This window comes from Hydra vulgaris, chromosome 03 (genome assembly GCF_038396675.1).
Source record: "Hydra vulgaris chromosome 03, alternate assembly HydraT2T_AEP".
NCBI lineage: Eukaryota > Metazoa > Cnidaria > Hydrozoa > Anthoathecata > Hydridae > Hydra > Hydra vulgaris.
The window spans coordinates 40410140-40532035 of NC_088922.1; the positions used below are offsets into that span (position 1 = coordinate 40410140).

A 121896-nucleotide genomic window follows, 5' to 3' on the forward strand; every position below is an offset into this window, starting at 1 on the left:
AAACAATTCCTTTCACAATAAACAGACTCAGAGGACAATTAAATGATTAGCAATTAGTCATAGTCAGATCAGGTTATCCTGCTACTGGTAACATGTAACCCAGTACAATCTGCTTCATGTCCTGCTGCCTTGTAGGATACGCCTTTTTAGGCAAAGGCTAGGAGATGACAACTCCAATTTAAAACACCCCCTGCCTTGGAACTCTTGGTTGAGTAAAGGCTAGAGATGGTGTCTCGATAAAAATACTCATTTTGGGCAGATGTTAAATGCACCCAGCTACTGTCTTGTAGAAGGCCTCCTAGGCAAAGACATAAGGGGTAAACAGATTCTATCTGTTGACCAGCCTCGCACCCCTTCTTCATCTATTAGGCAGATGTATTTTAATACATTGTTTCCAGTTTAGGATGTTGAATGCTGGATCTTCTTGACTCAATGCATGGGTTTTGCTTGTGTCTCTGTTTTTATGACTAGGCAACTCATTCTATTATCTCCTAATGAGGGTACAGCTCTAAAACTCAGTTTTATGGTTCTGAAGCCGGCTGGTAGTCAGGTTTCCCGAACTCTGTGGTAGCTCTCAGAGAGGCTGATTCCATCAACAGCTGAAAAATATCAAATTATTAATAGTGCCATGTTGCGCATGGATGGTGTCCCTGTTTGTACTTTTGGTGTGCATTGCAGAGGCCGCATTTGGAGCCCTTTGTTACGACTTAGGGTATATTAGTAGTAATGAGACAATTGCTTGGGCTATTAAACAGTGTTCTGAGTACTATCTATGCTTTGAGTCAAGTTCTTTAATCCAATTTAAAAATGAATAAAGTACCAAAAACTATAAAACACAAAAAACCATCATCATCATCACCAAGTTCTCTAAACCTATCATTCACTAATATTCGTGGTCTTCGAAGTAACTTTTCTTCTGTTGAGTCTTATCTCTTGCAAAGTTCACCAGACCTTCTTGCTCTTTGTGAGACTAATTTGAGTTCAGCTGTCTCATCTTGTGATCTTAGTGTTGATGGTTATCTTCCTCTAATTCATAAAGACTCCAATAGTCACATGCTTGGCCTGGGCATTTACATTCGTAAGAATTCACCCATTTGTTGTGAAACTAGATTTGAATCCACAGACTATTCTTTTATGTGCTTTCGTTTAGCACCACTTAACTCTATTGCCTTTCTCTTTGTTCTATATCGCTCTCCTTCATCTCAAGACTGCACACTTTTTGACGTTATTTCTGATCATATTGACCAAGCCCTCTCTCTTTATCCGTCAGCTAATATTGTTGTCGTTGGTGACTTTAATGCTCATCACACTGAATGGCTTGGCTCTAGTGTCAGTGATTCGGCAGGCATTAAAGCCCACAACTTTTGCCTTTCTCAATCCCTAACTCAAATAGTCAACTTTCCAACCAGCTTTCCAGACAACCTGAATCATTTACCTTCTCTACTCGACTTATGTCTTGTTTCTGATCCTAGTCAGTGCTCAGTTTCTCCACATTCACCCTTAGGTTCTTCTGATCACAGTTTGATCTCTCTAAAACTAATATCTCATTCTTCTTTATCACCTGAATCCCCCTATTATCGAACCTCTTACAACTACAGTAAAGCTGACTGGGATTCTTTCCGTGATTTTCTTCGTGATGGCCCTTGGGTAGAAATCTTTCATCTTCCTGTCGACAAATGTGCTTCTTACATAACTTCGTGGATTCAGGCTGGCATGGAATCTTTTATTCCCTCTCGACAATTCCAGGTCAAGCCTCACTCTCCTCCATAGTTTTTTTCACACTGTGCTGCTGCGATTGCCAATCGAAACTGTTACTTCCATATTTATCAGCAAAACAATTCTCCAGCAAACAGGCGTCTGTTTATTACTGCTAGAAACAATTGTAAAAAGGTTTTGTCTAGCGCCAAAACCCGCTATTCTCAGGTCATGGAATCTCGTATCTCATCCCAAAAATTAGGCTCTCGTGACTTTTGGAGAACCTTTAATAATATCAATAATAAGGGCGAATCTATAATTTCACCTCTCTTGTATGGTACAGACTTTGTCACCTCACCTAAAGACAAAGCCGAATTGTTTGCTAAAAACTTTTCATCAATATCATCTCTTGATTCCACTAGTTGCGTTCTACCTGATATTGCCAACAAACAGGTTGATCCATTGCTTGACATTCATGTCACTCCAGCATCTGTATCTAAAGTGATTTCCTGCCTGGACTCTTCTACAGCTTGTGGCCCGGACAACATACCTGTTATTGTCTTGCAGAAGTGTTCTCCGGAGCTGTCATCTATACTCTTAAAACTATTCAACAAGTGCTTATCAGAGTCTTGCTTTCCGGCCTGCTGGAAAGCGGCATCTGTTATTCCTATCTTCAAAAATTCTGGAGAGCAATCTGATTCGTCTAACTACTGTCCCATAAGTCTTCTTCCTATCATAAGCAAGGTTTTTGAGTCTTTAATTAACAAACACTTAATTTCTCATCTTGAATCGAATAATTTACTTTCTGACTATCAATATGGATTTCGATCTTCTCGTTCTACAGCTGATTTGCTAACAGTAATAACTGACAGGTTTTATCGTGCATTAGATAAAGGTGGAGAGGTTAAGGCCATGGCTCTTGACATTTCAAAAGCTTTTGATAAAGTTTGGCATGCTGGTCTTCTCCATAAGCTTTCTACTTATGGTGTATCCGGCAACATCTTTAAGATCATTGAATCCTTCCTTTCCAATTGTAGCATAAAAGTTGTCCTCGATGGACAACACTCTTCTTCTTATTCTGTAACTTCAGGGGTTCCTCAAGGTTCTATCCTTGGCCCTATACTCTTTTTAATTTACATTAATGATCTTCCAGATATTCTGACATCTAAGGTGGCATTGTTTGCTGATGATACTACCATTTATTCTTGTCGTGATAAGAAACCATTACCCTCTGATTGCTTGGAGAGGGCATTTGAGCTTGAACAAGATCTCACATCTGCTACAGCATGGGGCTCACAGTGGCTGGTGAACTTTAATTCAGATAAAACTCAATTTTTTTCAGCCAATCGTTATCGCAATAATTTAGATCTTCCTATATTTATGAACGGTGATGTACTCGATGAGTCACCTACTCATCATCTTCTAGGATTAACTCTTACTTCCAATCTTTCTTGAAAACCATATATCAAATCAGCAAAATTAGCATCTGCTAAGGTTGCATCTCTTTATCGAGCTCGACACTTTCTTACTTCGGATTCTATTCTCTATCTCTATAAATCTCAAATCCGGCCTTGTATGGAATATTGTTGCCATATCTGGGGCAGTTCTTCTAATGATGCTCTTTCTCTTTTAGACAAGGTGCAAAAACGCATTGTAAACATAGTTGGACCTGCTCTTGCAGCCAACCTCCAACCATTATCACATCGTCGTAATGTTGCTTCTCTTTCTCTTTTCTATAAATACTATAATGGGCACTGCTCTAAAGAGCTAGCGTCTCTTGTGCCATCTACTATAATTCATTCTCGTGTTGCTCGTCATTCAATAAAGTGTCATCCTTTTTCTGTGACTGTTCCTAAGTGCTCTAAAAACGCTTATTCGTCTAAAAATTTTTCCTCGAACATCAGCTCTTTGGAATTCGCTTATTTCATCTTGCTTTCCTGATTCATATAATTTGCAATCTTTTAAGTCGTCCGTCAATCGTTATCTTGCTCTACAATCTTCATCTTTTCTCTTTCAGTAACTTCCAACTTTAATTAGTGGCTGCTTGCAGCCTTGTTGGAAGCGAAGATGTATAAAAAAAACAAAAACTGAACTGTCGTCAAATGAAGAAAATAGAATTGCAATGAAAGACCTCCTAATACATATACAATTTATAAACTCTATATACATACTTTTAGGTCTAACCTAGGGGAGGGGGTATATGATAAGCTTCATCTTGCCTCACATTAAGAAATCATTTTGCTCTCATTTGTCTGCTCATGTCTATTGTATGGGTTCTGAGCATTTCTGTTGTTTGCTTTTATTGGGTGACTTTCTAGTTTAGCTTTTTTTCTTTCTTTAAAGAACATCTATATAATGTGGTATATATGGAAAATGGTATATTTAATTACATATGGCACAACACAAACACAGCAAAAGAGTTTATTTTTAATTTGTTGATACTTTTTGCAGCATTAAAAAATTTTTTTTTTTTAAAATATGGTAATTTCTAGATGTAACTTAGTACAGGATCACTTTTAACTTTTTAAGTAGGTCACTTCTATCCATTCTTTTTATACATATAAATAAGATTTTTTTTTTAATTTGAATTTAATGTTTAAATTTTAATTTAATGTAAAACTCTACACAGGTTAAATAGTGCAAAATATTAAAAACTGTTTGACTAACAACTAAAATGACTATTTATTAATTTAATTTAATATAATACGAAAAACTAGATTTTATAACCAATTATTTATCTTTCCTTCTATGCATTTACACTTTTCTTAAAGAGACAAGTGTTGATTATAATGACCACTATTACGATTTCTAAAATATCACATCAATGTATTTGAATCCATTCAAATACATTTGGTATACCAAAATGATGCTTTTAAGCATTTCTGTTTTTGTCATTTTTTAAATACTACAAACTTTGAAAGATAAAAAACCATGACATCATGCTTTCATCTTTCTTTGCAGCTTGTAAGGTTTAAAAATATGTGAAAAATAAGAAATAGTAGTGCAAATCGTTTTAAAACTTTTTTCTAATTTTTCGCAAAAAATAACTGTATACTTAGTGCATTACTGTGATTTTTTTTTGCCACTATATAGTTATCACAAAAATTACACTTTGTCTTACCAATTACATGATATAAATTATGATTAAAGCCAGGAAACTAAGCATCAAACTATCATCCCTTTCACTATTTATTGCAAATTAGCGAACACACAAAAAACTTAATTTATCTACAAAAAACACCAAATTATTTCTACAATTAAATAAAATGACAATTGCCATCATATTTACAATTATTGCATAAATTATTATATAAATAATTATTACATCACTATAATTTTAATACATAAAACCTTATTGTTTATAATACACAAATGTTCAATTTATATATTAAAAATTATAATAAAATATTCTTGCATAAAATAATGACAAAAAACTGTTATTTTTTTGATGCACTGAGTCTGGGGTTTTTCAAAAACAGTGGTTTTGAAAAAACAGCTGTTACTGTTTTTCAATTTCAAAAAAAACAGCTGTTAACAGCTGTTTGTACTGTTTTTTAAAATTTTATAAGAAATTAAAATAATGACACAAGTTAAGGAGCAAAAAACGTCAATGTCCTTATATTTGTCAATGTCGTTTACAAAAATAAATTTAGAAGCTTTACTTGAAGAAGACTAAATAAATAAAGCTATTAAAAAACGCAATTTTTGAATTTTATTAAAGGATGAAAAACTTTAACTATTTATTCAGCTATTCGAATACAAACTACAATTTTTTCTTCATTTTTTATAATAAAATTTTAAAAAGACAAGAGCTTTAAGTGACTCATCGGACAAACGCAATATAATTTTTGTGCAAAAATTTGTGCAAACTGAAAAAACACGCTCTACGTCAGTTGATGTTGGTTTAATACTTAAAAGTGCATTGAATAATTTTTGAAGGTTTTCTGTACGTTGTCCAGTGCTCTTATAAAGAGTGAATTCCGATTTTAACCATTCTGATCCAGTTGTTGTTGTTGTATGTTCTTTACGAAGAAGCAAGTTTAATTCGTCGTTTAGTGATAGACTAACATTTTCAGATTCGGATTGTATCGACTCATCTATTTCAGTTTCTTCATCAAATCCAAACAATTGAGAAGCAAGACGACCGACAAATATCAATGTTGCTTTTGTTGGAGTGTTTGAAGGATCTTTTAAACTCTTTAAAAGATTCATAACATCCTTGTTCAATCTTTCATCAGTACGGATTTTCAAGTTATTGTACAATTCTTCACTGATTTTGCTGTTGATCATTGACAATTTTTTAAACATAAACTCCAAAATTATTTCAGCACTTGCTAATGTTGCATCTTCCTGACTTAAACGTTGAACTGCAAGTTTTATCGGTTTCATAGCATCATAAAGATTACGAAGAGCAATAAAATCAATTGAATCCAAAATGTGTGTCGCATTGAACTCAAATAAAGTCTCTCGAATTGCCATTTCAGTCTTAATAATCGAGTCCAACATGGTTGGAATTGAATTCCAGCGAGTTTTTACATCAAGATGTAGTTCAATTTCACGTCCTGTTAAAGCTTTCACTTTACTCAAAAAAATGTTGTTGCGAACTGTTGAATTTTTTATGAATTTGACAAGCTTTCGAGAATTTTTAAGCAAATCGTGATAACTAATTTCAGATTGTTCAATGTCGTCATCATTTAGCAAATCAAGGCAATCATCAAAGCAATCACTTTCATCAGATTCATCGCTATCAAAATAGTGTTCCTCAATTTCATTCTCTTTCTTATATAAAGTATCGCAGACACCCAAATGTAGAGCATAGTTTAGGCAAAACTGGCCAATTATATCCACAAGTCTAATGAATTTTTTATTCACTGCTGCTCCATCCTGAGTTGAGCCAACAATATCTTTGTTCATGTCAATTCCAAATTCAGTTAAATGTTGTTTCATAGCAACAACCATGTCTTCAGCAGAACAAGATCCAACAATGCGAACAAGACCAGTTTTAATAGTGACTTTATCATCGCTGCTGTGTATATTAATTCCAAAGAATCGTCTTCCTCATATTGTTGTATATTCATCTACGCACATACTGAATTTTGCTCCATTAGCAAGTTTTTCCTTAATTATTTCAACAACTTTTGCTTTCTTCTCATTAAAATCTTCAATAATTAAATTCATGACATCACGTTCATTAGCTGGAAGTTTGTAACCATCTCATGATATAGATTGACGAATATAATTGTTTCTAGTTATTGCTCTAATTGAAATACCATCAGTTGCCATATCTGTAACTATTTCTTTGAGGGATTTTCGATTGAAAAATTCAAAAATTGATTTTGTTCTTTTCTCTGCTGTTGGTTCTTCGTTGGATGTGCCAGCTGCTGACCTTTCAAAATCAATTCCATGTGTCTTAAGATGTGCTTTCAATGTAGTTGTAGAATTTCCAGAACAGACAATGATTTTGTTGCATCGCGAGCATTGTCCTTCGAGAGATTTTGTTTTTGAATTTTTTCGTTTTGTAGCAAAATCCCATACTGATGACATTGCTGAAATATATAAGCATTGTTATTGTATTCTTAAATCAAAATAAAAGGATTTAATACGTACTGTTAAATGTGTTACTTTTAAAAACACCCAAGATTTTACTTTCTTCTCTTTGAAAAACACAAGGAAAAACACTAACTTATCACCAATACGTAATATTTTTTAAACATGAAAAAGTCCTTAAAAACAGTTCTGAAAAAGCAGCTGTTTACTGTTTTTCATTTTTGACCAAAAAACAGCTGTTTTACTGTTACTGTTAAACAGTAATTAAAAACCCTAACTGAGTCAGTTTATTAAAGTTTTGACTATTTTTTATGTTACATATGATATTTATGTTATGAGATGTTATGATATGTTATTTATATACAAGTTATGATATGATATTTATGTAAAGAAGTGTGGATGTCTAAATACATGGTTGTGTATAACATGATTATACATAGTGGCAATTTTCAAAAGTGTTATTTATAAATGAGATAAAAAAAAAACATGTAACCTATGAGGAGGTAGAAAAGCATTGCAGTTAATACTAATTTAAAAAAATTAATTAAATAATACACTTATATTTCAAAATATAAAAGTTAAAATATAAGTGTATATACTTTTAACATTAGTACTATCACCTATATGGCTGATAGATTGCAGTCCTCAAAACAACAATAACACCTGTGCCCATTTTATTAAATAATTTTGATAAAAAATTTAAAAACTCAAAATTAAATAAAATATTTGTGAATAAGACAATCTTATCTGAACAATATTGAAAAGTTTAATGAAAAAGAAAAAAAAAAAAACCTGAATTAGCTGTCGCTACCCAATTCTGTCGAGTATAAATATTCTTATGGCACTGAACCAACTGAAACACCCAAACACACACAAACCATAAGTAAAAACATATATATATATAAATATATATATCATTCACGATCAAAAGGAACATTTTTATAGTTTGCGGAAAATTTCAAATATTTGTTTAAATTTTTTTTTTACATTCAAAAATTTGAGTAATAATACTATGCACATGGGTAGTCTGTGTTTTAAACCACTAATTTATTTTTAGTCATAGTTTGTTGTTACTTTAGCAAAAAATTAAATTATTATTTTAACAAAGTATTTTGCGTGAAAAAACACTGACCGCCATCACTGCACATTTTAATGTAACTTATAGCTGCATCATTAAAAACTTTTAAACAATATTATGAAACTGGTGATTTAAAAAGCAAAACCTAAACTGGACTACCAAAGATTTCAAAGACCAGATAACTGCACCCATCTTTATCCTAGATCATCCAGGTCACGTAATGAAAATTTGGAAAATTATTTAGGTAAAATATCTGGAAAAAATCCAGAATATTTAATACCCTTATATTCCTTTTCATATTGCTTTTAGCTGAGTTGTTTCAAGATTTTTTTTTTTCTAACTTTTCTTATTTTTTTTATGAATAATGAGTGAAAAAGTTTAAAAACCAATATATTGCAAAAATATATACCTAAAATTGTATGTATGGAAAAGGTTTTGAATATCCGGAAAAACTAAAAGTTAAGAAAAATTTCCTGCATTCTCGAAATGTCCGGAAAAAGATAATACCCCTTCTTTATACAAAAGCGTATCTAAAATATTATCTATAAGTACACCCACTAGTTTGCACCAAGTGTTGTGACAATTAGAAAAGGTTTTTGCAAACAATTTCATTTAAAGAGCCATGTTCCAGCAAAAAAACCTTGTCTTTCTCAAAAAAAAATGCCATCAATACAACACCCAATACTTGTTTTTAACTGTAAAATATTGATCTAAAATCATTTTAAGTGCCAATCAAAATAATGGCATATGGAGTATGCATTCTATCACTACAATAAATAGCCACATTTACCTTAGAGACTTCAAGAAAAACTTAAAACATTCATGAACATCATAAATGCCCACAAATTTCAACATGATGGAGCATCCTGAAACTAGGTCAAATTTGTGGGCAGTTGTTTACATGAAAATGGGATTGAGGCCATTGGCTCCTGGCTTAGTAATTCATCCAACCTTGACCCTATTAAAAATAGCAATAATCATCATAAAATTGAAGTCCAGAAATTGAGACCCTTATTTTTTTGATGATTTAGGAGAGAAAATTAGGCCAAAAACATAAGCTTAATAGATTCAACTTATACTTTCTGAATATTTAAGAATGCTTACTCTATTCCTAACCATTTACCTAATTGTTTGAGGACACTATACCAAGTATTAAATTGATAAGCGAACATCTACTAATATTTTATAGTTATTCTTTTTATTAATTATCATGATTGCAAACATATTTTAATAAAATAAATGAATAATTTAGCAAAAATCATGTTTTTTTTATACAATGTTCCTAACTTTTGATCATGGCTATATATATATATATATATATATATATATATATATATATATATATATATATATATATATATATATATATATATATATATATATATATATACACATACACACATATATATAACTTTATGTACTAAGCTAAGCAATGTGACGCCATAATGAAATAGGGAGCTTTGAGGGAATCAGCACATACATCTAGGGAGAAAATATAGGGAAGTACTGCTACACGAATTAAGAGCTTGGATTGAGACAGTAACCAACTTTTTATTTTATTTTTTTTTCCGTATTTTTCCGAAAAACAACATGGATTAAAGTCAGCAAACAATTTATCAAATGTATATATGCTATATAATATATATACGCTATAGTAGATGTACATATTTGGTGTTTATTAAAAAAAAATTTTTTATGAAATATAAATATATATATATACATTTGTACATATATACATACTTAAATAAATAAATATATATATATATATATATATATATATATATATATATATATATATATATATATATATATATATATATATATATATATTACGAATTAGGAAAAATGAGGTCAGCAATAAATTGCCAACCTCAAACTGTTAGAGGTCAGCATCAGGTCGGCAGAAAAAATTGAGACAAAAGGTTACCATAAAATATAGAAATGAGGTCAGCATTTTTTCGCCACCTTAAAAACAATGAGATCGGCATTGCTGAATCCTGACCCTAATTATAAGAGCTTTATATAATATATATATATATATATATATATATATATATATATATATATATATATATATATATATATATATATATACACACACATATATATATTATATATATACATGTATCCACATATATAAATATACATATATATACAAACAAATATCTTTGAGTACTTAGCTTTGCATAAAATGTCATTAATAATATCATAATGAAATAGGGAGCTTGGGGGCTTTACTACATACACTGACTGAGGGTTTTGGCAGATATTAAATGCATAAGATATAAAAAACTTCGTTACAGCAAACTTAAGGCAAAAAGTTTCTTTTTTTGCTGTAATAAAAGTTCTTCATATCCCTATAATATCTACTTTTTGCTTGTAATAAAAGCAAAAAATGTCTTTTTATTATTCTATTTTTGTTTGTGTTTAAGTCTGCACTTCTACTTTATTGATTGTAATTCTTCAATAAAAATAATATAATAAAAATCTCTTACCTCCTCCATAATGTCCATTTTAAACCCTGATTTACTGCAAAAGATTCAGTCAAAAAAAAATTAAAAGCACTACCCTAAATATTTAAAAAATACACCGTAAATATAAAACAAATAAATATTTAGAAAAAAGCAAAACAATACTTTTTTGTAGTGAAGTCATAAAATAATTACCAGCCTTGATAATGTGCAACCAAAAGTAAAAGCTAATTCTTTTCCTTTAAAGCAAAATGCTGATATTTTGCTCTGAGCAACAAAGGAAAAATTTTTTACAAAGATCATTACTTTATTGAAAGTTCTGTTGTTTTACTTACCTCTTTTTATTAATGAGTCAAATTTTCAAAATAAATTTCAACTATAAAGGGTCAGCCATTTTTATCATAACATTTAAGCTAATTTCTAATAATAATTGTTTTGGTTGTAGCTATTGAAATCGTTTGCAGAATGCTGCCATTCTTGCAGCCATTCATGCAATGCCATTCGTGCATGCCATTCATGATGCCATTCGTGCATGCCATTCATGATGCCATTCATGCTGCAGATAATATGATTGCTACCATTCATTTCATCATCATTAAGAATTAACTTAAATACTCTTTCTTAAAATCTTATTCTTAAAATATTCATAAAATTATTTCTTTCTTTTGTAACTTGCAAGTAATTTGCAAAAACAACCTTTTTCACAAGTAACCATTAAATAATGTTGCCAATAAGTAGCTGTCATCAGTGTTCTATTATTTTAAATTTTATATATTGAAATTTATTACACAATTAATTTATGTTGCAAATTTTTCATTCACTTATTATATTAAACCATTTGTGGTGTAGTGGTAGAGCGCCTGCTTCATAAGCGAGAGATAAATTAGTCTGTACAAGTATCAGCCACAGTATTGTGTCTGCTGTTAGGTCTAGATCTTTTAAATCGAAATTGCAATTGGGTCTCCTCAGTATTTCTTCATTGATGGTTTGGTTCAAAACGCCTTATACAAATCTTTTCGTCTTCTGGTTTATGCGCACCCTACAATGACACTGTGATGCAGGAGGCATCATCGGTTCTTCATCATCCACCTATTATCTTACCACCACAAACTTGTACGTTTATTCAATATGGTGCAGACAACGCTGATATAAATTAAAGGCTTCAGACGGTAATAACACGCTTCACATAATGGGTATCATTCAAATTGTTACCCCGAAGAGTTCAGTTACACAGGAAGATCAAATACCACGAATAAAGGAAATTCCTTCAACAAAAGACTTCGCAGCAAAAGCTCATGTGCCAATACAAATCTATTAAAAATGATGGTGTTGTCAGTTATTGTAAAATAAATGTGCAATATTTACCTTATGAAAGTAAAGAATCAGTATCTTTACTTCAAAAAATAGATGTCTGTTGGTTCTATGGTAAACGCAAGAATTTATCATTACCCGGTTGGAAAAGTTTTGTCGAACGTTTAACAAGTAATATGATGAATTTTTCTAAATCCAAAATTTTATTTTTACCATTTATTCCAGCAAGTAACTAAAGTACTATATACACTACTTTACTTTGTGCTTTACAAAATGCAAAAAATTATTGCTACAAAGTATGTATTATTACTTTCGATCAACCTCTGTATGCAAAAGCTAGAGAAATCGTATCTGCAGCACCTGATGGATCTGAACTATCGAAGATCGTAATAAGACTTAGAGGGTTTCATTTAATTATGTCAATTATCGGATCAATAGTGGCATACAAGAGGTGCTTTCGTTAATTGATGCATCTAAGTCATTAGAAAAAATGCTCAATGGTTATTCTTATGCGAGGCTGTTAGAGCCCTTACATTACTTCAGCTCAATTTAGCAATAATAATATTAAAAGATCTTGTTATTTATGACGAGATAGCTGCAAGTATTAATATTACCATTGAAAATATCATAACATAATTTCGTATAATGACAGTGAAAGTGGTGACAATAATAAAATATGCGCAGGATTACTTTATCGGTTTGATGAAAAACTAAAAGAATTTGAAAAACGAGGACCTACAGCAAAACTATGGATACAATCATTTAACATGGTCTCGATAGAAAAGAAGTTTATAAGAACTGAACGCATAAGAGATTGGCAAGCTTATTTGAACAGCATTAAAGAAATACTTCCTTATTTCCACGCATTAGGACATTTTCTTTATGCTACGTCTGCACGTTTGTATTTTAGGATTTGCTACAAATAGAGAAACTAATGAACTATGTTTATCAAAAATTTATCAAAGGATTTTTCACCATAAGACGTTGCGATAAACTTAGTTGTGGTACTTCAACGGATATGGTGATCGAGCAATCAATGATGAAATCAATGAAAACAAATGGAGGTATTGCTCAAGGAAGAAGCATAAAAGACAGTGTTATAAGTAAATGGGTTGATGGCATGTATGCAATGAATACTATTTGTGTAGATTTGGAAGATTTGGTTGATATTAGAATGGAACAACAGATCAGTATGTAGATGCAAGTCATTCACGAATAAAGAAAGATTTTAGAAATATCAAAAAACTTTATGAGTGGTTTGCATTGCACGATCCTTTCCAAATAGTTAAAGAAATTATATCTATTGCCAGTGGAGTCGCCGCTGATAATAAAGTTAACTGTCATAAAACTTGTGAAGTTGAAATTGCTTCTGTGTCTAAGATGGCCTAGGAAACATTTAATATCAAATTAAAACGCGCTGATAAAATACTTCCTCTTTTAACCATGAGTAGTGTCATAAAGGTTCATGATGAGAAAGTACCAGTAGATCCAGTATTGTTATTTCAACGTATGAGTACTACTAAGACATTTGAGGAAGAAACTGAAAAATTTTTGAATATGAATTAGTCCCCTATCCATTATCACTGTTTGATGAAACTGGAATACATAAAACACAAAAATCAGCTCTTTACAAATGCTTTGAATCAGTGAATATTAAAATTGACAACGCAAATGCCAGTTACATCATCGATGGAGGATATTTATTACACCGCGTTGTGTGGGATCAAGAGGAAATGTTCAACGTTATTTTTGATAAATACATTCAGTATGAACATAGATATTTTGGTCATGAAGTCCCTGTAGTAGTATTTGACGGTTATACTGATTATAAAAAAGATGTTAAAGCTGCAGAACAATGTCGTCAAACAACAAAAACATCTTTATCTTATGATGTCATTTTTGATCAATTTATGACGGTTCCAACAAGCCAATAGCAATTCCTTGCCAATATTCACAGCAAGTCTTGCTTCATTTTAATGTTATGCGAAAAGTTAACAGCTGCAAATATTATAGTGAAGCAAGCTGATAATGATGCTTATGTACTCATAATCGAAACAGCTATAGAACAATCCAGTATATCGAATACAATTATTGTTGTCAGTGAAGATATTGACTTATTAGTACTACTGACTGTAAGAACTCCAACTGATAAGATTATTTATTTTTAGAAACTTGGGAAAGCTCAACAACCAACAGAAATATATTCATCAAAAAGTTTATCTGCTAATCCAAAATGTCAAAATCATATCTTATTTTTACATGCAATTACTGGTTGCGATACTACATCGGTATTTTTCAGAAGGGGTAAAACAACGGTATTTAAATTATTTGAAAAACATGATTTAACTAATTATGTCGTAGTATTTCAAAGGATCGGCTCAAATTCACAAGACATCATCACAAACGGGATTCGTTTTCTTTTTGCTCTATATGGAGCTCCAAAAAAAATTGACTGTATAGACAAGTATAGATATTTAAGTTTTGTAAAAAATACCTGGAACAATAAAAGAATGCAATTATCATGTCTTCCTCCAACATCTGCTTCTGTTTATTCGATAGTATACTCGATATAATTCAACACTTATATCTAGTATACTATTAAGTTCAATTATGGCTAGGCAATCAACTGGACCCAACAGACTTGGGTTAGAATTTAGTAGGTGATACATTGGAGTCAATTCAAACTTCAATTCCACCTGCTTCAGAAAAACTTCTCAACACCATCTTTTGCAATTGCAAAAGGTAGTACAAAATGTGTTGTAGTACAAAATGTAGTTGCAAAAAAGTCGGTTTATTGTGTTCAGCAGTATGTACTAATTGTCGAGGCCAGTTTTGCTCCAATATTGAATCAATTTCAACAAATGAAGAATTTGATGATGTTAATGATGAAACAACTGATGCATCTTTTTCACATTTCCAGCTAGAAAAAGAAGAAGAAGTAGAAAAGGGAGAAGATAAAAGAGAAGTAAAAGAGGAAGAAGATGAAGAAGAAGAAAAAGAAAATGAAGAAAAAAGCGAAAAAGATATAGCATACTATTATGTATAATAATATATAGTAATAATACTAATATATAGTATATAAAACATTATTTAAAGATTATGTTGAATAAGACTTCTTCAATTTGAAGACTTGCAATATATCAGAAATAGTGATTCTTGGAAAAAAAAATTATAAAGACAATTTTTATAGATAATTTAATGATCTAAAACTTTTGCTCGATCTTTTTATTTTTGATAAAATTTACCGTTTACCGGAAAAATATGAAAAACCATTTTTTTCTACCTTTGACCTTGAATAACTTTTTTTGTAGATGCAGGATGGGTGGGGACTTTTAATATTTTATTAGTAATAGTCTATTTTGACAGCACTATTAGTCGACTTTGCGCAAGGTTCAAAAGTATTAATGGATATAATGTATTTTCTGCGCAAAGCTTGAGTTTAACAAACAAGCAAGTTTTAAAAAAAACGTGTATAGAATTACAACAATACAACAGCATGTTAATAAAACCTTTATAGATCTTTTGTTCAAAAAATTGAAAGAAACGAATCTAAATATATGGTCTTAACAAATTTGTTGATCAAAGGTTTATTTCACAAATTTTGTTTTTCAACTTTGAGTCAATCTTGCCAGCAATTAATTCAGCGTATATAATTGTATTTTTTTATATTAAAATAATTGTACCTTATTTACTAAAAATGTTTATAAAGAAAAAAGAAATTATATTTTCAAAGTCTATTTTATAGCATAAGGTATCTTTTATTTTATTGATAGGATGAGGAAACCAACATAACTAGATAGAGATATAGGAAGAAAAAACAAAAGCGGCAGCACAAAAAGAGAATTAACTACAAAAAGAAAAGCTGAAAATAAAAAACCTAAAGGTATTTTGAATAAATACTTTCAAATAGGCAATGCTGACGAAGAACCAGGTGGAAAAAATGAAAAAGATCTAGAAAAAATATAATGGAAAACATCCAGGAGAAAATGGTAATAAAGATCTAGAAGAAAATTATGAAAAAGAAAATGAAGATGAAAGTAAAATTAATAACAAAGAAGAAAAAACTGCAAAAGATAATAAATAAAGTCTTGAACTGAATATTACAGTGGAAACTACTCAACCCAATACGAATACGAAAAATATTACAATGAAGAACCAAATATAGCAGATAATCTTGCAACTTAGCCCGAGATAACTAGTCAAAAAAAAAGAAACTTTTTGGTTAAGAAAGGACCACTTAAAACTCTTTAAATGAGAAATTATTTTCTCGATTAAATTTTTTTAAATATTCAAGATCAATTAATATCTAAGATCAACAATAACTCAACATATATTATTCAGTTTAGTGATCATGTCAATTATAAGTCAAGAAGCAAGACAATTGGATTTGCAAGCTACATTACAAGTTTTTGTTGAAAAAAAACTTAGAAGCATGTAGAACACCATTATTGTCTGTGTAAATTTATATTTATTAAAATTCATTTAAATTCATTCTTTAACTTATATACCTATAATTCTTATATTTCATGACCCAAGTATTAAAACTTGTTTTTTTATTTAATAGAGTATTGAATATTATTAATAATTGCCATTATTGAGTATATATATTGTAAACACAACTTTATCCTCGTAGATTAGTATTCTTTACCTCCACCCCTTTTTTATAGGTTTTTGTTTAAGGGCCCCGCAAACTAAACATTCGTCGGGGCCCGCGCCAGTTCGATCCGGTGTCATGAAAAAAATTAACCCCCATAATAAGTTAACTCCCGTTGCGTAAAAAATTACCCGGGGAGTTAATCTATTTCGAAATAGATTAACTCCTCTTGAAATGAATTAACCCCATTCGGAGAAACAAATTAACTCCCCATAATATTTTAACTCCCTTGGAACAACTTATACGAATTACAAAAAAAGTGTTTTAATTTGATGTTTTCCAAATGTGTTGTTTTTAAATCTGTTAATTAGTTATTGATATGGATATAAACTATATTTCTACTATTATTATATCATATATTAATAGTGGCAATATATATATATATATATATATATATATATATATATATATATATATATATATATATATATATATATATATATATATATATATATGGGGGAAGTGGGGCATGGAGTATGAAAATAAAAACATCATGCGTTTTTTTAACAGTGTATTTCGATAAACAAATCAATAAGCTTTAAATTGCTGCAATTAAAAAAAAAAAAAATGGTGAGCATAGCTGTTTTGCCCTTTTGCCATCGTTTGCGAGTTTGCTGAGTTTTCTCATTCGAAATACTTACAATTTCTGCAGGTGAAGCAATTGTGAAAGAAGCCATAGATGTCGAAGACAAAGTTTCTGATTCAGAGCAAGATGTCAGGGATAATTCTTGCAGTGAAATAGTTTGTGTTTGAGACTTAATCGTTAGATCTGGTGTTGCTGAATCCATCTCAGGAAATGATCTGTTGGTTGTTTCTGAAGGCTCAAACATCCAATCATCAAAAACTTCAGGATTAAGTGGACTTATTCCAGTCTTTCTAAAACAATTTACAGCTGTCAACATGTTTGCAGATTTCATATAAGCTATTCCAAATAGTTCTGGAATCTGATATTTGGTCTCAACTCTAGGCTAATGTGTACGCAGCCAATTACAAACTTTATTCGAATAGTTGCTACTAAATGGTGCCATGAAGGAGACATCTAGTGGCTGCAGACGGTGTGAACAATGTGGGGGAAAGCAAATAACAGTAACATAATTTTCACGTGCTTTCATTATGAACTCCATGTTTTTTGTATGTGTTGCATGACAATCTAATAATAGCAGTACAGGCCTTTTTTTGGATGGCATTACAGAAAATGGTTAAACCACTTCAAAAATATATCTGCTTGCATCCAACCACTAGGGTGACATGATGCAATAGTACCCAGAGGAGCTTTTTTGATAATATTAACATTCTTGGGAGCTCTAACACGGGGAAAAATAATCAAGGGGGGCACGTATTTACCAGAGGCACTCATACACATCTCGATTGTTATGATTTTCCCTTGTTCAGCTGATGTTAGAGTTCCAACTTGTTTTTTACCCCTCTTAGCAATTACTTTTGACACTTTTTTTGGTACTGAAGAAATTCCTGTCTCGTCAACATTATTTATATATATATATATATATATATATATATATATAATATATATATATATATATATATATATATATATATATATATATATATATATATATTATTTGGAGTTATGTTATTTTCATCTATGCTTTTAGTAAATAGTTCAAAAAACTTATTCACAGCAGGTCGGTTAAATCCCATTGCTCTAGCTCCACAAGTTCCCTCTGGCATACGCAAAGAAATAACAGGATTGCGTTTTAAAAAGCTTTCTGCCCACTGGTAGCCTGCCATTCCTGTTTTTTTGTTAAAGCTATGTAGCATCTTGTTCCTTTCAGCTAGCTGAAATGCCAATTCTCTCAAAATTTTCATTGAAACTGGAAACAAGCGACTCTCGAGAAAAATTAGGTGTTTAGCTAACTCTTGCTCTTGTTAAAGGTTAAAAACTAACTTAAAATTCCCAAGTTTTTTTACTGCACAACTACTTAGTTCTAAACTCCCTTGCTGAAGTCTTTTTATTCTGTCTCGCAGTGTCGTTGTTGGGATACAAAACATTAACAATGCCTTCTTATGCCCTATTTTCTTCTTCATTACTGATTCAATAGCTGCTTTCATTGAATTTTCTTCCCAGGATTGTCGATTAGTTAGACGTTTGTATTTTCTAACCATATTAGGTAACTGTATGCACAAAATAATAACTTTTTCTCTATCAAAGAAAAAATATAATAATAGGTACGTAGAATTCCGTGTTTTACGGAACCGATTTTTGTGCCAAAATTCTGTTCCACGTTTTTTAAAGTCCGTTCAAAGTAAGTGTGGTAACAACGTGTTTTCTAGTCTTTTTTTTTTAGAATTTAATATCACTTTAGATATGTTTTAAAAATTGAAATAATTATACTTTCTGTTAGTGTTTGCTGTTTTTGAAGTTACTTACATTTATATAAAGTTAATGGGGTATCAAAATTTTTGATGTCGATCGTTCGTTAAATTCCTATCGAAGGAAGGTAGTGCGTACTTTTAAAACTATTTGCGTTTGTTTTTATATCTATTTTCTATATTCTTGCCAAATTTTATTGCATTATTTGGATGCACACATTCATTACTACAATGCACAAAAAAGGTACATAATTTCGGCAATTTTACGCCTCATATGGTAGAGGGGGTCTATCGGAAACTTCATATTAATAATATTATTAACTTAATATTATTGTCCATCCTTTAATCAGTTTACTTTCAAATTTAATTTAAATTTTAAGTTAAATTTAAAAATTTTCGATTAAAAGGCTTAATTTATACTTCAGGTTCTAAAGTGTAATTTTAATCTAATTACAATATATTTGTAGTGTACTTTAATAATGTTTACAAATAATTAGTAAAGTCATATTTTGTCAAAATATAACTTTACAATAAATACTTAATTACTCATTAGATAAAGTTTTAATGTACATTAGATTACATAGATAAAATTTGTTTAATGCAACAATGAAATAATATTTAGAATTAATATTATAATGCCTAAAGAAATGACAAAAAGAAAAAACAAGATAGGCAAAAAAAGTATTATTAAAAGTATATTGTGTTTCTTGGTTCTTTGTTTATTTAATTTTAGCATTTAGCTATTGTGTTTTATTTGTGTGTGTGTGTGTATATATATATATATATATATATATATATATATATATATATATATATATATATATATATATATATATATATATATATATATATATATATATATATATATATATGTATATATATATATACAAATAAAACACAATAGCTATATCTTTATGTATATATATATATATATATATATATATATATATATATATATATATATATATATATATATATATATATATATATATATATATATATATATATATATATATATATGTATATATATATATACAAATAAAACACAAAAAAAATTACAGTTGGTTGCTGATATTGTATCAGGTGAGTTAATGTTTTCGTAATTCAAATTAATCGCTGTATGTGAGCATATTAATTGTACGATAGCAAAGTATGCAATGCAAGACATAAATTGGTTAAATATTGCTAATCTGGGTCATATCAATTTCATATTTTGAGCATTCCGAATTTTCAACAAGCGGAGCATCCAAAATAAATGTACCTCGAGTAGTGGAACCTGCAAAATAAATATATATCAATTAGCAGAACTTGCTAAATAAATGTGCGGCGGGTGGTGGAACTTGCAAAATAAATGTACAGCAAGTAGTGGAACTTGCAAAATAAATGTACAGCGAGTAGTGGAACTTGCAAAATAAATGTACAGCGAGTAGTGGAACTTGCAAAATAAATGTACAGCGAGTAGTGGAACTTGCAAAATAAATGTACAGCGAGTAGTGGAACTTGCAAAATAAATGTACAGCGAGTAGTGGAACTTGCAAAATAAATGTACAGCGAGTAGTGGAACTTGCAAAATAAATGTACAGCGAGTAGTGGAACTTGCAAAATAAATGTACAGCGAGTAGTGGAACTTGCAAAATAAATGTACAGCGAGTAGTGGAACTTGCAAAATAAATGTACAGCGAGTAGTGGAACTTGCAAAATAAATGTACAGCGAGTAGTGGAACTTGCAAAATAAATGTACAGCGAGTAGTGGAACTTGCAAAATAAATGTACAGCGAGTAGTGGAACTTGCAAAATAAATGTACAGCGAGTAGTGGAACTTGCAAAATAAATGTACAGCGAGTAGTGGAACTTGCAAAATAAATGTACAGCGAGTAGTGGAACTTGCAAAATAAATGTACAGCGAGTAGTGGAACTCGCAATTTTTTTGATAGACGGCTCTGGCTTACGTTCACGTCGTGTCTATTGTTATCAATAATTTATATTTAGTTTCATTATTGGAATTTAATATATTAATCATTAACTAAAAGCCAAGACTCAAATTAATTCAAATATTATTTTAAAACAAAAAAATATGAAAACACCAACTTGTAAGGTGGTAATGTGTATTGTGTTTTGTATTTCAATATATTATTTAAAGTCATTGCTTTTTTTCTTTTTCTTTTTTTTTAACAAAATTTTAAATAAAGTATTTTATGTTTTTTTAGGTTGGAGGGGGTGTGGACACACCCCCTTCCCCCGAATCAATGAGTGTACAGCTTTGTTTGTTGTAATGTTGTAGATTATAAATTTTATTGTGATGATTTTAAAAAAGCCTTTTTAATAAGAATCAAAATATTTATAATGAATCGTTTTTAATAATAGGGTGTGTTAAATCATTACCCCACATATACCCTAACTCAAAAAATTAACTTCTCCTATTTGGTGGCAGTCTACATGGAAATTATAGCAATTTATTGCATATAAAAATTAAAAAAATTCATTGAAAAATTGATCTTTTATGAATAAAAATTTCATTTTTTGCTGGTAAAAGTGGCGTTTGGTTGCCCCCTCTAGCCCCTTGGATACGCCCGGTGACTATGGACCTATATAAATTTGTAGGTTACTATTACATCTATCTTTTGATACCAAGTTATAAACATTTGGATAAGAATTGACAAAGTTATTAAACTTTTAGTGCTTAAAAACATTTTTTTGACCACACCCCAGTGAAAAATAAAACCGCGTCCCACATGGGTTCCGCGTGGGTTCCGTGTGGGATTGATGGGATTTACGTGGGACGTATTTTCCCATATGGTATCCGTATGGAAATTTGTCACCTTAAACCCATGTGGGTAATCCCACGTGGGTTACATGTGGGAACCATATGGTATTTACACACATGGGAAATCCCACGTGGGTTTCCTGTGGGATTTGCATGGGAATTAATTTGAAAGCTGGAAACTAAAAAAAAACTTTGAAATAAAAACTAAAAAAAAATTTTTTAAATCAACATTGCATTGCGTTACGTTTACATTGTGTGAAAATATTTTATATTAGTATAGAGAATGACTAGCAAGTATGTAAGTACCACGAATAATGTTTATCTTTCTTTATAGAAATAAGATTAAGATTTGTGCAAATAGACGTATTATTAGGATAATATAATAGTTATTTGAACATAGATCTTGAGTAAATTATTTGCAAACAATTAACTGATGCAAGTTGAAATGTTGTCAAAAACCAATCTTGCATGCATGGGACATTGCAGTGTCCCACAAAGAAATGGAGGTTTGAAAGTCAAAGAAATTCCCAATTTTCTTTATTAAAAAAAGAAAAAAATAGAATGGAGATGGGTTTCTGTAACTTTTTTGATGCTCCAAAACTTTTAACTTTAGATATAATAAGGTCCTTAAGACTTAAGGGACTTACGAACTACATTGAGGAACAAAAACAGCATATTTACAGAAACTTTTCAATTTTTAATCTGGAGTACCACAGTGTAATTGGGAATAAAGTCTCTGGGTCTAGTATTCAAAGTAATATGATTTAAAGTAATATATAAATTAAATAAAATGCTTTAAAATGCATGCAGTTATACATATAACTCCTGATAGTTAACTGTATGTATAACTAGCTATACATAAAATTTATTATATGAACTTATTTTTTAAGGTTATGCTTGAACAAATTAGTACTAATTAATTCAAATTTAAGATTTAGTTCAAGTTCTTATTTGTTATTGTTTTTTCACTATTTTATATTTATTTGTGCAAATTTGTTAACTAGTACTAATTCTTACTACAGTAAGAATATTTATCATTGTTGAACATGATTTTATTAGTAACTTAATTTTACTTTTAACATATTTTGACAACACCCTTTACATTTTAAATGATGACAGCTTTACTTTTCTATTGATGTTAAACTTATTACGTTTCAATAACTCAGATTGGATTTTAACTGAATTATTGTAAGCTTTGTAAAGGTTAGTTGTATATCAAATGGTGTTGTAAATAAAATAAAAATAATATATATATATATATATATATATATATATATATATATATATATATATATATATATGTATTATTTTTACTTTATTTACAACACCATTTGATATACAACAAACCTTGTACAAAGCTTACAATAATTCAGTTAAGATTCAATCTGAGTTATTGAAACGTAATAAATTTAACATCAATAGAAAAATAAAACTGTCATCATTTAAAATATAAAGGGTGTTGTCAAAATATGTTGAAAATAAAATTAAGTTACTAATAAAATCACGTTCAACAATGATAAACATTCTTACTGTAGTAAAAAATAGTACTAACTGATAAATTTGAACAAATAAATATAAAATTACCAAAAATAATGAATAAATAAGAACTTGAACTTGAACACTAACTAAATCTTGAATTTGAATTAATTGGTGCTAATTTGTTCAAGCATAACCTTAAAAAATAAGCTTATATAACAAATTTTATGTATAACTAGTTATACATATAGTTAACTATCAGGAGTTATTTGTATAACTGCATGCATTTTAAAGCATTTTATTTAATTTATATATTACTTTAGATCATATTACTTTGAATACTAGACCCAGAGAACCTTATTGTATATAAAGTTAAAAGTTTTGGAGCCTAAAAAAAGTTACAGAAACCTCCATATCTCCCCCCTATTTTAATATTTTTTTTAATAAAGAAAATTTGACTTTTAAACCAGCATTTCTTTTTCATATAATAAATTTTATGTATAGCTAGTTATACATATAGTTAACTATCAGGAGTTATATGTATAAGTGCATGCATTTTAAAGCATTTTATTTAATTTATATATTACTTTAGATCACATTACTTTGAATACTGGACCCAGAGACTTTATTCCCAATTACACTGTGGTACTCCAGATTAAAAATTGAAAAGTTTCTGTAAATATCCTGTTTTTGTTCCTCAATGTACTTCGTGAGTCCCTTAAGTTTTATGAACCTTATTGTATATAAAGTTAAAAGTTTTGGAGCCTAAAAAAAGTTACAGAAACCTCCCTATCTCCCCCCTATTTTAATATTTTTTTTTAATAAAGAAAATTTGACTTTTAAACCAGCATTTCTTTGTAGGACACTGCAGTGTCCCATGCATGCATGCTTGGTTTTTGACAACATTTGAACTTGCATCAGTCAATTGTTTGCAGATAGTATACTCAAGAACTATATTCAAATATCATATGAACATGTTAGAGAATGTTCATATGATATTTGAACATCACAAATTTAATAATATTGTTGTGATATGTTATTTAAATAATACCATAATAGATTATGATATGAAAATAAGATAGGATATGAAGGCAATGATCAAAGAATAAATTTTCTTATAGATATTTAGATGTTTGTTTATTAGTTTCAAAATATTATATTATGTGTGACAGCGACCTTCTATAATAACAGGCCTTGACATCGCACAACAAAGTTGTTAAACTGAAGGCCTATTCCTAATACTGTGTTTACATTTTCATCTTTTAAAATTAGACGAAAGTTTGTGTTTGCGCTTTTTTAATAAATCTTTAAAATTTAATTGGTTTATAAATTAGATAGCGCAACTTAAAGACAATAACATTGTAAGGTTCAAGGCATTACATTGTAAGATAATAATATTGTCAAACTAACGATAAGTTTTTTTAATAATTAAAATGCCTTTAAAATGCTGCGTATCTTTTTGCAAGTCTTCAACTACAACAAAAATATCAATACTCAACTACAACAAAAATATTAATTTATAATTTCCCGAAGAATCTAGAGGAGAGAAAAAGATGTAGTGAAGCTATCCCAAGAACTGGTTTTATTGTTACAGACTATACAGCAGTATGTCAACTTCATTGGCCAAATGAAGCACCTTTTGAAAGCAAATATGGGAAGCAACAACCTTTAAACCCACCATCTGTTTTTAAAAATAATCCGCCTAGTTGTTTAGCCACACCAGCAAGTAAAGTTAAAAAAACTGTAACTTCAAGCGGTTTTCGAAGCATTTTACCAGATGAGTTAAAAGATTTTCTAAAAGAGGATGAACTTATATTTGACAATATTCAATCTTTGTTAAGTGATAATAACGATGTTATTGTTTTCCAGCTTAATAAAAGAAGTTTACACATACAATCAAAAATGTACGAACTTGGTGTTCCATTATTTATTTTAGTAATTTTCAATGATTATTCATTTGTAGCTAACCATAATGGCACAACTTGTAATATTTCATCTTTAGCTGTAAACAAATTAAAGTTAATAAAAACAAAATCAGCTTTATTTGAAGCAGTTAGATTTTTAAAAAATAAAGAAAGTTCGCTTCAGTTAAATATTCTATTCGAACACCTTAATGCTGTGAGAAAAGTTAATGTTGGTGAAGTTTTATATACTTCAGATATTATATGTAGAGCATATAAGTATTTTGCTATGCGACGAAGTTTATATGATTGTTTGTGTATTGACTACAAGTTGCCAAGTATAAGGACTTTAACACGATTGACTTCAAAAATAAACTCAATGGAGGACCTAAGTTTCATAAATAGTATTTTTATGAATTTAAATCCATTGAAAACAACTTCCATACTACTAATTGATGAGGTCTATGTCAAAGCTTTATTACTTTACCAAAGAGGTGCTTTGTTTGGTCAAGCAGTAAACTACCCTGAAAAGTTAGCTAAAATTTTATCATTTATGATTAAATGTCTTTTTGGAGGTCCAAAATTTATATGTAGAGCTCAACCTGTTGCAAATCTTTCCCCTGAATTTTAGTTTGCTCAATGTCAACAAATTGTTGATACGATAAATAATATTGAAAATAGTAAGACACTGGTAATATACATGATCTTGAAAGCTCAGTTAACAAATCTACATTAGTGGCTATAGTTTACATAGCTAGCTATGTGCAAAAAATCGAAATAAAAATTTATGATGATACCAATTATTATTATAAATATGGAAGTTATCTGCATAGCCTAAACAGAGGCAGACTTGAAATTCCTTCTGATAAATGGTCAATATTTTGCTTTTTTTTTCAAGGTGCTACTGACCCTTTATGCAGAACATTTTGTGTTACTTAGTTTCAGTTCATTGCTGCTAAATATAAATTTAAAATCACAAAAAAACAATGCAGAGTATATTCTAATATTCTGCTAAAGATTTACTCACTAATTACCACTCCCAAAATACTAAAGCTATCATAATTTGTGTGAAAATTAGTTTTGTAATTAATTATGCTATTTACTTGTTATGTTTTTTATTATCTCATTAGCCTATATGTCTCTCAATATGTTTGGATTTGTAAATATTTATCCTGTTGAGATATATTGATAAAACTTTTTTTTGCTTGAGTCAACTTTTGTTGGTGTTTTTTATTGTTGGGGATTTTATCGTTACCATTTTTAGGAAAAAAAAATTAAAAATACAGTTATCTTTCTAATATATATACTTTGTTATGGTTCTGCTTGTTATTGATACTATTTAATATTACATAAATATTCTTAATGAAATTTGAAGTACGAAAAATAAGATTATCTTTTAACCATTTTTTGGTTTTCTTTTTATATTTCCGTCTTTACTAGAGATTATTATTAGAAAGCATAGACTGCCATTACACCCTACCTAATATAAAAATATATCAATATAAGTAAAAGTGAAAGTTTAATCGGCCTTCAGTTTTTACGGCATTTTGCGCGATGTCAAGGCCTGTTATTATAGAAGGCCGTGTGTGTGACGAAAAAGTAAAGATACTTTTGCATCCAGTGGCTATTGCACCCAACGTCTACATCATTGAAAAAGTAGGTTTTTACATTTTTGTTTTTGTTTTTTTGTTTAACTACTTATCCTAATTGATCACTTTTTTTCAGGATTCTCCTCATGGGTTCAAGCTCCTTACGCATAATATGTGTTTAATTACCCATAATACGTTAGTCATTGTAAGTAATAAATTAGGAAATAATTATTTGTGAAATATTGTAGTCATTAATGACTTCAACCTGGCTAATAATTAAAATTGCTCGACTAATAAGGTTCCTTATTAAAATTGCTCTCTCTCTCTCTCTCTCTCTCTCTCTCTCTCTCTCTCTCTCTCTCTCTCTCTCTCTCTCTCTCTCTCTGTCTATCTCTGTCTTTATCTCTCTCTCTCTCTCTCTCTCTCTCTCTCTCTCTCTATATATATATATATATATATTTTTATTTATATATATTTGTATTATATTTTTTTTTAGAAAATGTTTGAAGAAAGTTAGAAGATACTAAAAACCTTGGTATTATGCAAGCCGAAGCGATTTAGTTAATTCAATCGACAAAAAAACGGCGTGTAAATCGCAAAAGAAAAAAAAATAATATTTTTAATATTCATTTTTTATGTATTGATTAATAGCATTTATTTTAAAATAAATTCATTTTGCAACACGTTTTTTAATTTTATAAAATTTCGTCATAATAGTTTGAGGTAAATCCCACATAGGTTATAGGTGGAAAACATCACATGTAAAAGATCAAAAATGCTACACATTTTGAATACCAAATGGGATAAAGTAGCAAATACCAGATTAAGTTAAGCCTCTCTGAAAGCTTTAATGATTAATTTTAAATTACTATTTAAGTAAATTTTAAATTAAAAGAATTTTAAAAATTATCATAGAAGCATTCGGACTTTCATTTGTCTAGTATTGACTACTTTTATACCATTTGAATTAAAATATGTGGCATTTAAGATCTATAACATGTAGTATTTTCCACCTATATCCCATGTAGGATTTACCACATAAAACCCATGTGGGATTTACCATATGAAACCCACATGGGACAAAATAATAATCCCCATATGGGTTACATATGGTAAAAACCCACGCGTATCCCATATGGGATTTACCATATGGAATCCATGTGGGATTTGCCATATGAAACCCACATGGGACAAAATAATAATCCCCACATGGGTTACATGTGGAAAAAATCCACGCGTATCCCATGTGCGCTTTTTCACTGGGACTTTCTTCAACAAATCCATATATCGAAAAATCGGTACTAAAACGACATAACTTTTTATGGAATTGTTCGATTTTGATAATTTTTTCACTTTTAAAATATTGAATCGAAGCTCTTTCTAATGATATATAACAACCAAGAATTTATCTAATTTAAAATTTTCATGGCACGTACCTAATAATAACAATATATAAATATACAAATGTATCTATATCTATATATATAAATATATATATTTATATATATATGTATATATGTATATATATATATATATATATATATATATATATATATATATATATATATATATATATATATATATATATATATATATATGTATATATATATATATATATATATATGTATATGTATATGTATATATATATATATATATATGTATATGTATATATATATATATATATATATATATATATATATACATACAATATGTATATATTTTATATACATATATATATATATATATATATATATATATATATATATATACATACAATATGTATATATTTTATATACATATATATATATATATATATATATATATATATATATATATATATATATATATATATATATACATACAATATGTATATATTTTATATACATATATATATATATATATATATATATATATATATATATAGAGAGAGAGAGAGAGAGAGAGAGAGAGAGAGAGAGAGAGAGAGACAGAGAGAGAGAGAGAGAGAGAGAGAGAGAGAGAGAGAGAGAGTATATTATAGATATAAACTCTATAACCTTAGACACTATTATTAGCAAAAAAGAATGGTTCTGAAGTATTAGTATCAAAACAATAGTAATAGTAGATCAAAACAATAGTAATAGTATTGCACGAACTAAATATTTATATATTATATATTTAAATATATATAATACTAAATATATTTTAAAAGAATTTTAGAATAGAATACTTACACAATTCTGTAGATATAATTATAAGTTAAATTATTTAAAACGCGTATTAAAGGGAGTTAATTTATTTCAGTGGGGGTTAGAAATACTTAAGCCCCCGGTTAATCCATTTCGCTATACTTTAAAATTATTTAACTCCCGGAGTTAATTTATTTCGAAATAGATTAACCGGGGAGTTAAAATGTTTTAACCGGGAGTTAACTTTTTGGGGAGTTAATCTATTTCGCGTCACCGGCACTATATCAAACAATCTTTATTAGTCATGTCATAGACGACGATATTGACCATAATTAGATATAAAATTTAGTTGTAATGTAATTTTTTTTAATTTTTATTCAAATAAGCATAAGTTTAATTTTTTGTTTTAGAGTCAAACTTCAAAATATATTTTTATCTTTTATCTTTAACTTTATGTTTAATAATATTTTGTAAGTAAGTAATATTTTGACGTTTTTGTTTACCAGTAATAGCATTTTTTAGATTGCGAAAAAAATTTGAAATTTTTTTATAAAGAGGGGCTGATCATATGGGGAAAAAACATTCAGTCTTACCGAGATACTCGTTAGGCGGGATGAATTTCAGCTCGTGTTCATATGGAAAAAAACACCTCGCTAAAGCGGGACATTTTTAGGGTCACGTGATGTTGTGTACAAATCAATCACAATAATTTTTAAATTAAAATTTAAATATATTTCGATCTACAAAAAATTATTTGACTACTATCAACTTTTAATATGCATATATTAACTATATGCATATTAAAAGTTTAATAATCCTGCGTGTTTTACGAAATAAATATCACATATAATTTATATTTATCTAACAAAAAAAAAACTTTCGCTTTAAAAAACTTCAAGACTTATGTTGAAGTTATATTAGCATACATGGTCAAACGACTTAGATTTAAAAATTAAACAAACATTCTTTAAATTTTGTAACAAGTTGTCCAGTCTACCCAGGAAGGTTTTCAGCTTGTAATCTTGTGAAGAATTTTCACCCCGCCTAACCGTAGATCGTAGGCAAGATGTACAGCATGGCGCAGTGGTAAGAGTTCTGGCTCAGAACCCAGACCTCCGATGTTCGACGCCAGTTCTAGCCCAAAAAGCAAAATTGGTACGAAAGGAGGCGTGAACTTCTTGTTAAATACTCTCCTGTGGTGCTCTGTGATAAGACCGTAAGAACTTCTAAGAGCACCTAAATAACTACAAAAAAAAAGCTTAGGCGGGGTGAATAATTTTACAGAAGAGCGCAATGTTAAAGCTATATGAGTTTTAAAAGAGAGGCGAAATCTCGGTAATTTTTTTTATCTCGTTTTCAAAACTTTATATTGCATTTGTTATTTCTAAAGCCTAAAAATAATAAGTTATATTTTAAACCTAAGTATCTATATTTTTATACAAACAAAGTCTGTGTAATGAAAGCTCAAATATTTATTCAATTAATTTATTCAAAAGTAATAAACCGTTCGTTTTCAAATATGTAAACTTGAAAGGTTTTAAAGGTTTCAAATTTCAACAAACTATTAAAGTTTGTTGAAATTTGACAGGCAAATAAAACTAATGTGTAAACGTTATGTCTAAAATGAGTAAAGAAAATCAAAGAACCATTTATAAAGAAACAGTGAATATATCCACTAACCATGCCAAAGTAAATGACACTTTAGAATCTGGTTTTTCAAAATACCCATATTCAGAAAAGTTAAAAATAGATGAACACCTAAGATATAGTCACGATAAAAAGATAATAACGGATTTGTTAAATAAAAACTTTCTCAGCAAAACTATCATCGAAACACTTAATAAAGTAATTGATTTTCCAACGCCTTATATCTTTGCTAAGTTTGCTTCCAAAGCATACGAAAATTATGATCCACAACAAAAAAACAAATATGAAAAAGATTTACCTCTAGGTTGGAAATTATTAGCCACTGCTACAAATAGTGCAATAAAAAATGGTTACTTTGGAGTGGCATATTGTAACCTTGAGAAACGACAGGTCGTTCTTGCGCATAGAGGAACTATTTTTAAAAATTTGGGGGCAATTTGGACCGATGTAAGTGCAATAGCTTGTAACAAGTACGCTCCCCAAATGAGTTCCGCTTGTACATTTGCTCATCGAATTGTTTGCGAATTGAATGAGCTTAACAAAGATCAAGCAAAATTTCAACTTTTTTTCACAGGTCATTCATTAGGTGGGTGGTTAGCACAAGTTACTACTTTTACATCTAAGTATCTAGATATAACAGGAAATAATTTCCTGAAAGCTGAACGAGAAGGCTATCATGTTCATACAGAGGTTTTTGATAGTCCAGGTTGTAAAGATATGTTATCTCAAATGGTTGATGATTTTGGTTTACGACATGATGATAACTGGTCCTCTCTTTCTTTTGATAACCTAGATATTACTAGTTATTTATCTGCGCCAAATCGTATCAATACTCATAATTCGCATATTGGAACAATATATAGAGTTTTTGTTGATTTATCAGATATTACAGAAAGTAATGAGTATTTTAAGTATAATCTAAAAACACATGAAATGAAAAAAATTTTAAATACATTTGATCAATCTAAAGGTCAAGTTCGTAAAGATAATAATGGTATGAAAATAAAAAAAGTGGTAGATTGGCCGATTAGCAGTTTCCTGAACAACAAGAAAGAATATAGAGACTTTTTTCAGTGGGCAACTCGTGTTAACAATTATGAACCTGAAGTAGAATTAATTGAGTTCCACACTAAGTTAAATGAAAAGCATGATCATTTTCCTATTCGTTACCAAGTGAAAAACGTAAATTGGGATATCTGTAGTAGTAATATTTTTACGCAAGAAGAGTTTTTATTTTTGGAAAACTATCAAACTTTGCGTAAGTTACCAGAAAAATTTCAACCAAAAGATTTGTTTAGTGAAATTAATGATCTAACGACAGAGCAGAATATTAAAGATGTACTAGGAGATTTTAAAATTAAAAATAAGAAAATCATTTGTGACAATGAGAAATTACAGAAACTTATTCATTATGTTAAAAATCTGCTGCACTATCTTCCTACAATAAGAGACAAAGTTGAAAAAGGTTTTACTGAGAACGGAATAAAAAAGGCAATTATTGATTCGATATCATTAAACAATTTAGTATATGAACACTTCAAATGTTTTGCGGAAACAGATGTGGTAAAACCATTAAATATGGATACTCAGGCATCACTTTTATTTGTTAATGAAGACACTTGTTTATGGCTAGCTAAAATATATAAAACTTTATACGAAAAGTACTCTAAAGAAAAAGTTGTTATATTAAATTTAAAGGAACTTTTACACTTAAAAAAAATATCACCTTTTACGCAAGAAATGAAGGATTTTGTTGATGACCTTACTTGTAATAAATCGTTGATATTATTTGAATGTAAATTAAATTTTAATATTAATGAAAACGAAGAAATAAAAAACTTCATTAAACATTTATTTCAAAAATTAAACAATGAAAATATTAAAGTTATTTTTGTAACTCGCATTAGTAAAGACGACAAACGTAATGACGACAAACTGGAAGATCTAATGAAATCAACAGCTCGTGAATTAAACATAAGCTTAAAAATAAAAATGGAAAAACCACTAACTTGGTTAAACTTTTCTGTTAAATATCAAGAAGAACTTTTAAATAGACCATTTGTTATTTTCCAAGAACAAAAAGAAGGAACAAGTCTAATGAGCCTTAAAAGAGATAAAGACTGGGGAGAGTTTATTCATTCGAATAAGGATCCGAATTTTCTAATGCAGCTGATTAATAACGATAACATTAAGATAGATAGTATATTTCCACGTGGTTTTGACGAGAGCCATTACATAAATCGTGTGTTTATTTATCAAGTCGAGATTGAGACAGAAATATTTGCAAAAAAAAACAATGAAGATGACTTATGGGCTATTAGTAACACTGACAAAGAAACCTTCAGCAGGTTAATATCCGACGGCAGTGAAATCCGCTTTTATCATGAAAGGGATCCTGAGAAAGAAAAGCCAAATAAATTTATCATTATAGATGATCCAGTAGCAGAAAAATTTGAACAGTTGTGTCAACAGTATCCAAAATTTAATATCTATGGGCTCAAGTATAAACCAGACAAGAAAACGCTAAAATGGAAAAAATCACAAGGTTCTGTATCTGAGTTGTTTAAATTCGTAAGTAAAAGTCATACCAAAGAATACGACGAAATTAAAATGCTACAGAAAACCAACAACCATAAAGTTGTTATTATTTCAGATACAGCAGGAATGGGTAAATCTACTGTACTAACTAAATTGTACCATCTAATAAGGAGTAAATCACCTAATTTATGGTTATTTAGAATAGATTTAAATGATTACACTAAAAAACTATTTGAGATAAAAGATAAAAATGCTTTGAACGTTGCTAAAAACGATAAAATCAAAGAAGTATTTAAATTTATGTCAAACAATTTATATGAAGCTAACTCCTTAAAACAAAATTTGTTTATGTACTATTGTCAGAATGATACTAACATTAGCAAAATGGTAATAATGTTTGATGGTTTCGATGAAATTAGTCCGGATTATAAAAAGGTAGTACTTGATATGGTACAAGTACTAAGTCAGAGTGCTGTAAAACAAATCTGGGTTACCACTCGACCCAATATGCTAAACTTTGTTGCAGATGGTTTAAATCAGTTTGCATTTACGTTGAAACCTTTCTCAACAAATGATCAGCAAAACTTTTTAATAAATTTTTGGAATAAAAATATTTTGGAATCAAATAATAACAGTGAGGATCAGGATAGATTGAAAGAATTTGTCAAATTACTAACTGAAAGTTTTGCGAAATCAATACATGATAATGCTTATGAATTTACTGGAATTCCTCTTCAAACTAAAATGCTAGCTGAAGTATTTGAAAAACCTTGTATTAAATTTTTAAAATCAAAAGATGACAAGCCTAATTTACCTAATAGTTTCAAAATTTTTGAATTATATGAAAACTTTTTTAAGAAAAAACATGAAGTTTTCCTGGATGAAAAAATCAAGATAGATTCAAGTAAACCAGGAATACCAAATAAACTATTATATGAGGAGTTTATTAAATCATACCAAATTATTGCATTACACACAATATTCAATACTAAGATAAACGAAAAACATTTATTGTCTAATAAGTCTCAGAAAAAAATCAAATCTTTTATTGATGACATCAAAAAGGGTAAGCAAAACCATGGTATCATTGATCAAATAAATGAAGACAAGCCGCATTTTATACATCGTACTTATGCTGAGTATTTAGTTGCCAGGTATTTGGTAAATAGTTTAAATAAACGGAAAAAGCTACAATCAATCTCAGAGCTTTTTTTAAATATTTTATCTGCAGAAGATTATCAGGTTATAAGAGTCTTCATAAATGATCAGTTAGAAAAGAACGTTTTTCCCGATATATGTCAATTGAATAATCAAGATTATTATAAAAAAAGTGCACGCATCTTTCAAGTTGCACTATTTGAAAAAAACATAAATATTATTAGGTTAATAACACAAATCTTAGGAAGAGACATTAAAAATGATGGTTTTTATTGCGAATTTAGAAGCCAAATCGTGGATCGGATTTTGTTATTGGATAAGGATGGGTCTATTCAATATGAATTTGAAAGATATGATATGGCAATTGATTTCTTTTTGCAGACTTATAAATTGAAACAACTGATTTACAACTCACCTCGTCAAGAAATCGCTAATTCTTTAAATAATATTGGTACAACTTATGCTAGAATAGGACTGTACGACCAGGCGATCGAATACCTTACGGAGAGCGAAAAAATGCAAACTAATTTATGCAAGTTTATTGTTCAAACTAAACTACATTCTAAAAAGATACATAATTTAGCTGTTTATTTAAATAACTTAGGAAGCGCTCATTGGAATAAAAGCAAATACGCTCAGTCAATTGTATATTATAGACAAGCTTTGTTTGTAATATTAAAAATTACACCACTCTCTACAAAGTTAGAGGGTATAAAAAATAGTTTATTTAAGCTATTTGCTAAAAGATGTTCTTTAAATTTTGATGAGATTAAAGATAATATATTGTTTTCTCCTCCACAAGAAGTAGATTTAATAAAACATCTGAACAATATTGCTTTATCGAGCGATGTTAGTAATGAAGAAAAAAAAACAGAAAAAATTAAAAAGTATGAACTATTACTACTTTTTTATCCTGATTTGAAAAATAAATCACAAGTAATTACTGAGTTAGCTGAGCTTACAAAAGAGGATCCAAAAAGCATTGAATTATGGTTAGCAAAAGCGGATGGAGATTCCAATAAAGTAGAGATATTATCTGCAGCTGGAGCTATATTTAATTATCCTTCGTTAATCAATACTACTCGAAAACCACAAGCTATAGCTAAAGAGGACTTTAACAATAGAGGAAATGAAACAGATGCAAATGATCAAGTGTCAAATAAATGTTTTACTTTATTTGAACAGATAGGTCGTCCTAATATTAGTATCGAAAATGCTAAAGCCAAAACATCACTACATTGCCTAATAGAAAAACAGGCTATTAGCTTAACCGAAAAGATCAAACATTTTAAATGGTTTTGTAAATTTTTTGATTTAAAAATTAAAGATCAAGATGGAAAACTACTAAACACGACATCACAACAACTAAACTACGCATCAGAAACGCAGGGCATTAGTCCAGTTACAAAAAAAAAACGATACGACAAAACGACTAAAGATCAGCAAAGTGAAGCAATTGGTTGTCTTGAAAATCCCAGCCGTAAGGATTATATTGATACAGATTCCTTTTTTTTGTGTGACAATGATCACTTTCCCTTTTATTTCTTGGGAATTACAGACAAGTTTTAGTACTCTACATATGATTATTAAGGTTTTGAGTTAACTTTGGATGGTGGTGGTTATGTATCAAATTATATTTTAACTAAATTTTTACCCTTTAACGACGGTTTTAATAGTCATATGATTATATATTTATATATTATAATGACGAAAATATTTTTAATTAAGGACCTATATCTTACTTTGTTTTTCAAAATTACTTAAAAGAGTAATGTTTACTTTAGTCACGTAACTTTTTCCGTGTGACAAGTTCATAACATATATATTGGCGAATTTTTTGGCAACTTTTTCGGGAATTATTATAATGCTATCTAATTTCAAACCCAATTGCCAGTTATATTTCACAGGCTATAATTAAAAGAAAAGTTTATCTGTGGTGGTTATTCTTCAAAGTTTCTTAAAAAAGAAGCTAGATGATTTTTCAAGTTGTTTTTTTTGTAGTTTATTTTATTTACACTTTTTGACAAGTACATATACTGTTTTAAATTGCTTTTTTTGGGTTCTAGCACATCAAAAAAAATTATTTAGCTTATTAATTTACAATATTTGGTACTTTTAACTTGATACTTGTTTATGTCTGGACTTAACAATTTATAAAAAACACTTTTCATTATTTTTTTGAAGTTTTTCTTGACGCCATTATGGCACTCCATTCAACCTACATAGTTATTTAGTATAAACCATAGTCAATACTCACTAAAAATAAAAAATAGAAATTTTTACCTTAGGGTAGGATATGTGATATACCCTTTGTAAGGTATAATTTTCTATCTTTTAGGGAAGAAAATTATATTAAAAACAATTATTTTTCATACAATTTTCTAACTTAACGGTATAATTTTCTACCTTATAAGGTAGAAAATTATACCTTACTAAGGGTATATCATATATCCTACCTTAACTAAAAATTTCTGCCTTTATTTTTTAGTGTGTAGAACATTAATAACTAGTATTAGTTATATTCTATTGACTATGGTATTAACTGACCTGTATTCAATTGGGTGTTTCATATTTTATCAATTTTTGAAAATGAACTTGCAAACCGATTTATAAATTGATCAGTTACATAAAAATAAGTTTGAGCAAATAAAATATATATATATATATATATATATATATATATATATATATATATATATATACATTTATTAAAGTATGTCAACCTGGTACTCAAAATAAGCGAAATTATATAAAAACGTCAAAAATAATAATCAATTTACATAAAAATATTTTTTTTAACGGGTGATGCGAAAGTTATCGGACAAATCTTAATTTCATTATTTGAGCATAATAATTAGTTTTTGTGGTTTATCTTTGATTTTATCATAAAAACTGATTATTATTTGAGCATAATAATCAGTTTTTGTGGTAAAATGAGGTTAAATACAGCTGAACGAGAACCTTTTCGAAAGCAACTAAAAATGTTTTTTGCAAATAAACCTAATACAAAAAAAAAAAAAATCGTAAATCATTTTGAAAAGGAAGGATTTGCTCGAAGTACAATATATGATAACCTAAAAAGACTTGAAACTGTTCAATCGTTTTCTGATAGAAAGCACCCTGGTCGTCCGACATCCTGGACTAGAGAAAAGAAAGCCGAATTAACGAGACTTGTTAACAATCGAAAAGGGGTCAGTCAGAGAAAAATAGGTATTAAATTTGGTGTAAATCAATCGACAATTGGTCGTCAGTTAAAAAAAATGAATATTAAATATAGAAAACGTGAAAAGACTCCAAAATACACTATAGAACAACAAATAAAGGCAAAGAAAAGAAGCAGGAAACTAGTTAACCAAAGCTATAACACAAAATCGCTTCTAGTCATCGATGACAAAAATTATTTTGTTTTGCAGGAGACAACATGCCTGGAAATTCTGGATACTACACAAACAACAAAAAGACATGCCCAGAAAGTGTTCGTTTTATAGAAAAAGAGAAATTTCCAAAAAAATTATTAATGTGGATAGCCATATCTGACCGTCGTATGTCCGAGCCATTGTTTCGCACTTCCGAGGCTGTAGCGATCAATTTATCAACCTATATTATTAAATGTTTAGAAAAACGACTTCTTCCATTTATTTACAAGTATCATGGAGACTAAAACTATTTATTTTGGCCAGATTTAGCAAGTTCTCATTATTCTAAAGATTCTCTAAATTGGATGGACCAATATGTCTATTACGTTGATAAAGAATCCAATCTCCCAAATGTGCCTCAAGCACGACTAATTGAAAATTTTTGGGGACATTTGGCACAGAAGGTTTACGAGGGAGATTGGCAAGCTTCAACAGAGCAAATTTTGATTGATCGCATTAAACTAAAATTACAAGAAATTGATTTAAACTTTTTACAGTCGCATATGAAAGGCGTCAGAGCAAAATTGAGATCAATTGCAGATGGTGGTGTTTTTTCATATAAAAAATAATATATTTTTATTAAAAGATAAATGCTTTATTAAAAAAAAATATAATAGTAGTTTGTTTTTTTATTTATAAATAAGTTATTGACGTTTTTATTTTGTCCGATAACTTCCGCATCACCCAATAAAATAATTGCTTAAAAACTATTGTTTTTAAGATAAAAATTAAAAAAGTCAATACTTTTAAGTTTTTTTAAAATAATTTTATTAAACATGTTTTTGGTGTAAATGTTGGGTGTTTTAAACGACAGGCGTTTAAAACACCCAACATTTTTGGCCAAAATCGAACTGGCGGTGACCCTAAAAATTATGTATATATATATTTTTTTAAACAGGTACGTGCTATGAAAATTTTAAAATGATTAAATTCTAGGTTGTTATATAGCATTAGATAGAGCCTTAAATCAATATTTCAAAAGTGAAAAAATTATCAAAATCGAACAATTCCACAAAAAGTTATGACGTTTTTAGTACCGGTTTTTTGATATATGGATTTGTTGAAGAAAGTGTGGTCAAAAAAATGTTTTTATGAACTAAAAGTTTAATAACTATGTCAAATTTTATCTAAATGCTTATAAATTGGTATTAAAAGATAGATGTAATAGTAGCCTACAAATTTGTATAGGTCATTAAGACCGAGCATGTCCAGGGAGCTAGAGGGGGCAACCAACAGCCATCTTTACTGTCTAAAAAAAAAATTTTTATTTATAAAAGATAAAATTTTCACTGAATTTAATAATTTTCATATCCAATAAGTTGCTATAATTTCCTTACAAGCTTCCGCCAAATAGGAGAGGTTCATTTTTTGATTTGGGTGTTGTGGGGTATTGATTACACACCCTATTATTTAAAATAATTCATTATTATAAATATTTCGATTTTTATTAAAAAATCAATCATCAAAAATAAAATAATTTACAACTTAACAGCAAACATTAGTTGCGCACTCATCCATTCGGGACACGGGGTGTGTCCACAACCCCCTCCAACCTAAAAAAAACATAGAGCAATTTATTTAAATGAGATTAAAAAAAGAATGCAATAACTTTAAAGGATATGTTGAATTACAAAACACATTATCACCTTACAAGATACAACAGAGTTTCACACGTAGAGCCGGGTGTGTTCAAATAATATTTGAAATAATTTGAGTCTTGGCTTTTAGTTAATGATTAATATATTAAATTATTAAATGAAAAATTAAAAATGAAACTAAATACAAATGATTGTTAACAATAGACACGATGTGAACGTAAGCCAGAGCCGTCTGTCAAAAAAATTGCAAGTTCCACTACTCGCAGTACGTTATTTTGCAAGTTCCACTACTCGCTGTACATTTATTTTGCGAGTTCCTCTACTCGCTGTACATTTATTTTGCAAGTTCCACTACTTGCTGTACATTTACTTTGCGAGTTCCAGTACTCGCTGTACATTTATTTTGGATGTTTCTCTTGTTGAAAATTCCACATGCTCCAAATATGAAATTGATATGACACAGATTAGCAATATATAACATATTTATGCCTTACTTTGCTAGCGTACAATTAATATGTTCACAAAATTTAATTTGCGATTAATTTGAGTTACGAAAATATTAACTCACCTGATACAATATCAGCAACCAACTGAAATTTTTTCATGCAATAATCAACAGCTTCAGAATCAGTTTCATATTTAGACCGGTATGATATAATGTAAATGAATCATTTTTCTTTTTTCTGGAAAGATTTCTATCCAGACGAGTTAGACATTTTATATATTATTTCTGATATTTATATCTTAGCGTATATATATATATATATATATATGTATATGTGTATGGCTATGTGTGTGTGTGTATATATGTATATATGTATGTGTATATATGTATATGTATATATATATGTGTGTATATGTGTATGTGTGTATATATATGTATATATGTGTGTGTATGTATATGTATGCGTGTAGGTTTTTAAACTGTTAAATTTTTTATTATGGCAATGACGGAAACAAAATATTTTGAAATTTTTGATAAAGAAAACACTCTTCTTCTGAACAATAACAACGACCCGGACAAAAATTTTTTTGAAAACAACTCGTTTAAGTCTAATTACTACAGCATCGAAGAATTATCTTGTTTTATAAATGCGTCACAAAATACATTTTCAGCGCTGACATTAAATATACGCAGCATGAGTAAAAACTTTGAAAACTTTAAAGATATGCTAAAAGACATAAGTCACGAATTTACGGTAATATGCCTTTTAGAAACATGGTGCAAAGACGAAAATACCATAAACTCAAATTTTCAATTACAAGGATATAAAGCTCTCCATCAAACTCGTAGTAGAGGTACTGGCGGAGGAATATGTTTCTACATACATAATACAATACACTTTAAAAAAGTAGAAAGCCTCAGCATACTGAACGCAAACTGTGAACTTTTCACGGTTGAATTAACAAACCAAAATAAAGCAAATGCGTATATAAGTGGCTTATATAGGCCGCCAGATGGCAATATAAAATCTTTTAAAAAACATATAAATCTGTACCTAAAACTGGCTAAAAATAAGCGCTTATATATAATGGGAGATACTAATTTGGATCTTTTAAAAATAAAAACTAATAGCAATGTCAAATGCTTTTTAAATAATCTCTTACAGCACGGCGTAGTACCCTTAATAAATAAGCCGACTCGAGTAACTCTCCAAACCGCTACCCTCATCGATAACATATTTACAAATAATACTATAAAATTTAACATTCAAAGCGGAATAATAAAATCTGACATAAGTGACCATTTTCCAATATTTTTTCTACTTAACAATTTCAACAACAAAAAAGAAAACAAAACAATGATTATAACAAAAAGGCAAATAAATCAAACAAATTTAACAAAGTTCCGAAGCAACTTAGCAATGGAAAACTGGGATCAGGTTGTTAATTGCAAAGATACTAACACAGCTTACAATATTTTTAAACTCACTTTTGCAAGTTTGTACGAAAAAGCGTTTCCGAAGCTTGAACAGTTAACTAAACTCAAAAACCTTAAAAGTCCTTGGATGACAAAAGGTCTTATCAAATCTTCAAAAAAAAAAACAAAAGCTTTATGAAAAGTTTTTGAAAAAAAAGACTTATAAAAACGAAAAAATATATAAACAATACAAAAATCTATTTGAAAAATTAAAAAAGCATTCAAAAAAAAACTATTATTGCAATTTATTAGAAAACTATAGCGGTAACACAAAAAAAACATGGGGCGTAATTAAAGAGGTAACAGGGAAAAAAAAAGATGCCACAAAAGTATTCCCGCAATACTTAAAAACAGATGAGAATGATACAGTAGCCAATAAGGCAATAGATATTGCAGAGAAATTTAATAATTATTTCATAAAAATTGGGGAAAAACTAGCTAATAAAATAACTCCTGGAAAAAAATGTTATAAATCGTATTTAGAAAAAAAAACGTCAGTTATGAACGAGCTTGATATAATTCCGGATGAGCTTAAAAAAGCATTTAATACCTTACAACAAAACAAAAGTCCAGGTCTAGATGACATTAGCGTGAACGTTGTAAAAAATGTCTACGATATTATTGAATATCCCCTTCTGCATATCTGTAATCTGTCTTTAAAAAATGGGGTATTCCCTGATCAGCTAAAGCTAGCAAAAGTTGTTCCTATATTTAAAAGCGGAGATGATTCTATAGCTTCTAACTACAGGCCTATTTCTATTTTATCATGCATTTCAAAAATATTAGAGCGCATAATGCACAATAGGCTTTACAACTACCTGTTAAACCACCACCTGCTTAATAATAACCAATATGGTTTTCAAAAACACCATTCAACAGAACACGCTATAGCCAAACTTGTCAACGAAATTTTAAATGGGTTTGACAACAATAAATACACTCTTGGGGTTTTTCTCGATCTTTCAAAAGCGTTTGACACAGTTGACCATGAGATTCTTCTTTATAAACTGTATAATTATGGAATAAGAAATAACAATTTAAAATGGTTTCGCTCTTACCTTAATAATCGGAAACAAGCTTTATCATATGACAACACTGTAACACGACTTAAAAACATTACTTGTGGGGTCCCACAAGGATCAATTCTTGGTCCATTGTTATTCCTCGTTTACATTAACGATATCTACTTATCTTCTAACATACTTAACTTTGTCCTTTTTGCTGATGATACGCAAGTATTCTTTAGCCACACAAACATTAGCCTATTATTTAACACTGTTAATCAAGAACTTGAGAACCTGAACGAATGGTTTAAGGCTAACAAACTCTCTTTAAATGTCGAAAAAAGTAAATATATTCTTTTTACAAAATTATCAAAATCTGAAACCCTCCCCTTAAAACTACCTGATTTACTAATTGATAAAACAAAACTTAAACGAGAATACTCAATCAAGTTTTTAGGCGTAATTCTTAATGAACATATTAGCTGGAGTAATCATATCAAAGTAATAGAAAATAAAATATCTAAAATTATTGGTATTATGTATAAAACAAAACATCTCCTGAACGCAAATTGTTTAAAAAATATTTATTTTGCATTTATTCATAGCTACATCAGCTACTGCAACGTTATCTGGGCAAGTACTTATCCTTCAAAGTTAAATACAATCTACAAAATACAAAAACGAGCAAGTCGCTTGATATTAAATGCAAATAAATACGCTAGTGCCAGACCACTACTAAGAGAAATTGGAGTGCCTAATGTCTATGAAATAAATATTCTTAATATACTTATTTTTATGTTCAAGTTTAAAAATGGTATGCTACCAAGCATTTTCCAAACTTACTTTTTTTCTTTAAACCACAAATACGAAACTAAATACTCAATAAATAACTTTTTTATACCTAAAACATTATTAAAACAAGCTGATTTTTCGATATCTTGCCGAGGGCCGCGGTTATGGAACTTGGTTTTAACGAGTAATATAAAAACTTTAACCTCAACTCAACAATTTAAACGTGCAACAAAACAACACTTATTTGATTTTGATACAAAGCAATTACTATCTTTTTATTAAAAATTTTGATAATGTTATTTAATTAATATCTAATAAATTGACGCAACATGTTAATTATATTGTATGGTACTTAAAACATGTTTGATATTATTCTATATTATAATAATAACGCAATTTGTAAATGCAATATTTATTATAACTTACGCCATTTGTAGATGGAATATAAAACAGAATTTATTTGGTTTTGTATGTATATATGAACGGACTTATATTTGCATGTATGTGTGTGTGTGTGTGTGTGTGCGTGTATAATAAAAATAAAAGTAGAATAAAATAGAGAATTAAAAATAATAATAATTTTAAAAAATAATTAAAATTTTTTTTTTTTCCTTCTTCTTTTTTTTCTGCAAATAGTAAATTGATTGTTAAATCAGTTTTCTCTTTAGTTTCTACTTTCCTTTTTCATTTTTATCGGCTGAATTTTTTAGTTATATTAACGGGGCTGGATGATAAGACCATGTCTTCTGCCGGCTCCGGTCGAAACTTTAATGTTATATTTTTATGTTGTAAAAACATTGTAAAAGCTTATTTCTTTTTAATGACGAAATAAATAAATAAATAAATATTCTAAATGTAATGTAAATCTAAATGTAGTTATATTGTTGCATGATGCAAACTTTAGACTTTACTTTAGTAAGTCTAAAAGTTAAAAACTTAAGTTAGTAAACTTAAGTTAACAACTTAAGTTTACATTTTTTTCTTAAACAAAAAAAACTGAAAAAATTAAAAAAAAAAACTGTAAAAGAAATTGAACTTATTATTATCTTACTAACATAAATTTCAAGTTTCTGTTTGTTAAAGATAGATTCTTAAGTTTGAAGTCTTTGAAGTTCTTTAAAGGTTAAAGGTCTTTAAGTTAAGGTCCTTAAACGTCTTCAACTTTAATAAAGTTAAAGGTCTTTAATTTAAACATCTTTAACTTTAAGGACCTTAACTTTTCTTTTTTTTTTTTTTAGGTGCCCCAAGAAGCCCTAACGGTCTTGTCAAGGAGCACCGCGGAAGTGCATTTAACCAGGGAGCTCGCGCTTCCTTCTTTACCGTGACGCGAAAATATGTCCAGAGCTCGTTTCGAACCTAGATCTCCTGCTTATAAAGCAAGCACTCTAACCACTGCGCCATGGCCGCACAACTTAAAGGCCAACTGCTTCATTCCAACTGCTTTGTTTGGCAAAAGACAAAAAAGCAATTGGTACTGAAAAAGAACTTTCGAGACTTCCAAACTTTAAAAGTCTTTAAAGTTCTTTTTCAGTTCCAACTGCCTTGTTTGTCTTATGTCAAACAAAGCAGTTGAAATAAAGCAGTTCGCGTTTAACAAAAAAGGAACTGTAAAATTTACAGTTAACAATAATTACAGAAAATAAATATATGTATCAAGTTAGATTTACTTACAATAAAAAAGTAATCAAACGTTAAAAAAAAAAAAAGAAACAAGCTCACTAGGAGTTTATGTTTATGGTTATTAAACTCAAAATAAAAAACTTTAATTTTTTAATATGATTTTCGGTGGACCCCTTCCGCCATAAAATGCGTTAAATTGCCGAAAAAAGTACCTTTTTGGAGCATGATAGAAGTGTATGTGAGCATTTTAATTTAGCAATAAATTTTCGTAGGAAGTTAGAAAATAGATATAAAAACAACCACATTTAGTTTTAAAAGTACGTACTACCTTTCTTTGATAAAAATTTAATAAAGGATCGCTATTAAAATTTTTGCTACTCATAAAAGTAATATAATCGTCAGTAACTGTAATAATAGCAAACACTGATCGATAGTTCCACTAAATCACTATTCAAAAAATATCAAAGATGATAATAAATTTAAAAAAAAAAGTCTGCAAAACACGTTGTTACTACACTTACCTTGAAAGGACTTAAAAAAACGTGGAACAGAACTTTGCACAAAAATCGGTTCTGTAAAACACGTAGTTCTACGTTCCTATATATATATATATATATATATATATATATATATATATATATATATATATATATATATATATATATATATATATATATATATATATATATATATATATATATATATATATATATATATATATAATATATATATATATATAACCTATAAATGATAAAAGATGAATGATTAATAAAATAAGAAAAGTTCGACCTATTAATGATAAGTTAAAGAAAGGTAATAAATACCTCCGTTTTTTTCTTCTATATTGTATATTATTAATATTAGCGCCATCAAAGTATATATTATCTGACAATTTTCTTTTTAGATTTAGTCTTTTTAGATCACAGTTCATAGATTCTAAAAGTTTTTTCAGTACTTGGTCTCCTGGTGTAATACCTAAAAATTATTTTGTTTAAAATTCTTGTTTTTTCATTGGTACTTATTACTGTTAAAATGGTAAAACTAATTTATTGGCATAATACATTTTTTATTAGTTTATTATTTTTGTAAATATACTATACCGTAGACATTTATAACAATTAATTTTTTTTTGTTTGTCACAGAAATTTACGTGCTAGATCAGAATAGTTTATTATTAAACCATTAAGGTAGGATGAAATTTAATCCAAACACTCAACTTGTTTCCAAGAATATTTATCAATAGAATCGACAGGGTTTCTTGCTTTTTTCTTTCCCTAAATTAGTGGTAGAAAAAAAACTTTGTATAAACCTCACTATATGCACCTTTCAATCCTTAATCCTACTCTGTAGTATGCTAGAAGGTAATTAACATAACTACATAAGAAATGGCTAGTACTTCTTTGAACTTAGAACACATTTGTCATATGTATTGTTAAACGAGCTCTGTGAGTGTTTCCACATCTCGCACGTTTTTTCTAGATGTGAATAGAGTTATAGAATATGCGTGTATGAATATATATATATATCTATATATATATATATATATATATATATATATATATATATATATATATATATATATATATATATATATATATATATATATATATATATATATATATATATATATATATATATGTATATGTATATGTATATATATATATATATATATATATATATATATATATATATATATATATATATATATATATATATATATATATATATATATATATATATATATATATATATAGCAGTTAGCTCTGTAGTGTAATTTCATGTTGTTAGCATGTCCACAAGTTATAATACTAAGGCCATCTGTTGCATTTAAATAATGTGTATATTGTCCAAATTATAAAAAATGCATACATCATTTACAATTAACGATCATTTGAGCTGGTAAGAACTATATAATGGTGTAAGTTAAATTTTCCTCAATTTGATATTTATTAGGTTTTATTAGATTCTTTATTTAATTTATGTAGAAAAATCCCTACATACTACTTCACCCAGGGGTCACTGGATGAACTAATGACTTATACCAGTCCTAAATTTAACACAATGACGCATTGTAATTATAAATATTGACTTAACTTAAATCTGTTTTGAAGTTATACTATTCTTATTTTAACCAACTCATTTGTTTGCACTCAACTTACATTTTTTATAGCTGATAGTTCTAATGTTCTTCTTTTTTTTGCATTTTTTTGTGTTTCAAAACTAGAGGTTAGGCGGAGCTTATTTCTATTTTTAATGATACAGGAACACCAAATGCCCTAAAAAAGTTAATTTATTATTATACTTTGTGTTATATACATATGTTATATATGTATGTAACACAAAGTGTGTGAGAGAGAGAGTACACTCTCTCTGGCGCAGCAAGCACACGCACTTGTGTAGTATATACAAACAATATTTAGTATGCATAGATCTAACTACTCAGGTGTTTATGAATACATATCTGCTGTGTATTCATGTATAATTACCTATCTGTTGAGGTTTCTTTCCATTGATTTTCAATATAATTTTTTATCTTATTTGCATCATATCTGTGTTTCTTTTTTTATTTTGTGGATTAGGTGTATTGATCTTCATAGCCTTTGTGAATATGGTAGAAAATGTTTAATTAAAATCCTGATCTAGTTTTTTCAGTGCTTTGTGAGTTACGATTGAAAGTTTTTTCTGCTTTATCTTTGAACCTTTTACATTTGACAGGAACTTTTCTTAACACTACTTTGAATCTTTTGTTAGCTATGCATCCTAATTATTAAATCTTTCTTTGGACAAGGTAAGCAAAATATCTTTCAAAGACAATATTGACCTAGTCTCCCCTAAGTTTTTTAGATGGTTAACAATAACCGTCCTTTTTTTTTTAATTCGTTCATAATCAAAGTGAAATATAGGATTTCTCTCAATTTAAATTTTATATTGATGATTTAGCACACTTGATCTAAAAACCTTTATAATTTTCATTTACTAAATGTTTCATTTTATGTTTTTCAATTAAAGCTATACATACTGCAACTTAAGACGAACCGCAAGTTAAATGATTGGCTAGCTTTAACATAAAAGATTGAGTTGATTTTATAATAAATCTGTTGTTTACTTGTATTCTAAATTTGGTTAAGCAAATTTATATCATGTCCGCTATTTTACATGTTTACATTAATCTATGGTAATTTAAAGACCTGAATTTTAGTTGAATAGTTTTATGGCATTATAAAATAGGGGTGGTTCATATCACAGTAATGTTTAAATTTGAGCATTGACTTTTAAATAAGCCAAAAGAAGTTTTATTTTAAAAGTCTAACTGGTCGTATGTCAATTTGTGTGTTCTTAACACTCAAATTAATAAAATTTTTATATAAAATGGAAAAAACAGATTTTAAACTTGAAATAACTAATTTTTTTTACCTTTAATATGTTTGCAGACATATGACTGGTTAGAAATTAAACATATATAACTTAAAAGTTGTTTAAAAAAGTTGTTTTCTCAATTTTATGTTTTATCTTCATTGAGAACAGCACCATTTAATACCAAAATATGGTTCATAAACTTTAAAACAAAATTTTATATCTAAACTTGACAAATTAAAAAAAAATTAACTTTGTTTGATTTTAGACAAACTAAAGCGCTAGGGAAAAAAAAAAAAATTAAATAAAAAATTATTTGGGATAAAAAGATGCAGTAAAACAACCTTTTTATAAAAAACGCAAAATTCGTGTATTTTCCAGAACATGCATTAACCGCGTTGAGTAGGGAACGTCCATTAAGTACGTACGCTCGGAGAAAAAGGAGGCGTCTGCAAATGGCGTATATTTGATGCGTAGGAAGAGGGGCGGGGGTGGGGATTTGGCGAAAAAAAGGCGTACATACTTTATAGACAACCCCTTACTTTTATCTTTTCATAAAAAAATTTTTTTTTAAGGAATATTTACCTATTCCGGTTTAAAATTTATCGGTAAATTTACACTAAATTTTACCAGAAAATTTACATCACTACGCATTAATAGCTTTTAAAATGAATAATTTATTGATAATATTAAAACCTCTTAAAAAGAATAATATAGAAGTAATTTTAATTTCCGAAATAACAAAAGTATATAAAAACTAATTTAACAAATGATACAAATAAAAATTATACATACACAACTTTTCAATAAAAAAATTTGCATCATATAACAAATATATAAAAACTCTTTTATATTAAAATTTTTTATAATTGTGCGTAGAAGTAAAAGCAAGAAAAAGTTCGATCTAACATTGTAGAATTTCAGAGTTTGTTAAGCAGACCAACCCTTTTTGCTTTTCTAAAAAAGAAAAACAATTTTAGGTTCTCAAATTAAAAATAAACGTTTTATGGTTTTTAATTAAGTTTAAGAAATATCTCTTAAAGGTAAAAAATTTTCAAAAGACACAAAAAAACACAATTCTGCACCCTACATCACCAAAATTTCTGAAACTTGACATAAGTGTTTAGAGACATAACTTAGGAAAGACTGTAAATTTTTTTTAATACAATTTTTATCCGTTTAGGATCTACAGCAACTTTAAGTTTGTTTAATTTTGACTGAAAAATGAAGGTAGGGAGAGAGAGAGAGAGGGGGGGGGGGAATTAGAGTGCCAAAAATGCTTCCTTTCATTATTACCCTTATATGGTGCTTTTAGTAATGCTGAGATTCTAAAACTTGGTACCAGAAGAGCTTAAAACCTGCTAAGTCCGAAAACTAAAGTTTTCAGACTTAGGTATTAATCTCTCTTAGCAGGTTTTATCTCAGTATCTCTCGAAGCAAGGCAATCCTAGTTTATTCTAGGATTCATAAAATGCACCTAGTAATGACAATAAAAAAGGGCATTGACAATTATAGCTATAAAAAAAATCTGACCGATAGGAAAATTTTATTAGATATATTATCTTATATAAAGATAAGAAGTATGTGAACTTTACAAGTCAATTTTTTTTTGGCCTTACGTTTATTTGAGGAGTTATTGAGGTTTAAATTGAACACAAAATTTTGTGATATTTTAAAAATCAGGCAATCTAACCCAACCTTTTACAAAGTTGCCAAATTAGAAATTAACAGTTTAGTAACTTAATTGTATTTATCAATTTTTTAAAACAAAATTATAAGGTATATAAAAATCTTTTCAAAAATAAATACCCAATTTAAGTGATTTTGTATATGCTTTTCATTCACATTATTTATAAATTGTACAAAATATAAAAGATTTAAAAAGAGAATTGATAAGACATATCAGACTCAGCAAACTTGAAATTAGTTTAAATATAAAAATCTCTATTTCCTGAGGAAAACAATTTTTTTCAATTCATCTTTGGCTAAATAGTAGCAAAGTCCTGTTTTTGTAGTCGGTACTTCAACTTTGCAAATGGTGAGGACATCTGGAATCTAGCATTGGCTATCTATTGATGACCATTTAAACGACCGTGCAGGACCATTTCGACACATAAATTTGACCAGCACATCTTTTTCTTCTAGATTAATGTCTTCAATGACTCCTATCCACCACTTTTGCTCATAGGAAACACAGGCATTATCACGTGGTACTAAGTTTACAGTTGTTAAAGGGATGTTTCCAAAGTTATGAATGAAAGCAAAATCTTCATCAACACTGCATAGTTTTGCACCTATCTAGAAAAAAAAAGCAGCATATGCATTTATTCCGTTTTACTTATTTTGTTAAACATGTTTTATTAAAAAAAAAAATTGTAAGTTCAAAATAAAACAAAAATATTTTTGACGATGATTCCTCACAAATAAAAAATCTATTCGAGTTGATCAATAAAAATTATGCATGTTTTTTAAAGATAATAAAAGGCATATTAAATATATTTTTTAATTTTTTGATGGCCAAATGGTACAAACTGATGGTAACAACGTGTTCCATGTATGGTTTTTGCAGTATCCAATCGTTCCTTATAAGTGTTTCTCACCAAAGCTAAATTTTCTGACGATATATAAATGAAATGTACATCTTCAATGTTTTCATTGCAACATTTGTACATTGCTTGTGGAGATAAAATATGTTTACCCATATCTCTTTGCGAGCTTGCTTGTGTTGCTAAACGTTTGACTGTACCGCTTATGCTATCACAAGGTTGCTTACCGTGACTAGTTGCAAAAAAGTTCCATTTAGCAGAAAGACCAAAATCTTCGAGATGGAAACAAAGATTCAAAATATTTTTACAATTCTTATATTGACCTACACACCCATCTGAACAGTATTCAATATTTTTTATTTGAGGTAGATTTGTTTTAATACCATTGCTGACAACATCAATAATTTTATACACCATGTTCACATAATGCCTCATATCATCTGAAACAATACAATAAGATTGAGAAAACCTTCTTTTTTGAAATAAATAATCACAAAATGAAGTGTACATTGTAAATTTGTCCAATAAAAGCTTTGTACTTCATCCTGAACTACAAATTTATAGTTTTCTGAAAAATCAACCAGAAATAATGCTGTTAACTCATTCATATCTACATTTCTTGATCTCAGGTATGATGCTTGACTCTTAGGTAAATTCGAGTGTGGTGTGAGTTTTGTCAGTTTTTTATATACTTGTTCAATGTATTCAGACATTGGCTCTTTATTATGTGTTAAGTTTGACCTATCTGTTGTTGTTCACTGATCAAATTCTACTTCATTGTCATCTTCAAACTCTCCAATTAAATTATAAAGTTTTTCAACCAATGCATTCGTAATTGCTAGACATCTTTCACATTTACTCATCATACAGTCGTTATTAGTCATGTCATATAAACTATAAGGTAACAGTTCTTTGTATGTCACATAGAGAGGATGTAAAAGCGGTTTTAAATTCTAATAAATAGCACAGATGCATACTGAATGTGTTCCTGAAGCACCAGCAGCAATACACCATTTTGGTCGCAGTGTGCAAAACCTTGAAAACCCTATTTTTATTTCTGGGTTCATGCTTTTGACAGCAACAAACAACTCCTTTAAATTACATAAGAGCAAACGTTTTTGCATGTGAACATTTTTCTTTATGCTTGCATAGTACTTTTTACCAGGCATTATACAGCTATATTCATCATATTCATAAAAAGACTTGACCAGTTAAACTGTCACATCAGGAAGAACTTTTCCTAATTTAGGATTAGGCATGGCTAAAATACCTTTTTCTAATGCTAATTTAAGTGCAGTTTGAGCTACATAGTTTGTTACATGTAATGCTTCAGAATTTTTATTTATTGACAAGTCAGTTGGAGCAAGTTGTATTTTTTTTTAGGTGCTGCTGTCAATTTTATTGCAATTTTATTAGTTAACAATACCATCATGTTATCAAACAAGTTTGCTTTTTCCACTCATTACTGAAACTTGACTGTTCTTCAAAACTTTCTTCTGGTATATTAAGGGAAATGGCTAGTTTTTTCTCAATGGAGGTTGTTAACGCTGTCAACTTTCGTTTACATACTCTGATTTACTGACTTATGCAATCCTTTGACCTTAATAGGAGATACTCCAGCAACTATAAAGTGTGTATTTACACCCTCTTTTTTATTTTGAATGAATGTTTCACTCACAATATCAAAATTTTCATCATTATTTCACCCATACTTTTTGATAAATGTTTCATAACTTTACTTCGACAGGTTGGATACAACTTTTTTCCAGGTATAAGATTTAAACCTACGGTTTCTGCTTCTAATACAGTATGCATTGTAATCACACGTAGAGATGCTGAAAAGAAAATGTAACTATATTACTCAAATACTATAACATTAATTATACTATTATTATAAAACAATGAACATATCCTATTACAAAAAACTTATAAACAACTTATTAAGAATGGTATAACCCATTAAAATGAGAATACAGTGGGTTGCATAAATATAGCCACTACTTTGTTTTTGTGAAATTTTTGTTTTTTTCACAATTATCTTTGAAACCAACTAGTTAATACAATTAAAAGCGTATTAAATGTCTTAATTAACTAATACTCCATCGAATGGTATATAATTGGAACTCGTTAAGGTTAACCAGTCTTGAGTAATTATTAATTTAAAAAGAACATACCTGTATTTCTAATGTAGCGAAAATAGAGTCAACTAAAATTTAACGACTTAAGTTGAAATATCTCAACAAAATGTTATCTGAGCGATCTAAAATTTGGTGGTTGATTTCTTTCAAATTGTATAAACGTTCTTGCGAAAATAAAATAAAATTATCATTTTTATATCTTGATTTATTCGCATTGGTAATTATTCAGTAAAGTAAAAAGACAAAAATGGGCAGAAAAGCTGTTTCAAACAAGGTACGATGGCAAACTGGAAGTCTGCAAAAAGATAAAACAAAAAGCCAAAAAGAAATAGCTCAAATGTTTCGCTTAAATGTGTACAAACAACGTTGAAAAACCACGAGCGACATAATGATGTCAAAGATTTACCAAGGCTTGGTAGACCTTTAAAGCTAACTTCAAGAGACCAAAGTTATTTCTATCGAAAGGTTAGACAAGACCCTGAAATTTCTTAACGCGAACTTGCTGAAGGATTCACAAATAACGTAACGTTAGTGTTAGTAGATGGACTGTACGAAGATGCCTTAATAAGAAAGGCTTAGATTGCTATGTCGCTGCTCGAAAACCACTTTTGCGTGTCTCAGATTGCACAGTGGGCCAGAATGCACTTTTACTAGACAAAATTCATAACTAATTTAATATTAAAGCTATATTCACTAAAATTAGTATGAGTACTAATATGATGTCTGCGCTTTTTATGAAGGTAATATTTTTTTATTTCGTTGCTATGGATACCTTTATTTTTCTTAGCAACAACCTACTTTTGTTATCTGCAGATATTTTATAAGTGCTATATTCACTAAATTTGGCATGAGTACCAACATGAGATCACACTTCTTACAAAAGTGATAATTTTTTAAATTTAGTTGTTATGGATACTTATATTGCTTAGTTACCGGATACTTTCCTTAGTTACAAAGTGGTAAATTGATATTTGAATATCTTATCGGATTTTTGACCCACCTATATTGAATAAAAATTGAGTATTTAGGTAAATGATGTTTTAGGAATAATAAAAGCAAAAAATAGTGCAAGAAAACGTTATCAATTTTAAATTACATCAAAAAATTATAAAACAATAATATCGTTTGAAGATTGTTTAAGTAATTGTAAAACATCTGAAGGAAATGCTTTATGATTTGTTTGGTGTGATGTTGATTTACGCAATGATGAAATAACAGGATCACTGGAAACTAGGAGTCTATTGATAAGATCAGTATTTGTTGCTTTTCTGGATGTTTTTCGGCTGAAATTTTCGCGATAAGATTTAAAGTCTTTATTTCTAGCCTCTTGAGCTTCCTCTGACATATGTCCGATGGGTAATGTAAGGCTTTTAATTATGTCATGTCCATGTATCAATACTTTGTGAACTGATTGAGCCATGTAATACCATGGATAAAGGGACACATATAGTCTAAAAGTGTCAAAACAATAATCCTTGAACTTTAAGCAGTCTATTTCATATCCTGAAGAGAGCGTTACCAAGATAATGTAAAATCTGAATATAAGGTTTTGGTCAATACCCTGAATTTCAGCTGTTTGTTCATATGCTGCAAAAGCACGCCTTGAGGTATTGCCATCATTACTTGTTCCAGAACCACCACTTTTAGGGAAATCAACAACAAGTCCCATTTTGTTCATAAAATCAGTCTGAATCTTTTGTTTAACTACAGATGCCTTTTCTTTGTGTTCTTTAGATCTTGCTTGCCACTTTCTTGTTTCTTTTTTATATGCAATGTGCAATAACATCTCAAAAAATCGAATCCATGCATGAAGACTGGAAAGACCATATTTGAACTCTCTGTTAGTATAATCTATATTAAGGATATCAAGACTATTCATATTTTTTGGAGAGACACCACACACTGAACAGCATTGGTATGAGTTATTTTTTTCAGATAATATTGTTTGAACCTTCCCATCAATCATTGTAAGTTCAATAATACAATTCACTTCAATAGAAGATCCGCAAACCTCTAATAAAATCATACCCAAGCTTTCTATCTCACTTTTAATGTACTGATCTTCTTCAATCACAGATTCCTTGGATTCCATTTTGTATGCAAATCTTATGGGTCTACAATAGGCTGTGGAGGACGACTTTTGATTTCTCCCAATAGGCACCTTTTCGTTGCTGTTGTTAAATCCAGTCAAATCCAATGGGACAAGACAAGTAATAATAATGATTCTTCACGCTTTAAATCTCTGTTAATGTCGGGTTCTGATAAAACTTGTTAATAAATGCTTTGGCCAGTAGCACCATCAAAACCAGCCTTACACGTTAGTGTCATTGTTTTTATTGCTTTGTCGTTCAATATCAAGTGCCTTAGCACAGGTTCCTGAACTGCACAGATTCTTTGCAAAGTATGAGTCATTAAATCTTTTAAAGGAACTGAAGCTGAATAGTCCTCCACTGTTATGTTTGCAGGATAACATTTCAATTTTGCATCTCTGACATCATTGTAAGTGGGGTAGATGTTATATTCTTTCTCCAAGGCTCCGCTTCTAATCAATTGATAGGAAGCTTTTGTCAGACTTGCATCAATTATTAAAGCCAGTGCTTCGTCTGCTGAATATTTAGTTGCTTTATCTGTATTTGATATATTTAAAACATTCTTGGCAGCAATAACAACAGATTCATCTCTAAATTTTTTATTAGCAGCAAAAAATAATTCATTGGATGAATGAGATTCAATTAAACAAGATACACGCCGTTTTTTAGTTTTATTAGAACTATTATCAAATGCAACTGGTTTTCGACCACGTCTACTTGCAGTTGGTTCATTGTCTTTTTTTCTGACAATTAAATATTCATTAAGCCAGTTCACAAACTTCTTTTCAAAATTTTTCACAGTATAGTTTGCAGATTTCCACTTTTTTTTATACAAGTAAACAAATCGTTGAACAGCATGTCTAAAATCAACGTCTTTAAAATCAGCAAATTTTGGCTGAATATATTTTAATATATCTTCAGTAATATTTTGTTTTGAAATACTAAGATTGTTTTTTTGGAGAAAATTATGAATGTTTAAGTTTAACAAAACCATATCTAAATAATTATTCTAACAAGTATTTTGTATTTAAAAGTAAAATGTTATAATATATATGCCGCCTGGACTACTAATACTTGTTAGTAATTAAGTTACTACAAGTGTTAGTAATTAAAATTAAAAGTAATTAAATTACTGTCAGTGTTAGTAATTAAATTACTAACAACTACCGAAAATATGTTGTTGCTATGTTATGCAAAGTAAGGTATCCATAGTAACCAAAAAAAGTTAACCTCATAAGAATTCTGAATCTTATTTTAATACATACCCCCAATATTGTGTATTTAGCGCAAGTAAAATACTGTTAAAACAACGTTAATGTAAAAATGAGTTGTTGCTATGCAAAATTTAGTACCATAGCAACCAAGTTAAAACATACATAAAATCTGAACGGGGATTTAAGGGGACGAGCAATCAATTAAAACTCGATTGAAGCATCATATAGCTCAAATAAATATAAGACAACACATGGCAAATTGTGGTAATTATTAGTTATTGTGCGGCAAAAAATAAGCTTCTTAAGAAATTTTTTTTTTTAATCTGTGATTTTCAAAATATAACTGAGATAACATGCTATGACAAATTTATTTCACACATTGGTTTTTCTTATCTCTAAATACTCTAGAATAACATGTACTAATTTTTTGTTTCAAAAACATAGATGTAATTGAAATATAACACAACGTTGATGTCACCGTTAATTACTTATTTATAATTTTTTTTTTTTTAATTTTATCTCAATATTCAAATGCTTAGAGTCCTGGTAACTAAGGGATTTAATATAAATAAATTATCAATAGATTTCTCCTAATATATGTAGATACTAAAATTAAATAGGTTTTCAAGATTAGACAACTAAAATTTTTCCCATTTTGTCCACCTACTGGCCCACTGTGGATTGCCTAAAAGGAATAAAATGGTGTAGAGAAAGACTTCACTAGTCTGTAGAAGACTGGGCCAAAGCCATTTTCAGCGACGAATCCAATTTTAAGGCAATAAATCGCAAGTCAAGGTTAATCATCAAGAGGCCCGCTGGTGAAAAGTTTAAAGAGTGTTTTTGTGTACCAAGGATACAAGGCGGAGGAGGATCACTTCATTATTTAGAGGATACAAGGCGGAGGAGAATCAGTTCATGTATTTAGTTCATTATCAAAATGAATTTGGTAACTTATTCTTTTCAAAATTTTTTTTTTTAAAAATTGAAAAACTAAAACATCAATACCTCCTCAGCAAAACATAAGGTCAAAACAAAATTGGTTCATAAAGTAGAATATAAGTATGTGTAATCTTTAAGAAAATTAAAACCAAAAGTTTTTTTCTATCAGTCAGATTTTTTTCTAGAGCTAAAGTTGTCAGTGCTCTTTTTTATTGTCATTAGCTAGTGCGTTTTGTAGATCTTAAAATAAACTATATTTTGTTGTTTTGAGAGGCACAAATCTATAATTTTCAGATTAAACAGTTTTTAACTCCTTTGGTACCAAATTTTAGCTTTGCAAAATTACTACAAGCAACTTATAAGGGTAATAGTAAATGGACACATTTCTGGCACTCCCCCCTCCCCCATTTAACAGTCAAAATCTAAAAACTTTAAGCTGCTATAATTCTTCAAGGGAGAAAAAATTTTTCTTCAAGGGATAAAAAATAAAAGTAAAATCTATAATAAAACAACTATAAAACTTTAAAACAATAGAAATAAATAATGTTATAAAAAAAATATAGAAAGATTATCTTACTTGTAATGCAAGTAAGAAAATCTTAAATAGGAAATTTAATAGATTGCAAGAAAAACTTACTGAAGTATAAGTTATTACGGAAATAATAACTATGGAAAAAAAGCTCAAAATGTTGATTTTTACAAACCTTGAAGCCTCAATTGTTTTTGATCAATAAAAATATTATGTACTTTAAAAAATTTTTATAAAATAAAAACGCATTTTCTGGACCACCATTTCCATAAAAAAAAGTCCATTTCTGTGAACTGTCAACCTTTTTGCAGGCAATTATCAAAAAACACTCTTTCCAATAATGATTAACATTATAATAGTATTAAGTAAGGCATATAACAACAGTGCTAATAGTGGTAACTATTCACTGGCTAAACAGAACACCATTAATTTTCTGAAAAATGAAGAACTGAGTGTGACTTCCTCTTATGATCATTTAAGTCACTGCGAATAAACCCCCAAACATAATCGACCCTCTTAGCTTTATCTTTTTTTGCCCTTTGTAATGCCTTGGTGAAACCATTTGCCGCGCTCTTCAGATACTGCTCTCAAATTTGATCTAACATCAATTGTTAATTGTAAAACCAATTACAAAGTTGCAAATGTTTAACATCAACTGCGAATTTACAAAACAACAATTAACATCAATTGCAGTTTACAAATAATGTTTAATGCTAAAATTTAAAATGTTAATCCATGTTATAAATGCAATGAAAAATATGCAGGAAACATGTGCTAACTGATACAATGTTTACACTCAAAATTTTTGTTTTCTCAGACAACATTAAGTATTAACAAAAAAACTTAATATACACATTAAAACCTTTCATATCAATGTAGAGCATAAACTTTAAAGCCAAACTTTTTCTATAAACTCAAGGAAACTACATTTTAGCAGTGCAATGTTCAACAGTACATCTACAATGAAAGTATGTAATTTGGAATCACTGATTATAATTTTACTAAATGATGAAAAATATTTAGAAACTTCTTTCTGGTTTTGACCCCGGACTCATTATGCTATAATGGCGGCAAAGACTCTAGGATTCCATCTAATCAAAATAATTCAACTATTTGATCGGTAATCAAATATTTGGAGCTTTTTAATACATTTCTCTTCCAAGAGCAAGATAGGAGGTATTGGAGTAATTTAAATATTAAAAAAAAAAAAACATTGGTGAGTCAGAGAACATTTATCATTTATTCATGCCTGGTCAGGATGAAATGCTACCGTACCTTTTTCAAACCTTGCTGAAAATCCCTTACATTTTAATCAGTATCTGAAGTACTTTCTAACTATTTGGTTGACAATTATGCAGTATTCTGAAACTAGGGTCAAATTTAGGAATTGGATCAAAATATTGATATAAAAATAGGTTTTCCATAGTCAAATCAATAGAGATTTTTTTTGGTAATTTTCCAGATATATTAAAGCTTTCATGCAAATTTTTAGCTTTATAGTATTTTTCCACCAGTTTTGTTACATTTTCTACAATATATTTGTTTACTACTTTTCTTTATAATCTTTTTCAAAACCTTTTGTAAACCTTTACTAAATCAATAACAAATCTGTGGTAACAAAAAACAGTAGCAATATTGAATGAAATAAAACATTATTTACAATACCAGTATATTTTATACTTTAAAAGAGATTTTCCCATCATTTTAAACGATTTGTTGATTAGATTTAAAAAGACTTTAAGCAGTAAATTATTAGGACTTACAGCATCAACATCTAATGCCCCATTATGTGGTTTATTTACTATAAGACTTTCTTTATCATTTGATAAGTATGCTTTCTTTGTTTGCTTGCGTTTTGATGTCTTATTCAAAACACCATTCTAAATTATAATATATCCATATTTAATATACAATAAAAAATGATATTGTTTTAATTTAAAATAAATAACATGAAAATGTAGACAGTTATACTATTTAAAGAATTAAACATACCTGTCTGAAATCAATAATGTTTAGAACAACAGACAACAAGACACATGCCAAAGCATTTGCAAATAGAAATAACATAACAAATTTCCACTTGTGGGGATTTTTTCTTGAAAGTAAAATTATTTAACAATTAATATGATAATTATAAATAACATTTTTAATATTTTATAATTTCAATTAATAATTATAACACAATAATTAGAAAAATTTATAAAAGTAAATTAATAACAATAAAAAAGTCTATAAAAAATTAGCAGTAATTTTTATTTAAAAAAAAAACTTATTTTTATATTAGATAAAATATTTTAGGCATGTTTTATCTATCTTAAGATAGACAAAACATACCTAGCAAAAATATACTAAAATTTACTTATAGCTATCAAGAATGCTTCCAACCACTAAATTACAAGAACCGATTCCAATCATTTGCATTGAAGTCATCAGACCCATTGCTGTACCAAGAAAAATAGGGTTGACAACTAATGGAACTGAGGGCCACATGCTAGTCTAAAAAAGGTTACACTTAATACAAGAATTAAAAAAAAATTATTATTTTTTGAAACATAATATAACCTTACCGCAGCAGCTGAGTACGTTGCACCAAGCAACAGAGTTCCAATCAATGGATGCCAATCAGTAAATGCAAGTATAGAAAAAACAGGTATAGTAAACACTGCACATGCAGACGCCATTATGCCACGGTAACCGATGTAATCCTGAAAACAAGTAGTCATAAGAAATCTTTTTTTAATAAAAAAATAAATCTAGTAGATGTTAAACTCCAAACTTTACCACTGTTATTCCTAGCAAAGGTGTAAGGATTAATGAGATGTCATAAACTGAACCAGCCATAACTGCTGACCTCTGATCTATGTACCCATATTTCTCATGAATGAACTTACTACAAATAAATTAGAAAAACCTTAAATGCAAAGTAAAAAAAGTAATTGCTTCAAAACTTATATTGTTTAAAAGTGAAAATGTAGAAAACAAATTTGTTAAAAAATCTGGATTTGTATATATTTATAAATACAAGTTCATATTTTTATATTTTTGAAAATATATGGTTGTATGTCTTGTGTGTATTTTAGGGCGGCTCTTGAAACAACATTTTTGAGAAATATTTCTCCATATCCTAATTAGGGTCATAGCACCCCCTACCGTGAAGAAGCATCTACCGTGGTTTTGGAAAAAATCAGTAAATTTTTTTATGTTGTTTTTTTAATTTAATTTTTTAGTATTGTTTTATACAAAACTAACTTATTTCACTAATAAATAATTTTTAAAAAGATGTATTTTTAAAGATTTGAGATGTTTTTTTACCCGCAAATGATTTTTTATTGCTTTCTTAAGAAAATCTTTAACAGTGAAAAAAAGTTTGTCTAGTTTTTTTACGGCTCAAAACTTATATAATTTTTTTGATAAAAGTTTAAAATAGTTGTAAAAACATTGAATATTTTAAATTTTATCAAAAAATAGTAGTATTTTTTGTATAACATTGTTTAATCTTTTACACAATAGGTGAGTACGAAAATTATAATAGTTAGCACTTACCGTTTATAAAAATATTTTTTCGGATGTGTTTTATTTTGTGAAGTTTTCTCTCTAAAAAACTATTTCAGTTCAACTCAATTACCAATTAAAGGTAATTTAACCCTAGGGAGTATTTATTTGATATGTTTTTTATACTTTATTTATTATGTGAATTGAATTCGATTAAAAAGATGCAAAGTTCAAAAAAGAAAAAAATATTCGAAAAAAGCTTTTGTATTCAGAAGAACAACTGCATGCAGCACTTAGAGCTTTAAATAAAGGTGAAAAAATTTTATGTGTCAGCAAAAAGTTTAATGCTCCGAAAAGTACCTTACGCAACAAATTATCTGGTAAAAGCCAACCCAAACAGCAAAACTCTGGTTTTAAATCAAATCTTGGAGAAGAAATAGAGAATGAATTGGTTGCTTGGTTAATGCAGTGCGCTAACATGGGTTTTGCGATTACAAAAAAGTTATTAATTGAGGCGGTACAAAAAATAGTTATAGAGCGAGGTATTAGAGGAAGAAATGTTTATGAAAAATGTAACAACAGCGATAAGGAAAACCTTACAACTCTATTTTGCGTAAACGCAAATGGTGAATTTGCACCATCATTAACATTGTACAAGTATGCTTGAATGCTAAAAACTATTGCTGCTGCACCACCAGGTTGGGGATTCGGTAAAAGTGACAGCGGCTGGATGACCGCCGAATGCTTTTATGAGTACTTCACAAATGTGTTAGTACCATATTTGAAATCTTTTAATACACAATTACCTATATATATGCTCATGGATGGACATCGCTCGCATCTGTCTAAAGAGCTCAGCATGTATTGCTCTTCGGAAAGAACTCATTTGATTTCGTTGTTTCCTAATGCTACACACATCTTACAACCATTAAATGTGTCAGTTTTCAGACCAATGAAAAAAAAAGAATTGAAAGAAAAAGAAAAACAAGAAAAATCTAAAAGAAAACAAGCTGTAACAAAAGAAAATAAAAATAAAAGACAAAAAAAAAAAAAATTTAAAAAGAAAAAAAGTTTAAATTCAGAATAAAGCTTTGGTGGATAATTTTATAACCAATGTCTTTTTTGTTTTGTAATCGTATTAAATTTATGTATTTGTTTCTTGATTTAAATATATAAAAGTAAAATTAAAATATACAACTTTTTTTCATACACGGTAGATGCAGAATCGATTTTGGTAGGTGGTGCTTTATCACAGTAGGTGAAGAAACGTACTAGATCTTACAAAAAATTAAAAATAACATGAAAAAAATAACTTTACTCAAATTCGAATTATATAATTTAGTTAATAATTGAGTATAAAATATTAATTCGAAAACCCTAAATAAAAATCTGTTATGGTTTTGGAGTTAAGAAGTTTTAAAGTTAAAAGTTTTCTTAAAGTCGCGGTAGGTGGTGCCATGACCCTATATACTATATAATAAACTAATACCAAGTTTCAAAAATTTCCTTGAAATATAACTACTACAACTTATAGAGGTAGCAAAAACTCTTAAACGACAGACAAATCATCAATATTATTAACAGCAGGCCTTGTGATGAAGCGGGAGCAATTGCTCTACACACGTGAAACACACCTGTTAACAACCATCAGGACACAACAATTAGCGCTTGCTAGTTTAGTTGTGAGAGTAAAAAATCGCGCTCGTCTGAGAATTTGCAAGGGAGAAAATTAAAAGTTGATTTTATGAAAAATATTTTAAGTAAAATTTTTTTGCTGAAGTTAAAATATGTTTAAACATATTTTAACTTCAGAATTTGCATATTGTTAAATAAAGAAGTTATAGTTGTAATAATGTATATCAGGCATAATTTATGCAGTATAAGTTCAAATTAAAAATTATTTAATTCTTATATTTAAAAGCAAAATCCAATATGTTTTTATTAAATTTCAGTTGAACTTTATCGTGTTATCTGCTTGTTCATTAAGTCGAACCTCTCTAACTAATTTTTTTAGAGTTTAGGGATTTTTTTTTGACAAAAACTTCACTTAACTAGAACTTTAAATTGCATAAAAGTCCATATAATAAAATGTTAAAACTTGCAACACTTAAATGAAAATTCCAAACATAAATGTTAAAAAATTAAATATCTAGCGTAATATTTATAAATATTTTATAAATAAATATCTAGCAAAAAAGTTTATCAAACTAAAACTTCACTTAAAGGGTGATGCGGAATTTATCGGACAAATCCTAATTTCATTATTTGAGCATAATAATTAGTTTTTGTGGCTTATCTTTGATTTTATCACAAAAACTGATTATTACTTGAGCATAACAATCAGTTTTTGTGGTAAAATGAGGTTAAATGCAGCTGAACGAGAATCTTTTCGAAAGCGACTAAAAATGTTTTTTGCAAATAAACCTAATATAAAAAAAAAAATCGTAAATCATTTTGAAAAGAAAGGATTTGCTCGAAGTACAATATATGATAACCTAAAAAGACTTGAAACTGTTCAATCGTTTTCTGATAGAAAGCACCCTGGTCGTCCGACATCCTGGACTAGAGAAAAGAAAGCCGAATTAACGAGACTTGTCAACAATCGAAAAGGGGGCATTCAGATGTAAATCCATCGACAATTGGTCGTCAGTTAAAAAAAATGGAATATTAAATATAGAAAACGTAAAAAGACTCCAAAATACACTATAGAACAACAAATAAAGGCAAAGAAAAGAAGCAGGAAACTAGTTAACCAACTCTATAACACAAAATCGCTTCTATCGATGACGAAAAATACTTTTGTTTTGCAGGGGACAACATGCCTAGAAATTCTGGATACTACACAAACAACAAAAAGACATGCCCAGAAAGTGTTTGTTTTATAGAAAAAGAGAAATTTCCAAAAAAATTGTTAATGAGGATAGCCATATCTGACCGTCGTATGTCCGAGCCATTGTTTTGTACTTCCAAGGCTGTAGCGATCAATTCATTAATCTATATTAATGAATGTTTAGAAAAACGACTTCTTCTATTTATTCACAAGTATCATGGAGACTTTAACTATTTATTTTGGCCAGATTTAGCAAGTTCTCATTATTCTAAAGATTCTCTAAATTGGATGGACCAATATGTCTATTACGTTGATAAAGAATCCAATCCCCCAAATGTGCCTCAAGCACGACTAATTGAAAATTTTTGGGGACATTTGGCACAGAAGGTTTACGAGGGAGATTGGCAAGCTTCAACAGAGCAAATTTTGATTGCTCGCATTAAACTAAAACTACAAGAAATTGATTTAAACCTTTTACAGTCGCATATGAAAGGGGTCAGAGCAAAATTGAGATCAATTGCAGATGGTGGTGTTTTTTCATATAAAAAATAATATATTTTTATTAAAAGATAAATGCTTTATTTAAAAAAATATAATAGTAGTTTTTTTTATTTTATTTATAAATAAGTTATTGACGGTTTTATTTTGTCCGATAACTTGCGCATCACCCATTAAAGCTTCCGTTTCATAAACATTCTATTAATTAATGATTATTATATATATAATTCAAAAACATCAAAGTGTTGGATTATCAAATTTTTTTTTTATTAAATTATATTTGTATAAGTATATATATACTTACACAAATATATATTATATTAGTTCATTATATATTTAAGTATGTAATCAAGTGTATAAAATATTATTCACATGATAATATTTAAATGGCGCATTCAGTTTAAATTAGAAAGCAGTTTTCTATTTTGTACAAACAATGAATAAAAAGTTATGAAGTCATAATTGCCAACAGATAGAATGGAATGTTTACTACTTTCAAAACATCTGTCCCAAATAGAATAGAAAACTTAAATTAAAAAATTAAAACTTGATTGAATTTTAAAAAATCAAAAATTTTAATTTTGTAAAAATACAGGATTTTTTTGTTTTATTGTTTTTAATTTTTCACACATCTTTTGTAAATGAAAGAAAGTTTTTTTTTCAAATATTATTTTTTAAAATTAAATTAAAAACGTTTCTGTTGTTTCAAATGTCTGCATGTTAATTCAACTCCAAAAAGTTATGTAGTCATTTTTTAGTAAATGGCAATATTTCATTGTTTTTAATAACATTTTTTCTGGTAGATAGACAATTATTACATTAAATAAAAGACCAAAGCTTTTTTGTCTGATTTCCCGGCCTTCACATGAAAAAAATTCAAACAAAAAATTGTCCACCCTTTTCCTTGTATGCATTGGTACGCTTTTGAGTGACCCCATCCCCGTACTTGTATACATAATTTATGGATGGCCCCATGGCAACCAATTTCCAACTCTGAATATCGCTCTCGAAGACTTGATGCCGAGCGCGCATAATGGCGCTTGTTGATAAGGTATTTCAGTATTACGAGCGCGAATTATTGAACTGGACAATTTTATTCATCAAATGCATTGCAACAGCAAAAGACTTTGTTCACAAGTCTCAAAAGAAGCAAAATAATATAAAAAATTTAAAACAAATAGTTATTTTTTATAAAGATTATTATTTAAATGGTTTTTTAAAATATAATAAAGAAATAAACTTTTTTGCAGTTTTTTAAAAAATCTTTTTTTGGAATTCTTAAAATAAATATTTTTATAAAATAAGATTAGGAGAAAGATACGTGTGATAGCATGGCGCTTATGATAATATACTATCTATAAATATTGGTTTTGATCCAAAAATGATTAGATCTACATGCAAATACATGCATTTCATTAGTTTTAGCAAAAACAAGTATCTTTTGCACAAATTTTATAATCAACAAACATAAAGTGGTGTTATTGTTTTAAACTCTTTATATTATTTTAAGATTATGATTTTCTTATAAATTAGAAATATATATATATATATATATATATATATATATATATATATATATATATATATATATATATATATATATATAACTATATATATATATAAATATATATATATATATATATATTTATAAATATATATATATATATATATATAAATATATATATATATATAAATATATATATATATATATATATATATATATATACATATGTATATATATAAATATATATATATATATATATATATATATATATATATATATATATATATATATATATAGCTTTCAAATACACACACAAAAAATAGCTGTCATTTTTTTTTCCATACACACCATGTCCAACCACTGGGTGCGGGATTTTTTAGTTCATTACAGATATATTATGGTCAAGAGATTCAGACATGGTTAGGGCAACATCCAGATACAAATTTCTAACACATCTTCAGGTTCCTATTCTATTTAGCTATTTAAAAAATAGATATTTAAAAAGTGCAACATCAGCAAATAAAAATAATAATAACTAATATATATATATATATATATTTATATATAAAAGTTACTACTAAAAATAACAACTATCGCTGAAATTTAACCAATTAAAATAATTTAAAAACAAAAATATTAATGTTTATAATATTAAAGAATGTGCAATAAGCACTTGATACCATCATCATCATCATCATCATCATCATCATCATCATCATCATCATCATCATCATCATCATCATCATCATCATCATCATCATCATCATCATCATCATCATCATCATCATCATCATCATCATCATCATCATCATCATCATCATCATCATCATCATCATCATCATCATCATCATCATCATCATCATCATCATCATCATCATCATCATCATCATCATCATCACCATCATCATCATCATCATCATCATCACCATCATCATCATCATCATCATCATCATCATCATCATCATCACTATATACTTCTGACTAAAGTCTAACAACCAAGGATATTTAAAAATAGTTTGAAACTAATTTAAAGTAAAAACCTGATCAAAATGATATCAAATAATAATAGTAATACAAATAATAATAATAATAATATTAATAGCAATAAAATTACAATGATAATGATAAGAATAATAATGGTAATAATAATTATGGTAATAATGAAAAACTATGAACACCGATAATAAAAATAATAAATTGTAATAAAAATAAATAATTATCAGATTTCTAAACAAAAACTAAATATTATATACACAGATAGGAAAAGTTACAAACAGTTAAAAACTAACATAAAGTAACAACCTACTGTGAGATAAAAAGCAGTTATTAAAAAGAAACTGATGATTAATTAATACTTATAACATTTATAATCAAAATGAAAACTATATAAGTAATATAACAATATGATATATCACTTAAAACGAATAACAAATAATATTAACAAAATATAAACAAAAAACCACAAACAAATACTAAACAAAGAATAAACTTATAAAAAATAAGATAAATTAACAAATTTAATCAATAACTACACCAATAATAACTAAAAAAAAGAAACTAAAAAATTAAGTAAACAGATAAAAACAGCAAGAATAGTAGTAAAAAAAGTAAAAAAAAAAAAATGTTGAAATGAATAGTGATCACAAAAAGAAAAAAAATTATTCTTTGTGAAAAGTGATTTTTATTTTTATAAACTTCTCCTTTTTCTCTACTATGTTTGTTTTTTTTTTTGTTTTTTTTAGTCGTTTTTTCTTTGTTCTTCTTTACTCAAGTTTATAGTTTTTTCATTTCACCTTAAAAAACACATCCGTCATTTGCGAAAACTATATCAAATATTAGCCGGTAACTTAATGTTCTCTTTTAATAAATTTGTCCGATTGTTTTTAAATACCTTCACTGATGTAGATAGCACTATAGATGGAGGAAGACAACTCCATAAAGTGGCTATTCTATTAGGAATAAAATTCTTTTTTAATGGACAACATTCTTTTATTAATTCCTTTTTGAATCAAATGGGATTTCTTCTGGATGCAGATAGTTCCATCAACTCTTCAGATTTTACTATAATTTTTGATGTAGATGTACACCATTCAAACTTGTATTAAACCATGGACTATTTTAAAGCACTTTATTAAATCTCCTTTTAACTTACAAAGTTTCTAGTGTTAAAATATTAATTAATTAATTAGCTGATACATTGTATTTCTTTCATGAATTCCAGATTGGTGCTGCATATCAGAGAAGGGGTCAAACAAAGGCTTTATACAATACTATGTTAATAGATATTTTAATGATATGCTGTGTTATTATTAATAACAAACATAATTTTTTGGGCTAATTTATTTAAAGTATGCCATTATAGGAGCAGTTGGTTGCCTGTAATAGCATTTTAGTACTTTTTACTACTATTTTATTGGTAATAACTTATAAAAATGCAAAACTGCTAAAAATTCTGAATGGTATTATTATTTTACATCTTATAGGGAAGGCACCTATAACAAAATTTTTTTTTAAAGTATTTAGAATATAAATTTTTGATACATTAAAGTTAAGTACACCATCATAAGCACCTTTCCACTATTACTTTTGAAAGTTTTACATAACTTAGCCTTTTTTAAAACTCAGGCTAACATACTTTGGAAGAACCCTTTTTTTGGATGATATCAGGGCGTGCTAAAATAACAGGCCTCCTCATCGCGCAACGGCTTGAAAAATGTGGAGACTAATGTAGATAGCGGCAAAAGTTACTAAGACTAAGAGAAAATTGTATCCATATCAAGACTTAAAAATGCCCAAAAAATGTTGTTACTGGTTGTATTTCTAACTATGACTCAGTAAAGACAACTACTTTCAGATTACCAAGAAATTCTAAAGAGCGCCAGAGATGGATTATGGACTAAAAGAGAACTTACCAGACAGTTATGACACATTGGTTTGTGCAAAACATTTTCCATCAAACTTCCAAGTTATTAAAGTAAAAAGAAGAGAAAGACCTCAAGATCCACCTAGTGTATTTGAATTATTACCCAAGAGTTTAGTGCCAACTCCTCCACAAGCAAAAAAAAGAACAACAAAAGCTGAAAGATCTGTAAGATCAGTTAAAGAAGATGAACTTTCAAAATTCATAGAGCTTGACAACATTGACTCATTTGAAATTTTTTGCAATTCGTTATCTCAAGGAAGACTAAATGATTCAATATTTTATTATACTTGTTTGAATAGATGTTGTATTCAATTAAAAGAACATGAAAACAATTCTGGTATTAATAAATTTTGTTTAATAGTATTTAATGAATGTCATATGAAGCCTATCATGCTGTAATTAGATGCACAATTACGTCATTAGTTAAAAATCGTATTCATAAGTTTAAATGTCACAAGTTCATGAGGCATTACGATATTTGACATCCTTTGAAAAGTCAGAAAAGAAAACCATTTTACATGCATGAGTGATATGAACTCAAGTAATATTCTTGAGCAAAAATATTTACCTGAAGTTATTATTCAAACTTTTGAGTACTTTGCACGGTCATGCAGCTTATATAATCAGTAAAGTTTTTCAACTTCCTAGTATTACTACCCTAACTCGTATAACTTCAAAAGTTTCAAACGTTAATGATAATGCTTTTATTTGTAGTATTTTTTCAAAACTCAACAATAGTCTGTACAATCACTAGAAGTTTATGCTAAATCTATGCTAACTTATCATGGGGGACAGTTGTTTGGTAAAGTAGTAAATGATAAATTAAATTTTGAAAAAACTATATTGGCTTTCATGGTTGCATGTTTTTATGAGGGACCAAAATTTTCAATTAAAATGTTACCAGTAAATAATTTAGACTCAAATTTTGTATATGATCAAACTATTATCCTAGTCGACCAAATTAACTACGCAAATGAAAAAGTTATTGCTATAATTAATGATAATAATAGAGTAAATCAAGCATTTTTCAAACGATTTGACTGCTTGTATCCATGGTTAACAACTGATGGCTTTTTTTTACTTTTTGATTTTGTGCATTTATTAAAGTGTATTCGAAAATAATTGGATAACTGAGAAGTCTGGTGAAATTGAGTTTAGTTATAGTGGAAAAACCTATACTGCTAAATGGGATCACATTAAAAAGCTTCAAAAGTTGGAAGGTGGTGAGCTGGTTAAAATGTCTAAGCTGACTTATGTTGCTGCTAACCCAAGACTGATTGAGAGACAAAACGTTAATACATGTTTGAAAGTATTTTGTGAAGAGACTATAAATGCATTAAAGTGTCATCAAGGTATGAAAGATGATGATATTGATGGAAATATTATTTTCTTAACTAAGGTGGTTCAGTTTTGGAAAATAGTAAAAAGTCCATCTGAAGGAATCCACTTGAAAGACCACTTACGAGATCCCATATCATTAGTTGACGATTAATGAGTTAATGATTTAATTGAGTTTTCTGGAAAGCTCAAGTCAACAATGATTCAAGGAAAGAGAATTAAAAGTTTAACCATGCATTATATAAAACGATGCAAGCGAACATTTAGTTGAAAAAATATCAAACATGTAAAACAAAATGTAAAACATGAAACATGTAACGGTTTAGTTGAATTAAATAAACATTTGTTAAACAATTCTCATAACTTATTTTATAAATACACAATAAGTAATTGAAAAGTGGAATATCAGCAAAACTAAACTAGTTCTTCAGTAAGTTATTAACATTTCAAGTGCTGCCATTTCATCTGGCCATGCCTGTGACAACTTATTTTATAAACTTTCAGAGGATGAGTGTGAGATGTTTAATCGTTTACATGAACTTTTAGATCAACTTCCATTTGATATTAAGTCATCATTAGTTTACATAGCTGGATATGTTTCTAGAAAAGGCAATGAAGATGACACTTTTTTGCAATATAGTACCAAAGGAAATTTTATATCTGCCTTAGACCGTGGTGGCCTAAAAATACCCATCAATACATATTGTGAATGGGTATTCTTGAGTTACATTTTATAATTATATTAGCACATCAAATTTTTGTAGATATTCTGTCCTGTTTTTTTATGGATATTGCATGTACTTACGATTTCACCAAAATTACTTTTTGTAATTTTGGCGAAATCCTAACCATTGTCATATTCTTACAATATTTTATTTAACAATTATTGCTATATGCATTCACCTGCACCAGACATGGAAACCAAAGTTAAAGGTTTAAACTACTATGTTAACTTTCGTTAATAAATATACTATACAAAGTTTGTGTTTTACATTTAGATGATATTTTGTTTAAAAATTGGTAATTTACAATAATTTAATGTACATAAATAAATAAGATTTTATTACCATTTGTTAAAGTCAGTTTTTTTGAACTGTATTTTTCAAAACTATCATTTCTGTTTTATAAACGTTTTTGTATCAATGTTTTTTGTTTTGAGAATCAAAACAAAAAACATTGGCCTCCATATTTTTTGAGCTGCTGCGCGATAAGGAGGCCTGTTATTTTAGTAAGCCTTGGATGATATTAATGACCTGTCTGATGTTTAAGTGACTTAAGGTACCCCTAGAAATAATTTTCTTAAAGAAATTTTTTATTATTTAAAACAATATTTTGTCTAAAAACTGTTTTCGACCAATCGTAAACTCGTGGTATTTCTTTATTAGTTTGACTATCAAGGAGTACCTTATGTTTTTATTTCACCCTAAAGATTGTTATGTTGTACTATTATACAATGCTACTGCTAAGCTTCTACTTGAAACATTGGCAATGGTAAAAAGATAAACTACATTAATTACATTTATACAAAAACAATAATGTTTTTGAGACAATTTTTTTTCACTGTTTACTGAAAATTAATGTGAAATTTTTTCTTTTGTTTGTTTGACTATATTAATACTTGTATTTAAATAAATATATTTAATACTGTGCTTTTATTAAACATTATTTCTTTCTGGAAAAATTAAATTATATTTTGTTCAAACAAATCTACTCAATTCTAGTGTTCTTTAATCTTCCCTCATTCAAAAAATTTACATACCAAAAAATAAATAACAATTACAAAAAAAGTATAAGCAATAAAAAGTACCTTGCATCAGCAATAAAAGGAAATACAGTGTTGTAAAAGAACATAGTTGTAACAGCAAGAAACCAAAACTGAATGTTTAAGTTGCGGATGTCACCAAGTCGCTTTAAAAATGCAATATGAAAACAAACAAAATTATCTTATTGTTTAGATAACTTACTTTAAAGAAAAAACACAAACTTATAATCACCATTTTTCTGGCTGTAACCTTTGTAGGTCGTTCCTATATAAATAATATACAAATAATCATTTAATTTTTTTGTACTAGCAAAATTTTTCAAAACATAGAAATTTAAGTGCACTAACTTAAGTGTGAAAACTTTAAATATAAAAAAACAATGAGATATTTTATTATAAATAATATGTTTTATATATAAATAATTTTTTTAATTATTTTTTTTGTTGTTGTTGAAAAAATTATGATTTTTTAAAGCTATAAAAAGTAAATCTTTATTCATTAACTTTCAACTTTTAACTTGTTGTGTGGCAGTCCTTTTTAAACAAAACTATTTAGTATTCTTATACTTCAGGTCAACAAAAAAAAAAGTTTTTAGAATTATTTTTTTATTGCAGATGCCGTGCAAAAGTATTTTTTGACAAAGTTTAAAAATTTTGTCAACTTAGCTTTGCAGAGCTATATAAATATTAACATATTTATATAGGCATTGGCTTTGAATCTGTTTGTCGTGTTTCCACCAAACTTAATGATCTAAAAACTAAACCATACAAAAATCTGCTAACATTAAGAGATAGTATACTTAACAAAGGTTTTTATATTTTATTAGATTAAATAAAACTTTTCTGAATAACTAATGTATTAAATAAAAACAAGCGTCATATAACTTATCTAGTAAATAAACTTGTGATACACTTGATAGTGGTAGAGTGCATACTTTGTAAATAAGATGCTGACTCAATCCTTCTGACATTCCAGGTAGTATCGAGCTCTGTTTATTTCACTGCACAGTTGTTCACACTCATTTGTCAAAGTTTGTGTTTTAAAGTTAAATGGTTAAAAGAGGGTTGTAATAAAACTTCCATAAACTAGTTTTATACCTAGTTTTTTACCATCTTTTGTCAATTATTGTCAAATAGCATAGAAAAAAAGTAGTTAAAAAATCAGGAAAAAGTAGACTGTAATGTTACAACATCAATGACTGTACCATTTCAACTAAAAATGACATCAATAACAAATATGAAAAGTCTTTTTTTTTTATACTTTAATTTTTCATTATGGAAACTTTTGAGATTTAACTTTTAATTAAAATTACATTAAATGTTTTTTTTCTTTTTAGATATTAATAATTTTATATTTACTCATACTAATAAAAGTGTACTAATGAAAGAGTTTAATAATAAAAATTTGATTTTTTTATTCTAATGATATTCAATACTGACATGTTGTATATCGATAAAAAAGTTAGCAAAATTGTTGAAACAAGTAATGTTTGATTTTTTGGGTTTATAAATTTTATGAAACATAATTTATTTCAGAAAAACAAACTTAAATTAACTTATTTTCATTAAAATTGTCAAATTATAATATCCATCAAATAAAATCAATCATAAAATAAAATAGATTATCTTTCAAACACACACATTAAACACACAAAAAAGTAAAATTAATCTAAGATAAAACCTAGTTTTAGATCTAGAACAAAAATAAAAATGACATAAACATTTAGTAACTTTTATAAACTGCACAGTTTTTTTTTGAAAAAAAAAAATTATAGAAATCAATCAATATTAAGCTATAAATAAAAAAACTAACAAATAACAATTTAAATCATATATAAATAACTAAACTTATATCATTTGGATTAGTCTTCCTTTTTAATAGTAGCACTTAGCTGCTCTGCCATGGTGCTTCTACAGACTAAGTTATTAATTTGTAATTTTTTTTGTTATTATTTAAAAAAACTGTAATCCTCTCAGCTTTCTGTATTATATATAAATTTATAAGTCTCACTCATATAACAATGTATGTATAAAAGAATTACTGTAAATATAAACCCAGCAGGGTTAGGGTCAGGGTTAGGGTTAGCTCAAAGGTCCAGCTCAAACATTTTTAGAGTTGGTAGAGGTGGTAAGGAATGCAAGTGGTATGGCTATGAATAAAGAAACCGATACCCAGATATATAAACCACACATGATTACATATAAATAGAGACATACATATACACATGTTTGTGCGCACAAATATAAAATAAACATACGAAATATGCTTAAAAATAGCATAAAGCAGATAGAAAATAGTATTTAGAAAATACTATTTAAAAGTAACTTACTACTCCTACTATAGTTGCAATATGTCTTATAAAAATAATAAGAACATGCCCAAACGTCAGAATGGTAAAATGGTTTGTGTACAAAAATTCAGCATGGGATGTGGTTAATCCAATAGTATGAGAAATATTGATCTTACCTGATAAGTGTAAACAACTCCTTTCACAAGAAACAGACTCAGAGCACAATCAAATGATTAGCAAAAGATTAAAAAGAAAAAATACTAACTCAGTAGGAAGAGAATATAACTCAATATGCTTAGAAAATGAACAGATAAGGCAATTCGTGTGATATTTACTAATAGCTTATAACCACTGAAAACCATTAGGTTGAGAACAAAATTGTTGAAAGAACAACCATAAGAGCATTAGTGAAGACTGTATATTAGGGTGGCTCTTAAAACAACATTTTTGAAAAAAACCTGTTCTGACCCCTTTACTTTGTTCTATATAATACTAAAACACTGGGTTTAAAATTTTTTTGAACAAAAAATTATTTTAGGGGTAGCTCAAGACCCTTAAAAATTTGACTGGTCCCTAAAATTTTGAAAATAAAAGTTCTTCTAAAGTATGTCAACCTGGTACTCAAAAGAAGCGAAATTATATAAAAACTTCAAAAACAGTAATCACTTTACAAAAAAAGCATGTTTAAAAAAACTATTTTCTTAAAACTTGAAAATAATGACTTTTTTTATTTTCAGCTTAAAAACAATAGTTTTTATGAATTTATTTAAGAAAAAAGTTATTTTTTTGTAAATTGATTATTGTTTTTAAAGTTTTTATATAATTTCGCTTCTTTTGAGTACCAGGTTGACATACTTTAGAAGAACTTTTATTTTCAAAATTTTAGGGACCAGTCAAATTTTTAAGGGTCTTGAGCTACCCCTAAAATAATTTTTTGTTCAAAAAAATTTTAAACCCAGTGTTTTAGTATTATATAGAACAAAGTAAAGGGGTCAGAACAGGTTTTTTTCAAAAATGTTGTTTTAAGAGCCACCCTACTGTATATTGCAAACCATGACAAACTAACTAAGCAAGGTCAGATAAAATAAATTAAGTAGAAACTAAAAAACTAATTGGACTGTCGTCAAATGAAGAAAATAGAATTGCAATGAAAAACTTCTTAATATATATACAATTTATAAACTCTATATGCATACTTTTAGGCTTCATCTTGCCTCACATTAAGAAATCATTTTGCTCTCATTAGTCTACTCATGTCTATTGTATGGGTTTTGATTATTTCTGTTGTTTGCTTTTATTGGGTGACTTTCTAGTTTAGCTTTTTTTCTTTCTTTAAAGAACATCTATATAATCTGGTATATATGGATTATGATATATTTAATCACATATGGCACAACACAAACACAGCAAAAGGGTTTACTTTTAATTTGTTGATATTTTTTTGCAGCATTTGAAAATTTTTCTATATGATAATTTCTAGATGTAACTTGGTACAGGATCACTTTTAATTTTTTAAGTTCTATCATTTCTACCCATTCTTTTTCTACATATAAATAAGATTTTTTTTTAATTTGAATTTGATGTTTAAAATTTAATTTAATGTAAAACTCTACACAGGTTAAATAGTGCATAGGTTAAATAGTGCACAGGTTAAATAGATGACATCATGCTTTCATCTTTCTTTGCAGCTTGTAAGATTTAGAAATATGTAAAAAATAAGAAATAATAGTGCAAATCTTTTTAAGGCTTTTTTCTAATTTTTCGCAAAAAATAACTGTATATTTAGTGAATTACTATGATTTGTTTTACCAATTACTTGATTAATAACAAATTATGATTAAAGCCAGGAAACTAAGCATCAAATTATCATCCCTATCACATTTATTGCAAATAAAATAGTGAAAACACAAAAAAATTAATATATCTACAAAAAACACCAAATTATTTCTACAATTAAATAAAATGACAATTGCCATCAAAATTACAAATATTGCATAAATTATTATGTAAACAATTATTACATCACTATAATTTTAATACATAAAACCTTATTGTATATAATAAACAAATGTTCAATTTATATATTAAAAATTATAATAAAATATTCTTGCATAAAATAATGACTAAAAACTGTTATTTTTTTGATGCCAGTTTATTAAAGTTTTGACTATTTTTTAAATTACATATGATATCTATGTCATGAGTTGTTATGATATGTTATTTATTTACAAGTTATGATATTATATTTATGTAAAGAAGTGTGGATGTCTAAATACATAGTAGTGTATAATCTTATTATACATAGTGGCAATTTTCAAAAGTGTTCTTTATAAATGAGATGAAAAAAACATCATATAACCTGTGAGGAGGTAGAAAAAAATTGCAGCTAATATTAATTTAAAATAGTTAAAATATAAGTGTATATACTTTTAACATAAGTACTATCACCTATCTGGCTGATAGATTGCAGTCCTCAAAACAACAATAACACCTGTGCCCGCAGTGTTAAAACTAAATAATTTTAATAAAAAATTTAGAAACTCAAAAGTAAATAAAATATTTGTGACAATCTTATCTGAACAATATTTAAAAATTTAATTAAAAAAAAAAAAAAAAACAACCTGAATAAGCTGTCTCTGTCCATTTCTGTCGAGTATAAATATTATTATGGCACTGAACCACCCAAACACACACAAAAAAGAACCTTAAGTAAAAACATATATAAATATATATATATATATATATATATATATATATATATATATATATATATATATATATATACAAACACATATATATATATATATATATATATATATATATATATATATATATATATATATATATATATATATATATATATATATATGTATATTTTTACATTCAAAAATTAGAGTAATAATACTATGGACATGGTTTTTTTTACCATTTTACACCACTAAATTTTTTTTAGTCATTGTTTGTTGTTACTTTAGCAAAAATTTAAATTATTATTTATAGAAAAAACTAATGAATTAACAACAAGGTATTTTGCATGAAAAAAAGTTAAGAAAAATTTCCTGCATTCTCGAAATATCCGGAAAATATAATACCCCTTCTTTATACAAAAGTGTATCTAAAATATTATCTATAAGTACACCCACTAGTTTGCACCAAGTGTTGTGACAATTAGAAAAGGTTTTTGCAAACAATTTCATTTAAAGAGCCATTTTTTTTAGAAAAACCTTTTTTTTCTCAAAAAAAATGCCATTAATACAACACCCAATATTTGTTTTTGACTGTAAAATATTGATCTAAAATCATGATGAGTGCCAATCAAAATAATGGCTTATGGAGTATGCATTCTAACACTACAATAAATAGCCACATTTACCTTAGAATACTTCAAAAAAAACTTCAAACATTCATGAACATCACAAATAGCTACAAATTTCAACATGATGGAGCATCCTGTAACTAGGTCAAATTTGTGGGCAGTTGTTTACATAAAAATGGGATTGAGGCCATTGGTTCCTGGATTGGTAATTCATCCAACCTTGACCCTATTGAAAATTGCAATAATCATCATAAAATTGAAGTCCAGAAATTGAGACCCTTATTTTTTTATGATTTAGGAGAGAAAATTAGGCCAAAAACATAAGCTTAATAGATTCATCTTATGCTTTCTGAATATTTAAGAATGTTTACTCTATTCCTAACCATTTAGCTAATTGTTTGAAAGCTTAGGACACCATACCAAGTATTAAATTCTACTAATCTACTAATATTTTATAGCTATTCTTTTCATTAATTATCAACATTTGCAAACATATTTTGATTATATTTTGATCATGATTATAAACATATTTTAATAAAATAAATGAATAATTTAACAAAAATTATGTTTTTTTTTTATACAATGTTCCAAACTTTTGATCATCGCTACACACACACACACACACACACACACACACACACACACACACACACACACACACACACACACACACACACACACACACACACACACACACATAACATTATGTTCTAAGCTAAGCAATGTGACGTCATAATGAAATAGGGAGCTTTAAGGGAATCAGCACATACATCTAGGGAGAAAATGTAGGGAAGTACTGCTATATGGATTAAGGGTTTGGATAGAGACGGTAATCAATTTTTTATTATTCTTTTTTTTCTTCTTATTCCGAAAAACCACATGTCAGCAAACAATTTATCAAATGTATATATGCTATATAATCTATATACACTATAGTAGATGTACATGTTTGGTGTTTAGTGAAAAAAAAAATTTTATAATATATATATATATATATATATATATATATATATATATATATATATATATATATATATATATAATATATACATATATATATATATATATATTAGACCATTTCAAAATTGTATATAAAAAAAATAATTTTTGAAACTACCCTTTGATTTGATGTGGTTTGTGGTCAGGAAAACTAGTTCAAAATTGCAAAGTTAAATAATGTGTTTTAAGGACAGCTCAATTAACTTTACTATTTAACAGGTCCCTATTATTTTGAAAAAAGAAGTTTTTTCAAAAGTATGTCATGTTGGGTCTTAAAAGTAGTGAAATTATTTAAAAATTAAAAAAAAAAAGATAATTTCATACTACAATTATTATTTTAGATTTAATTGCACAAAAACTATGGTTTTTTAACTAGAAATAAAAAAAGTACATATTTACAAGTTTTTAATAAAAATTAAAATTTTTTAATTTATTTTTTATAAAAAAATTATTATTTTTGAAATTTATATATTATTTTACTTTTTTTGAGTACCAGGTTGACCTACTTTTAAGGAAATTTTTTTTTTTAATTTTAGGACCCGATTGAAAAGTAAACTTAATTGAGCTGTTACTAAATATTGGAATAATGCTTTGAAACTTTAATGATTTACTTTTTTTCCATCAGTTAACAACATTTAAACATCTACCCACTTAATTATCAAAAAATATTTTTTTTGAACTGGTCTAATATATATATATATATATATATATATATATATATATATATATATATATATATATATATATATATATATATATATATATATATATACACATATATATATGTATGTATTACAAATTAGGAAGAATGACATCAGCAATAAATTGCCAACCTCAAACTGTTAGAGGTCAGCATCAGGTCGGTAGAAAAAATTGAGAAAAAAAGGTTACCATAAAATATAGAAATGAGGTCAGCATTTTTTTGCCTACCTTAAAAACAATAAGATCGGCATTGCTGAATCCCAACCCTAATTCTGAGGGCTTTATAATAATATTTATGTATATATATATATATATATATATATATATATATATATATATATATATATATATATATATATGTATATATATTATATATATACATATATACACATATATAAATATACATATATATACAAACAAAAATCTTTGAGTACTTAGCTTTGCATAAAATGTCATTAATGATATCATAATGAAATAGGGAGCTTGGGAGCTTTACTACATACACTGAATGAGGGTTTTGGCAGATAATATAGACATAAGATACGAAGAACTTTCTTACAGCAAACTTAAAGCAAAAAATTTCTTTTTTTGCTGTATTAAAAGTTCTTCATATCCCAATAATATCTACTTTTTGCTTGTAATAAAAGCAAAAAATGTCTTTTTATTATTCTTTTTTTGTTTGTGTTCAAGTCTGCACTTCTACTTTATTGCTTGTAATTCTTCAATAAAAATAATATAATAAAAATCTCTTACCTCCCCATAATGTCCATTTTAAACCCTGATTTACTGCAAAAGATTCAGTGAACAGAAAATTAAAAACACTACCCTAAATATTTAAAAAATACACTGTAAATATAAAACAAATAAATATTTAGAAAAAAGCAAAACAATATTTTTTTGTAGTGAAGTCATAAAATAATTACCAGCCTTGAAAATGATAATGTGCAACCAAAAGCAAAAGCTAACTCTTTACCTTCAAACCAAAATGCTGATATTTTGCTCTGAGCAACTAAGGAAAATTTTTTTACAAAGATCATTACTTTATTGAAAGTTCTGTTGTTTTACTTACCTCTTTTTATTAATGAGTCAAATTTTCGTAACAAAAATTCAACTTTAAAGGGTCATTTTTATCATAACATTAATTATAATCATAACTAATAATTATATTATTTTGGTTGTAGCTTTTGAAATTGTTTGCAGAATGATTGCAATTCATTTCACCATCATTCGGAATTAAGTTGAATATTCTTTTATATTCTATAACTATCTTATTCTTAAAATATTCAACTTACAATTTATTTCTTTTGTAACTTGCAAGTAATTTGTAATAACAACCTTTTTCACAAGTAACCATTAAATAATGTTGCCTAGAATTAGCTGTCATCAGTGTTCTATTATTTCAAATTTTACATATTGAAATTTATTACATAATTAATTTTTGTTGCATATTTTTCTTTTACTTATTATATTACACCAAAGTAGTGGTGTAGTGGTAGAGCCCTCGCTTCCTAAAGCGAGAGATTCCGAGATCCCACCACGTCTCTGGTAGTACAATGTAAAAATAAAACTCAAGGTTCAAGTTTTAGAGTTATATAGTTATAAATAGGGTTATATATATAGGGTGGCCTTCTTGGCCTTGGGGAGGTGAATTAAAATTAAAAAAATTAAAAAGTATTTATAAAAACAAAAACAATGTTAAAATGGTTTTAAAATGAAAAATAAAATTTCTAAACATGAACATTAAATAAGTTTGAAGCAACTTAAATCTTAAAAAAAAATTCAATAAAAAAGTCTGAACATGTTTGTCAAAAATTATTTTATTTCAAAGATACTTCAACCTAAAATAAATAGGTTTTTATGGATTTAGTTTGCAGGGTTATAATGGATTCTGATAAAACCAACCTAGCTAACCCAAAAGTGCCACTTATAATGAAAGATAGCGTACACATCAAGGTACCCTGTGATGCTGTTGTGATGATTTTGGAATCATGTTATTTCGTCCGCAAAAAAATGTATTAAATTAAAAAAAATTAACTTAAAAATTTATTTATTTGAATGTTGAAATTGAGTGAAATTTAAACTTCATAATACATCAATAAAGACATCTGTAGAATGAGTATTACTTTATATAATTTGATAAAAATTGGTCAAAATTTAGCTTATGGCCACACCAAACTCTGGATATAATTTCAGTCTGATTGGTTCACTGGTTAAGGATTTATGGCAATTTTACTTTATATTTTGTTAGTTTTTTACTAAATATAACTCAAATTGTTACCAATAACTATGATATTTGGTCACTATTTTCAAAATAATGGTTGCATGAGTCATCATAATTTTCACATGAGTGATGTACCATTGTACCAATGTACCATTTTGATTTTATAGACCAAAATATTGATTTGCTATTTAAAGTGTGGTTTGACTTGGCTTATGCAAAGTGTAAAAATCTCAGCAATTTCTAAAATACTGTCAAAATGCATTAAAAAAGGTTGAAAAGATTTTCTAAGGATACCTATATAGAAAATAAAAAATTTCTCTTAAAACAGAAAAACTGTGAAAAAACCAAATATTTTTTTATATTGACTGAGATAATTGACTAAAAAACTTAGATAAGATAACTGAGATAAGTGACCGCTAAAAAGTTTAGAGATCCAAAAACAAAATTTATAAAAATTTTATCAAATAAACAAAAATTTTATCAAATTTTACAAAATTTGTAAAAATTTAATAAAAATAATTGCAGAGGCACAAAAAAGAGAAAATCAAAAGAAAAAGACGTTATAAAGAGGAGAATATATAGAGAGGAGGAAAAAGATTATATTATAGAATTATAGAGAGGAGGAAAAAGAGAAAATCAAAAGAAAAAGACGTATAAAGAGGAGAATAATTCTTTGAAGAGCAGTAAAAGTAGTTTTTTGTGTCATCAAATAAGATTTCATCTAAATTCTTATTAAGTGTAAAAATTGTTATTAATTTAAATAATAATTTCCTTATAAGGAAAGAATTATTTTCTTGTAACTTAAGTAAATATTTCCTTGATTTTAATAGTTTTTAATTAATAGTATTTGTAAGTATGTTAAGTTGACTGTTATCATATACAAACTAAGGTTAACTTTTGTAGGCTGCGCTTGATTTAGTGAAGTTAGATTTAGTAAACTGTCACAATGCCAATCAAGCAAAGATTCATGATGAAAATCGAAAATTTGTGTGTTTGTTCTGATTGAAAAAATGTTTAAGACTAAATGCTTTCAAACAGATGAAAGATGTCAACGGTAGAAGAACAAGATCAATATCAGTAATTTTTGGGTACCACAACAATTGCAAATTGTGCAAAACTACTCGACGCAGAAAACAAGAAAGGAAAGAAGTTGCGCTCCTCTCTTTATTTAATTTTAGGTCAATAAAAGTGAGACCTGAAACAAATGAAATGATGTGTTGATGACTAGCCTGCCAAATTAATTGTTCAAAGCAGCAAGAAAAAAATTGAAGGGCAAACCGCCATTGAGAAAGAACCAAATGTGTGTTGCAGCATATGTCTTAGCCCAAATTTTTTACAAGCAGGTCAATGCTTGAGTGATTTCTTCACCTGCAGTGAATTAAAAACCACCAATGGAATAGAAGATTTAGGTACAGCTAAAGTTGAAACTTAAGTTGAAACTGCTTGGATAGAAACTGTTAAGTGGGCCAGCTGCCCTCCACATTTAGCTGAGCCCATACCATAAAGGCCAGTTAGAGAGAAATGAATGCAGGAAGCTTCTTTAAAATGTGGATGCACTACAGCAATATACTGATATAAACATAGTTCCTAAAATCATTCACTTATTTGAAGCATTCAAAAGTTCCAATTAAGTTGTCAAGGCATACTTTAGATTCATCCTTCAGCTGAATTTTGCTGAAAAAATTTCAAAAGGTGTTACTTAATAATAACCGGTGCAAACATAACACCAAAATTCACACCATCTTCAACCACCACAAGGATTTCAGTCATAAAAGATCCCCCTATAGTAAACAAACTGGGGCCCTATAGTATAACTGTTGAAACTGCTCATCAAGATTTTCATAAAATATAAAAAGTACTTTAATTGAAACAAAAATTCTAATAATATTAGTAAATAACATAAAATTATAAAAAATATCTTTTGTATTTTTAAATAGACCAGGAAAATAAAAATAATAAACAATAACCTACTTGTTAAGGATCCGTTTCCAGCACTACAAAATAAAAATTAAAAACATAATATTTAAAAAAGATAATATTAATTCTCGAAGTATTAGTACTGATGAGGGAAGACTGTTTAAAATGTCAAAATAAAAACAATTCTCTAAGTAATAATACTGAAGAGGTAAAACTATTTAAGATATCAAACAAAAAATTATTATTATACACTAAAAAAAAAAAAGTTGAAAAAATCAAAAAGGTATATCACATATTCTACTATAAGGTTGAAAACTATACTCTTTAAGATAGAACATGTGTTATTACAGTTTTTTTGTTTGTTTTTGAATTTATTTAAGTAGCTTAAAAGAGTTTTTATATTTTTTTTGACACCTCTATCCTTAATTTTATATAAATATCTGCGCTAGAGAGTTGTGAGTATTTAGTTTTATATAAATACCTGCATTCAAGACTAAATGAGTATTTATTTGATAATTGTATTTGATTTATATGATGTAGTCAAATAAGATTTAAATAAGATATTAAAGTATTTTAATTTAATATATAAAAGAACTGGTAAGTTATTTCAAACAGTAAGAGTCATTTTAACATGATTTATTTATTTATTCATATTGGGTTTTTCCCATCCTATATGAATACTTTCATTTATTTTTAATTCAATTTTGTTATTGGCATGATCTAAAGTCAAAAAGCATTCATCACTATATTTAGTAAAACATTTTTCTTTTAAGTGAAGATGCTTACAAATAAGAGAGTTTTTATCCCTTCTGTAGTGTTCAATCATTTGAGTCAGTTATATTGGCAAAACTTCTCACAAAACTTTCTCTCAATTTTATGGCTTTTATTATGTTTATTTTTACAATTATATATTTTAAAAACATTTTTAACAAATATATTTTAACTGATGATGACTATATATAGTCAAAACATGACTTGAAATAATAAAATGATTTTATATTAAAATACAAAATTCTTGATTGTTAAAAAGTGCTCAATAATTAAGAAATTTAATTTAAATTTTAAAACAGAGCATTATATAACTAAAATGAAGAAAAAACAACAATTTATGGGACTCGAAATTTCATGCCTTGTAGGCAATCATCAGCCATAAAATACAAACTCAAAAATTGAAAAAACTGTTTAAAAAAATTACAAATACAATTGAACGAGTTCTGACATCTCTATAACAATGTTAGACCTAATGAAAGGAAAAATATAAATTATAGTTGAAATTATTTGACACAAAGATCAATTCCTATTACTGCTACAGGCTTAGTTCTTGCTAGGGGGCAAGAACTAAGCCTGTAGCAGTACGCTTTTAGGAAACCCACTCCTCCATACTTGGGTACGTACTTTATGGATGGCCCCCTACTGAAAGGTTTAACGTTTTACAAGGTTATAACAGTCTTCGAAGTCTACAGGTGGATTTTCTTGATAGTACTGCTACCAATACTGGACAAATAAGTGGCTTAGTGGTAAAACTAGAAGAGTTATTAAAAAGAAAACTTCGCTTTATTGGGTGCGCACTACATCAAAATGAACTTTCATTAAAAGCTCTTTTTAAAAAAATTGATCGTGACACATCTGAACCAAGAGGCTTCAGTGGACTTGGTAAAAAATGTGTTGATAAAAAATATTCAAGATATAAATCCAGTTTTGTTTAATCGTATTGAAAATCAATTAGTAGATGACAGTATTCCAGAAGAAGATCTAATAGAGTTGACATCAAAGACAAATGGAGTAAATGGGCTGCTTATAAAATTGGACTGCTCAACCATGCAAAGTGGTTATTTTTTAGCTATTCACCTTCTCTGTTTAAATACTATAAAAAATGAACCATGTGTATCTTTAAAAAACTTGTCTGCTTTGTTGTTCAAGTTTATACTTCAGCATGGTTCGAAATAAAAAATCTTCAAAGTTCCACGACTCTCTGAGCAACATTTTTTCTAGTATTGCTCAAATAAATTGTCTTCCTTTTAATGATGTTAAACTTATTGTAAAGCAAAACATTAAAAATAATGCATTATGTTTAAGCCTGAAATATTCTTGATGCCATGGTTAACGATAATGACAACAAGATACGAAATTTTGGTTTTCAAACAATACTGACTCTAAGGCAAAGGAATGTTTTTATAGTTGAGATGTTTTTTTAAAATAGTGATAATTGGCTTCAGTTTATATTTATAGAATAAACAAAGAAAGTTTGGAAATAAATTTGAAGAAAATTCCGGACATTAATTTTTATGCTAACCACTGGTGTAAGTTCATTGACTTCAGTGTTGCAGAAGTTATGGAACCTCCTGCAACACTTTTCAATTAAAGAAATCTGACATATAAAGAATGACTAATAAACAATAACACTAAACCAGAAATTCATGACTTCCTATCATACTCCCTGAGTTTATGGGTATGAAAATCAACACAGTTGCATTTTAACCGATACAATTTTGCTAAAATTTCAAAACATATTTAAAATTTAAATTTTAAATACTAAAATTTAAGTTTGTTTTAAAGTTGAATGTTTTTAATTTAAAAGTTATACTTGTTAAATGTTCTATTATTTAAGAAAATTGTAAGAAAAGTTTTTTTATCATAACATAATAAAGATACTGAATCTATAGTTTAGCTTTGTTTTGACCAAAGTTTAAATCATTAACCATAAAGTTTGACCAAAGTTTATGGTTCACCAGTTGTTTTAGTACAATTGTGAATGGTTCTAACATCATTCAAACCCTGAACCTAAAATATTTGTCAGTCTAGTTTTTCAATGCATAGTCCATCTAATGATTGAACTTAGCTAAAAGCTACATAAGTTTGGCTGTTGGAAAACATTTTTTTGCAATGGTAGACATCTGCTCTGTTGATGGTGCATCCTTGCTATTTGTGAACTGTCAAGACCCAGCACAGAATCAGTGGCAACTGTTGTTGTTTAATTATTTAAAAATTGCACTTTGCAGAAAATCAGATGGCTTTAGGTTCAATTAAATGAACTCCATCTTTGGAGTTCATTTAATTGAAGCATTAATTTGGTACCAACAAATATTTCTAGCATCTACTTAAGCTCTTGTTGTATAGATGCAAACAGCTTGGTCAATGACAAAGTTCTTTTGAACCAGCAAATTAGGATTTGCCACAAATCGGCAAATTGTGGCAAATCTTAATTTGTAACATTATATCATAGTCATATGACTCAAAGCGTGGTTATTATATCATAGTTATATGTCATATATTCATTTGTCACAAAGTCATATGTGATTATATGATATTGTTATATCATATAACATGTTACATCAGACATATGTCACATAACCATACAGTCATATGTTGTAGTTCAAGACCCATGCTAGATTAAAAGTATCCTGCAGCTGTCTATCTTACTCTCTGAAAGTCTCCATATATCTGCTAGATTCTTTCACTTCACTTTCATGAGCCAAAAATGCTTCTTGAGTGATGTAGAATCCATAAAACAGTTCACTCTCTGAATGGTATGGCACATATGGAATAATATGAATATAGAAATAGTTTTCAGTATATTTATGCATTATGAAGAATGGAACACATATAACGACAGAAACATTTTTTATGACCTATTTTGTACCTTCTTTTGTTTTAGCCGCCAATTTTTTTTTGATATTCAAGTTTTTTAAGCAAGGCGCCTACTTTCACTTCTCTTTTGTTTCAGTCGTAGCTTAACATCACTTTATTTTTTAGCAGAGTTTGAAAACTATTAGATTTATTAGATACAAATATTTTAATATAAATTATTAGTAACTTTAAATGAACGAGTTCGATACGTTGATCTACTACAATTGCGTAAGTTACTTGTAAATAGAGTTTTTTGAAAAGCTTTAAATGTGTGTTTACAATAAAAATGTGTTGCAATAAATATAATATAGAAAAAAAAAATTAATTATAAATATAAAATAGAAACATTTATTTAATAGTTTTACTATTAAACTATATTTTTCAATTATATTATTCAATACTTTTTTTAGAAATAATTAAAAGTTCTGCAAAAAATTTCTTCTACATGCTTTAATAGCTAACTAATGTTTGTTTTATGCAGACAACGCCACAAATAAATAAACCAACAAACAAGCAAGCTAAGAAAAATATTGTAATATAAAAAATTTCTATGTAATGTTTTCTATTCCATTTTATTGAACAATAAAAAAATCTAATTTCAATTAGCCCTTGTTACAAGATTTTGTTGTGTAACACATGTTAAAGTAACTTAACAAAACTTACATTTTTTACATGTTTTTTTTTTAAAGTACCGCATTGTAATTAAATTTAAATTTATACCATTTAAAAAGCTTTTCCTTTTCTTAAATAAAAAAAAAGAAATTTTTTGGTTTCACACAACTTTGATAAAGAGAGGGTTTTTACCTAATAAATTGTTCATTTGCAAATACAAAGAAAAAAACTATTTCTTAAGTAAAAAAGTCCCAAAGATATTTTAAGTTTCTTCAAAAAATTAAACTTAAATCTTAAAATTGTATTTAGTTCAACTTTAACTCAGTTTGGAAAGTTTTAAGTATAAAATAATTTATTTAACAATATGTTTGTTTTTTTTTACCAAAAAAATTATTATTTCACAATTACAGTGAAAATGCTTTTTACATTAATTAATTACAACTTTTTTTAAAATAAATACCACTTAAATTATATCAAAAAACAATTTAAATATTTCAAGTGATAACAGTTGGCACAACGTAAATGACTTAATGCATAGACGAAATTCCCTTTTCGTACCTAAAATGCATACTAACACTTTTTAACAAAGCGTGTAATTTAGGATAATTACAAACTCCATAAAATTCATAAGCAAGTCGATAGTTATTGATAGTGGCTCAAAGTAAAAACTAGTATAACTAATTTTTCTCAGTATTTTTGTGTACTTTTTTCTGCTTTAAGTACATAAAATTACACTTCTAATGATATCAAACACTGCAATTTACGAATTCTGTCCAAGGCGATTCCTTTTTCAATCTACTTACACTACTACACTATTAAACAAGTTACAAAATGCTTTGTCAAAAAAGCTGAATGGAACTTAAACAATTGAGCCAAAAATTAGGAACAAAAGAACAAAAATTAAGAAGAAAATTAAAAACAAATAGATAAATAAAAATAAAGTTCTCAAGCATTTTATCAAATTTTTGTGAACACTAATTATGATTTATTATTTTATTATATATCCAATATTTTCCTTAAACTGAACATTCATCATAGAAATAACATAAAATACTAATTTGTAATTTCCTTCTATTTCCATTAGAATTTCTCGGCTCAGTGTGTACATAAGAAAAGTTTGAAAACAATTTTAAAAAGTTTGCTGTCATTTGAAATTAAACACTTCAGTTTTAAGTTTAGTTTTAAAAGTAATTTGGAGCATATGCCTATATAATATCTTTTAAACTTTTGGTTGAATATTTTAAGCCTAATTGTTGATAAAACTTTTTAAAAAAATTTTCAAGTTATATTTGAAACATAAGTAATAACTATTGTTTGATAATTCAGCTTCAATAAAAACTTTGACTGGAAATTCTTTGATGACAGTATTTAAACTGTTTTTTCATTTTCTAAAACTGATTAAAATATTTCAATCAGTATATATATTAGTATAAATATTTATTAGTATATTATTAGTATAAATATTTATTAGTATTATTAGTATAAATATTTTAATCAGTTTTAGATAAAATCACATAAAAATAGCATAATTTTCATACTATTGTATCTGAATATAAATATTAATTTGCTAATTTATTTCGAAACTATAATAAAATCAAAAACATAAAATATTGCAGTATAAACAAATACACTTAAGCAAAACATTAACTACAAAAAATTTTACGAACAAGCACCCAACAGTGCTACTTTTAAAAACTAATATTGTAAAATAAGTTTTTGATATTTAAATAATTTTATGTTCATTTTATTATTAATATAATTAATTTTATTTAGTTATAGATAAACAAATAAATTTGCATCAATTATTTGCAGATTAATTATTTATGCATCAACTATTTATGGATTAGTAATAGATGTAAAAGCTATTAAGTGGGTGTCAACAAAATATTTTTTTAAAAAAATTATTTACCCAAAAATGAGTCTACCAAGGAGAAATAACACAAACATAGCTTTTTTTCCTTTGAAAAAATATCCAGCCGCAAAGGTCATTGAACCAATTACACAAAGTGTTGAAAAAAACAATGCACCAACTAAAATTGAAAAAACAAAATATTTATTGTTAATGCATTATACATGCAAAGATAACTATATTTATTACAACAAATTATATCAAAAATTAGAACTCTATTATTTCCAACTCTCAGAGTCAAAGTTAATTGTAAGTTTGTTAGTTTTTAGTATTTAATTGTGTTAAAAAAGCTTCATAAAAATATTTCATTTCACATAAAAAAAAGCAACTTTACATCTTAACTTCTCAACTTTATTTATACTTAACTAACTAAATTGTATGTAACTTTTAAATTGATTAAAGTTACACAAAAAATTGCACTGATAAAAAATATTTTTTCTAATTATTACTTTGTTTATCTATCTTTTCATTTAAATTTTTTTCATTTATTTCTTTGTTTACACAATGTTTATCTAAAGTACAAATCAGTAGAAAAACCATTTGAAAAGTATATATATCTTTTAAAACTTGAGTTTAGCAATTCAAGTTTGTTTAAACAGCTGCATTTTAAAATATTTAAAAAAATGCAAGATATTATTACGATTAAACATATACAAACAGATCAAGTTGAATGGCCACTCTCTTGTTAACCTGTTTAACTGTAATGGCAGGAAGAGAGTCGCCATTTGATTTATGTTCAAATTAAAAGAAAAGTTCTTTGCAAATAGTTCTGTCTTATTCAAGGAAGAGGTAATAAGATCAGATCCATATGTTAATGATGGAATGTTAGACTTACCCTTGTTAATAACACTGCTGAAGATATTGCAAAAGTTGTTAAACATCCAAATCACTACAATTAACTGATTTCTAACAACTTACTTTATGACAATCATTGCAGATTTCTATTACTACAGCTGAAATGCTGAACTGTTGTAACAGAAAAGTTTTATGGTGCAATAGTTTAAGGCAGTGAGGCAAGAGCTATGGCTTTTGAAATACCAAAAACTTTTGATAATGTTTGGCATGCCAGTTTTTTCCATATGATTGCTTCATATGGTGTAAAGTTTTTGAGATTATCATCTGGGAAAGTTTTTGAGATTATCAAATTTATTCTTAGTCCTGTGTTGTTTCTTATATCATTTACGATCTTCCTCACAATCTTACAAAATTAAACAATAAACAAGAGTTTGTCTTTATTTTTTTTTTTTTTCCGTCAAGTTTAAAAATGGGTCTTCATTTTTACTGCACTTTCCCCTTGATGCTACAGGCACTGCAAACCTTTATTTATGCCACTGCTTAAAAGCCTTCCAAAATTGATTGAAAAGGTGGTAGTCATAAAAAAATGATGAAAAATAATTATTTAGAATTTTGTTTTTACTAAAAAAGCATCCTGCATACCACTACTTTCATTCCCCCCAAAACAAATCACCTACCATATCTTTTTAATCAGTTTTGATAACTTTTTAGGATACAAATTTTTTCAAATTTACCTAGCAATGTTGTTAGTTACCATTCAAAATGTTCATAAAGTCACTAAATTTAATATCTCTGTAGATAAAAAAATCTAATCTTGCAGTAGATCAACACAAGATGATCAATCAGAAAAGATTATGGATGTCAAAACCTAAAATGCAAATGCAGCTTTGTATGTAAAAAAGCAAAGAAAATACTTCAGAGCAAAGCAGAAGAGTTACAGTGACATTTTAAAAGAAAAAGAAGCCATAGAGGCTCTTATGCTACAGGAAATTATTAGGATTTAAAGATTTATTTGTTGAGATTTTTCATTTTTGAACTTTCTTTGGTGATTTTCTCTGCTTCCCATTTCAAGTGCTTTTTGAAAACTTAAAATGCGATAACTTGATATTTGATAGAGTATTTGTTTTCAAACTTTCAGTATATGTTCACAAGATATATTCACTCATTTAACCGCCAGAACTTTTATGAATCACTCTAAATACTGCTTTATACACCTAAATGTTTCAAATCTTCCAACAAAACAATTGAAAATCAATGGGTTCATACAAAAAATTCAATAACTTATTTAATGTTTTGATTTAAGTAAAATATGACGGTAAAATGGAGTACCTAGACTGTAAAATATCCTAAAATTTATTTGAAAACAGATATTTAAGTGTTTATATAGTTTCTCTCCAAGAAACTATATAAACACTTAAATATAGTAGATTTCTTTTTATTTCTCAAAATCACCATTTTTATATGACTACCACTTTAAGAATACCACTGGGGAACTACCAAGTATATCTTTAAAGAATCCTTATAAACTTTTAAGAAATTTATAATACAATGGAGCATGGTAATGAATGAAAACTTTAAAAATAAAAATTTCTAGTAGAAATAACTAGTAGAAAATAAAAAAGTTAAATAGGACTTTTTTTTAATATTATGAGGATACAGAAATCAACTTCTATTTTTAGCAACATAAGAATAATTATCATAATTCTCAGTAAACTTTAGCATAAAAATCTAAATTCAAATTTCAGTAAAACACAGCAATAAAAAAATGATATATACTAAGTACTAATTTAATTAAATTAGTAATAGGAATTAATAAATAAAAAAATACCTCTTTGACCAAATTTATCAATTAAAACACCGGCCCCAATCACAACAATAGCATTCCTTTAATTATAAAGAAATAAAAAATCAATAAAAAATAGAGAAAAAATATGAAATAAATAAAAAATAAGAAGTAAAAAAGTATTTAAAACATTGGCATGTGAGGCTATGCAGGAAACCCAAATTGGCTATTGATCTTACAGGAGTATTTTGGATTTTATAATTATCTAATTCAAAGTTCTTTAACTATATGATTTAAAGTGTTAAACTTTGAGCGTTAGTACATTAGCATTTTGCAAAATAAAATGAAAACATTATCTAACATCAGTCTCAAAAATAATTTTAAAAAATGCATATTATTATATGATGTTTAAATTAAGCGATCATCGACACTTATGTATTAAAAAAATTTTGCTTTATTTAATTGCTATACAACTATGGAATTGAAACAACGCCTTAGGTTGAAACCTCAAGTTTGCCAACTGATCTTTTTATGCGTTCAAAATAGTTTCAAAATAAATAAAAATAGATAAAAAGAATTCAGTTTTTTAAAAAAGTTTTCTCTTTTTTAAATTTTTTTATATTTACTATAAATAGACGTATTTTTTGAAATAGAAAAAAAACCCTGTTATTAATTAACTATTAAAAAAAAATTTAATAGATAAAGTTATTGTTTCCTGTAACAACAGATATTGCTATCATGCTAATTAAAATTTTTTTTAACCCAAATTTCAAGTTATCACATAAAAAGTTATTTAAAAAAGCAATTTCAAAGCATGAAAATAATTTTAAACGAAAAAAGAAAAAAAAAAAAGAATCTGATACATGTTTTTAAATATTTCACATGAACAAAAATACTAGTTACCTAGTACAACCTTTCTTGTTTTATTTAAAATAGCAACACGCTTGTTTTTTGTAAAAAAAAAAAAAAAAGTTAAATACCTAAAGAATTTCTAGTTTTACAAGTTTTTAGGCAAATTTTCATTTCAAATAAAACTTTGTAGATATTAATTATAATATCAATAAAGAAAAAAATACATGATAAAAATACTTTTTAACACATTATTTTGTTTCAGCAAATAACCTTTGGGCAATAAAAATTGTCTAATGATTTTTATAAATCTTAAAAATTATTTATAAATTTTGCAACGCAACCCTAAACATCCAACCTTAGTTTTAAATCTATCATTTAAAAAAATAAAATAGTTTTTATGTATTAAAAAAATTTTGCTTGTAAAATTAAATAAATTTTTCAATTAAAACATTCTTAAAACTATTTCGTTTTAAATTTAATTATTGCTTGTGTCACGGACCACTTTATTATTTAATAGCTATGTAACCATGGAAACACAAATAGAAAAAAAAATAGCCTTTAGTTGTAATCTTAATTTTGTAATGACATCAAAGCTTTAAAATATTTCCAAAATGATGTTAAAAAGAATTACATTTTTTTAAAAGTTTTACAATTAAATCTGTCTTTAAAAAAAAAATTATTGCTTATAATTAATACTTATTTAACGCTGCTGCTGTTACCCATTCGTGCCCCGTTGACATGGAGTTTTTACCATACTAGGCCTTTTAATATTTCTCTTTATATTTTTGACTACGCGATGAGGTATTCTTAAATATTTATAATCTGTTAATATCTGCTTAATCAGTAATAAGATCAAAAACTTTTTAATTTGATGACTTTTTAGTAAAGGATAAACCTTCTGTTATTTTTAAATGAGCATAGTAACTTTTAAAGTTAGGTAATTTATTTAATTCATGCATTTTAATACTAACACAATTCAAGTCTTTTGTCAATTGTATTTAAAGTATATTAATCTGTTATTTTTTATTTTTTTAGATTAAAAGACAATGATGACTCTAGAAAACGATGCTCTTTTCAAAAGGTCAAACTCTTGATAAATTTAGTGTTTATCTCCAAAACCCTTGCATCTCACATGGTCAACTCTATGTTGTATGTTAAAGAACAAGATCGTTTAATACCTTATTTTAAAGAAATTAAAGAAAATCTGTTTGCTTTTATAATATAAAAAACCAGGTCATTTGTATTTTTAAAATTGTTAAACATTTATTATGAGGTATGTCATTAAACAAATAACACATCGCTCAATAAGTCCGTAGGATGACATATAGATGGCAACACAAATACCGAATCCGTATTGTTTTTAGAAAGTACCAACCTTCAAACGATATCTGTCAAAGTTTCATGACAATCGGACCATTATTTACCAAGTTAGTGTGTGAACGATTGAATCAACTTTGGTGAATTGAAAAAAATGGAAAAATCAGAATTTCGTGTGCTCATTAAGCATTGCTTTTTGATGGGAAAAAACACGGTGCAGACCAAACAATGGCTTGATAAGTGTTATTCGGACTCCTCTCCATCGAGGCAAATGGTTGAAAAGTGGTTTGCTGACTTTAAACGTGGTCGTACAAACACCGATGATGCTGAACGCTCCGGTCGCCCAAATTCGGCAGTTACTGAGGAAAACATCAAAAAAATCCATAAAATCGTCTTATCCGACCGCAAATTGAAATTGAAGGAGATTGCCGAGGCCATAAAGATATCAGAAGGCAGTGTGTTTACAATATTACACGAACATTTGGGTATGAGAAAGCTTTGTTCGAAATGGGTGCCGCGTTTGCTAACACCGGATCAAAAACAACAACGAATTGATGATTCTGAAGCATGTCTGGCACTATTTCACCGAGATAAAAAGGATTTTTTGCATCGCTACGTCACAATGGATGAAACATGGATCCACCATTTCACTCCTGAGTCAAATCGACAGTCGGCTGAGTGGACACCAGCGGGTGAAAGCCGCCCAAAGCGCCCAAAGGCTCAAACTTCTGCTGGCAAGGTTATGGCCTCCAATTTTGGGATAGCCATGGTATATTGTTCATTGATTATCTTGAGAAAGGTAAAACGATCAACAGCGAATATTACATGGCATTATTGGAACGATTGAAGGCTGTAATTGACGAAAAGCGACCGCACATGAAGAAGAAAGAAATTCTCTTTCATCAAGACAATGCACCGTGTCACAAGTCAATGAAAACAATGGTAAAAATGAATGAATTACACTTCGAATTGTTGCCCCATCCACCATACTCGCCTGATTTGGCCCCCAGCGATTATTGGCTGTTCTCAGATCTCAAAAGGATGCTCCAGGGAAAGAGATTTGGATCGAATGAGGAGGTCATCGCCGAAACTGAAGCATATTTTGAAGGAAAAGATAAATCGTTCTACAAACATGGTATCGAAAAGTTAGAGAAGCGCTGGAATGACTGTATCGCCTTAAAAGGAGACTATGTTGATGAATAAAATCAAATTATGTCAAAATGTTGTTGTTTTATTAGCTATCCTACGGACTTATTGAGCGATGTGTTAAGGTATCATTTTATAAATGCTTCTAATTTATATATTTTTCTTAATTTATGTATTTAGTTATACTTATGTGGTATTTATTATGTGATTATATGTGTTAAGGTTAAATGGGTTTATATTTTGTAAGTGTGTAAATACCTTTTATATATGAAGTGTTTCTGTGATTGTGGTGTGTTATGATATTATGTGTTTATAGTTTGTAAGTGGTTATTATGTTATTTGCATGGTTTCAAATTGTTGTGACCTGGCTTAGTTTACAGCAAGATTGTTGACCTTGCTAGCAAAGTGGTGTACTTTGCTATAATGTGACTTGGCATTGTTGAGAGCAAGAATGTTGTCTGTGCCAGTAAAATGGTGTACTGTCATGATGAAACACATAAATTAAATCTGTTTGTAGTTAGTGTAAACATAAAATGTGTTAAAAAAATATTGTTGAAAGAATGTGTTAAAAAGAAATGTTAAAAAGATATATAGTTTTTTAATATCTTTATTTAAGTATTTATAATTTCAAGTAAATTTTATTGAAAAGATATATACTTCATTAAATACTTATATACTGTTGCTTTTTAAATAAATTTTGTTGAAAAGATATATATTCTGATCCTTTTTGTTAACAATTTGGATTTGTTTAATTTAAATTTATTGTTTTTTTTATAAATGTAAGTATACAAAGCGTTATAAGTTTTGGTAACTTTCATTAAATTTTTAGGATTTTTTGTATAAAGAATGTTTTCTCCATATAATATTTTAATGTTATATATATATATATATATATATATATATATATATATATATATATATATATATATATATATATACACATACATAAATACATACATACATACATACATACATACATACATACATACATACATACATACATACATACATACATACATACACACATTTTAATTTTTCTGCATTGTATTATTGACCTTTTTTCTTAAGAATATTAAATATATAAAAAAATTAAAGTAGTTCAAGAAGTTTCAATATTCTCAAGTTTCTTCACTTGAAGAAAATGATTGTTTATAGAGGTCTTCTATTATTAGTTTTGTATTTACTTATTTATTGCAAATCTTGGATTAAGTACATTTCAAAGTAATGAAAAGGATTTTATGATGGAGGATTACATTTCACTGTTCAATGCTAGCAGTACTTACTGAGCAGACAGACCTTATAATTTTATCAATTTGCTTTATTTGAGTTTTTATCTGTAAAAAAAATTTTAATTATTTTTTATTGTTTTTTTTTAAATTAAATACTTATAATATTTTGAGAATAATTAATAAGAACTACCTTAAATATATAACATTACTCAGTTAAAAAGATTATATCAATTTATTTATAACTTTAGTTTAAGTTCTTGATAGAAATATGTTATCTTTACACATTGCTCAATTATTTTGAAACATCTAATTTGAATATGATTAATAGTAGAGTAGAATATAGTTAGATTATTATATTATGCTCTGTTTTATTTGCTTACACTGTATTTTTAGATAAGTTTAAGAAAGAAAACTCAAAGTTTAATCTAAAAATAAAAGTTCAACTTTTGTTATTTTAGGCATCATTTTTACACACTCCTTTGATGCTTAATTATGTCTGATAATTTAAGAAGTGAAATTATTAGACTAGAAAAAAAAACCCGGTTAGGCAAGCTGAGAAAAATCATTGTCAAAATGAAAGAGATGAGCCTAGGCGAGCTGACATAAATTGTCGTCAAAATGAAAAAAAAATCAAGCTAAGCAAGAACTCAATAGGTATAATATGCATTGCATAGCAAATTTAGTTGTTTGGTGCACTACCATCTATCATATTTACTTTGTCTACTGTTAAAATATGGTTTTAACTTAGTAAACCTTAACTATTTAAAATTTGCTAAGTTGATCATTAACTAATAGTTTGAAAAGATATTAGCTGGTCACAATCAAGGTAAGAATAATTTTATTTTCTGATCAAATGGCAAAATTTATTTGCACCGATAGCTATTGTGTTTTTGTTATTTTGTGTAATAGCTAATTGTCTTTGCAATAAATTTCTTCTCTTACAGATTATGACTATTTTTAACAATGCTCTAGAAAAAGAATCAGCAACAGGTAAATTGGTTTGTAGTTTTTTTTCAATTTAGACATATGTTACAATGCTTTTTCAGCTTATTACAGATCAAATAGAGGACCCACATCTCATAAGACACATAAGGTGTGGACTTAAATTAAGGGCAAAAGCTCTGCCCCCCCCCCTTTTTTTTTTAATATACAAAAAAAAATATGCTGCATCTACATTTAGTATTTTTGTAGTTGGTTAATCTACCAATTGGTAATTGATAATGCAAATTTAGTTAAATTGTTTTTGTAAATATATACTTTTCTTTATATATTTTGTTTTGTTATCACGCATAAATAAATTTACTTGATAATTTTATTGCGGCAATATTTGCTTAGTTTTGATTTATATGAATTTTTATGAAGCATTTATATTCCGTTTTATAAAGTTTATTAGGTCTTTTGTCTTTTTTTTTTTTTTTAGTTTTATTTAGATGCCCCAAGAAGTCCTTACAATCTTATCGCAGAGCACCATGGATGAGCATTTAATTGAAAGTTCACGCCTCCTTCCTAACTGATGTCGTAAAACTTGCCCAGGGAGTGGGGTGTGTGAATCAAGGATCCTTTGTTTCTGAAGCAAGTAGACTACCACTGCGCCAATTATAGCATGCCAAAGTGGTTGAAGTGATTTGTGTGGGTTTAAATCCTTTGGTTTTAACACTTTTAAAAATTTTTTTTTTAAATCTTCTTCAATTTTCTAGAATACAAAGTAAAACAATTTTAAAGGTCTATAGATATTATATGCATATCATATATAAAGACATTATATACTATAACAAACAAAAGGGAGAGAATTTTTTAAAAAGCTTTTTAAAATTTCTAAAAGCATGAAAACACCGTTAGAAATTTGTAGCGCATATGTCATGGTAGAGTTTAAGGTTTTAATATGCTTAGTAATAGATTGAGAGTACGCATTAAAGAGACAACTTTCTTTTTTATAGAAAAAAGATTTTACATGGAAACTTAAATTTTCTTTAAAATTAGCTGGGCAAGAGTCCTAATAACAGCGATTATCTTTTTCCATATATTTCCGGAATTATATATTTTTCTCAACTTTTAGTTTTTCCGGACAGCCAAAACATTTTCCATACATATACAAGTTTAGGAGCATATTTTTGTAACATATTTGTTATTTAAGCTTTTTCACTCATCACTCATACTAAAATTAAAAAGAATTTGAAACAACTCAGCTAAAAGCAAATTTGAGAGGAAAATATATTCCGGATATTTTACCCAAACAATTTTCCAGTTTTTTAAAAAATAACCTGGATGATCTATGGAATAAGCTGCTGATGGCCTGAAAAAAAATTAATAGAAACTTATTAAAGAAAAAAATTATAAGGTCCATCCCCATTTATATATATATATATATATATATATATATATATATATATATATATATATATATATATATATATATATATATATATATATATATATATATATAAATGGGGAGATGATGTATTGGTGTATATATATAGTGTGAGATGATGAATTGGTGTGGGATGACAACTTTTTATCTAAAGTAGCTCTTTTTGCTGATGACTCAACTTTATACTCCTCTCTTGACAAAAAGTCTTCTCTATTGGATCGCTTAGAACAGGCAGCCGATCTTGAATCTGATCTCACTTATATAACAGATTGGGGCTTGCAGTGACTTGTAAATTTGAACTCAAACAAAACTAAGTTATTTACTGCAATTAACTATAGCAATACTGTTGACATTCCTATACTAATAAATACCAACCCTTTTACTGAGCCCTCTTCCTTACATCTTCTCAGATTATTATTTACAACTGACCTTTTATGGAAACCAAATATACAATTGATTGCTAAATTAGCATCCGCTAACATTACCTCTCTTTATTGTGCTTGCCATTTTCTTACTCCTGATTCCATTCTCTACCTCTACAATTGTCTTACTTGTCATATATGGGCTGATTCTTCTAACGATACTCTTTTTCTTTTAGAAAAGGTCCAAAAATGCATTTAAACATAGTTGGATCCGCTCTATCTGCTAAGCTCGAGCCTCTTTCCCATTGTTGTAAAGTTGTACCTCTTTCTCTTTTCTTCAAACGCTACCATGGTCGCTGCTCAAAAGAGCTACCATCTCTAGTTCCATTAAATAAAAATCATTCTGGCTTGACTCATCATTCATCAGTCTCACTTGTTTACTGCATCTGCCCATACATGCTCTAAACTTTCAACCCTTCGGAACTCTTTCCTATTTTCATATTTTCCTGACTCATACAACCTACAATTTTTCAAATCTTCTGTCAACCGTTTCCTTGCTGTATAACTCTATTATTTTTTTTTAGTGACTCCCAACTTAATAGTAGTTGCTTGCAGCCTTGTTGTGAGTGAATCAGAAAAAAAAATCTTTTTTCATTTAACACATCGCTCAATAAGTCCGTAGGATGACATATAGATGGCAACACAAATACCGAATCCGTATTGTTTTTAGAAAGTACCAACCTTCAAACGATATCTGTCAAAGTTTCATGACAATCGGACCATTATTTACCAAGTTAGTGTGTGAACGATTGAATCAACTTTTGTGAATTGAAAAAAATGGAAAAATCAGAATTTCGTGTGCTCATTAAGCATTGCTTTTTGATGGGAAAAAACACGGTGCAGACCAAACAATGGCTTGATAAGTGTTATTTGGACTCCTCTGTGCTCATTAAGCATTGCTTTTTGATGGGAAAAAACACGGTGCAGACCAAACAATGGCTTGATAAGTGTTCTTCGGACACCTCTCCATCGAGGCAAATGGTTGAAAAGTGGTTTGCTGACTTTAAACGTGGTCGTACAAACACCGATGATGCTGAACGCTCCGGTCGCCCAAATTCGGCAGTTACTGAGGAAAACATCAAAAAAATCCATAAAATCGTCTTATCCGACCGCAAATTGAAATTGAAGGAGATTGCCGAGGCCATAAAGATATCAAAAGGCAGTGTGTTTACAATATTACACGAACATTTGGGTATGAGAAAGCTTTGTTCGAAATGGGTGCCGCGTTTGCTAACACTGGACCAAAAACAACAACGAATCGATGATTCTGAAGCATGTCTGGCACTATTTCACCGAGATAAAAAGGATTTTTTGCATCGCTACGTCACAATGGATGAAACATGGATCCACCATTTCACTCCTGAGTCAAATCGACAGTCGGCTGAGTGGACACCAGCGGGTGAAAGCCGCCCAAAGCGCCCAAAGGCTCAAACTTCTGCTGGCAAGGTTATGGCCTCCATATTTTGGGATAGCCATGGTATATTATTCATTGATTATCTTGAGAAAGGTAAAACGATCAACAGCGAATATTACATGGCATTATTGGAACGATTGAAGGCTGTAATCGACGAAAAGCGACCGCACATGAAGAAGAAAGAAATTCTCTTTCATCAAGACAATGCACCGTGTCACAAGTCAATGAAAACAATGGTAAAAATGAATGAATTACACTTCGAATTGTTGCCCCATCCACCATACTCGCCTGATTTGGCCCCCAGCGATTATTGGCTGTTCTCAGATCTCAAAAGGATGCTCCAGGGAAAGAGATTTGGATCGAATGAGGAGGTCATCGCCGAAACTGAAGCATATTTTGAAGGAAAAGATAAATCGTTCTACAAACATGGTATCGAAAAGTTAGAGAAGCGCTGGAATGACTGTATCGCCTTAAAAGGAGACTATGTTGATGAATAAAATCAAATTATGTCAAAATGTTGTTGTTTTATTAGCTATCCTACGGACTTATTGAGCGATGTGTTAAAATCATTCTAATCATAACTACATTTTTAAGCAAAAATGTCAATGCTGATAAAAGCCAGCTCTTTTTATAATGCAATCTAATGCTAATTAGTTTACTCTAAGTTGAATGCCATTATAAAAAGTAGCGCTTATATATTTATGGGCCTTCAAATCAAGCACATAACCCAAGTTTGATCCCCACCACATCCTTGGTAGTACCGTACTCGACTTGTTTCTCCTAGCAGCAGCCTTTTTCATCAAGGTTCTTGTTTTGGAGTTAAAGAGTTGAGAGAGGGTTGTGTGAATAATACAATTGGAATGTGGTATTATCTTGACAAAAAATATGAAATCAAAATTATCAAAAAGTTTTATTTCCAACTTTTTTCCCAAAGCAATTAATTGGAGGAATGGTTTCAAGACTTACAGCACTGGATGAATTTAGTTTACTTGCCATTGTTTACAGCTCCTTCATTCAATATTGTGATATGTAAAAAAAAGTTAAACTTTTAATTTTGATTCAGCATTATTACAACAAATTTAAAGTCATTTTGAAAGAAATGTTGGTCTATGAAGCTACTGGAAAAAGAACTGTCAATCTTGAACTTCTAAATAGTATTTGTCTTACTGACCACCACAATAATGAGAAAAAATCCAGCATAAATAGACCATTTTAGGAAAATTCTCAATGGACTTTTGGAGCCAGCACACCACTGATTTAATAGAATTAAATTATTTCTTTTTAAATATTGAAAACAAAGTAATATTGTTACAATATCACAGAAAAAATTAATTGTCAAATAAAAGTTGTCACACAAAAAAAAAAACTATACCACCCATTAAATAAATCTGTTAATTAGTTTTTTGAAACAATTGGCACCATATTTGAGTAATTCTTATAAGAATGATAACTATTAAATACTTAAAAGATTTTTTAATAGTTATCGATTTTGTCATTTTTTTTTAATAGTTATCGGTTTGTCATTTTTCATTTAGTTTTACGTATGCAAAATATAGCTTCTTGAAAGAGTCACAAATTTTATTAATAGAAAGTATTGGCAAGAATACCTACCAATCGCTGCTTGATTCTAGGGGTTTTAGGTTGAATTTCAAAAGAAATGAGGTTTTTCTTCAGATTTTATTAATATGTATATGTACGAGCTGGAATGTGTTGAAAATAAAATCGAAAGCATTTCTTCTTAGCCCAAAATTGATATTTTCTGAAATCCAGAAATAAGCCTTTAAAAAACAATATTAATTTTATTATTTAAGCTTACTTTAATTACAAAAGAAAGCTTAAATATTAAAATACAAATCATAGAAAGCCACGTGAAAATCATAGAAAGCCATGTGACATTTCATTTTTTTTGTCTTCAAAATGTGGTTAACTTAATATATAATAATACCTTAAATATTTTCACTAAAAAAGCTCTTAAAGCGGTTGATGACTTGTTTAGAAATATTGTAAAAAATTTTACATCTTTTTTTATTTTATTTTGTAAAAGTTATAACTACTTTTTATAACATTTTTAATTAATAAACATTTATTTTAAATAACAATAAAAGTAGATAAATATTACATATCAAATGGCTCATCTTTTAAGGAAAAAAAATCATGAGTCCAGAGATTCAGTTTGTTTTTGTTGCTGTAACAAAACAGACAACTACTCTCTTTGCAGTATGCCATCATTGGTGACACTAATTCGAGACTATGTACACGAAGGATTCAGTTTTGATATAAATGCATTTCCCACTGGACTTTGTTGCCGTTGCAAAAATGCTCTCTATACCAAAAAGGTTATTATTTCTTATAAATATCTTATTATATTTATTAAATTTTTTCTAAAATATTTCACTAAAAATACAAACAATCTTGTTCACAGCAAGGAAAGCCTGTAAAAATGATAGAAGAGATTTGGAAAAGTGGAAGAGAGTTACTTATAAAGGTAGGAAGGATTGCTCCAACTGAGGATCAATGCTTATGTCCAATTTGTTGTATGGTATCAGACAAGCGCAGCCACAAGATTTTTAACTTAAGAGATTGTATCATTGAGTCAAATGAAAATCTCTGCATTGAAAGATTTAACTCATTCTGCGCAGATTGTTTTCAACTAGTTTGAAAGGACATTAGGCACCCATGCACAAGAACATCAGCTGTTCAAAATGCTAAGAATCTTATTTTTTCCAAGGATGAAAAGATGTCAGAGCAAATAACCTCAACTGTTTTAAAGTTTCTAGTTAAGAATCAAAATTCGTTACAATTATCCACTGTTAGATTTTTATTTATTTTCTTATTTATTTATAATGACTTTCTGCAATATCTTATTCTAATTTTAGGAAGATCACTCCTACCAGTAGTACTAAAACCAAAGCTCCAAAAAAATAAAGTAGTCTCTACTGATACAATATTTGATATCAAGAACAATCATGATCTGCCTGAAAATGTTGTTTGTGATATTCTTAAAGATTTACGAAAAGATTTTAGTCGTTTAGGTGTCTAAATATTTTATAACATAATTTAAAAGGCAGTACATAGACTTTTTTTTTTTCAAAAAATCTATAATATTTAATATATCACATTGTTTACAGTATGGTATTTCACAATTAGGTGTTAAAAAGTATTTAATTGCCACGATTTTGAAGCGGTCTCATGCTCTAGATAAGTTTTACAGTTACAAAATTTTTTTAAAATGGAAAGAAAGATGAATTTGAAAACTCGGCGTTGAAAGATGTTGTATACATTGAAGATCTCACCAGACTTGTTCAAAAAATCTGCTCTCTACGTGGATTAGATCCTATGAAAGCCATTGTTAGAGTTGGAATTGACAGAGGACAGGGTTCACTGAAGGTTTAGTAACTTAACCTACTTTATATTACTCAAATAAAAGCAATAAAGTTAGAATTATTATTCAATTATGATTAATTTTCAGATTATAATGAATATTTTCAATGAAACAAAGTTAGAGGAGCAAAATAGAAACAAGAAAGACTTAGGAGTGAACAAGGTGACAATTTTGGCTTTGGCACGTAACGTCAAGGAGAATAACCATAATCTTGGAATGCTAACTAAATTAATTAATTTAAATCAGCTCAAATTTTTTGTGGCTTCTGACCTAAAGCTCATAAACATACTTCTTGGCATATCAGTAAGAGATTTTGCTTAATTTATTAATTTATACAAGTAGGTATTAAAACATTAAATCTCAGAACAATAAAATAATTTATTATAGGTTCATGGTGGAAAACAGTTGTTGTTACTGTACTGGTAAAATGAGCTCATCAGGTGACTTGAGAACTTTTGCCTCCTTAAGTTCAGATTACTATCTGTATCAGGATGCAGGATATCTTTATAAGACTATGCAGTTATTCAATAATGTTATTAACCCATGTTTGCTTGAGTAAAGATCCTAAAAAATTTATTATTGATACCACCTCTCCTCCGGAACTTCACATGTATGAGCATGTTGTGACAAAAATTGTTGACATTCTTTTAGTTAATGAAGGCCTGAAATCTTTTTTGGACAAAAATACTGTAATGTGGCATGGTTATAATGGTGGCGGATTGGATGGACTCAACTGTGGTAAAGTTCTCAAATTATTAGATGAAATGATGCTGGTAACACCAATTCAGTTATACCCCTGCGTTGAAACCCGGCAGAAGTTTAGAAAAGGTAACAATTATATATATATATATATATATATATATATATATATATATATATATATATATATATATATATATATATATATATATATATATATATACTTATTTACCTCTATATATACTTATTTATCTATATATATACTTATTTATCTATATGTATACATATATATTTATATATATATTCTAATCATATACTTAAAATTTTTCAGTTGCAAAAAGTTGTTTTGGCATGATGCTAAAACCTTCATACAGTAAAGATATATCACAGTTTATTGAATCTGCTGAATATTTAGAATACTATTGTAAAGATGTGTTTGACAAAACATTGTCACTTGGTTGGAAGTTCCATATTATTAAATACCACCTTGTAGATTTTCTCAATAGGAGTCAGAAAGCTCTTAGACTTTTTTCAGAGCAATCATCCGAGGCTGTACATAAAAATTTAACAAAAACATTGAAGTGCAATGCTGTCGGAGAGACTAACTAAAACCATGGATTGAAGCTTAAAAAAGTTACTTCCACCTACAGCTCTATGAGAATTTAAATTAATTAAATTCACATTTTTTAACTTATTTATATAATATATATGATCTTATTGTTTAATTAAAAAAAAAAAGATTTTTAATTTAATTTTATTTTGCTTTGAAACCTGTAATGTATAAAACGGACCCAAAAATACTAATTCTAGTTGCATGTAAGCCGTAAAGTCATCAAATATTAAAGGTATTACTATATATTAAATTAACCACATTTTGAAGACCAAGATAATGGATGGTCATGAGGGTTTCTATGATTTTTTTAATGAGAGATAGCTAAAAATGATATTGTTTTTAAGCACTATTTTCTGGATTTCGGAAAATATCAATTTTGGACTAAGAAGGAATGCTTTCGATTTTATTTTTAACACATTTCCGCTCATTCATATACATATTAATAGAATCTGAAGAAAAATCTCATGTCTTTTGAAATTCAACCTAAAACCCATAGAATCAAGCAATGCAATAAGCTGTACATTGCTCGATCCGGATCAGCGCCATAAATTGAAAAGAATGAAAGGCTTTTTTACAAAATTGCATCTCAGTTATCGCACCGAAAGTTGATTCTCAGTACATCTCCGATAAGCAGTGGTTCAGTGATATAGACAAAAATGCTTCTGATGCAGCAATTCAGTCTTGCAACAGACACCTTTAATATTTAACTGAAGTTAATTGCCTTTGCAATTTTTGATGAGAACTTTCACCTATTGAACAATCTGCTATAGTATTGAACCTGTATGACACCCAAAAAAAGAGAAGAAATGAAGCCTGGAAAACAGTCTCATATCGATGGCGACATTATCTCTTTTTTTGTCTTGTTAATTGATCTACATTCTAGGCCACTATTTACCTAATCAAAATGAATGCAAACCAGGTAGACTGGATGCAATTGCCTGACAAGCACATGAAGACGAAAGATTACAACTATATGTTGTCAAGTACTGTCAAGTTGCGAATGACTGCACAGAGAGAGGTGTATAACTTATACAAGACTACAAAACAAAAGACAAGGATTCCTCAAAATTTCAAATACTACTTCAAAGAGCGGAAGACCATTGCAAACGAGCTTTTCTTTAAGGACAAAAAGAAAATTTAATAAATTTTTTTTTTGTTAAACAGTACGAGTTGTATCAATCTTACAATAACATAAGTTAAATTGCTTAAAACCACTTGACTATTTAATTTGAGGGGACCCTTAAATTAATTTTTTTTAAGTCAAATTTTTTATATAGTATAATTAAGATAATTAATATATTTATTAACATATTAAACAAAAATACTCAAAAAAGACAGTAAAAAAGGATTTTTTCAACTTTTTTTTATGTGGGGGGATCCTAAAATTTTTATATATTAAAAAAAAAAAACTTGGTATTTTTATACAACAGAAGCCATCTTTCTGGACCTACCAGTTTCCAAAGCTCAGTGGACTACGATATGATTGGTAGCTCAGGTTATCCAATCTTGAACTTGTCAGGAACATCATACAGAACTAATCTATCCAACATCTCTTTTTTCACTTCCTGCTCTACATCTTCATCAGCCAGATATAGCAGTACCAACACCAAGATGCAAAAAGCATTCTTGAAAGCAGCAAGATCATTTGAGGGTGAACTTGCAACCAAGTACGACTTTAAAAACTAAGGGGCATACCAGACAGATCTGAAAGTGTGGTATTTTTATACATCAAGTTTTTTTTTTAATTATTTTTTAAAATTTAAAAGTTGATGTGATATTTCTAAAATTTTGCGGGAATGGGATATCAAAATGTACATCTTATTGATGATTTTTGGAAAAAATTACACTAACTTGCTAATATCCTGGGTATTATAGTTTTCACTGCTAGTACAAGGCCATATAAAATCTCTTAAGAGCTTACATGATTTTTGAACCAATACTATAAAAAAGTAACATAATGAAAATAAATTTATGAGATATTAAATACAAAAGTTTATTGATAAAAATGAGGAGCAAGTTTCATTTGATGTAGTAATTTATCTGTCAAACAAATTAAAAAAACCTAAACACTATGCTAGAATTAATACCAAATAATAAAAAATATTTATGCCATTCAAAACTTAAATGAAATAAAGACTTTAAATGAATTTATTCTAAAAAACTGTTATTAATTACAGAATAACGAGATCAGAACTCTAGAGAACTCCCATTAAATTATCAAATTGTCTAATTATATCAACTTTGATGGCTGTCATATTAGAAACATATTTATAACATAAATAAACTTTTAGTACATACATCCAAGCGTAAACTGTGTAAAGTAGATTATACTCTGTGTCTGACAAACCAAGATGTTCTTTGCATACAGTTATGTTATTTGTGTTTATTGTGCAATTTCTACCATACGTCTATAAAAAAAATGCAAAATTATATATATATATATATACACACACACACACACACACATATAACTATGAATGCATGGTTAGAATTCTGATGTCAAACTGAAATAGCCGGTATCTACTTAGTCTGTTATATAGTAAATTATTATATATGTATGTTTATGTTCTGTCTGAACTTCCGGCCAACTCTAATTAAGAGAGGGCTATGTAACTACCTGCCCAATGCTCTGCTGGCTTGTAGAGTGTGATTTTTTAGGAAAGGTAGGAAAAACAAACTCCAACTTAAAATTACCCTGTCTTAGGCTCTTGGTTGAGTAAAGGCTAGAGATAATGTCTCAATAAAAATACTCATTGCGGGCAAATGTTAACTGCATCCAGCTACTGTCTTGTAGGAGGCCTCCTAGGCAAAGACCTTATGGGTAAAGAAGAATAATTCCGCTGACATATCTAGACAGGTTTAGATCTATTCTGCATAGATCTAAACCTGTGTTGCATTGTTTCCTGCCTAAGATGATGAATGCTGGATCTTCTTGTCTCTTCTCATAGTTTTTTCTTGTGCCTCTTTGATAGTGTCTATACAACTCTTCCTGTTATCTCCTAATGAGAGTACAGCTCTAGAACTCAGTTTAACGGTTTTGAGGAAGACTTAAAGTATGGTTTCCCAAACTCTGTGTTAGCTCTTATAGAGGCCGATTCCATCAACAGGTGCAAAATAACAGAGTTTTAACAATGCCATGTTGCGCATAGATAGTGTCCCAAATTTAGAGCCCTATGTTACGAATTACGGTTAAATAACAGGACCGAAAAAATTGCATAGCTCATTGTTAAGGAGGCCAAGTTCTATTTATGAATGAGTCAAGTTCTTTTAAAGCTTAAATCATGCCAAAAATAAACCAAAAATATTGATCATAAAAAACCATCCCCACCACCAAACTGTTTTAATATATCTTTTACTAATATTTGTGGTCTGCAAAGCAACCTACCAGCATTTGAATCTTACTTCTTGCAAAATTTACCAGACTTGCTTTTTTTATGATCAAAAATATTGATCATAAAAAACCATCCCCACCACCAAACTGTTTTAATATATCTTTTACTAATATTTGTGGTCTGCAAAGCAACCTACCAGCATTTGAATCTTACTTCTTGCAAAATTTACCAGACTTGCTTGCTCATAGTGACTAATTTAAAATCTCCTTTTCCTTCTTCTGATCTCAGTATTAGTGGGTCCTTTGACTCGCAAAGACTCCAAAAGTCACATTATTTGTTTTCACCTATTTGTTTGTGAAATCAGGTTAAATCACCTTTCTCTTTGTTCTTTATCATTCTCCTTCTTCCCAAGACTGCACTCTCTTAGATGTAATTCCTGATCAAATTGACCATGTCCTCTCTCTTTACCCCTCTGCCAATATTGTTGTTATTGGTGACATTAATGCTCATCACAATGAATGGCTCATCACACTAAATCTCGCATTTCTCAATCTCTAACTCAGATAGTTAACTTTGTGACTCGTTTTCCTGACAACCCTAATTATTTATCTTCACTCCTTGATTTATGTCTGGTCTCTGATTCTAGCTTGTGTTTAGTTTTTTCTTCTTTAGGTGGTTCTGATCATGTAATGATCTCTTTAAATCTTTTATCTTGTACTTCCTTTTCGAACACTCCTTTACATCGCACTACTTAATACTACCTTAAAGTTGACTGGGATTCTTTTCGTAATTTTATTTGTGACGGTTCTTGGGCTGATGTCTTTTCCCTCTCAGCTGAAAAATGCGCCTCCTACATAACCTCAAGGATTCAGGCAGGAATGGAAGCTATTACTCTTTTTCGTAGATTCCAAGTCAAGCCTGATTCTACTGGCATAGAACCAGCAGCTAATCTTGAATCTAATATCACTTCTGTAACAGATTGGGGCTTGCAGTGACTTGTAAATTTGAACTCCAACAAAACTCAGTTATTTACTGCAATTAACTATCGCAATACTGTTGACATCCCTATATTAATAAATGGCAACCCTCTCACTAAGACCTCATCTTTATGTCTTCTTGGATTATAGTTTACAATTGACCTTTCATGAAAACCAAATACACAATTGATTGCTAAATTAACATCCACTAACATTGCTTCTCTTTATAGTGCTCACTATTTTCTTACTCCTGATTCCATTCTCTACCTCTACAAATCTTTTACTCATCATATATGGGTTCATTCTTCTGATGATACTCTTTCTTTTTTAGACAAAGTCCAAAAACGCATTGTAAATGTATTTGGACCTGCTCTATCTGCTAAGTTTGAGCCTCTTTCCCATCATCATAAAGTTGCATCTCTTTCACTTTTCTACAAATACTATCATGGTTGCTGCTTTAAGAAGCTATCATCTCTAGTTCCATTAACTAAAACTCATTATCGCTTAACTTGTCATTCAGCAAAGTCTCATTCTATTACTGTATCTAACCCTGCATGCTTTAAAAACTTTTATTTGTCTAATTTTTTTCCCTGCACCTCAACCCTTTGGAACTCTCTTTTTTTACTTATTATATAGATGTTTGGAATAAAAAAATAATAATTAAAAGCCAAAATATTTCTTTGGTTATTGAAAAAATATATAAAAAAAATTAAATAAAAAACATAAAAAATTGATGTATTAAGTACTTTTATAAACACATTAGATAAAAATATAGCAATATCTATATTACAGCAATAACAATACAACATTCATAACTAATAAAAATGATTATTATGCAAATTGCATTATGTAATAGATTAATAGCTAATACTAATATTAACGGTTGATGCGGAAGTTATCGGACAAATCCTAATTTCATTATTTGAGCATAATAATTAGTTTTTGTGGTTTTATGCGTAGGCATAAACGTTCTATAAAATATAAACTTTATTATTTGAAACACAATTATTTAAAATGAGGTTAAACGCAGCTGATCGAGAATCTTTTCGAAAGCGACTAAAAATGTTAATTGCAAATAAACTTAATATAAAAAAAAAAATCGTAAATCATTTTGAAAAGAAAGGATTTGCTCGAAGTACAATATATGATAACCTAAAAAGACTTGAAACTGTTCAATCGTTTTCTGATAGAAAGCACCCTGGTCGTCCGACATCCTGGACTAGAGAAAAGAAAGCCGAATTAACGAGACTTGTCAACAATCGAAAAGGGGGCATTCAGATGTAAATCAATCGACAATTGGTCGTCAGTTAAAAAAAATGGAATATTAAATATAGAAAACGTGAAAAGACTCCAAAATACACTATAGAACAACAAATATAGGCAAAGAAAAGAAGCAGGAAACTAGTTAACCAACTCTATAACACAAAATCGCTTTTAGTCATCGATGACAAAAAATACTTTTGTTTTGCAGGGGACAACATACCTGGAAATTCTGGATACTACACAAACAACAAAAAGACATGCCCAGAAAGTGTTCGTTTTATAGGAAAAGAGAAATTTCCAAAAAAATTATTAATGTGGATAGCCATATCTGACCGTGGTATGTCCAAGCCATTGTTTCGCATTTTAAGGCTGTAGCGATCAATTCATCAATCTATATTAATGAATGTTTAGAAAAATGACTTCTTCCATTTATTTACAAGTATCATGGAGACTTTAACTATTTATTTTGGCCAGATTTAGCAAGTTCTCATTATTCTAAAGATTCTCTAAATTGGATGGACCAATATGTCTATTACGTTGATAAAGAATCCAATCCCCCAAATGTGCCTCAAGCACGACCAATTGAAAATTTTTGGGGACATTTGGCACAGAAGGTTTACGAGGGAGATTGGCAAGCTTCAACAGAGCAAGTTTTGATTGATCGCATTAAACTAAAACTACAAGAAATTGATTTAAACTTTTTACAGTCGCATATGAAAGGCGTCAGAGCAAAATTGAGATCAATTGCAGATGGTGGTGTTTTTTCATATAAAAAATAATATATTTTTATTAAAAGATAAATGCTTTATTTAAAAAAAATATAATAGTAGTTTGTTTTTTAATTTATAAATAAGTTATTGACATTTTTATTTTGTCCGATAACTTTCGCATCACCCATTAATACTAAACCTAAAAATATTTTATTAACAAAAACATCCATTCAAAATCTTTTAAAATTTCAAAAATTAAATCTAATGTTTTATTTACTTTTTTTACTAATAATTTAATTTAAAGTTTTATATTTTGTTATTTAAACAAAAAAATAAATAAATAAAGTATCAATAAAATAAAGAGAACTTTCTTCGTCACTTCAAAAAATGTAGCAAGAGTGTTGCATGATCAACAATGTTGTGTTCACACATAATTACAATTTAGTGTTAACATTTGATCAGCAATGTTGATCATGTGATCATGCTTAAGCAATTTGAATTTTAGAATTAGCATTAACTATTAACTTTTTAAAAAACAATTTTACCACTAAATAAAAAAAACAAAAAAAACAAACATACCCCTGTAAAGCTGTCTTGTAACACACTAAAAAAACAAACATAAAATTTAATATTTTATTATTTTTAACTTACATAGTTATTTAAAGAAAAAACAAAAATTTAAAATTAATTAGAAAAAAAAAGAAACTAACCTGGGCATATCAAAGCAGAAATAGGACCCAAATGTAAGCATGCAATTAAAAAACAGCACAAGAAATCTATAATAACCTTAAAAAAAAAATTGTATTGTCAAATTAGATTTAATCTGTGTCAATAAGGGAATGAAACCCTATTATCAGAGGTAAAAAAAGATCTTTTAAATAATTAAAAGTCAAAAGAAAATTAATTCTAACTCTTTGTGCAACATTTTTATCCTAGCACAACAAAAAGTTTTTACAGAAATATCTATTTGTTAATGTAGCTGTCTGGAAACTACTTAAAGTACTACAGTTGTTAAACCTATGACTAATGTTTCAGTAAATTAAAAACATTACACAATCATTTTTAACATAACTAAATAGAACACAATGTTATCTAGGTTGGATCTTTCTTGTTTCAAATTGTCAAAAATGTCTTACTTTACCCAACATTTTTATAGTAGCTTTAACCCATACTTATAGGATTAACAGAATCATTAGTTTTTTTCAAGTTAACATAACTATTTAACATTATCTATTTATTAATTTTTATATAAATTTACATTATTATTATACACTTTTAAATTTTCTTTTTTTTCAACATAGAATTTCACAACTATTTTCCAAATCATTTTGTTAACTTATTTTTGTCATCATTTTTTTAATTTTGTTTGTTACTTGTTTTCTTTGTTTATTCATTAATATTAACATTATATATATATATATATATATATATATATATATATATATATATATATATATATATATATATATATATATATATATATATATATATATATATCGCAGGCCTTGTGATGAAGCGGGAGTGATTGTGTCACTCATGATTTATGTGTGACTAAGTTCAACTTTAATTTATGCCGTATAAGTTCAAATAAAAATTATTTATTTCTTCTATTTGAAAGCTAAATCCAGCATGCTTTTTTTTTAAATTCTAGTTAAACTTTACATATTATCCGCTTAATCGTATAAAGTTGAACCATTTGCTAACTCATATATTTTTTTAGGGACTATTTGACAAAAACTTCGTTTAACTAGAACTTTTACTTTGAATTGCATTAAAGCCCATGTAATAAAATATCAAAACTTGCAACACTTCAATGAAAATTCCAAACTTAAATGTTAAAAAATTAAATATCTAGCTTAATATTTATAAATATCTTATAAATAAATATCTTGCGTAAAAAGTTTATCAAACTAAAACTTCACTTAACCCCTTAAGGACCGATATTTTTTCAAAAAAATGCACCAAAAAAATCAATTTTTTTTTATGCTTAGAACTTAGATATTGACATATTAAGAATAAAAAAAAAGTCTGTTTTAAAAAAAAAAAAAAAATTTTTATACATAAATAATATGTTGTTTTTTAATTCAAAAAAATGTAAAAATGATACATATTAGTAAAATACATATAGATATATAGATAGATACATAAAGGAAAAAATATAATATATAACTGAGAAAATATAATAATACAAAATATATAATAAGACATAAACAAAATAAAATAATTAACAATTTAATTGTGTATTATTAAAATCTAAATATTATTAATTTGATTAATTCTTAGTTGATTTAATATAATAATATTGTTATAAGATTATTTTCACGAATTATTTCGGGCTAATACATAATGAAACGTAAAATACCCCTGAGTTCTCGGGTTCGGTCTTTTTGGACCATATAGCATGACCCAAGATATCTTGGGCCTGACCCAAGATATCTTGGACCTGACCCAAGATATCTGACCCAAGATATCTTGGGCCCTTAAGAAACCCTTAACCCTTTAACCCCTTTAAGGGGTTAAAGGGTTAAGGGTTTCTTAAGGGGTTAAAAGGTTAAGGGTTTCAATTTCATACAGGTTCGATCACATTCTATTAATTTATAACTATATATTTAAAATTCAAAAATATCAAAACATTGGAATATCAAATATTTTTTTGTCAAATATAAGTTAATATAAAATTAAATATTTTCACTGGTATCTTTGAATCAGTTAAGCTTATATTAAAGGCCATTTATTAAAAAAGTTAAAGTTAAACGCAAATTAAAATTTAGTTATAAATAAAAAGTTAAACGCAAATTAAAAAAAAAAGTTTTAATAAACAATAGCTATAGAAAATATGTTTGTTATATAACTTTGAATTGAAACTTTTAGAAGCGTGCTCACAAACAACAAAAGAAAAAATGTTGCATTTCACAAACACATTTCTCAAAATATACATCAGTATATAAGTTATTTATATATTATATTTGTATAAGTATATATATACTTACACTAATATATATTATATTAGTAATATAATATATATTAGTGTAAGTATATATATTTTCATTTGACGCAATGGTACCCTTTTGAGTCCGTCTCCATACTTGTGTATGTAATTTATGGATTGCCCCATGGCAATCAATTTCCAACTCTGAATATCGCTCTCAAAGACTTGATGTCGAGCGCGCATAATGGCGCTCGTAGATTTATTTCAGTATTACGAGTACGAATTATTGCGCTGGGCAGTTTTATTCATCACATGCACTGTGTGTGTATATATATATATATATATATATATATATATATATATATATATATATATATATATATATATATATATACATATATATATATATATATATATATATATATATATATATTATTATTATTATTATTATTATTATTATTGTTAAATATATTAAATGTGTGTTTGTTTTGGACTCAAAATACAAAATGCAATAAGCTTTATGATCAAGGGTACAATTTAACACAATCAAAAAACTCAACATGGCTGCGTGTAAATTGTACCAAAGGCATCTTTTCATTGACTGATATATCTGATAATGAATTTAAATATTCTTCTCTTCTAATAAAATTATTATAAACGATGACTTGTCTTTATCAACTAAACTCTTTCCAAAATTATAACTTTGAGCAAACACCAACCGAATCTTCTTGTGGTGTAACTTTGTTATATTTATCAAAAAAACTGATTTATAAAAGAAGAGATGATTTGATCATATACATACCATCCTATTTAGAATCTACTTTTGTCAAAATAATTTTTTCCAAAAAATCAAATGTTATTGTTGGTTGCATATTTAGACACCCTAGCATGGATGTAAACCACTTCAATAATAAAATGTCTGTCAATCTCCAAAAAATATCTGTTGAAAATAAAGCTGTCTTTATACTTGGTGGTTTTAACATGGATCTGATACAGTCAAACTCTAACTTTGCAACTTCTGAGTTTTTAAACTTACTTCTTATAATATTCCCTTATTTATTACGCTACCAATGAGAGTTACTGCCCATTCTACTACAATTATTGACAATATCTTTTCAAATGTAACCACTAACCAAATTATTTCAGGAAACCTAACAACTTCTATTTCTGATCACCTACATCAATTTCTTGTTTGTCCTAACTTTAACAAATTATTTATACCGCAGAGTCATAATTTATACCTCAGGAACTTTAAAAGTTATAAAAGAGAAGCAATTAAATAGGATTAATTAAATGTTTTTTTTTTTGAAATTACCAATAAAAACGATGTTAGCTCCAGTTTTTAAGTATTTATTTCTCAAACGAATTTTTATTTCTGAAGTATTTATTTTTGAAAAGAATTTTTTGAAATGTATTTTCTTACTGTTTAATTAGATTAATTATGGTATATTAGATTAATTATGGTAATGTTGTTAGATTGTTATATGCCACTCAAATAAATTAGTATTAAGAGTTACAAGCATCAAAAGCCATTAATTACATAAGGAATAATACAACCAATAAAAATTCGAAATTTTATTTAACCCCTCAAGGACCAGGCCCAAGATATCTCAGGTCATGCTATACGGTCCAAAAAGAGATAAGATAAACATAAAATTTGTGGCCGCACAAGATAACTAGGGCGGTCACAAATTTTATGTTTCATTATGTATTAGCCCGAAATAATTCGTGAAAATAATCTTATAACAATATTATTATATTAAATCAACTAAGAATCAATTAAATTAATAATATTTAGATTTATAGCCGACTTTTTTTTATTCTTAATATGTCAATATCTAAGTTCTAAGCATTAAAAAAAAAATTGATTTTTTTGTTGCATTTATTTAAAAAAATATCAGTCCTTAAGGGGTTAAGGAAAAATGATAAAAAGATCCAACAAATATAATTAAACTAAAAACGCTAAAAATCTTTAAACGCTAAAAATCTTTAAACGCTAAAAATATCCCATAATTAATCTAATTAAACTAGAGAATGTAAAAAATCTTCGTGAAACCTGGAAAGGCATAAAAAGTGTAATAAATGTCAAAAATATCAATAATGTACCTCCAAATTGCTTACAAGTTAAAGAAACATACATAACTGAACCAACTCTTATTTGCAAAGAATTTAACAACTTTTTCACAAATGTTACTCATAAACTTAATTCAAAAATTCACTCATCTTACATTAGGTATAAAAAGTCTAAATCTTAAGCATCCAAATCTTCATAGTTTACTGATATCTCCAATAAACTATTCTGAAATCTCATCACTTATATTTAAATTAAAACATAGAAAATCAACAGGTTTTAACAGCATCCTTCCTCCACTCCTTCTTAAATGGAATTTTTCCTGACCCTTTGATATTATCTTGAGTCATTCCAATATATAAAAATGCCTCAAAACTTTCATGTATTAATTATAGATCAATTTCTACTCTATCTAACATTAGCAAGCTCCTTGAAAAACTAATGTATTCTAGATTATACTCATTTTTGAGTTCCTTTAATTGTTTAAATGAACTTCAGTTTGGATTACGATCAAAACATTCTACTTGACACGCTTTAATAAATATAACCAAAAAATTAAAAAAGCATTGGATACTGGTCATTTCGTTGGTGGTATTCTTATCAACTTTTGATACCCTTAATCATACCATTTTAATTTCTAAACTTTAATCATACCATTTTCATTTCTAATCATACCATCTCATCATACCGTTCATCATACCATTAATCATACCATTTTCATTTCTGAACTTAAACATGGAATCCAAGGAGTTGCTTGTAATTGATTTCTATCTCTCAAATCAGAAGCAGTTAGTTAGTTTTTGGTGTTCTCCAGGGTTCTGTTCTTGGTCCTCTATTGTTTTTGATATATTTTTATGATCTTAATAAGTCTGTTCACTTCATAAGTCTATTTGTTTGCCGATGATACTAATATCTTGCATATTAATAAGTCTTATTATTTTTTGTGTAAGAATAGGGATTGCATCTCGAAATTCGAAATTCCAGAATTTGTTTTCATAATAAAGTTTCAAATTCCGAAAATTTTTCCAAAGAATTCCGAAATTAAAATTTATTTTTCATGCTCTCTCCAACTTTTAAATTGTGTTTTTGTTTCTGTACATATAAATATTCCTCATTCTAATTCTATAAGAAGAAATAAAGAAAACAATTGTAAATTACAGTTATTCTGCATAATACAAGTAGACATTCCTAAATTGAAAACATTCCTAAATTGCAGTTAACGGTTTCATGTCTTTATTTCATATCCACATGTAATAATTTGTTGAGATTTGCTTATTGCGTTATTACGTTATTGAAGTTAACGGTTTCATGTCTTCATTTCATATCCACATGTAATAATTTTTATATTTGGTATAACCTCGTGTTTGTGTCTTATATTTTACCATTTTCAACAGTGTTGAGATTTGCTTATTGGAGTGCGGTGTGTATTGAATTATTTTGATCAATATTTTCTAAATAGGTAAGCAAATAATAGCAGGAATAATAGCAGTTTTAATTTAACAACATTATTTGATAACTATTTAATTTTAAATTGTTTAACAAGTTAAATTATTATCAACAGTACATCCTAAAATGTCTTCAAAGGAAAGTTATTCGGAATACACAAAGCAATGTAAAAATCAAAATTCTGTTTCGATTCATTTTTTAAGAGGAAAAAACTAACAGTAAAATGTAAAATATGTTATGAAATAGTAAAAAACGCTGGTTCAACGACAACACCACAGCACACGCATTTAAGAACAATACACAATAATAATGTATTAAAACGGGACATCGTGCAAGATGAAAGTCCAGAAAGCAGCGTATCAAAAATGATGATTACAAACTATTTATTCAACAAAAAAGATGAATCACTTTCTGCAATCATATCTCGAATGTGTCCCTTAGATAATTTGCCACACAAAACTTTCTGTACGTCTATCAATTTGAGAAATTTGTTTTTGGCTAGAGGCGCTCGAGATTATGTATTACCAAAATCAGCTAACGTGATTTGCAAAATGGTTTTAGAATATGCACAAAAATTGTGGTCAAAAATGATGCAGGATTTTATAAATTTAAAAGAAGATGGAACAAGATTTTGCTTAACTCTAGATGAATAAACGTCTTCAAGAAACTGATGTTATTTAAATATGAATGTCCATGGTAAGAAACAGTTTTGAAATTAAAGTTTAGTACCTGTTGAAGGACATTTTCTTGAAGAGAAATGCATTATGGCTCTGAAAACCACATTGCAAGACAACAATCTAAATATTGATAAAGATATTACATCTATAACAACTGATGGGGTAGCTGTGATGCAAAAAGTTGGATAGCTTTTATCATGTAATCAGCAGTTGTGCTTCACACATGCGATACATTTAGCTGTAATTGATGTCCTGTATAATAATTTGAATGCAACTGAATTGGTACCTCATACGTATACAGAAAATGTTAGTGTAGAAGATCCAGTAAGCGACTTCGATGAATCGGATGAGGAATACATTAAAGATAAAAATGTTGGCTTGATTGAATAAACTTATAATGAAGCTGAGCTTGTTTTTGTTTTTTCGAGAACATCTAATGATATTCTTCAAGTATATGTAAAGTAAGAATTTGGAAAACAATTGAAACTTATTATGGACACTAGAACTAGATGGTATAGCTTAGTCGAAATGCTTGAAAGGTTTAACAAGCAAAAAAACAGTAGCCAAAGTTATTGAAAACTTTGTATTTATATTTAACACCAACATGGAAACTTCCTCAGGCGAGCAGTCAGAAGCTGACAATGTGATAGAAGTGATGTTGGAAGAACAGACTATGCCCTTAACATTAATGCAAAAGTTGGAGAAAAAAATTCAATTGAATTTATTGCCAAACATAATCTGAAATGAAATTCTTTGAAGAGAACAGCGTTTGTGGCAAAATATTAGAGTCCATCTACTCATATTTGATTTTGATTCCAACAATGAGCTTGGAGTCTGAGCGAACCTTCTCAATTGCTGGTAACTTTTGTACAAAAGTTCGAATGAAACTTGGAGACACAGCTTTAAGTGATCTCTGCTTCCTCAGGCATATTTTAGGCAAATAAAACAATAATTTTATATTTTTTATTATTAAATGATGTACCCTATTAGAATGTTTCTGTACTAATTTTATTTGGTATAATTTTATGCTCCATTTTTATTTTTAAAGAAAGTATTTTTAATGTTATAAATAACAATGAATTATCTCAAATAAGTTATTTTTATTATTTTTTATAGACATAAAAAAATTTATAATATTTTTGGAATTTGACCAAATTCCGAAAAAATTTAATTTCGAATTCCGATTTTTTTATTTTCGTCAAAATTAGCATTCCCTATGTAAGAATATAAACTTAGATCTAAAAGATTTAGTTCATTGGCTAAATGCAAGCTTAATTTTTCTGAACCTGGAAAAAACTAAACTAATATTTTTTTAATCTCCAAGATAAACCTTTTGTACAACAATCATATAAGTAAATTAAAATTATCAATTGACATTTATATGCAACACATGTTGTTAAATATCTTGGTGATTTTATATATTCGAACTTTTCATGGAATTTTCATATAGATGCATTCTGTAAAAAACTTAATCAAACCTATGGCATGCTTTCAATAATTCACCTTTATGTTGATAAAACTACCCTTAAGAGTCTGTATATTGCAATTTTTCTCACCTCAATTCAAATTTCTCATCTTTAAATCTCATCTCAATTACTGTTGTCAGGTTTGGGGACAAATTGGCAACTTTAATATTAATACATTGTTATCAATGTCAATTAATCTGAATAATAAATTTTCAACTCTATAATACATAAACTTCACACTTTCAAAAAACTTATAACTCCTACATTGTCATCTTCTTTTTGTTTTTGATTTTTATCTACTTAATTTATCTACTTTAATAATTGAAATTGGACTCAATGCAACTAAAGCAGCAAACCTTAACACCTCCAGTGTTATGGTTTGCTGTGTTGAGAAAAACAAGGCTGCTGTACAGAGAAACAAGTTGACTTTTAGTTAAATGTTATTGTGATAAAACTAAGATAACTGACTCTCAAATCAAAAATAATATGCCAAGAGTAGATTGGGTTCAGTCTTTTATGAAAAAGCATCGTTTGACAAAAAGACTTGTTGACAATGTAAAGTGTAAAGCCTTAATTGAAATAAAAGATTTTACTACATGCTAAAATACACTTTCTATTATTTGCTTAACCTTAAACAGTGCTTTCCTCCTAAAAATGTGTTAATCTATCCATAATCTAAAGAATAAAAACATTATGTAGTGTTGAAAGTCACTACATAATGTTTTTATTTTTATAGTCCCAAATCAGTTGTTAATTTTCACCCTGTTTTAAAAATATGAATATGATAATAGTGTTAATCAGACCTAATCCTTTATAGGAAGCTGGATAGTATAATGTTCTGTTAAAAAAAGGTAGCGATGAGGTTAACAGTTTTCTTATATGATGCAAAAATGTTTAAAAAGTGTTCGTAATACCCCCGTTGACAGTATCCACCGAAATTTTTTAAGTGAACGTCTTTTTTTTTTGCTTAGAAAAGCAGTGCAAACTAAAAACATTGGAAACTAATAACGTAGAAAAACAGTGCAAACCTAAATTAAAATTAAGATTTTTACTGTGCAATTTTTACTCCTACTAGAACTTACGTAGTAGTGCATAGTTAAGTTCTTTTTATAAAAAGAAAGACGTTCGACATATTTTCTTTGTAAATATTGAAATAAATTTTTTACTAAACTTATAGATTTTAACAAAAACCATAAAAACAAAACCTTTAGAGGCATGAAAACAAGATTTTTCGGAATCCATTTTTACCAAGACTGTTAAGAAAGTATTTTTAATTGGATCAAACTGAATTTTTAAGTGGATCAAACTAAAATTTATGGTACTCAGTTTTGTCCAACGCAGTCCGTAACTTAAAAGCTGCTCCTTATCCAGCCGCACTGTAAGTCAGAAAGGTAAAAAACAGCAAAAATTATAACTATCAATATAAACATGTTATACATCAATACTATCGTATTTTGGGTCAAAAAATTTACATTTGCTGTTAAAAAAAGTTTTAACGCGTACCTATGACGCGTACAACGCGCGCTTACGCGTGTAAATTCACTTAAGCGCAAAAAATATTATTTAAAAAAAAAA

General features: G+C 28.1%; 2 protein-coding genes and 1 long non-coding RNA gene across 3 annotated transcripts; 2 read left to right on the forward strand and 1 right to left on the reverse strand.

Moving 5' to 3' along the window:
- Positions 1–24770: 24770 nt before the first annotated feature.
- LOC136078151 (uncharacterized) lies at positions 24771–27500 on the forward strand. The gene is made up of 2 exons (XM_065793214.1): positions 24771–27022; positions 27314–27500. The coding sequence occupies exon 1, from the start codon at positions 25230–25232 to the stop codon at positions 25857–25859; it is 630 nt and encodes a 209-aa protein (XP_065649286.1). The 5' UTR covers positions 24771–25229; the 3' UTR covers positions 25860–27022; positions 27314–27500.
- A 2475-nt stretch (positions 27501–29975) lies between these two features.
- Positions 29976–36501, forward strand: LOC136078152 (uncharacterized). Its single transcript, XR_010637570.1, has 2 exons — positions 29976–30320; positions 36113–36501. It is a non-coding gene; the product is annotated as an uncharacterized LOC136078152 (long non-coding RNA).
- A 12189-nt stretch (positions 36502–48690) lies between these two features.
- Positions 48691–121681, reverse strand: LOC100202633 (major facilitator superfamily domain-containing protein 1). The gene is made up of 18 exons (XM_065793218.1): positions 121527–121681; positions 112443–112518; positions 112312–112336; positions 107749–107858; positions 92054–92109; positions 89431–89551; positions 83337–83359; positions 80068–80153; positions 79898–79970; positions 76749–76831; positions 72069–72101; positions 71882–71982; positions 60271–60379; positions 60057–60194; positions 59849–59985; positions 59482–59584; positions 59253–59369; positions 48691–48990 (listed from the first exon to the last, which is right to left on the reverse strand). The coding sequence occupies exons 1-18, from the start codon at positions 121561–121563 to the stop codon at positions 48964–48966; spliced, it is 1455 nt and encodes a 484-aa protein (XP_065649290.1). The 5' UTR covers positions 121564–121681; the 3' UTR covers positions 48691–48963.
- Between the last annotated feature and the right edge of the window lie 215 nt (positions 121682–121896).

Excerpts from the sequence above, each read along its gene's own strand:
- LOC136078151 (XM_065793214.1), top strand. The coding sequence starts at position 25,230 with ATGTACGAACTTGGTGTTCCATTATTTATTTTAGTAATTTTCAATGAT.
- LOC100202633 (XM_065793218.1), bottom strand. The coding sequence starts at position 121,563 with ATGGATTCCGAAAAATCTTGTTTTCATGCCTCTAAAG. Across the intron at positions 80,154-83,336 it reads TGGAAACGGATCCTTAACAA|TTGCTCAGAGCAAAATATCA; the intron begins GTAGGTTATTGT and ends AATTTTCCTTAG. Across the intron at positions 59,585-59,848 it reads AGCATTCTTGATAGCTATAA|AAAAAATCCCCACAAGTGGA; the intron begins GTAAATTTTAGT and ends TTTACTTTCAAG.